Source organism: Cornus florida, unplaced genomic scaffold, assembly GCF_030987335.1.
Source record: "Cornus florida cultivar Cherokee Brave unplaced genomic scaffold, ASM3098733v1 CherokeeBrave_3.0.0_Hap2_Chr10, whole genome shotgun sequence".
In the NCBI taxonomy this organism is placed as follows: domain Eukaryota; kingdom Viridiplantae; phylum Streptophyta; class Magnoliopsida; order Cornales; family Cornaceae; genus Cornus; species Cornus florida.
Window position 1 is genome coordinate 68190939 of NW_026775580.1, and position 144179 is coordinate 68335117.

At 36.4% G+C, this 144179-nt stretch overlaps 6 protein-coding genes across 6 annotated transcripts; 4 read left to right on the top strand and 2 right to left on the bottom strand.

The window, feature by feature from the left end:
- Positions 1–33072: 33072 nt before the first annotated feature.
- LOC132277782 (uncharacterized) lies at positions 33073–34795 on the top strand. The gene is made up of 5 exons (XM_059779628.1): positions 33073–33211; positions 33681–33803; positions 33919–34019; positions 34116–34352; positions 34472–34795. Exons 1-5 carry the CDS (start codon positions 33073–33075, stop codon positions 34793–34795), a joined length of 924 nt encoding a protein of 307 aa, XP_059635611.1.
- A 2145-nt stretch (positions 34796–36940) lies between these two features.
- Positions 36941–39598, top strand: LOC132277783 (uncharacterized). The gene is made up of 6 exons (XM_059779630.1): positions 36941–37275; positions 37850–38019; positions 38484–38621; positions 38737–38849; positions 38937–39191; positions 39293–39598. Exons 1-6 carry the CDS (start codon positions 36941–36943, stop codon positions 39596–39598), a joined length of 1317 nt encoding a protein of 438 aa, XP_059635613.1.
- A 6785-nt stretch (positions 39599–46383) lies between these two features.
- LOC132277784 (F-box protein At2g17036-like) lies at positions 46384–47577 on the top strand. The gene has a single exon (XM_059779631.1). It carries the CDS (start codon positions 46384–46386, stop codon positions 47575–47577), a length of 1194 nt encoding a protein of 397 aa, XP_059635614.1.
- An 18657-nt stretch (positions 47578–66234) lies between these two features.
- LOC132277785 (uncharacterized) lies at positions 66235–68737 on the top strand. The gene is made up of 6 exons (XM_059779632.1): positions 66235–66554; positions 67195–67376; positions 67502–67648; positions 67764–67899; positions 68007–68175; positions 68291–68737. The coding sequence occupies exons 1-6, from the start codon at positions 66235–66237 to the stop codon at positions 68735–68737; spliced, it is 1401 nt and encodes a 466-aa protein (XP_059635615.1).
- A 10536-nt stretch (positions 68738–79273) lies between these two features.
- Positions 79274–94136, bottom strand: LOC132277786 (octanoyltransferase LIP2p, chloroplastic-like). Its single transcript, XM_059779633.1, has 2 exons — positions 94060–94136; positions 79274–79541 (listed from the first exon to the last, which is right to left on the bottom strand). The coding sequence occupies exons 1-2, from the start codon at positions 94134–94136 to the stop codon at positions 79274–79276; spliced, it is 345 nt and encodes a 114-aa protein (XP_059635616.1).
- A 19835-nt stretch (positions 94137–113971) lies between these two features.
- LOC132277787 (uncharacterized) lies at positions 113972–114865 on the bottom strand. Its single transcript, XM_059779634.1, has one exon. It carries the CDS (start codon positions 114863–114865, stop codon positions 113972–113974), a length of 894 nt encoding a protein of 297 aa, XP_059635617.1.
- Between the last annotated feature and the right edge of the window lie 29314 nt (positions 114866–144179).

The window sequence follows — 144179 nt, forward strand, 5'->3', positions numbered from 1 at the left end:
CAATTGCTAATTTCAAAACAAGCAACTTGAATTATCCGCATCACAGTAATATTGATCTCTTTCCTAAGAGTTTCCGGTTGTTCCTTATTTTAGCTTCTTATGGAAGATTATGAATTACGAGGCCTTCTGAAAATTTAATACAGGTTTAGACCTTACTGAATACCTTTAGAAACACTCTATTTTCAGCCTAGAACGTAAAGAATTCAATCCTCGTAGCCCAGGTCTCGCAGAAAATTAAAATTGGAAACAAAATCAAAGGAGCTAGCTCCACACAAGGTGGAGCCGCCTCCAAAAAAAGGTAGAGCCGGCTTCCCCCATGGTGCCGCCTCTAGGCCCTAAAGACCCAGCTCTACTTAAGGTAGAGCCTACTCCTTTTTTTGGTGAGCCTGCTCTTTTTGAAAAAGAGCAGGTTCCTCCCCCTATGCGTCGTCTTCTCCAATTCCGGCGGTATCCGGCAACTGTGTTCCTCCAACCAAGTTTATTACTGATTAAAACTAAGTCCTAGGGTGTTCCAAAGTTAATTAAATTCATTACTTTTTAATCAACATCCATTGGAACAAGAATTACGCAAAACAAATTTAAAACAAGCACAATACTTAAGCGGAAACACATACTGTTTTGAACAAGTTTCATGCAACCAAGTAAATTAATTTAGCTTTTACTCATCCTGGGATTGTGTTAGAGATGCAAAGAACATAGGCCAAAGAGATAGAGTTAGTTATAAAACTTGCCTGTGAGACTTGGTTCAGAAATCTTAACGTTTTTCTCCTAAGCTTCCCTGGTGATCCTTTGGTTTTCCCTCTCTGTTCTCTCCTAGACTCCTTTAAACTTCTCTCTGTTCTCTGTATGCCATGAATAGGGTTCTCAAACCCTAAACCGAACAAAATACCTATATTTATAGGTTTACGCCAAAACCCTAGTTTAACTAAACCCTAAACTAATCCTTAGTCAGCCCATAGAAAACCTAATTAATGTTTACTTATGTCCACTACATATGTGACGTCTAAAAACCTAATTTAACCAAAAACACATTTAATCTTAATTAAATATAGTAACCATGCAACTAAAATAATTGACAATTAAAATAAAACACTTAATAAAACAGGTCATTAAATAATAAAATCCAATCAATAAACAATTAAAATAAAATAATTTAAGACAAAATAACTAAACAAAACAAGTCACTAAACAATTCACAATCAATTCACACTTAAATCAGAACAAATTCACTTAAATAAATAAAATGTAATTTAAACAAGTAAATAAATTCCAGAACTATCCCTGTTAAATTCGGGGTATTGCATTCTTCCCCCCTAACAACAGTAATTCCATCCTCGGAATTCGCTTTTACCTTCTTCCCATAATTCAAGAAACTTCGAGCGAATGAGATTCTCCCGTTCCCAAGTAGACTCAAACTCATTGTGATGACTCCACTGAATATGAACCAAAGGGATAACCTTAGTACGAAAGATTTGATCCCGACGGTCGACAATACGGTACGACGGCTCCAAATAAGTTACATTCAGCTACAACTCAATCTCCCCAACATCGATATGCTGATACCGATCCTCATCTCTCAAAAATTTCCATAACATGGAAACATAGAATATGTTGTGTACGCGACAAACCGTGGTGACAACTTCCCTTTCTTCCCAAAGCGCGTGACACCCTTTATAGGCGACACTTTGAGTAGAACCTGATCCCCAACCTGAAATTCCAAAACTCGTATGTGACGATCCGCATAACTCTTCTGCCTACTCTGGGCAATGCGCATGTGATCCCTAATAAGAGCTATCTTCTCAGAAGTATCCTTAATGAACTCAGGACCCAAGAATCTGCTCTCCCCAACCTCCATCCAACAAACAGGCGATCGACACGGTCGGCCATACAACGCCTCAAATGGTGCCATTCCAATAGTTTTTCTGAAAACTATTGTCATAAGCAAACTCCACAACAAGGTAAGTAATCCTCCCAGTGGCCCTTGAAATCAAGAACACACGACCTAAGCATATCCTCCATGATCTGATTCACTTTCTCAGTTTGTCCGTCAATCTGAGGATGATAAGCAGTACTAAGGTGTAATTCTGTACCCAAAGCCTGCTGAAAACTCTTCCAAAAGCCTGATACAAAGCTCGAATCCTTGTCTAATATAATAGACAATGGAATGCCATGCAACTTCACAATCTCGGTAATATAAAGTCTCGCCAACTGCTCCAAAGTGAAGTCAGTGCGAATAGGCAAAAAATGAGCTGATTTCGTCAATCTGTCCACAATAAGCCAAATAGAGTTGTGATCCTTGAAAGAGTTTGGCAATCCCTCCATAAAATCCATAGAAATGCTCTCCCATTTCTACTCCAGTATCGGCAGTGGCTGTAGAGCTCTTGGCAGTCTCTGATGATTAATCTTGACCATCTGACAAGTACTATACTGAGAAACAAAAAGAGCAATGTCCCTCTTCATACTTGCCCACTAAAACTGCCACTTCATATCCTGATACATTTTTGTTGCCTCCTGGATGAACAGAGAACTCAGAGTGGTGAGTCTTAGCCATCACATCCTTCCTCAAATCATCAGCAGAATGTACCACTAACCGTCCCTTATACCTCAAACCTCCATCAGCCCCAGCATAGTAAAATGGAACCTCTCCGGATTTATCTCTAAAATTTTGTCAATGCACTGCTGATCCGTTAGTTGTGCCTTCAAAACCTTATGAATAATAGAAGGTGTAACTACCATGCAAGTCATGAAAGCATCTGACAATTCATCCACCTTCTTCAACGCATTCCACTCAGTAGTGAATAGAGTGGAAAGACTACCAACAGGTTGGCGACTGAGTGCATCCGCCACCACATTCGCTTTTCCTGGATGGTACTGTATAGAAAAGTGATAGTCTTTTACAAACTCTAACCATCTGCGTTGTCTCATATTTAACTCCCGCTGAGTGAACAAGTACTGCAAACTCTCGTGATCGCTGAACAATTTGAAGGACTCACCTAACAGATAATGCCTCCAAATACATAAGACAAAGACCACAGCTGCCAACTCCAAATCATGTGTTGGATAATTAACTCATGAGGCTTAAGCTTCCGAGATCCATATGAAATCAGTCGCTCCTCCTGTATCAAAACACATCCAAGACCCTGCAAAGAAGCATCTGTTTCAACTAGATACTCTATCCTGCTCTATGGAGTAGCCAGAATCGGTGTAGAAGTTAACTTAGTCTTCAGCTCATCAAAAGCTCGCTGATAATGTTCATCCCACATGAACTGTACACCCTTTTTAGTTAGGTGCGTCATTGGTCCAGCTATCTTAGAGAACCCCTGGATGAACCTCCAATAATATCCTGCCAAACCGAGGAAATTCTGAATCTGGGTAGGTGAAGTAGGCTGTCCCCACTCAACCACGGCTGAAACCTTGGCTGGATCCACTGCTATCCCCCTTTCAAACACCACGTGACCCAGAAACTTCACTTCCCGTTGCCAAAATTCACACTTCTCGAACTTGGCAAATAACTGGTGTTTACGAAGCGTCTGCAACACTATGTAAAAATGTCTCACATGATCGTCCTCCGACCGAGAATAAATCAAGATATCATCAATAAAGACAATAAAAAACTGATCCAAATAAGCCCTGAAGACTCTGTTCGTGAAATCCATGAACACTATTGGTGCGTTAATCGTCCCAAACGGCATGGCACGAAACTCATAAGAACCATATCTAGTGAGAAACGCTGTCCTCGGAACATCCTGCTCCAAACTGGAAGTTGATGATATCCAGACCGCAGATCAATCTTAGAGAAGTACGTAGCTCCCTTCAACTGATCAAATAGATTATCAATCCTGGGTAACGGATACTTGTTACTAATAGTAACCTTATTCAACTCCCTGTACTCGATACACAGGCGAAGCGAACTATCCTTCTTCTTCACAAAAAGCACTGGTGCTCCCCAGGGTGAAGTACTTTAGCGAATAAAACCCTGGCTGAGTAACTGTTGAATCTGATCCCTCAGCTCATGCATCTCCACTGGTGCCATCCTATACGGTGCCTTAGCAATAGGCGTAGTGCCTGGAGCTAAGTCGATCACAAAGTCGATCTCGCGACTAGGCGGCAAATCCCTGGAATCTCCTGAAATACATCCTGGAAGTCCTGTACAACTGGTATGCTCTAATGATATAGTAGTCCCCACCTCCGTTTCCTACTTTATCTTAAACAAATAGGTGCTAATGTCCCCGTTAAAATGTGGCATAACAACGACGTAAACATCCAGACTAGGTATGGTAACCACAATAGACCCATCCAAAAACAAATCACTTGAGCATGGTAGTAATAACCAATCCATCCCAAGTATCCCGTCATAAGTGTGCATGTCCAGGACAAAAGATTGGCTAGAAATCCGAGTCTACCAATATCTAGTGTCACAGGCAAATCACTATCATGAAAAATGGCAATATTACCCAACAATATAGAAATATCCTGAGGTCTACTGCATACGTGTATCACCAACCAATCCGTGAGAATCCAATGTTTCAAAATACTCCGTAGTGCAAAACACATAAGGTAAAACGAGATGCTCCGCAATCGTCCCATTTTTTTTTTTAGATTATTATTCTATCATGGGAATTCCCCCTTCCAAACAAACCCACCATATTGACTTACACAAGTTCATTTATAAACTTCTTGGTAATCTTCCTGTCTCAACATAATGTATTTACAAGCAATTATTTGCTTGCTTGTTCTACAAACCCCAACCACTCCACTGGGATAATCATCTATTAATACCACATAATCATCCCAATATAGTTTAATAAAAACCAAATATACCACAAAAATACTATCACACAACACAATTCAAAAATAGCTAAAACTGCTAGTTCACTTTATTAAGAACTTTTCCAAACCATAACTATCAACCGTAAATCGTATGATAACCTTTAACGTACAACTAGTGTACGTGTTTAAATCCATACCACACCTTTAATAAAATCTCCTCTACTACTAACAACCAAAAAAAAACACTCTTAAAAGAGCTATCCTTTTTGTGGTTTGGTACCCTCTTGCTGGGACGGCCCGATACCTCCTTGTCTAGGACACTACCTAGCAGTGTGACCATACTCTCCACAAGTATAGCAAGTACCCCTAAAAGTACCAAACGGCCTCCTCTGCTGGTTAGACCGTAATTGATCCCGTTCTGCCTGTGGTACCCCATTCTGCTGTCTCTAGGCTAACTCAGGACATTGGTTGGATGTATGCCCATCCTCTCCGCAGCCAAAACAATGAACTTTAACCACATTCTGCACCACTGGTACTGCTTCAAGTGTTTGTTACATATGTAGCTGAATCTGAAGTGCCACTGCTACGCCTGCAGCTATAGTCTGAGCAATAATGTAAACTAACTAAGGAGAATACTCTGGATCCCTGCCCTGATTATAGGCCTGATGCTGAGACTCCTGAGTATGCTGAACTTCCTCATGCTCTATCTGCAACTGACCATCTTCCTCCTGAAACCTAGGCACTTGTTGCTCTTCCCCCATTTGCCGATGCCGCAGGCGTTCTTGCTGCCTACGTGCCAGTCTCCTCAGTCGAATGTTCATGTTCTGTCCTCTTCTAGTGTTAACCATACTGTTAACATAGAAAGACAGACATTAGTATGATTGTAAACGAACCGTAAAGGAACTCAACGAATTCTAATCTTAAAGCTCTAAACAAGATAGAACGCTACGCAGAAGTCTTATACGATAGAATCCTAGAGACACTTGAACCTGGAGTGTTCTGATACCAACTGTGATACCCCTCGATTCTAGACCCATGGGTGATCAAATCCGAGCACAGATTCGAGGGATACCAAACAATTAATATTTAACCAAACATAGAATACAAAATGAATTTAAGAAATAACAAAAATAAGCTGAAGTAATACTAAATTAAAAATCCTCAAATATAAATATTTAAACTCTGACAATCCAAACTCCATAAGTTTACAACTCGGGAATCCATCTCTAGTGGACCCCTATTAAAAACCCAAACTAAACGAAAGTAAATAACTGAAAATAAAAACCCAAATCTAATATCTAGAAAGAAGTCCTACGTCGTCGGTGGAATGGAAGATCGTCTCTACTCAGCTCGAACAAACCCTAGACTGGAAACGTCCGATACCTGAAAAATGATAAGTGGGTCAGGCCCACTAGCAAGTTCTATACTACTACAATCCAAGCAGAGACCCGATACGCATGTACATCCTAACCAATCCAACAATAACTAAATAGTCCGTAGATATATATATATATATATATATATATATATATATATATATATATAATCACACTACAGGACTCTCACTGGACTACAGGCCCGTCTCAACCTGACTAGGAGGCACCATACAAAACGCACCTAAGGTGGGCATGACTACCTAGACCTAGCAGGGTACACATCCAACCATCATAGCCAGCTATGTATCCCAATGCATATACGCTCCCTAGCCAACGACTCTGAAATTCAGGCTCATATCGTAACACCATAAAAATATATTTAAAATCCGTTCTAAACCAAAAGTGTCACTCAACTATTTAGTGATCTGACATAAAATACAGGTAGGACTTAACTTTTGTAGTTAATCCATCTCTTAATCCAGAGTAGGTAGGACTTAGCGTTTTTGAGCTAATCCCCTTAGTATGACACCGTCCCATACCGGAGCATATAATCTATCCATCCAGTGTTGATAATATAAAAGATAGTAAGCATTATAATATCAACAAATCCATAAATAGTCTACACCATCCATCCAATTGTTGATAAAACATATGACATTATAAATATCAATATCAAAACATCCATAACAAGTACAACAAGAATGTACAAATAGCATGCTTGTCATATATGAACAATACATGCTTCTCTAACAGTTTAAGAATGCAGATAATAAGTGTAATCCATCCTTTAATCCCCTATTAACATATTAATATCAATATCAGAATTAACATGCTCTTCTAAACTACTCCATATCATCTGGTAAGTTGATAATACATAATAACTTATAAACATCAACTAATTTCCTGTTAAGCATAACCGACATTATATAAATTGAGATGCTTAATCCTATACCACTGTCATATGATTTAAACATAAAATTCCTAATTCAATTGCTAATTTCAAAGCCAGCAACTTGAATTATCCGCATCACAGTAATATTGATCTCTTTCCTAACAGTTTCCGGCTGTTCCCTATTTTAGCTTCTTATGGAAGATTATGAATTACCAGGCCTTCTGAAAATTTAATACAGGTTTAGACCTTACTGAATATCTTTAGAAACACTCTGTTTTCAGCCTAGAATGTAAAGAATTCAATCCTCGTAGCCCAGGTCTCGCAGAAAATTAAAACTGGAAACAAAATCAAAGGAGCCAGCTCCACACAAGGTGGAGCCGCCTCCACAACAAGGTAGAGCCAGCTCCCCCCATGGTGGAGTTGCCTCTAGGCCCTAAAGATCCGGCTCTACTTAAGGTAGAGCCTGCTCCTCTTTTTGGTGAGCTTGCTCTTCTTGAAATAGAGCAGGCTCTTCTCCCTGTGCGTTGTCTTCTCCAATTCCAGTGGTGTCCGGCAACTGTGTTCCTCCAACCAAGTTTATTACTGATTAAAACTAAGTCCTAGGGTGTTCCAAAGTTAATTAAATTCAGTACTTATTAATCAACATCCATTGGAACAAGAATTACGCAAAACAGATTTAAAACAAGCACAATACTTAAGCAGAAACACATACTATTTTGAACAAGTTTCATGCAACCAAGTAAATTAATTTAGCTTTTAATCATCCTGGGATTGTGTTAGAGATGCAAAGAACATAGGCCAAAGAGATAGAGTTAGTTATAAAACTTGCCTGTGAGACTCGATTCAGAAATCTCAGCGTCTTCCTCCTAAGCTTCCCTGGTGATCCTTTGGTTTTCCCTCTCTGTTCTCTCCCAGACTCCTCTAAACTTCTCTCTATTCTTTGTATGCCGTGAATAGGGTTCTCAAACCCTAAACCAAACGTAATACCTATATTTATAGGTTTACACTAAAACCCTAGTTTAAGTAAACCCTAAACTAATCCTTAGTCAACCCATAGAAAACCTAATTAATGTTTACTTATGTCCACTACATACGTGACGTCTAAAAACCTAATTTAACCAAAAACACATTTAATCTTAATTTAATATAGTAACCATGCAACTAAAATAATTGACAATTAAAATAAAACACTTAATAAAATAGGTCATTAAATAATAAAATCCAATCAATAAACAATTAAATAAAACAATTAAAATAAAATAATTTAAGACAAAACAACTAAACAAAACAAGTCATTAAACAATTCACAATCAATTCACACTTAAATCAGAACAAATTCACTTAAATAAATAAAATGCAATTTAAACAAGTAAATAAATTCCAGAACTATCCTTGTTAAATTCAGGGTATTACAGTAAGCTCGTGAATCTTCAACTGTCGAGACCCATAAGCCACTATTCTACCATCCTGCATCAGTACACAACCCAAACCATTACGTGAGGCATTACAATAGATCATATAACCCAAGCCACGCTCGGGTATCACCAACACTGGAACCATAGTCAACCTTATTTTCAACTCTTGAAAGGATGACTCACAGGCCTCATTCCATGCAAACTTGATCCCTTTCCGGGTCAATTTGGTTATAGGAGCTGCCAAACGAGAAAAATCCTTCACAAATCTCCGATAATAACCCACTAGGCCAAGGAAACTCCAAATCTCAAAGACATTCTTGGGTTGCTCCCAATTCAGAAATGCCTTTATCTTTGAAGGATCAACTGAAACCCCACCTTCCAAGACAACATGTCCTAAAAACTTCACTTCTTGTAGCCAAATGTCACATTTTTCATACTTGGCGTACAAACGGTGCTCCCGTAAAGTCTACAACACTATACTCAAATGGACCTCGTGCTCTTCCCAAGTCCATGAATATACGAGAATGTCATCCATGAAAACTACCACTAACTGATCCAAGTAATCGTTGAAGACATGGTTCATTAGGTCTATGAATGCCGCTGGTGCATTAGTCAGATCAAAGGGCATGACAAAAAACTCATAATGTCCATACCGCGTACAGAAAGCGGTCTTTGGAATATCCTCCTCTCTAACCTGTAACTAATAATAGCCAGACCTCAAGTCAATCTTCGAAAAACAACTGGCTCTCCTTAACTAATCAAACAAATCATCTACCCTTGGCAAATGATACTTGTTCTTAATGGTAGCATGATTCAACTTCCGGTAATCAATACATAACCTTAAAGAACCATCTTTCTTCTTAGCGAACAAAACTGGTGCACCCCACGGTGACACACTCGGTCGGATAAAGCCTTTCACTCTCAAATCATCAAGTTGTTTCTTTAATTTTTCTAATTCAATCGGTGTCATACGATATAGTACCATAGAGATTGGCACGGTACCAGGCATCAAATCAATAGTAAACTCCACCTCTTAGTGTGGAGGCAACTTAGTCAAGTCCTTCGAACACACATCCAGAAAATCGCGCACAACCACTGGATAATCAACCCCACAAAACTCAACATCATCATCGGCTAAGAGACTAGCCAAAAAGAATGTCTGCCGATCCCGACCTCTAACACTATAGAATGAAGGAGTGAGAGGATCACACCGATCTCCCACAAAACAGAAACAATCCCAATCCGGGGTACACACTGAAACTCTATCCTTGAAACAATCAATGACAGCTCTGAAGGACAACAACCAGTCCATCCCAAGAATGACGTCGAACCCTGTCATCTCGAGAAGAATGAGATCAAACTCAAGAACACGTTCGGCAATCGTGATAGAATAATTCCTATAAACTCTACTAAAAGCAACTGAACCCCCGATAGGTGTGTCAACACAAAGCGATCTATCTAACTGACTGACCTCCAACCCCAATGCCCGTGTAAATGATGAAGCAATAGAATAATAGGAAGCACCAGAATCAAATAACACACGAGCCCAAGAATGGGACACAAGCAACATACCCTTGACAACTGAAGGACTGGATGATGGCTCGGCTGGAGTGAGTGCAAACACACGACCCTGAGTCCTCTGCTCCTGAGGACCACCTGCCTGGTAACCAGACTGCTGAATGGGTGCACTCGAAGAAACCCCTTTGCCCGATCGAGAACTCTGGGCTAACATAGCTGGCTAAGATGGCTGAGGTAGTGGTGGCGGTCGAAATCCTAACTGAACTGTGGTAGACTACATCTGCCTTGGCTGTGAACCTCCACCTCTGTTTGAACCACTGCCCTGCTGTGGACAATCCTTCATCCTATGACCCTATTGGCCACACCTAAAACACCCACCAAACGCCACCTGAATCTGAGTACACTGGGACTTGTGATGCCCTGACTGCCCACACTTAAAATAAATCACCTGAGCTACCTGAGTCTGAGTGCATTGGGACTTGTAATGTCCCAGCTGCCCGTATCTAAAACAAGAAAACATTCAGTCTAGAAGACCCATGGACAGTACTGAAGTTGCGGATACAGATCTGACTGACTGTTGTCCCCTGAACCCTTACTATTCATGCCTCTGCTTCTTACTTGATTGTCCCTCTGAGAAAGCACGCATACCCCTGTTGTGCTTATAGGAGTCCCTGATAGCCTTACTGTCCCTACTTTTAGCCTCAACTACTAAGGTTTTTCGCACTGCTTTTGCATACTCTGTCAGTTCTAAGGCAGCTACAATTGGCCTGATGGTAAGATCAAGGCCATCAACAAATTTCTCTATCTTTCTTTCCTCATCATTAGCAATCCCAGGTGCAAACCTCAAAAGCAACGTAAACTTGTTCTCATACTCAGTGACAACCATATTTCCCTGCTTCAACCCGTCAAACTCTTTTTTTAGTTCTATCCGCTTAGGTGCTGGAAAGTACTTCTCATAGTACAACTTTTGGAATGTATCATAGGTTATTGTATCCAAATTGTGGGTGTGAGACATGGTCTTCCACCAAATCTCAGCGCCCAACAAAGTTATTGTAACATTTATGGCATGTTATATATATATATATATATATATATATATATATATATATATATATAATGTTAATTAAATTATACATTTTGTAAAAGTTGGTGGACCCACTCTTGTCAATTACTATCACATGTGACAAAAAGGCATTTACAGACCCATTTTTTTCCTCAACCAGTTTTCTCTCTTGGCAATTCTCTCTCCCGTTGCTTGTTTTCTTTTTTTTCTTTTACAACCTTCAACTTTTGATTAGTCCCTCATCTCTTTGTGTTTTTAAGTGCCATTTGAGGCAAAACGAAGCCCACGACAAGCTCTACGCGGTTGTACCAACAATTTCAGTTTTGGTGCTCATTTGTGCATTCGAGTTTAGAGACCCACTTTCAAGGGTTTTATTCAATTTAGAGGTAGGGGCTCTTAATCCATGTTTTTCTTGCTCTATTATGAATTATATCTCTCTTGTTGTGACAAGCATGTTTAATTTGGAATTTAATTGTTTCAATGATTATATAAATGATGTTTAGGAAAATTGATGATTATGAATATGAGTTGAAAAGCATGCTTAGAGGTTGTCTTGTTGTGTTTAATGTGCTGATAATTCATTTGGAGATGTTAAACATGATGTATGCTTAATTTTGTGGTGTAAAATTCTGTGTTGTCTTGTTGTATTTAATGTGTTTATAATTCATTTTGGAGATGTTAAATATGATGTATGCTTAATTGTGTGGTGTAAAATTCTAAATGCCATAATATTGAAAACATAGGACATATATATATGTACATACCATCGGGTTTGCATGAAATGGGAGAATTTGCTTGAAACAAAAAGGGAAATTTTGAGAAAAGAGTTTTTATAAAATGGTTTTATGAAAACCCAGTCGTTGCAGGGGTACCAAAGGGTCGGAATGATAATATAGCCTAGAGGGGACTAGGGAGTCGCCCTAGTGTGGTTGAGCTAGTTGGGCCCCATAATGACGTAACGGGGGTACCAAGGGTCAGGAACACTAGCCAATCCTCCTCTCATGCCTCTGCGGGGTCACTAAAGGGCGGGTTGTATTAACAGTTTGAAAGTGATGGTTTTGAAATGTGAAAATGGGGAGCGACATCGGCATACATTTGCATTCCATTGCATTGCATTGTTTGCAATTGAGTTTGGATGAAATGTTATATTATCCAGACATTGTACGATCCCCATTCCTATTGATCTATTCTTTGTATAGATTCACAAGGACACAAGATGCGTGTCTTAAGTGCTACCTACTGAGCTTTATGCTCACCCTATTATTTAATAATTTTTTTCAGGAAACGGGAAAGAAGTGGCGGATGACTTTCCACCACAGGCCTAATTTGGATTAGAAGACTTCTTTTTGCTATTTTTGTATTAAGTCCCATATTTTTGTAAAATCTTAGTTTGTTATATTTGGTGTAGAGATTTGTGAACTCTTGTTATTGTAACTATATTTTGGGACTATAATTATGATAATTTGGATTAAACGGTATGTAGATATTCCACCATGTGATGAGCCATGTCGAGGTATAATGAACGGATGGATGGGATGTTAGAGTATATTAATTTTATTATGTGTTGGGACAGGTTGAAGGTGTTTTGAAAGACCAGGAAGGGCCATTGCTTCTTTTTTTTTTTAATTAAGCAGGTGGTTGAAGTCCCCTTTTTAGGGGAGGTCATGCCAAAAAATTTCTTTTTAAATGAGTATCAGTTTAAGGTCATTACAAATTTGGTATCAGAACGATGGTTCAAATATCATTAAGACGACAGGTAGAGGCTTACCTAGGGTTATCTGGGAAGTCATTTGCATTGTTATTTCCTTATTTGCAAAAGTGTTTTGCTATGTGAAAAAACATGCTTAACTACTTACTTGCTTACGTCCTTATGTGCTTATATGCTTATATTAATGTGTTCATTGCATAGTATTACATGCTAAATGTTTGTACAGTATCTTTTTGCATTGGGTTGTTCACGGTTGGACCTTAGTGTTATCGTTATTAAACTGTTTTCTTTGTTTTATAAAACGATGTCACGGCATGAGGAAACCAAGGAAGTTGGCCCTAGATCAACTAGGGGTGATATTGGCGAGAGCTCCAGCTCCAAGCCGGAGGAGCTAAATGATAAGGACACACTTCTTAGGGACTTGATTCCCTCGAGAGTTGTCCCCATAAGGAGGGATAATGTTGAAGCACCAGTAGAAGTGGGTGAAGGTTCTGTGGCACTGAAGTTGAATCATTAGTTGCAAAATGCCGTGACGGCAATGGTTGCTGCTCAGTCACAGTCAGCACCACAACCTACAGTTCAAGTTGAGGAGATACCAGCTCAGAAGCGTCTCAAGATCATTAAGGGGTTTTCTCAGCTGATGCCGATTATGTTTGAGGGCGGTGGGGATCCAATGGTAGCAGACGACTACATGGATTAAGTTAAGACACAGTTGACCTCAATGGATATGACAGAGGATCACCTAAAGATCATTTTAGCAACTTACAAGTTTGCTAAGGATGCCAAACTTTGGTGGGAGACGGTTATAAATTGACATAAGGTGGAAAAGATGAGTTGGGACAAGTTCAAGGAATTATTTTATGAAAAGTATTTTTCGATTTCTAAAAGATGGGAGCTAAAGGACCAATTTCATAACCTTATCCAGGGCAATATGTCGGTGGTGGAATATGAGAACAAGTTTACTTCACTTTCTCGCTTTGCTTCAGAAATGGTGAGAGATGAAGTTGACAAGACTCGGAAGTTTGTTTCCAATTTTAATGATCGAATAAGACCGTTGATCACAGCACAGTTCATTAAGGTTTATTCTGAAGCAGTGGAAAGGGCTTTAATGCTGGAGGCTGATATTAAAAATAAGGGTACGAGAAGAGAGCAGTGGAAGCAAAGGAGGGGTGCAGGGCCATCTTCAGAAGGATCTTCTTAGAAAAGGAACAGGGGTGGTCCATCTCAGTTTTAAGGGCAGTAGTCTGCATGATGCACTCCTACCACTCCTTTGCCAGCTGGGTCTGATAGGAGTGGAGTCGTTTATTTTCAGTGCCAGCAGCCTGGACATTACAAGTCCAGATGTCCTAAGAACTCAACCACAGTTTCTGCGCCATCGAGAGCTTGTTATTGGTGTGGCCAGCAAGGCCATCTGATCCGGGATTGTCCTACTCAAGGAGCAGGCACCGGTAGCGGCAAAGGGTTATAGTAGAGGCCGTCAGAATCGGCTACAGTTCAGTCAGGTTTCAGACCGCCACCACCATAGCCTACCATGTTTTCTCAAGGTTCATGGCTAGTTTGGAGGGATACTCCTACTATGTCAGTTAAGTAGTCAAGTGTTCAGGTTGGCAATCCTCAGGCTCAGGCACCACAGGGACGTGTTTTTGCATTTATTCAGGCCAGTGCATCTTCTGGTCCATCAGTTCTTCGAGGTATATTTCCAGTGTTTGGTTGTTGGGCCTGTGTTTTGTTTGACTCTGGTGCATCTCATTCCTTTTTATCATCATCATTTGCACTTGCATAGGGGTTAGAGGTCAGTTTCATGGATCGGGCATTATATGTTGATACGCCAGTTGGGGTTTCAGTGTCTTTGAGCCGAGTTGTGAGGGATTGTTCCATTGTGATAGCTGAACGAAATTTTGTGGTTGACCTTATCCTCTTGGAGATGACTAGCTTTGATGTCATTCTCGGGATGGATTGGTTAGCTTCCTTTCGTGCCACGATCGGCAGTTTTAGAGGTAGAGTCACAGTTTGCACTTCTGAGGGAGACTATTTCTTTTTCGTGGGAGATTGGAGTGATTCCTACATTTCATCATTTTATGGAGTTCGTGGACGGAGTCATGGTGATTATTTCTTGGCTAGTCTTCTAACCGAAGAAGATGATGTTATGAAAAAGGGTTACCCTATAGTTGTTCGCAATTTTCTGGATGTGTTTCCAGAGGATTTGACAGAGTTACCTCCACACCGAGAGGTGGAGTTTACTATTGATTTGATACCCGGTACCGCGCCAATTTCTATGGCACCGTATCGAATGACAACAGTTGAATTAGAAGAATTGAAGAGGCAATTTGATGATTTAAGGATGAAAGGTTTTATTAGACCGAGTGTGTCACCGTAGGGCGCACAGGTCTTGTTTGCTAAGAAGAAAGATGATTCTTTGAGGTTATGCATTGATTATCGGAAGTTGAATCATGCCACCATCAAGAACAAGTATCCTTTGCTAAGGATAGATGATTTATTTGATCAGTTGAAGGGAGCCAGTTGTTTCTCGAAGATTGACTTGAGGTCTGGCTTTTATTAGTTGCAGGTTAGGGATAAGGATATCCCAAAGATAGCATTCCGTACACGGTATGGACACTATGAGTTCCTTGTTATGCCTTTTGGCTTGACTAATGCGCCAGCGGCATTCATGGACTTAATGAACCACATCTTTCACGATTACTTGGACCAGTTTGTGGTAGTTTTCGTGGATGACATTCTTGTATACTCACGGACTTGGGAGGAGCACGAGGTCCATTTAAGTATTGTTTTACAGATTTTGCGGGAGCACTGATTGTATGCCAAATATGAGAAATATGAGTTTTGGTTACAAGAGGTGAAATTTTTAGGGCATGTTATTTAAGAAGGTGGAGTGTCAGTGGATCCATCAAAGGTTGAAGCAGCCTTGAATTGGGAGCAACCCAAGAATGTATTTGAGATCTACAGTTTTCTTAGTTTAGCGAGTTACTATCAGAGATTTGTGAAGGATTTCTCCCGTTTGGCAGCTCCTATGACCCGTTTGACCCGGAAAGGGATCAAGTTTGTCTGGAATGAAGCTTGTGAGTCATCTTTTCAAGAGTTGAAGACAAAATTGACTACAGCTCCAGTGTTGGTGATACCTGAGCGTGGCTTGGGTCATATGATTTATTGTGATGCTTCACGTGATGGTTTGGGATGTGTGTTGATGCAGGATGGTAGAGTAGTAGCTTATGGGCCTCGACAGTTGAAGACTCAAGAGCTTAACTACCCTACTCATGATTTAGAGTTAGCGACAGTTGTATTTGCCTTGAAGTGTTGGAGACATTACTTGTATGGTGAGAAATTCGAGGTGTACTCAGATAATAAAAGTCTCAAGTACCTTTTTCTCCCAAAAAGACTTGAACAACAGATAAAGAAGATGGGTGGAATTCTTAGAGGACTATAACTTTGACTTGCAGTATCATCCGAGTAAGGCAAATGTGGTAGCAGATGCCTTAAGCCGGAAATCTCGTGGAACTTTGGCTAGTTTGGCCATCCGAAAATGGAAGATGCTAAAGGATTTGGCATAAATGGGATTGTATTATTTTCATGACGATGTTGACAGTGAGCCAGCATTCTTATTCAGTCTTGTGGCTCAGCCTACCCTTGTTGTACGAGTGATTGAGTCACAGAGACAGGATCCGGATTTAGATGCCATTCACGCGTTGATCTCCAATGGTGAGACAGTGAAAGATTGGGCCTTGTATGCAGATGGGGGTCTACGGTTCAGGGGTTTGTTGGTGGTTCCCATAGTTTGTCATGAGGACGTCTTACGAGAATTTCATACTTCCCACTTTGCAGTTCATCCGGGTGGTACCAAAATGTATCACAATTTGAGACATCAATATTGGTGGAATGGGATGAAGAAAGATGTTGCATAGTTTGTGGCTAGATGCTTTACCTGTCAACAGGTAAAGGCCAAGCATCAGAGACCAGCTGGTTTCTTGCAACCATTACCTGTAGTGCAATGGAAATGGGAGCATATTGCTATGGATTTTGTGACAGGTCTTCCAAGGTTACGAAGAGGCAATGAAGCCGTGTGGGTCATCATTGATAGATTGACCAAGACGGCTCACTTTTTGCCTATTAAGGCAACAGATGATGCAGAGAAGCTTGGTGTACTTTATGTGAAGGAGATTGTAAGGTTACATAGAGTTCCAGTAACCATTGTCTCAGATAGGGATGCCAAGTTCACTTCGAAGTTCTAGGAAGGACTTCAAGCAGCATTTGGTTCAGCATTGTATCTTAGTACAGCATTCTATCCACAGAGAGACGGCCAGTCGGAGCGTACTATCCAAATTTTGGAGGATATGCTTCGGGCATGTGTACTTGATTTGGGAGGTAGTTGAAAGGATTACCTTCCACTTATTGAGTTTGCCTACAACAATAGTTATCAGGCGAGTATCCAGATGGCTTCATTTGAGGCGTTGTATGGTAGACCTTGTAGGTCTCCTATTTATTGGACTGAGGTGGGGGAGACAGCCGCCTTAGGACCCGACATAGTACTTGAGACTACCGAGAGAATTAAGCTGATAAGACAGAGGTTGCTCACAGCTCAGAGTCGACAAAAGAGCTATGTGGATAAGTGGAGATGACCGCTATCTTTTAAGGTGGGAGACCATGTTTTTCTGCGGGTTTCTCCACAGAAAGGATTGATGGGAAAAGTGGCAAGTTGTCGCCACATTTCATTGGACCGTTTGAGATTTTGGACTGTGTAGAAGAGGTTGCCTATAGACTTGCTTTGCCACCACAGATGGACAGAGTTCACAATGTTTTCCATGTATCGATGCTACGGAAGTACGAGCCGATCCATCTCACATTTTGAGTTGGGTTGATGTGGACATTGATGAGAATGTTTCTTACGAGGAAGGACCAGTTCAGATCCTTGACATACAACAAAAAGTGATGAGGAACAAGAAGATACCAATGGTGAAAGTACTTTGGAGACACTATGGAGTCGAAGAAGCTACTTCGGAGCTTGAACAGGAGGTTCACTCCAAGTATCCAGATTTGTTTTCTTCCTCAGGTATGTCTTGATTTCGAGGACGAAATCTTTTAATGTTGGGGAGAATGTAACATTTATGGCATGTTATATATATGTATATATATATATATATATAATGTTGATTAAATTATACATTTTGAAAAGTTGGTGGACCCATTCTTGTCAATTACTATCACATGTGACAAAAAGGCATTTACAGACCCATCTTTTTTCCTCGACCAGTTTTCTCTCTCAGCAGTTCTCCTCCCGCTGCTTGTTTTCTTTTTTTTCTTTTACAATCTTTAACTTTTGATTAGTCCCTCGTCTCTTAGTGTTTTTAAGTGCCATTTGAGGCAAAACGAAGCCCATGACGAGCTCTACGCGGTTGTACCAACAATTTCAGTTTTGGTGCTCATTTGTGCATTCGAGTTTAGAGACCCACTTTCAAGGATTTTGTTCAATTTAGAGGTAGGGGCTCTTAATCTATGTTTTTCTTGCTCCATTGTGAATTATATCTCTCTTGTTGTGACAAGCATATTTAATTTGGAAGTTAGTTGTTTCAATGATTATATAAATGATGTTTAGGAAAATTCATGATTATGAATATGAGTTGAAAAGCATGCTTAGAGGTTGTCTTGTTGTGTTTAATGTGTTGATAATTCATTTGGAGATGTTGAACATGATGTATGCTTAATTTTGTGGTGTAAAATTATGTGTTGTCTTGTTATGTTTAATGTGTTGATAATTCATTTGGAGATGTTAAATATGATGTATGCTTAATTGTGTGGTGTAAAATTCTAAATGCCATAATATTGAAAGCATGGGATATATATACATGTACATACCATTGGGTTTGCATGAAATGGGAGAATTTGCTTAAAACAAAAGGGAAATTTTGGGAAAAGAGTTTTTACGAAATGGTTTTATGAAAACCCGGTCACCGCGGGGGTACCAAAGGGCCGGAGTGTTAATATAGCCTAGAGGGGACTAGGGAGTCGCCCTAGCGTGGTTGAGCTAGCTGGGCCCCATAATGACGCCGCGGGGGTACCAAGAGTCCAGGACACTAGCCAATCCTCCTCTCGTGCCGCTACGGGGTCACCAAAGGGCGGGTTGTATTAACAGTTTGAAAGTGATGGTTTTGAAATGTGAAAATGGGGAGCAACATCGGCATGCATTTGCATTCCATGGCATTGCATTGTTTGCAATTGAGTTTGGTTAAAATGTTGTATTATCCCGACATTGTATGATCCCCATTCCTATTGATATATTCTTTGTATGGATTCACAAGGACACAAGATGCGTGTCTTAAGTGCTACCTACTGAGCTTTATGCTCACCCTATTATTTAATATTTTTTTTTAGAAAACAGGAAAGAAGTGGCGGATGACTTTCCACCACAGGCCTAATTTGGATTAGAAGACTTCTTTTTGCTATTTTTGTAACACCCCCACATTTTCCACGCATAAGTTGATCAGGCTTATACACGAAAAACGAGGGATATCAAAAACAATTGGCAATATACAAGCATGGAATACAAAATGATGATAATAAAAGGATTTAGACCGGAAAGGAACACTAAATAATACAACATCCATCCATCCTTTATTTAATACAGTACTTCATTACAACTTGGAAATCCTACGTCAGGGATCCCTAAATATAACCCTGAGAGTTCAACGTCAAAAGTAAATAAAAACTGAAACTGAAATACTACATAAAACTTCTACCCTGCACTGGATCGTAGGAGTAGATGAGTTCGGATGATGGTCCCACACTGCTAACCTCAGCCTTGAAACGGATACTGACCGTATCCTGAAATAACAACAATGGTGGGTCAACCCCACGAGCAAGTCCTCTCTACTATGACCCAAACCAGAGAATCAAATAAATTAATCATTATGAATCGGATGAGTGCTATATCTGTATACATCCTACGGGAACTATCCGATGTATAACATGACCTCAACCAGAATAGACGGTGATCACTTAGACTCACACTAGGTGGTTAAGTGTCGCCTTTCCCTACCCGGGAAATCAGCTATTATACATGGGGCACGGTACTGACAACACAGACTATAACGAACTACACGGTGATAACACCTCGCAAAGTACTGATGAATATACTGAGCATATAAATTAGGCAACACATGCCAACAATATTAAGAAATATACCGAGTATGTCAATTAGGCAACACATGCCAATAATATTAATAAATATACCGAGTATGTCAATTAGGCAACACATGCCAATAATATTAAACCACATACCCCGACAGCCACACATCTGTCTATCGCAACGAATGCATAAGGTATAAATGAGTCTAAACTTATTAGCCAGCTCATATGGTTCTATATGGCAACACATCCATATAATATAAATGCGACATAATTAAATAGTCCATTTATTTCCTGAAATGCACACAGCATAATAATCATGGTTTATATATCAATTAACAGTATAAACATCCTATAAGATATCATGGATAATTTATCTGACTAAAACCATGGCCTTATTTAATTTAACAGTAATGTTTGATACCATTAAATACGATAATAACACTATTTATATTTAACAATGTCGTTAAATAAATCACATTAGTATCCGTACTGCGAACGAGCCAATAAATGCTTAGAAAAGATTAATCGGCCATAAGAATAAGTAACGGGTGTTAAAATAATAATTTCGTGGCCTGTTAAACCCGTAATTACCAACACAGTACCTAAAAATCCAAGTTTAAGGTTCTGGAATTTACAAAACAGGCCCTAAGGGTATTCTGGTAATTTCCAGCAGCTGTAGGGACCCCACACGCGCCCTCACGCGCCTCCCAGAGCCTCCCCACGCGCAGCCCAACCTTCCCCACTCTCCCACGCGCCTCCACGCGCGTCTGGCGTCAGCCACGCGCTCCCACGCGCGCACTAAGGGTGCCTTGCTGACGTGTCACTTCCTGGTTGGTTGGCTGCATCCGGACTCCGTACTCGCGTCACACTGGATCATCTCACCCTATCTTCCCTCCATCCAACGCCCATAGATCCGGGTGTACCGCGGTATCATGGACCGCGATGCACCGGATCAATCAGACTCCACTAATGGCCAGGATGCGCGCGTATACCCTCCTATGGTGCGCCGCGTTGCACCGGATCACTCCGGTCGTCTCCCTCACTGCCGGCGACCGGAAAACTCGCCGGAAGGTCGCCGGAAATTGCAGAAAATGCCCGGAAAAATCTAGAAAATTCTAGAAAAATCCCTAAAGTCTTATTTAATTATTTTTAGCCATTATTAAATTCATAGGACATTAAATAAATATATACCATCCTATATAATTAAAATTCCATTAATTTAATAAAATAAAATTAATAATTTATCAACCTCCTAACCTTGGCTCTATGCATAAAAATAGGCTAAACAATTAATTTATTAATTCAAAGGGGAAAAGTAGATAATAACTTGCCTTTTTGGATTTAAAATAAATCCGCCGGTCTGCGCGTAGTCGGGTAAAATTGCCTACACCGGTCCAAGCTTCTTTCTCTTTCTCTTTTCCTTTCACTCTTATAAAATAGCTCTCTAGAATTTATACTTTGTTTCTAACTCCCTTTTATTTTTTTCTAAGGCAAGCTAGTTAATTTATAGACAAAATATATAATATAAATATTACAAATATCTAATTTATAATAACTTCTCACCCATTTCTCATATTCCTACCTATATGGCTTTAATTCCAACCATAACCATTGATGCAATCCTATCCTAATCTCTAATTTCATCATGACTTTGGTTTAATACTATTATTATTATTATAAATATTATTATTATTATTACTAATATTATTATTAATAAACTTTTATAATAATTATTATTATTATTATATTATTATTATTATTATTATTATTAAACTAATATAATTATTATTATTACAAAATAATACATTATATCATCATAATACTATATAACACAAATATAATACTTTAATTAACTAATAATGATTAATTTAAGCATAACCAACAAATGAAATTATTATTAATAATACATGCATAATTAAATGAATAAATTTACTATTTTAACATACACAATTAATTTACATGCATAATTAAATGAACTTAATATAATAATGTAGTATGCACAAATAAATAAAATTAATTAACCTAACACCAGATTAATTTAAATACATTCTTTAAAATTACGGGGTATTACATTCTCCCCCCCTAATAAAGGAATTTCGTCCCTGAAATTCACTACATACCTGTAGTAAAAAGTTCTGGATACTTGGCACGGATAATATCTTCCCGTTCCCAAGTAGACTCTGTAGCACTATGATGACTCCACTGTACACGTACTAATGGAATAGTCTTCGTGCGCAGTATCTGATTCCTACGATCGAGAATACAGTAAGGTTGTTCCAAATAGGTTGCATCAGGTTGCAACTCAATCTCACCCACATCAATGTGTTGATATCGATCTTCGTCCCGTAGAAATTTTCGCAGCATAGATACATGAAAAACATTATGTACCCTATGAAGATTATCTGGTAGAGCCAGACGATAAGCTACTGCCCCAATCCGATCTGTAATCATAAAAGGACCCACAAAACGAGGCGATAACTTACCCTTTGACCCAAACCGCATTACTCCCTTCATAGGAGAAACCTTAAGCAAAACCTGATCACCAACCTTAAACTCCAAAGCACGAGTTCGACGGTCAGCATAACTTTTCTGTCTGCTTTGAGCTGTACGCATCCGATCCCTAATGATAGCGATCTTTTCTGACGTGTCCTTAATAAATTCAGGACCCAAAAAGCTGTTCTCACCAACTCCAAGCCAACAGACAGGAGACCTACACGGTCTACCGTACAAAGCCTCAAATGGTGCCATACCAATAGTTTTCTGATAACTATTGTTATAAGCAAACTCTGAAAGCGGCAAATATTCCTCCCAATTGCCCTTAAAATCAAGAACACATGCCCGCAACATGTCTTCTAAAATCTGATTAACTCGCTCAGTCTGTCCATCTGTTTGAGGATGATAAGCAGTGCTAAGATATAGTTCTGTACCCAAAGCCTGCTGAAAGCTCCTCCAAAATCCTGATACAAACTTCGGATCTCTATCTGATACGATGGACAATGGTACACCATGAAGTTTCACCATTTCTGCAATATACAGCTTAGCATACTGTTCTGACGTAAAGTTTGACCGAACAGGCAGAAAGTGAGCGGACTTGGTCAATCTATCAACAATGACCCAAATAGAGTTGTGATTATGCTGTGAAGTAGGTAATCCCTCTATGAAGTCCATGGAAATACTCTCCCATTTCCACTCTGGTATGGGAAGTGGCTGTAACGATCCTGGCGGTCTCTGATGATCAATCTTAATCATCTGACAGGTGCTACATTTAGAGACAAAGATAGCTATATCTCTTTTCATGCCGGCCCACCAAAACTGGCGTTTCATGTCCTGATACATCTTGTCTCCCCCTGGATGTACAGAGAACTGAGAAGTGTGTGTCTCTCTCATCACAACATTTCTCAAATTATCAGCTGAAGGCACAATTAAACGTCCCTTGTACCTCAATCCTCCATCAGTCCCTATAGAATAAAAAGGAACATCTCCGGAGGCTAACTCCGAAACCCGATCAATACACTGTTGATCTGAGAGTTGCGCTTGAATGACCTGATGAATGATAGAAGGAGTTACTACCACACATGCCATAAAAGCGTCTGCTAACTCATCAACAGTCTTCAAAGCATCCCACTCTGTTGTAAACAAAGCTGAAAGGCTGACATAGGGTCGGCGGCTGAGTGCGTCTGCTACAACATTCGCCTTCCCTGGATGATACTGAATAGAGAAATGATAGTCTTTCACGAACTCCAACCATCTGCGCTGTCTCATATTCAGTTCCCTCTGTGTGAACAAATACTGTAGACTCTTATGATCGCTAAACAATCGAAAAGTCTCCCCCAAAAGATAATGTCTCCAAATACGCAAGGCAAAAACCACTGCGGCGAGCTCTAGGTCGTGAGTCGGGTAATTAAGCTCATGAGGCTTAAGCTTCCTAGAACCATAAGAAACTGGTCGCTCTTCTTGCATCAACACACAACCCAAACCCTTCAGAGAAGCGTCAGTAAATACTAAATACTCGATTCCACTCTGAGGTGTGGCTAAGACAGGTGCAGAAGTTAACTTACTCTTCAATTCAGCAAAAGCAGTCTGACAAGAATCATCCCATACAAATGGTACATTCTTCTTAGTTAGATGAGTAAGTGGACCCGCAATTTTGGAAAATCCCTGGATGAACCGGCGATAATACCCCGCCAATCCCAGAAAACTGCGAATCTCTGTCGGTGAGGTAGGCTGTCCCCACTCCATAACGGCCGCAACCTTGGCTGGATCTACTGCTAACCCTTCTTCTGACACTACATGTCCCAGAAATTTGACCTCTTTCTGCCAAAATTCACACTTCTCAAACTTCGCAAACAACTGATGTTCTCGAAGTGTCTGCAATACTGTGCGTAAATGTCTGGCATGGTCCTTCTCCGACTTAGAGTAAACCAGAATATCATCAATGAAAACAATGACAAACTGATCTAAGTATTCTCTGAATACTCTATTCATCAAGTCCATAAAGACAGCTGGAGCGTTCGTTAAACCGAAAGGCATAACACGAAACTCATAAGATCCGTACCTTGTGAGGAATGCTGTCTTTGGAACATCTTGTTCTCTGACTCGTAGCTGATGATAACCAGACCTCAAATCGATCTTTGAGAAGTAAGTAGCTCCCTTCAACTGATCAAACAGGTCATCAATTCTGGGCAACGGGTACTTGTTGCGAATAGTGACCTTGTTCAGTTCTCTGTAATCAATACAAAGACGAAGAGATCCATCCTTCTTCTTTACAAACAGTACTGGTGCTCCCCATGGTGAAGTACTTCTGCGAATAAATCCCTGGCTGAGCAACTGTTGAATTTGATCTTTCAACTCTCGCATCTCCACTGGTGCCATTCGGTACGGCGCCTTAGCAATAGGCGTAGTGCCTGGAGCTAAATCAATAACGAAATCTATCTCTCGACTCGGTGGCAAGCCTGGAATTTCCTGGAATACATCCTGGAATTCCTGTACTACCGAGATGCTGTCAAGAGATACCGCAGTCGCTTCCTGCGAGTCCTCCTCAAGAACGAATAAATAAGTGCTAGGCCCTCTATCAGGTTGTGGTACAACGAGAAGGTACATCTCCTGTCCTGGTATAGAAAATATAATAGACTTTTCGTAACAGTTAACCTGAGCATGGTACTGAGATAACCAGTCCATCCCAAGTATAACATCATACGAATGCATATCTAACACTAACAAATTTGCAAGAAATCGAAGCCGGCCCATATCTATAAGGATATCACCGCTACACTCTCGTAAAATTGCGCCAACTCCCAATGGTGTATAAATATTAAGAGGTTGGTCACATAACTGAGTCGTCATACCAGATAAGATAACAAAAGACCTAGACACAAAAGAATGTGATGCACCAGTGTCAAACAGTATACGAGCAGTTCGACCATGTATAGAAAACATACCCTCAATAGCCTGAGGAGCTTGCGCATTATGTGGCATGAAGTTATAAACTCTGCCATGATGCAACTGCTGTGGAGGTTGTCCCGGAGGAAATGGTGGTGCTGGAAGTGCCGGAAAATTCTGAACTTGCCCACGTGGCATCGGTGGGGCCGGTAGAGGTAACGGCTGATTAGGTCTCGGCTGCCCATACTGTCCCTGTTTAGCTTTGGGGCACATCTTGGCCGGATGCCCAATCTCTCTACAGTGATAACAACGTCCCGTAAAAGGACCTGTCTGCCTTCTCTGTTGGTTTCCCGACCACTGTTCCTGTCCGGTCTGAGGTATCCCACCTTGTCTACCCTGATTAGGGACTCCATCCCTCTGCACATCTAGGTTTCCTTTGTTTTTCTTCCAAGGTTGATGTCCTTGAAATCTGCCCCGATCATTGGACCTGGTACCACTGCTGCTTCCTTTCTCCACTGTCTGGTAGTCTCGGTTAGTCCGCTTATCTCCCTTGGACTTCCGGTAATCACTCCTCATCTGGCAGTGCTGTAAGGCGGCATTAACCACCTGGATATAAGTAGTATATGCTGGACTACCTAAGATCACCACTTTAATCGGCCATATTAACCCCTTCACAAAGCGGTCTCTCTTCTTTTCTTCCGTATTGACCTCCTCTGGTGCAAATAATGACAAATTTATGAACTTCTGTTCATACTCAGCCACAGTCATCTCTTCCTGTTGCAGATCCAGAAATTCGGTCTTCATCGCTGATCTTACTGACATAGGAAAATACTTGTCGTCAAAGCGAGTCTGAAATTCAGCATACGTCAGTCTGGTCCTCTCATCGACAGTAGTAATAGACTCCCACCACTGCAATGCATTGCCTATCAGCATAAACGTAGCCAGCATCTGTTTCTGCACTTCGGTACAGATTACCATCCGAAGATGACGCTCGCTCTCCTGTTTCCACTGATATGCTAACAGGACATCTGTGGACCCCGCAAATGTCGGTGGATTTCCCCGGATGAACGAGTGACGAACTTTGTCCCATGACATTGGCTGTGCCACTGGTTCAGGAACAGGTACTATCGGAGGAGGTTGCTGGTTTCGTAGAGCAGATGCTACTCCTGCTGCTACAGCTCGTGCAATGATATCAGCAACTTGAGGAGAAAATTCCTGATTCTCATTTTGAGTTGGGGAAATACTGCGATGACGGTTCGCATTCCTTGTCCCACGCCGAGACATCCTTCTTTTAAATTCAGAAAAATCTAACGTCAGTACATTATAATGGACCGACTAAAAGAATACGAAGAACCCTAATACTTAGGCTCTAATTATCAGAATACACAACGCGGAAGTATAGTAATCACAGATCCCTAAGACACTCGAACCTGGAATGCTCTGATACCAACTGTAACACCCCCACATTTTCCACGCATAAGTTGATCAGGCTTATACACGAAAAACGAGGGATATCAAAAACAATTGGCAATATACAAGCATGGAATACAAAATGATGATAATAAAAGGATTTAGACCGGAAAGGAACACTAAATAATACAACATCCATCCATCCTTTATTTAATACAGTACTTCATTACAACTTGGAAATCCTACGTCAGGGATCCCTAAATATAACCCTGAGAGTTCAACGTCAAAAGTAAATAAAAACTGAAACTGAAATACTACATAAAACTTCTACCCTGCACTGGATCGTAGGAGTAGATGAGTTCGGATGATGGTCCCACACTGCTAACCTCAGCCTTGAAACGGATACTGACCGTATCCTGAAATAACAACAATGGTGGGTCAACCCCACGAGCAAGTCCTCTCTACTATGACCCAAACCAGAGAATCAAATAAATTAATCATTATGAATCGGATGAGTGCTATATCTGTATACATCCTACGGGAACTATCCGATGTATAACATGACCTCAACCAGAATAGACGGTGATCACTTAGACTCACACTAGGTGGTTAAGTGTCGCCTTTCCCTACTCGGGAAATCAGCTATTATACATGGGGCACGGTACTGACAACACAGACTATAACGAACTACACGGTGATAACACCTCGCAAAGTACTGATGAATATACTGAGCATATAAATTAGGCAACACATGCCAACAATATTAAGAAATATACCGAGTATGTCAATTAGGCAACACATGCCAATAATATTAATAAATATACCGAGTATGTCAATTAGGCAACACATGCCAATAATATTAAACCACATACCCCGACAGCCACACATCTGTCTATCGCAACGAATGCATAAGGTATAAATGAGTCTAAACTTATTAGCCAGCTCATATGGTTCTATATGGCAACACATCCATATAATATAAATGCGACATAATTAAATAGTCCATTTATTTCCTGAAATGCACACAGCATAATAATCATGGTTTATATATCAATTAACAGTATAAACATCCTATAAGATATCATGGATAATTTATCTGACTAAAACCATGGCCTTATTTAATTTAACAGTAATGTTTGATACCATTAAATACGATAATAACACTATTTATATTTAACAATGTCGTTAAATAAATCACATTAGTATCCGTACTGCGAACGAGCCAATAAATGCTTAGAAAAGATTAATCGGCCATAAGAATAAGTAACGGGTGTTAAAATAATAATTTCGTGGCCTGTTAAACCCGTAATTACCAACACAGTACCTAAAAATCCAAGTTTAAGGTTCTGGAATTTACAAAACAGGCCCTAAGGGTATTCTGGTAATTTCCAGCAGCTGTAGGGACCCCACACGCGCCCTCACGCGCCTCCCAGAGCCTCCCCACGCGCAGCCCAACCTTCCCCACTCTCCCACGCGCCTCCACGCGCGTCTGGCGTCAGCCACGCGCTCCCACGCGCGCACTAAGGGTGCCTTGCTGACGTGTCACTTCCTGGTTGGTTGGCTGCATCCGGACTCCGTACTCGCGTCACACTGGATCATCTCACCCTATCTTCCCTCCATCCAACGCCCATAGATCCGGGTGTACCGCGGTATCATGGACCGCGATGCACCGGATCAATCAGACTCCACTAATGGCCAGGATGCGCGCGTATACCCTCCTATGGTGCGCCGCGTTGCACCGGATCACTCCGGTCGTCTCCCTCACTGCCGGCGACCGGAAAACTCGCCGGAAGGTCGCCGGAAATTGCAGAAAATGCCCGGAAAAATCTAGAAAATTCTAGAAAAATCCCTAAAGTCTTATTTAATTATTTTTAGCCATTATTAAATTCATAGGACATTAAATAAATATATACCATCCTATATAATTAAAATTCCATTAATTTAATAAAATAAAATTAATAATTTATCAACCTCCTAACCTTGGCTCTATGCATAAAAATAGGCTAAACAATTAATTTATTAATTCAAAGGGGAAAAGTAGATAATAACTTGCCTTTTTGGATTTAAAATAAATCCGCCGGTCTGCGCGTAGTCGGGTAAAATTGCCTACACCGGTCCAAGCTTCTTTCTCTTTCTCTTTTCCTTTCACTCTTATAAAATAGCTCTCTAGAATTTATACTTTGTTTCTAACTCCCTTTTATTTTTTTCTAAGGCAAGCTAGTTAATTTATAGACAAAATATATAATATAAATATTACAAATATCTAATTTATAATAACTTCTCACCCATTTCTCATATTCCTACCTATATGGCTTTAATTCCAACCATAACCATTGATGCAATCCTATCCTAATCTCTAATTTCATCATGACTTTGGTTTAATACTATTATTATTATTATAAATATTATTATTATTATTACTAATATTATTATTAATAAACTTTTATAATAATTATTATTATTATTATATTATTATTATTATTATTATTATTAAACTAATATAATTATTATTATTACAAAATAATACATTATATCATCATAATACTATATAACACAAATATAATACTTTAATTAACTAATAATGATTAATTTAAGCATAACCAACAAATGAAATTATTATTAATAATACATGCATAATTAAATGAATAAATTTACTATTTTAACATACACAATTAATTTACATGCATAATTAAATGAACTTAATATAATAATGTAGTATGCACAAATAAATAAAATTAATTAACCTAACACCAGATTAATTTAAATACATTCTTTAAAATTACGGGGTATTACAATTTTTGTATTAAGTCTCATATTTTTGTAAAATCTTAGTTTGTTATATTTGGTATAGAGATTTGTGTACTCTTGTTATTGTAACTATATTTTAAGACTGTAATTATGATAATTTGGATTAAACGGTATGCAGATATTCCACCATGTGATGAGCCATGTTGAGGTATAATGAACGGATGGATGGGATGTTGGAGTATATTAATTTTATTATGTGTTAGGACAGGTTGGAGGTGTTTTGAAAGGCCAGGAAGGGCCATTGCATTTTTTTTTTTTAATTGAGCAGGTGGTTGAAGTCCCCTTTTTAGGGGAGGTCATGTCAAAAAATTTCTTTTTAAAAGGGTATCAGTTTAGGGTCGTTACAGTTATAAGTTGCCAAAGTGATCTTCAATTTGTCCATCGCCAAATTCATGGCGTTAAGATGCTTCTCCACTCTATCTATGAAACTATCCACAACAAGCGGATCTGGACCGCCCTCAAACAGAGCTGGCATCAATTTCATAAACTTTGTAATGCGGTAAAGAGTATCATCTGACTCATTTGTCTTTGGAGGTGGTGGTGGTTGTGCCGGTGGTGGCACGACCTATGATGATGACGCTCCCGCTGGTCGAAATGCATCGAAAAGAGCTGCCTGAACGACCAACTTCAACTGTTCCTCACTTATCTGAAGAGGTGGATCAACGGTCCCCCTCGCCTGTCCCCCTCTTGGTGGGACCAAATCCCATAACAACACATCCTCTTCAACTTACTCCTGATCCATTTCTGTGGGATTGGAGCTAGAACTTTCCCCGAGATCCCTTCATGGTGGCATGACGCTATAGGAAAAAGGAAACGGGTAAAAAACGATGACACTAAAACACGTCCGAAAACTAAGTCTTCACATTAATGAAATGACAAGAATGGAAACATATAAATACCTTCCATATTCCCAGAATACCCAACTAATGATAAATATGATCATGCTAATAATATATAACACTAAGCACTTAGCACGTAATCACATAAGCAATTAAGCAATTAGGCATGCCTTTCAAACAATTTTAACATTTAGCACATAAGCATATAAACATGCAATTCAACTTCCCATGCAATCCTAGGTAGGCCTCTACCCGTTATCTTAATGGTATTCGAACCATTGCTCTGATACCAAATTTGTAACGACTAAAAAATGATACCAAAATAATAATAATAATAAAATATATATAATTTCGGCATAACCTCCACAGAAAAAGTCTCTCTACAACCTGTTGAAATACATAAAAATGCAATGGCCTCACTGGCTTAAAACTAATCTATCATGTCCCAAAGCACAATACAGATATTATATCATATTTCCAAAATGTTTACATACATATAAAAAAAATCCCGTTCCTCCATCTCATCCAAATAAGGAACACATCTTAGTTACATCAAGTTACAGTCTATAAAATGTAGCTAAAATTTAAAAATCCATAACTTACAACATTATACTAATTAAACTAAAGTTTCACAAAATAGTTAAGATTGCATTTACAAAATATTACAGTTCTAATACGAAAGATAATAAAATAAAATAGATCGCCAATCTCGTCTAAATTTGTGGTGGATCGTTGTCCGCCACTTCTTTTCCGTATCCTGAAAAATGTTAAAAAATGATGGGGTGAGCATAAGCATAGTAAGAAAATCTAAGACACACTTCTTATATCCCCGTGAATTTCACACAAAAAATGGGCAAAAAGGAACGGGGTCATACCATGAGGAATACATATTCTCTACCACAACAACAAGTATGTAGCAAATGTCAACCAATCACAAATTTACTACAATGCCATGACATGCAATATTATGCAAATGCCACTCCCCATTTTCGAAATAATTCCGTTTCAACAACCAAACTGTTAGTGTAATCCGACCCAAGGCACCTCCAAGGCGTCACAAAAGGGGGATTGACTAACTATCCACGACCACAAGACACCTCCAAGGCGTCGCATCCAACCTAGTTAGCTCAACTACACTCCCTTCTAGACTACACTAATATCACGGACCACTAGGCGCCTCCTAGGCGTCCGGTTTTCGCAAACATTTTTAGAAATACTTTCCCAAAAAAATTGTTTCCTTTGTTTTGAAAACTTTTTTCCATTTTCTCTTCCCGATGGATGCAAAAACGCTCCATGTTTCAAATAATCAACTCAACAATAAAATTTTTTACACATACTATCCCACATAAAATTTTAAAATACAGAACTCATGCTTTCAATTAATCATCAATTTAACATGGTTAGCAATTAAGACATGAATTTAATTTCATATAGGAATATATAATCACTACACAATAATTAACAAGTACTCATGTGTTCCGTATCCAACATTTAAACAATCTTTACAAAGATTATACAAATTTAGCATGCTTGATATCAAATTAAAAAAGAAAACTCACAAAAGTACAAGAATTTATGCATTAGAACACCCCTACCTCAATTTGTAGAAAAAACCTCAAAATGGGTCTCAAATTCGAAATCCTAGGTGAGGCCAAAAACTGAAATTGTTTGTACTCACACGTAAATCACGCCGTGCTCTCCGTTTTTCCGCAAACAGCTTCCAAAATTTCCAAAGGGTGAGAAAGAAATTTGAGATTGAAGTTTGCTTTCAAAAAAAAAAAAAAAAATGATGAAATGTGAGGGGAAGAGAGAACCTGCGGGGAAAGAGAGAGAATGAGACCAATTTATGGTCTCTTGGCCACCAAATGGGTTAGTGGTGAGTCCCATCACTTCCAATAATCTTTTGATTTATATATATTTTTTTTCTTTTCCTTTTAATTTCTCCACCACAAAATTATATACATGCACACAACCATATAAAACCTACATAAACACAAAATGCACATAAAATAAAATATATGAGATGCAAATGGACTGAACCAAAACTCCCGTGTACAACAAATCCGGTAGCGAGTCCCACACGAGACCATCCAGCTCGAAAAATGATAAAATGCAAAAATGACAACTCTTGCATTTCCAAGAGTTATGAACTCAATGGAATGCTCTAAACAACTCTCTGACACTCTCGGCATACTCCATAGTGTCCAGCACGCAAAACGTGAAAAGACGAAAATACTTTTGCCGAAACGAAACATTCTAAAAACGAAAAATGACGAAAAACGAAAACATCACAATCAGCATCATCTCAAATGATGCGACTATACACAAACTGAGAGTAAATATGATCATACACGAACTGAGAGGACAATTAAGAGTGAATATACACGCACATACACACACACACACACGCTATGTAATAACTGCCTAGATAGACTAAACTGTGGTGAGAACTATCGCACATATAATTTATTGTCCTTTTAATTATTATTATTATTTTTATCTCCAATTAGATCATTTTAGATTTTATGACAAAATTTCTTCGTTTTCTATATACACACATATATTGCATGATATATATGCATATATGAATATATGCACGTATATATTTATTCATGTATTTTGGATGTGTGCAAAAATATTGCAAAGGTATTCATACACTAATTGCCTGAACAATCTGAAAGCTTTTAACAACTCCTATTCAACTTTTGTCTGTCATTCAAGATTGACAACCAACCCGGACATGATGATCTATTTGTCATGGCAAACCTTTACAAGGGTCTTGCCCTGCAAGTTCAATTTCGTGTAGAAGACGATCTAATGACTGAGGCTTTGCCAATGGAGACAGATTACGGAGTACATGGATTGACTTTTATTGCAAAAGAAGTTCCGGGTGATGGTCAGTGCCATAAATTATTCCACCTTTAGATGATGGATAGTGAAAATTCTTTGTTTTTATGTCCGAATTCTTCATTTTCATGTCCAATATTAATGGTGAGATGCGAAAACTTGTGAATTTGGTTTTATGTTCTTCTTCTCAAATCAATGTTGAATAAGTGGATTAGTTTAGGTTCTGCAGTTGAATCTCATCCACGTCTTTTATGCATGCATCTGCATCGATACAAAAGTATGCGTTGTTAAATGAAGTATTACACACATACATATATATCAAGACACAGATCAATCACTACTGTAAAGAAACACATTTTGGTCTCTATCTAGGTGTCGGTTTGATATTTCTGCGAAAGCTTAAAGTATTTAAAGTCCTGCAAGCTAGAAACTATGATTATGACTTACTTGTCTGTATGAATGTGAATGAGCATATCTTGATCAGGAACACTCTAATTGTAGCCGGATTTTTTGTACAGACAACCTGGAACCTGCAGGGTTATATCTAGTTGGTGCAAAGACAATGCTAGACAAGCAACCAGGTGACTCAGTGGCGAAGGTGGACGTCTTATCTGCCCTTGGGGAGCTGGAACTTAAAAAAAGTAACCTGTCCAATACTATCAATTTGAATATTTCAAGAAACAGAAATCTATCAGCATTTCTGGTCGTGGGAAAATTGTATATATTGAACCTTGATGTATGTTCCATATTTTGCAGGGAATTATATGGATTCTTTTAAGCACTATCGGGAGGCACTATCCATTATGGAGCGTTTGGTTGAACCAGACAATCAACGCATAGCTCATCTGTATCCGTTCGTATTTACTACTTTATTTATTGACTGCTACTTCTGTGTGTTGCTTCTATATAGCACATATATATACTTGTCTCCCCTGCTTTTTGACTGATCACAGCCTTCACTTAAAGCTCCCAGAAATTTTAAAATATGTATGTGCTTGGCAAAATGCAATGACATTAAGCAAGCCACTGAATATTGCGTGAAGGCTATATCAATCTGCAAGAACCGGATTCAGAGGCTCAATAGTTCGCCTGGACCTTCTTCTAGTGCGCCTGATGCTGGTCTCTCTCTTCTGGATAAAGCTGGTGATATTGGAAAGTTCGAGTTACTTTTAAGAGAATTTGAAAGAAAGGCAAGCATCCATTAAAGCTTTTATATACGTATGAACTTCTTTTTGAACAAAACTCATCTGCAATATGCCTTAGTGCCTTGGTGTTAGTGGTGAAATCTTACTCAGTTCTCATATTGCAGCTTCTGATTCTGCAGCATCCGATGATGTCATCCTCACCTACAGACTCAAGTTTTGATTCACCCAACATCAACACAAGAATGCAGAAACAATCAGGCATTGAGGCAAGTGGAACAAAGAGACAGTTATCACCGGATCCAGCCAGCAAAGAACCGATGAGTGCTACCAGCAAACAACCCGGAGGTCCTGAGCATAGTCCTCCAACTGCGGGGAAGGAAGTCAAGAGACAGTTATTTCCAGATTCCTCCAGCACTGAAAGTACTCCAACAAAGAAGCATTCATTGGGCCCATCATCAACAGAGGAGGACAAGGAGGGAACACCTTGAAGGTTTTCTGACAAATGGTGGATTCTCCTGAGCATTTGGTCATTATCTCACAGCAAGATGCTCTATTTCTGCTCATTAATTCTTTCAAACTGCTTAGTCTGCTCTTACATGCTTTTAGTCTCACAGTACATATTTCCTGATTTTGAATGTTAAGTCTGTAGGACTGAATTGTGCTTCATTTTAGAACAATTTTAATTGCGTAAATTTGGTTCCTTGCAGTGTGCTGCTTTATCTTCCATTGAAATTGGTTCTTCGATACTGTTTACAAAAACCTACACATCTCAATGTTGGCGACATTAAGAAAACTACACACTTAAAAAATGGTCTAATGTTATATGACACTATCATGCCACGAGTCATCTGACTCTGCCTATATAGACATGAATCAGTGAAAGCTTTCAATCTCTAGAAAGAAGTGGTGCCTTGGTTGCTATGATGGTGACCTTCCAAGTCCTTGGGTGTGGTTTGTCTCTGGTCATTCGTGACATTTCTTCCAAGACTTGTTGCAGAGAAGTATTCAAATTTGTACTGGATGCAGTACATATACTTTGCAGTGGAAACTGTATCCAGTATTAGGTCTTACATTGAGATGAAAGAAAGGCTAAGATTTAAAAAAATGACAGATTATAATCCAAAAGTAATTTTGAATATTGTAAAAGCAAGGCTGTCGAGTATTTCTGTAATGGTCCTGTCATAATGGTCTGTCAAGTTCTAATAGGTTCACACGGTTTGGATAAGACACATTTTGGAATCAAATAGGTTCATACAATTCCAAAAAAATTGAAACCAAAACAGACACTGAAGTCAATGGAATTGAAGCAAATCGAACCAACTGTGAGAGAATGGTTCAGTTTGGTTCTACGATTTTAGAACCAAACGATGAATTAAATAATTCATCAAGATGTCCAAATGTTGATCCCTCTTTTTCGGGAGAAAGCTATGCTGAAGAAAGCTGAGGTTGCGTTAAGATCATTTTGAAAACAAGGCAAGCACTCACTCAAGCTTTGTGTATGAACTTCTGTTTGAATAAAATTCATATGCAATGTCTCTTATTAAAATTTACTCCATTCTCGGATTGAAGATTCCAACTCTGCAGCTTAATATCTGCTATCCACACACTGAGCACCAGCGAAAGCAGCCAGAAATACTTTACACCAATAAGTGCCAGCAACAAACCTATAGGATAGCTAACATAAGTTGAATTTAGGTCGTCTGTACAATTCTGTCCACTTCCATTCCGTTGGATCAAAGGTTCGAACTCAATTGAATTTAGGTGAAATGGTGTTTTTCTAACATAAGTCTTCCAAATCTGAATCATCATGGTTCTTGATGCCAAAAGCCTATTCTTGGATCTTTTGTTTAAATGAAATGCTGCATGGAACTATATGGCTTTGTAGGACCAATTCTAGGTGCACCTAGGAGGCTAGGATCAAACCCAGGTAAATTGAAGACAATTGAGTTGACCCAATATTGTTGTTAGGTTGATTCCAACCCAGGATGCACTAGTGAGAGTTGAGTTAATCTGATACCGCTGGGAGGTTGATTCCAACCGTTTCTAGTGCACATGATATATTTTTCATTCCTCCCTCCTTCTTCTTCTTCTTTCACCTTGGCAAAAAACACATCCCACTTGCCCTTAGAGGAATTTGAGCACTCAATCACACACCCCCACTTGCCCTTATACAAATTTCAACTCTCATGCTTCTGCTTTAAAAACTGAGGAAATATCATTAGACATCAAAATATTACTTATTAGTACTACTCCCAATATCCCATTTTAGTAGTCCCTTTTTAGAAATATAACTTCACTTTAGACCTAGTTTGGTTGCACAAATGATAATCCATATTACGAGTCAGGGCACCTGTGTTGTCAGATTGGGCTTGTGATTTAAATGCGTTCAGGCCCAATGAATTAGGAAACCTTGTCCATACCCAAGTACTAGCCCAACGTACACACACGCGCCTGCAATAGGCTTTAGTGACCCAATGCATAAAATGGGACCCACATACAGCTCCACCATGCTCAACTGAAATAACCGTAACCCAAACGGCTTGGCGCGCAAAACCCATTTAAAAGTCCTCCTTTCCATTAGGAATGGTCACATTTTCTTCTGCAAATCTTGTTTAGAAAAGTGAGAATTGTGAATGGCATCAGAGGATTCTTCATCGGGTTCGATCCTATCGGTAGAAACAGCCGGAACTTATTCACAGAACTCTGTTGATCCAATCGAAGAGAACCCTGATGCTGCGAACCTGAATCGAAACGCAGCAACTCAGACACACTCCGATGATTCTCCTCCATCTACTCAAACAACCGAAGGGAACCGTGATGCTGCGAACCCGGATCAAAACGAAGCAAATCAGACAGACTCCGATGATCCTCCTTTCGCCCTGAAATCGGCTGCTTTATTGATGGAGAAGGGATCGAAGGCCTTTCAAGCTCGTGACTTTAATCTCTTCAAGCGTGTTCTTAAAACTTTGTTAGTATTTCTTACTATGATCTTTCGATTCTTGTTCTATTCTTGTGTCTCTCGTTGATTCTTTTCGTTGTTCTTGATGATTTGCTGATTCAATATTGGGGGTTCTTAGCTTTGGTGCTCTGTTTTGTTATGCTATTAGTGCTTCGTTGATTCTTTTCTCGTTGTACTTGATCATTTAATTATACATTCTAATTCCAAATTTAATCCATTTTCGATCTATCAAGTTTATAGTGTTCTTAATTTAGGGTTCGATCTTGACTAATATGGAATAACTACCTAAATCGACTAAACTGTGGTGAGAACTATCTCACATACTATCCATTGTCCTTTTAATTATTATTTTTATTCTCTTTTATCTCCAATTATATCATTTTAGGTTTTATGACAAAACTTCATCTTTTTCTATATGCACATATATTGCATATATGAATTTATGAACGTATATATTTATTTATGTATTTTGGATGTCTGGCAATAATATTGCAAAGGTATGCATACACTATTTGCCTGAACAATCTGCAACCTTTTAACAATAATCCTACTCAACTTTTTGTCTGTCATTCGGGATTGAAAGCAATGGCGCCGAATTTGCTGATCAATTTGTCCCAGAAAAATTCAAATACGGTCTTGCCCTGGAGCCTCAATTTCGTATAGAAAACGATGTAATGATTGAGGCTTTGCCAATGGAGGCAGATTACCAACTGTATGGAACAACTATTGTTGCAATACAAGTTCCGCGTGATGGTTAGTGCCCGAAATTTTTCCACACTTAGATGTTGGATAGGGAAAATTCTTAGTTTTTATGTCCAATCATAATGGAGAGATGTGAAAACTTGTGAATTTGATTTACATTCTTCTGCTCGAATCAATGCTGAATAAGTGATTTGTTCAGGTTCTGCAATTGAATCTCATTCATGTCTTTTATTCATCTGCATTGATACAAAAGTTTTTAAATGAATTTAATGAAGCCAAATACATCAATCACTAAAAGAGATCGAAATCACTCATGGGCCTTCTCACTTTGAACCTTCGAAAATTTTCCAAGAATCTCTAGTTTTTGATTGAGAAACAATGCTTATGACTGATTGAGAAACAATTTCAGTATTTGTATTCGTACTAGCTATAAACAATGCTTATGACTGACTTGTCTATATGAATGAGCATATCTTGATCAGGAACATTCTAATTGTAGCCGTGTTTTTGTACAGACGACCTGGAATCTGCAGGGTTACATCTAGTTGATGTCCTTGGGAAGGTGTCACTGAAAATGGTAGAAATGCAACCAGGTGACTCAGTGGAGAAGGTGGACCTCTTATCTGCCCTTGGGGAGGTGGAACTGAAAAAAGGCAATCTGTCCTATACTTTTAATTTGAAATTTTCGTGTAACAGAAATCTATAGGCATTTCTTGTCATAGGAAGATTGTATTTATTGAACCTCGATGTATGCTCCATATTTTGCAGGGAGTTATGTGGATTCTTGCAAGCACTATCAGGAAGCACTATCCATTCTGGAGGGTGTGGTTGAACCAGACAATCAACGCATCGCTCATCTGTATCCATTCATAGCTGATTTAGTACTTTATTAATTGACTGCTACTTCTATGTATTATGATTCCTAGGCATATATATACCTGTCTCCCCTGCTTTTTGACTGATTACAGCCTTCACTTAAAGCTCCCAGAAATTTTAAAATATGTTTCTGCTTGGCAAATTGCTACAAGATTGAGGAAGCCATTGAATATTGCCAGAAGGCGATATTAGTCTGCAAGAACCGGATTCAGAGGCTCAACAGTTCGTCAGGACTTGCAAATGTGAATCAGGAGCCTTTCTCTAGTGTGCCTGATGTTGGTCCCTCTCTTCCAAAGAAAGATGATGATGCGCAGCTCGAGTTACTTTTAAGAGAATTTGAAAAGAAGGCAAGCATCCATTAAAGCTTTTATGTATGAACTTCTTTTTGAACAAAACTCATCTGCAGTATGCCTTAATAGTGAAATCTTACTCGGTTCTCATATTGCAGCTTCTGATTCTGAAGCAATGCTTGAAGACCTCCTCATCTACAACCAAAAGTTATGAATCAATCAACACAAGAATGCAGAAAGAATCAGGCATTGAGACAAGTGGAACAAAGGGACAGTTATCACCGGATCCAGCCAGCAAAGAACCGATGAGTTCTACCAGCAACCAACCCGGAGGTCCTGAGCGTAGTCCTCCAACTGCGGGGAAGGGAGCCAAGAGACAGTTATTTCCAGACCCACCCAACAATGAAAGTACTTCAACAAAGAAGCAGTCATTGGACCAGTCAGCAGAGGAGGACAAGGAGTGAACATCATAAATATCACAGCAAGATGTTCTCCATTTCTGCTTATTAATTCTTTCAAACTGCTTCTTAGATGTATTGTCTTAACAGTACATTTTTCCTGATTTTGAATGTTAAGTGTGTAGGATTGTTGTGCTTCAATTTAGAACAATTTAATTGTGTAAATTTGGTTTCCCGCAGTGTGCTTGATCTTCCATTGAAATTGGTTCTTCAATAGTGTTTTAAAAAATGGTCTGATGTTATATGACATTATCATGACATGAGTCATCTGACTCTGTCTATATAGACATGAGTCGTCAAAAGCTTTCAATCTCAAGATGTTTTAGAAAGAAGTGGTTGCTTTGATAGTGACCTTCCAAGTCCTTGGTGTGGTGTTTGTCTCTGGTCATTCATGACATTTCTTCTTTGCCTCTTTACTTCCAGACCTGTTGCAGAGAAGTATTCATATTTGTAATGGGTGCGGTACATATATACTAGCATGCATTGGTACTCATTTCCTGCCCTTTTCTATGCATTGGTGTTGCACTATTACTGCAGTCCTACACATGTTCATCCTTAGGAAAGAAGCGTTACAAGTGCTGGAGTGATCACCTAATGTAGCTTATATCAATGATTAATTGGGTGTGTTAAGTTACTCACAATGGCTCAAATTTTGGAAAATTCTGACCATAAACTCCAAAAGCAAGAGCTGTTGAGTATTTTTGAACTGTCAAAATGGAAACTCTATCTAGTATTAGGTCTTACATTGAGATGAAAGAAGTATTACAAGTTTGGAGTCATCGTCTAGTGAAGCTTAATTATATCAATGATTAATTCTTTCAGGTTTGATTCTGTATTTGTTTTAACTTGAATCAGAAAGGCTGTTGTATTTGTCCTGTCATAATCGTCTGGCAAGTTCTGTGATGTGTTTCACATAAATTATAGTACTTTATCAACTCAATCTCGTGTGTTACATGGCATCAGGTTTAATATTAATCCTGTTAGCAAAATTATTTTGCAAATTAGATATTATATTTTGCATGCTCATATATTGCATTTTAGTTATTATTTCTCATGGATTAGATGAAACTACATGCATTTCTGTATTCAGTGGGAGATACTCTATTTTATGTGCTCACATATTAACACATTCATGCAGATGGTTCAAATACTCATTTTACAAAAGAAAATATTGCAATTATAAAAAATTAATGTAATAGAAACCTAATTATGAAAAGCACAATGTAAGATTCGTTGTCAGGTTTCAAAATGTCTAATCCCAACCGTTCAAAATTCTTCCATTAAATCACAAAACTCTCTAATTCATAAAAGTACTATGCATCAATTGCACTTGTATTAATTTCACCATGCTCTGAAAATAGTTGAAATTAACCTCAAAATGATATCCATGGTTCCAGCCAAAAAGAAATTTTATTGATCAAGAACATAATCAGATCTCACCTATTCAATTAACCATAGAGGTCAGTTAGTCAGTGAAAAGAAGAACATTACAATTTTCATTTCTTTGGATGATACTGAATGGCATTGACAACAATCTTTGTCTCTCGAAACTCGAATATAAACACCTTCATTCACAGCCCTTATTATAGTTTCTGCAGCATCACCTTCCATAGTTAAATTCTCCAACCTTCTGCAAACAATGCCACCAAACCACCACCTGCTTCTCCGTTCCTAGGATAATGATCAACAGATTCTGCCTCCTGAAAACAAAATTGACAATCCCCCGGCCTTTCTATGGAGTTTCACAGCCACAGCAACTCTGTTGAGTGAAACTATATATTCATAGGAATTAAGTGTTTAATTTTTGGCTTCACCCTGAGCTTCCAAAGATTTTTCCTGCTCATCGACTCACCCTCACACCTTTAGATCCTCCTCCTGAACTCAAAGGTATAGCCACTATAGCAAGGATATATCCTCTTTGCATCAGAATTATAGAATAGTTGTTTAACTGGCGACTCCTTCCATTGACATATATATATTTTGGTTATTTTCAAAGATGAAACAAATGGAAATTGAATATTAGAAGGTTGAGACGAAGAAATCTTACAAAAATACTGTCATCTGATTTCCGTTAGCAATTTGCCATTTTAAACCCTTTCCAAAAAAAGAAAATGATCAAAGACTCCTTTTACAAAATAAAATATTGCAATGATGAAAATTATGAAATTAATGTAATAGAAGCACAATCTACTTTAGGGCATTTTTTACAGACTTTCAAACACCGACAGACATTAGTCTAATGCATGGTATAATGAGACAGGAGTTATATTGAATCCACAAGAAGGTAGTTTGATCCAACAAACTAAAAGAAAATTCACGAAGGAATATGATATCTTATTGATAAAATTGATTGAATATCTCTCCTATCGCAGTACAAGTTTTTATAATAAAATAAAAATCAGTTTTAAAGGAAATTAATTCCTAAAGAAAAATAAAAAAACATAAGGAATACATACAGCATATTATTTAAGCAAAAGAATTTAGAAATTATTTTGATTTTCATAAGGAATAATCCACATATCTGCAGCGCTCAGTTATGTCCATAACCTATTACTGTTTTTCTAATAAAAATTTTTATTACTGGGTCTCTCAATAATGAATCATTTAAAACAATTAAATTGATAATATCAAAATGTATAGATCAAGTTAATATTTTTTCCGTAAATGAAAATTTATTGATCGAGAAGAATCAAAGAATACGATAAAGCCCCAAGAACACACGCTACTGCAAGTGCCAAAGATGGCGTTCGTAGCATTCAACTACAGCACTAGTTCAGCAATGAGCAATCAGAGCTAAACATAAATATAGGGTTAAAAACCCCCCATTGCACATATAATTAAAAATAAAAAATAAAACAATTGCACACCAGCTAAGTTATCATTTATGAAAACATAGAGCATACTAATAAAATTTAATTTATTGGATCTAAATAAAACTCATATAATTCCAATTCAAATCATGTGGTTTGATTTGGTTTTATGACTCCAACGGATTGATTCCAATTGAAAAAAAAGTCCATTTAAATTTCATATATACAAGCGATGCACTGTTCCATCCGGCAACATCAAGGAACCAAATTAACACAGAAGTACTAGATGAACTAATAGAACATGTATTCCTAATAGTTTACCATCTATTATAACCAAGAATGTTAAAAAATACACAAATATATAATCAATCACAATTGGCTAAATATATAATTGAAAAACACAATAAGGTATAGATATATAAACCTGCAAGGTGGATCATCCGGATTTTGTTGGTACAGATCGATCCCATGAATCCTGTTTGGCTGGAGGGATAGGTTCTTTACGTTTTTATTGAAGTATTGTTCGATGAGTAATATTGGATCTATCATCAAACAATACTTCAACAAAAAAGTTAAGAAACCCTAACCCATCGATCAGTTCTTCTTCCTTGTTTTTTTACCTCTTCTTCTTGAGAGTGCGCGCGCGAGAGATCAGTGGTGGCCGGGTGATGATCGGCATACAGACGATGAGACTATTACTTAGGGCAATTAAGAGTGAATATGATCATATACATATATACACAATCTGAGAGGACTAGTACGCTACGTTATATATACGCCAATTAATAATCATAGGAAAAGTGAGATATCTTATACAGTAGTATTTGTATCCTCGATGAATAAGATAAGATATGGATATAAAATGAATTAAAATAAAACAGTTTTAGTATTTATTTATTAATATAAAAAAATATTTATTAGTTGATATAAAATGAATTAAAATAAACAAATATTTATAAATAAAATAAATTAAAATAAAAGAGTTTCTACAAAACTATTAGAACAACTAAAAACAAGTTACGTATAAAAATAAAATAAGTAATTATTTAATGTTCCAATAACTATTTATTAATATAAAAAAGACTTTCTATAAAACTATTAGAACAACTAAAACAAGTTACGTATAAAAATAAAATAGATAATTACTAACAAAACTATTTACCAAATAATAAAATAAATTACCAATTAAAATTAAATAAGTAATTAATTAATTAAAATTCAATTTAATAAAATAATCAACCAAATAATAAAATAAATTACCAATTAAAATTAAATACGTAAATTAAAAGTGTAAAGAGTTTCAGTATTTATTTATTAATATAAAAAATATTTATTAATTGATATAAAAATGAATTAAAGTAAAAGAGTTTCAATGTTCAGTATTTTGATCGGTATTAATTTATTAATATAAAAAAATATTTATTAATTGATATAAAATGAATTAAAATAAAAAAATTTCTATAAATAAAATGAATTGCTATACTATTTTTAAAAGTGTAAAGAGTTTCAGTGTTTTAATATTTTAGTATTTATTTATTAATATAAAGAAATTTTTATTAATTGATATAAAATGAATTAAAATAAAAGAGTTTCAGTGTTTTAGTATTTCAGTATTTTAGTATTTTTTAATTGATATAAAATGAATTAAAATAAAAGAGTTTCTATAAATAAAATAAATTATCTATATACTATTATTAAAAGTGTAAAGAGTTTCAAGTATTTCAGTGTTAATTTATTAATATAAAAAAATATTTATTAATTGATATAAAATGAATTTGATATAAAATGAATTAAAATAAAAAATTTAAGTGTTTCAGTACTTATTTATTAACATAAAGAAATATTTATTAATTGATATAAAATGAATTAAAATAAAAGAGTTTCCATAAATAAAATGAATTGTTATACTATTATTAAAAGTGTAAAGTGTTTCAGTATTTATTTATTAATATAAAAAAATATTTGTTAATTGAAATAAAATGAATTAAAATAAAAAATTTGTAGTGTTTCAATATTTTAGTATTTTTTAATTGTTATAAAATAAATTAAAATAAAATAGTTTCTATAAATAAAATGAATTATCTAATACTATTATTAAAAGTGTAAAGAGTTTCAAGTATTTTCGTATTTATTTGTTAATATAAAAAAATATTTATTAATCGATATAAAATAAATTAAAATAAAAGAGTTTCAGTATGTCAGTATTTAAGTATTTTATTATTCATTTATTAATATAAAATAATATTTATTAATTGATATAAAATGAATTAAATTAAAAGAGTTTCCATAAATAAAAGGAATTATTACACTATTATTAAAAGGGTAAAGAGTTTCAGTATTTATTTATTAATATAGAGAAATTTTTATTAGTTGATATAAAATGAATTAAAATAAAAGAGTTTCAGTGTTTCAGTATTTTAATATTTTAGTATTTTTTAATTGATTTAAAATGAATTAAAATAAAAAAAGTTTCTATAAATAAAATGAATTATCTATATACTATTATTAAAAGTGTAAAGAGTTTCAAGTATTTTTGAATTTATTTATTAGTACAAAAAAAAAATATATTAATTAATATAAAATGAATTAAAATAAAAGAGTTTAAGTGTTTCAGTATTTTAGTATTTATTTATTAATATAAAAAATTATTTATTAATTGATATAAAATGAATTAAAATAAAAGAGTTTCTATAGATAAAATAAATTGAAATAAAAGAGTTTCTATAAAACTATTAAAACAACTAAAACAAGTTAAGTATAAAAATAAAATAGGTAATTATTTAACAAAATTATTTGAATTCTTTGTTTTATTATAAGTATATTATTCTTTGGATTGCATTAATTATGTTATTTTTTAATTATGTTTTATTATTTGAATTGCATTAATCATGTTAATTTATATATTTATATATATTTTTATTTGTTTAATTATAAGTGATTTAAGTTGTATAGAAACTCTTCTAAGCACCTTATTAAGTTGACCTTATATTAATTAAATAAAAAATTCATAATTATACGTGATTTAAGGTGACCTCATATTAATTGAAAAATAAAAATTCATAATTATACGTGATTTAAGGTGACCTTATATTAATTAAAAAATAAAAATTCATAATAAATAGGCAATTTGTGTTATTTTTTTATATTAATTAATAAATATTTTTTATATTAATAAATAAATACTAAAATATTGAAATTCTTTAATTAAATATTTTTATATTAATAAATAAATTCTAAAATACTAAAAAGCTTTACACTTTTATAAATGGTCTAGATACATATACATACATATACATATACATCTACATCACTTATAAAAGTGTAATCTGGAGTGTTTTTTTTCTTCAAAATTTACTTTGTATTTAGGGGTCTTTGACTTCATATATTTGTAAAACTTAAAAATTTGTTATTTTTCATATAATATATATCGATTCGTCTAAACCATTGACGTTTTAGAGTGACGAGGGAAGGAAATAAAACCCTCTGACTCATCCTTCTTGTATTAGGAAAAGAAATAGCTTTCTGATTAGGAAAAGAATTCTCGCAATAAATAAATATATATATATATATCAATCAGTAGGGCGTCATAATATCTCGTCACTTTGTTCACTTTGTTTTTGGTTGGATTCTCTTTACTCATTGCGGTTTACATTGCCAAGATTGTTGCAACTTCAGGTGAGTTGTTGTGATTATTCATATTCATATACTATTTATATACAAGTATATATTAATTATCTGAATTTACGATTATTCTATCATGTTTTCATGTGCTTGAATAAATTTATGTCTCTGGAAATATTAATATATCTCTTTTTTATTTATATAAATAGGTAACAACTTATTTAACTACGTTGCCATACCTCTCAATTTGTGGTTTTAATTTTTTTTTTTTTTTTTTTTTGGGTTCAAATTTTTGCCAATCAATTGATTATTTAGATTCTTTGATTTGTTGACATTGTAGTGGTGGTATTGGATATTGATATGGGCTCATTATGGGAGTCGGAATCAGATTGGGCATGGCTTCCGATGAACTTATTTGATATGATTCTCTACAAGTTGGTTTCACTTGCTGACTATGTTCGCTTTGGTGCTGTGTGCAAATCATGGCAATCTGTGGCAATGGACAACAAAGTTCAATTTTTTGAAAATAAAGGCTGCAGACAAGTTCCATTCTTGATGGTCCCTAGTCAAGATGATAGCCACCAGGAAAGACGTAGCCTATACAACATCATTAATAATAAATTATTTGATTTTCAGGTACGGGTACCTTACAAGAAGAGGCTTTCTGGTTCATCACATGGTTGGTTATTTACTGTAGAAGAATCATTCGGCTTAACCTTAATTAACCCGTTCTCTGGAGCTACCATTGAGCTTCCTCCGATTATTAATCGCTCAGAATACGAATATCAAGAAATCATCAATATGGGTTATACAAAACCTCCTGATGTTGAGTTTAAAGTTATGAAAGCTATATTGTCTGCTGACCCTGTTTCGTCTCCTGGTGACTATATTATTAGTGCGATCTATAGTGATTGCAAATCATTGGCATTCATTCAGCCAGGAGACAGAGCTTGGACTTACATAGATAAAGATAGATTGAGATTTAGCCTCATTCTTGATGTTATATTTTATAAAGGCCAAATTCTTGCCGTCGATGGTTTCAATAGAATCATAATGGTTGATCTCAATAGAAGGGTTAGGGAGAGTAAGGCTCCCCAAGTGCAGGTAATTGCACCGCCAACTAATCTGCAGTCTGAACGTAATTATCTTGTCGAATCATCTAGCGGGGATTTACTTCTCGTGCATAGGAATATAGATTATGATCTCCCTGATTTACAGCATACAACTTTTGATTTTAAGGTTTTCAAGGTGCTTTTACAAAAAACAGATAAAAAGGTTTGGGCTAAACGGGTTGAAGTGAATAACTTGGGCGGAGACACCATGTTTTTGGGAGATAACCATTCAATTTGTGTTTCAGCTTCCAAATGGCCTGGGTGCCAGCCTAATTCCATATACTACACGGATGATTATATTGACATTAAATTACATCCCCTACATGGGCGCCGCGACCTTGGTATCTTTAACGTAGAGAATGGAAACTTTGGAATGCATTATAGCCTGGATCCTTCACATAAGCATATGCCGCCCTCAATTTGGATTGTGCCATCTATTTAAGAAATTGAGTACATAAGTAATTTATTGTGTGTCTTTTGGTGGAATCTAATTTGTTTAGTTTTTTTCCTTTTAAACAAATTTTTATTGGATTTGATTTATTTTCCTCGATAATTTTTAAGAATGTGAAGACTGCTTGGATAATTTTATTTTTATTTTTATTTTTATTTTTTAAAAATGATTTGCCAAATTTATATATACTGTATATCTCTCATATATGGTTCATAAGGCTGTTTAAATTATTAGATCTAATTTCATTGCAGAACTTGCCATTTTTTATATATTTTTTGTTGATGATGGAAGCTGTAGCGGCCAAGAGCTTATAAATCTGACTTAGGTGAAGCAATCTTAATTAAAACCTTGTTCTTGAAATATGTTTACTGGTTTTAGGAGGCTTATCCCAATTCCCTGAAAAATATGGAGCATACAACCGAGGTCACCAGATTCATTTTTTGCAATTTTCCATGCAGATTCCAGGTGTTCTGTATTTCCTTTAGACTTACTACCTTTTATCATGAAATACAAAAACCAAAGATTGTTATATTCATAGCAAATCATAACTTATATGTATAACCACCCTCAAAAGACCACCCTTCATTAAATTCATTTAACAATGCATACTTTTCTATCAATGAAGATGCATAAAAGACATGGATGAGATTCAATTGCAGAACCAGAACAAATTAGTTATGCAGCAATCACAGGCCAAAGAAGGGCAAACTGGTTGATGCCAAAGGATTTCACGTTGACCGATATCTAGGTAGTGGGGTACTGGGGTTTTTGGGGCGGAGAGGCTAAACTAGTCGACATGAAAGGGATACTCGTCGACCAGATTAGCCAAACCAGTCTATGTGTACCCTGCACACGTTGACCAATTCTTGGTCTTCTCTTATCTTTGTTTCTTTTTCTCTCGTAACCAACCCCGAGTTGTTTAATGATGCCATGGTGCACTATGAACCTTAGAATGATGCATTTATTAAACTTTGACATTAGAAATGATCGTAATGCCCTTAGATGACCCCTGGGTTCGGACAGCAGCGATGGCAACGACAGTGGTGGTCAGGGCCAGCAGGGGGGTGGAATTGGCAAAATTTTAATACCAGTACTAAATTATATATATTAATAGTCATTTTTCTATATAAAAAATAAATTGGCCCTCCAAATTTTTTGTAAAATCTATTTATGGTACTAAATTATAATTATTAATAGTAATTTTTCTAAAAACTAAAGTTGGTTCTTCAAAATTTTTGTAAAACCCTATTTATGGAACTAAATTATAGTTATTAATGGTGATTTTTATATAAAAATTAAAGCTTGTCTCTCTTAAATTCTAAAAAAAAATCTATTTATGGTTTACCTAATGATTATTGAATGTGGTTTGCAAATAAAATTACTTATAACCCTTCAAATTCGAATAAACATCTTGTTTCAAAAAATTCAAAATATAGTAAAAAATAAATAATAAATCATTATTATAGCAACTAATGGTGATTTTTTATATAAAAATTAAATCTTGCCTTTTCAAAATTCTAAAAAAAATTCTATTTATGGTTTACTTTATGATTATTGAATGTGGTTTGTGAATGAACCTTTTTTTTTTTTTTTTTTGACAGATATGGTTAGTGAATGAAATTACTTATAACCCTTCAAATTTGAATAAACCTATTGCTTTAATAAATTCAAAATATAGTAAATAATAATAATAATAACCATTATTATGATAATCCTTATTGTAACATACTTTATTTATATCTATATATATATATATATATATATTATTTGTTATGAATTAGAGAGAAGAAAAAAAAAAACACTGCTGACACTTGAAAACCTCCACTGTTCTTAATTTGCTCTATTTTTCTTTTCATATCATCTATAAACACATGCTCTTAACATTAAAAATAAACTAAAAAAATTATAAGTATTTTATTTTATTTTTTAAATTTAATTTTATATTAATTAATTTGCCCCCCCTAAATATTTTTTCCTGACAATGCCCCTGGTGGTGGTGAGGCGATGATTGAAGGCGATAGTATTGTTAGTGGTGGCAACAAAATACGATGGTGGTGGTGGCGGTGGCAGAAAGCAGTGGCAATGGTGGTCGAGGTGGCGACGAAAGACGGTGGTGGCGGAGGAAGGCGGGTTGTGGTGGTAGAAGGCAATTGTAACGACCCGAACCCAGGGGTCCAAACCGTATCCGGGTCCTTACTCGAACCCGAGGTCATCTACTATCACTACAGTCATTCCCACTTCTAAACTATAAGGGAACACATCATACCAAATTTGAAAATTGAAATACAGATTCTAAGTTTCTAAAATCCTGTAATTTCCAAACTCATCTATGAGCCATATAAAAGGCTTACCCTGTCCCACAATAGTCACCACATGCATCTATAATGGTAAAATTCATAATCTCACACACGGAGAAAAAAACTAAAAGTTCATTTACATGATACATTACATCCGACTACAGTCCCTGAACATAAGCTTACGAAAGAGATACAAAACAAGTTTAAAGTTTTACAAAACTTGTATATACAACAGAAAAATTAACACAACAAAGTCCATTTAGCCCTGTCTAAGCCTATGGGGATTTTCTTTCACCACATCCTTTCTGTGTCCTGAAAAATAATAGTAAGGAGTGAGCACAACGGCTTCGTAGAAGATGCCTACAACGCACTCCTTAATGCCTCCGTGAATCCAAACAAAGAATAGCGATAAGAAAAAGGGTCATACTTGTTCGGGAAGTAATAATCATCACATAATATAATCTCATAAACGCAACGGAATGCAATGTTAATGAGGTGCCAATGTCTCTCCCCATTATCCAAAATTCTATCGAACATTTTCTTTAAATTTCAGATTTTGCTTTTATTTCAAAAACACAATCTTCTCCTTTTCAAAAATATGTTCTGCCCCATGTAGTACCCAATATAATGCATGAATGACACACTTCATAGTCTCATAATGTCATAGCATTCCACATCAAAATTTCAGTTCTATACACCATGCTTTAATAACAAGTCAACATGGCAGTTTTTAAAACATAAAAACTCAATCATTCATGCAGCAAATCAGCAGCATCACCAAGGTACTTTAAACATATACAAATTATATTGATTTTAACATTAGTGTCACTTTACACAATACAATTGAGCATGCAATTTTCAGTTTCGAACTCATCGAATAAAACCAACATTGAGGAAGCTTAAATTTCAGTTTTTAACTATACAATACGCACCATAAAAAGAAGTTACAAATTTCAGTTTTTGTGTAACAACAACAACAACAATCCTTACAACAAAATAGTCCCACATGTGAGGTAAGTTTAACATAAAATTTTCAACTTGCAAGTTACAACAACCCAACCATTATAATTACTAAACTTTCAGTTTTATACACATCAACACATTCAACAGTTTAAGGAACTCAGCTTCAATTTTTAAAGCACACAATGCATCATTAATATAGAAGCTAAAAATTTCAGCATTTCAATTGCACAACATACTTGCAAAGAAAATTTAATTCTAGTCATGCAATGCATGAGTATTACATACTATTCAATGTCATGTTACATGCTAATTTCAGCCTCAAGTATCACAACCATAATTCCAGCTTTAGGAACAAACTATGAAGGCAATTTTTAATTCACAGCAACTTCACCAAGCTTACAACAAAACTATCCAATAGTTGAAGCAAATCAAACATGGAATTTCAGCTTGTAAGCAATAACAACATAGCCATTGAAATTACTAAATTTTCAGTTTAATGCACATAACACGACCAACATTTAGAAGAGCTCAATTTCAGTATTTATAACACATAACACATCATTGTTATATAAACTACAAAATTTCAGATTTAATTCACATATACATGCTTGTAAAAAAATTCAATTCTAGGCATATATTAGTTCAAAACTTAAGAGATTAATTCACAAGAGGTAAAGGAATTGGGGTTTAAGACAACTCCTACCTCAAAGAAGTTAGCCAAACCAAACAAGCCCTTAAGCCTCCAATTTTCGAAATTCCCTAAACCCCTTGCAATATTGGTCTCAATAAGCAGCTCTTCTCAAGCTCATCATTTCTTCATCTATGGCTTCATCAAAATCTCACTTTGATCTATCCAAAAACAAGCTTGAAGCTTAGAAGACAATAAGTGTATATAGATAGATATAGAATAAGAAAGTGAAGGTTTTTAGAGAGAAATGGGTTTTGCCAAGAGGAAGAGAGAAATGAAATGGTTTGGTCAAAATTTGACTTGTGGTCCATGACTTGCCACTTGTCAAAATGTGAATGAATTACACTTTATGGTTAGTTACACTTTTGTCCATCTATAACCATTGAAACTTCATCTATGTCCCAATAAATAGGAAAATTTGGTAACATTATAGCAACGATGGAAGTTGTGTTGAATGTGATGGCAGAAGGCCGCGGTAGTTGTGTTGAATGCAGTGGCAGAAGGCAGTTGGGGGTGGTATGGTGGCAAACAAGGGAATGATTGTATGTTGCGTTTGGTGTGCAAGAATGAAATGGAATTGAATGCTCATTCCAACCATCTCTTTGTTTGGTATGCAATTTAAAGTGGGAATAGCTATTCTATTGGAATGAAAATCCATTCCACAACTAAACTTATGGAATGGCCATTCCATTCCTAAGTAATTTTTTTTAAAAAATCAACTTCCCAAAAAACCTTCATGTTCCAAGTCCAAAAATCACCACCATCTTCCATCACAACTACCTCCACCTTTCACCACCACTACCACTACCACCGCTTTCCGCCACAGCCACTGACTTTCACCAGTACCACCCACCACTTTTCACTACCGCCACCGCCTTTCACCACCGACACCGCCTTCCTTTGCCCCAACCATCGGCACCGCCGCCGCCTTTCACCACCGTTATCGCCACCACCTTCATCACCTTTCACAACCACCACCGCCACCTCTTTTTACCACAGCCACGGCCTTCCACCACCACGTACTACTGCCACCGCCTTTCACCACTGCCACAATCTTACACCACCACCGCCTTCCGCCACCACCTTCTACCACCACCGCCGCCGCTGCCACCGCTATTACCATCGCCTTCTACCGCCTTCTACCACCATCGCCGCCACTACCTTTTACTACCACTACCGCCACCGCCTTTCACCCCCTTCCACCACTGCCACCGCCTTTCACCACAGTCACCGCTTTCCATTACTATTGCCGCTATCGCTTTTCACCACCGCCACCGTCTTACACCACCATCACCGTCACCGCCTTTCACCACCACCGCCACTACCTCTTTTCGCCACCACCTTTCACCACCACCGCAACCACCACCACCGCCATTGCCTTCCACCACCTTCTACCACCACAGCCGCCACCGCCTTCCACCACCACCATCACCGCCTTCCACCACCTTCCACCACTGCCTTCCACCACCACCACCACTACCGTCATTGCCTTCCACCACCACCACCACCGCTATCGCTTTCCATCACCACCACAATCACCTCCATTGGTTTCCACTAGCGCCACCTACACCACTATTTCCTTCCACCACCACCAACACTCTTGCACCGCCTTCCACCACTGCTGCCTTTCAAAAAACAATAGAATGGTCATTCCATTCCATTCCCATTCCCATTTGCATTCTATTCTATTCTTGCACATCAAACATAGCAGTAATGTAATGGAAAGCATATTTCATTTCATTCCAACCTAAGTAAGAAACTTGGCCTTAGTGTTTTTTTTATTGTATTTGTAGTCAATGAATTATCAAATTTATCCAAAATGAGCTGAAAGTTATATATTGATCAACCTTTTATAAGTTCAATGCAAAAAATTTAAATTGATAATAAAAAAAAAAATTGAAATAAATAAAAATAAATAAATAAATAAAGGAGGAGGAGGAGGAAATATGGACATATTGTTGGAGGGAGAGAGTAATCCATATTACGAGTCAATACACTTGTGTCGTCGATTGGGCTCTGATCATTCAGGCCCAGTGAATTAGGAAACGTTGTCCATACCAAGCACTCGCCCAACAGACGTTGCCTAATTCCACTTCCGTGAATCTGTGATTATATTAACACGTGCACACACGCGCCTGCAACAGGCAGTTAGTGACCCAATGCATAAAATGGGACCGACATACAGCTCCACCATGCTCACTGAAATAACCGTAACCCAAACGGCTTGGCGCGCAAAACCCATTTAAAAGTCCTCCTTTCCATTAGAAATGGTCACATTTTCCTCTGCAAATCTTGTTTCAGAGAGAGAGAGAGAGAGAGAGAGAGATTCTCTCAAGGAAACTGAATAGAAAAGTGAAAATTGTTGAAAAATGGCATCAGAGGATGCTTCATTGGGTTCGATCCAATCGACAGAAACAGCCGGAACTTATTCACAGAACTCTGTTGATCCAATCGAAGAGAACCCTGATGCTGCGAACCTGGATCGAAACGAAGCAAATCAGACAGACTCTGATGATTCTCCTCCATCTACTCAAACAACCGAAGAGAACCGTGCTGCTGCGAACCCGGATCAAAACGAAGCAAATCAGACAGACTCTGATGATCCTGCTTCCATCCTGATTACTGCTTCTGCTTTGATGGAGAATGGATTGAGGACCTTTCAAGATAGTAAATTTACCAAATCTGTCAGACTCTTCAAGCTTGTTCTTAAAACCTTGTTAGTCTTTCTTACTTTGATCTTCGATTCTAGTTCCTTTCTTGCGTCTCTCATTGATTCTTTTCGTTGTTCTTGATTATTTGCTAATTCAAGATTGGGGTTCTTAGATTTGGTGCTCTGTTTTGTTATGCTATAAGTGTTTCGTTGATTCTTTTCTAGTTGTTCTTGATCATTTAATTATACATTCTAATTCCAAATTTAATCCATTTTCGATCTATTAAGTTTATGGTGTTCTTAATTTAGGGTTCGATCTTGACTAATACGGAATAACTGCCTAAATAGACTAAACTGTGGTGAGAACTATCTCACATATAATTCATTGTCCTTTTAATTATTCTTTTATATCTCCAATTATATCATTTTAGGTTTTATGACAAAATTTCATCTTTTTCTATATACACATATATTGCATGATATTCATATATGAACGTATATATTTATTTATGTATTTTGGATGTGTGCAATAATATAGCAAAGGTATGCATACACTATTTGCCTGAACAATCTGCAACCTTCTAACATTTTCTACTCAACTTTTGTCTGTCATTAAGGACTGGCAGCAATGTCGAATTTGCTGATCAAATGGTCCCAACCAACTTCAAATACGATCTAATGACTGAGGCTTTGCCAATGGAGGCAGATTACCAACTGTATGGATCAACTATTGTTGCGAAACAAGTTCCACATGACGGTTAGTTCCCGAATAGAGAAAATTCTTAGTTTTTATGTCCAATTATAATGGTGAGATGTGAAAACTTGTGAATTTGATTTACATTCTTCTGCTCAAATCAATGTTGAATAAGTGATTTGTTCAGGGTCTGCAATTGAATCTCATCCATGTCATTTATGCATCTGCATTGATACAACAGTATGCATTTTAAAATGAATTTAATGAAGCCAAATACATCAATCACTAAAAGAGAAATCACTCTTGGGACTTCTCATCCATGTCTTTTATGAACCTTTGAAAAATTTCCAAGAATTCTCTAACATCATGTTATACATGAATCTCTAGTTTTTGTTTGAGAAACAGTGCTTCTGACTGACTGAGAAACAATTTCAGTATTTGTATTCGTACTAGCTAGAAACAATGCTTATGACTGACTTGTCTATATGATGAATGAGCATATCTTGATCAGGAACATTCTAATTGTAGCCACATTTTTGTACAGACGGGCTGGAATCTGCAGGGTTACAACTATTTGATATCCTTAAAAAGGTGGCACTGAAACTGGTAGAAACGCAACCAGGTGACTTAGTGGAGAAGGTGGACGTCTTATCTGTCCTTGGGGAGGTGGCACTGAAAAAAGGCAATTTGTCCTATACTTTTAATTTGAAACTTTCTTGTAACAGAAATCTATAGGCATTTCTTGTCATAGGAAGATTGTATTTATTGAACCTTGATGTATGCTCCATATTTTGCAGGGAGTTATATGGATTCTTGCAAGCACTATCAGGAAGCACTATCCATTCTGGAGCGTGTGGTTGAACTAGACAATCAACGCATAGCTCATCTGTATCCGTTCATAGCTGATTTAGTACTTTATCTATTGACTGCTACTTCTATGTATTATGATTCCTAGACATATATATACCTGTCTCCCCTGCATTTTGACTGATCACAGCCTTCACTTAAAGCTCCCAGAAATTTTAAAATATGTTTCTGCTTGGCAAATTGCAACAAGATTGAGGAAGCCATTGAATATTGCCAGAAGGCTATATTAGTCTGCAAGAACCGGATTCAGAGGCTCAAGAGTTCGTCAGGACTTGCAAATGTGAATCAGGAGCCTTCTTCTAGCGTGCCTGATGTTGGTCCCTCTCTCCCGAAGAAAGATGATGATGCTCTGCTCGAGTTACTTTTAAGAGAATTTGAAAAGAAGGCAAGCATCCATTAACGCTTTTATGTATGAACTTCTTTATGAACAAAACTCATCTGCAGTATGCCTTAATAGTGAAATCGATCTTACTTGGTTCTCATATTGCAGCTTCTGATTCTGCAGCAATGGTTGAAGTCGTCTTCATCTACGTCCTCAAGTATTGATCTGTTTAAGTTCTGCAATTGAATCTCATCCATGTCTTTTATGCATCTGCATCGATACAGAAGTACATTTTTTAATTATAGGATTATACACATATATCAAGCCACATACATCAATCACTAAGATAATGAAACACATTTTGGTCATTGAACAGTAGGAATTTTGCTTGGCTAATTGAAATGACAAATTTGATCCTTGTTCAAAAGCACTCTTTGAGTGCTTGAAGAAGGAATCAGAATTAAACTGACATCATGTTGTACAAGTGATGTCAGGAACCCAAAGAGCAATCACTCTTGGGACTTCTCACTTTGAAAATTTTCGAGGAATTCTCACACATCATGTTGTACATATTAAGTTCTTTGTTGTCAATAAATGAATCTCTAGTTTTTGATTGAGAAAGAGGCATGACAACATGACCAAATATCTATTCCATGGTGACGGTTTGATATTTATGTGAAACCATCAGTATTTATATTCCTACTATCTAGAAGCAATGGTTATGACTTACTAGTCTATATCTTTCTTGATCTAGTTAATGCAAGGGAAATGGTAGAAAAGCAACCAGGTGACTCAGTGAAGAAAGTGGAGGACTTATCTTCCCTTGGGGACAAAGCACTAGAAAAAGGCAATCTGTCCTATACTTTTAATTTGAAATTTTATTGTAAATGAAATCTATCAGCATTTCTTGTCATAGCTAGAAAGATTGTATTCATTGATCCTCGATGTATGCTCCATATTTTGCAGGGAATTATGTGGATTCTCAGAAGCACTACCATGACGCACTATCCATTCTGAAGCTATTGGTTGAACCAAGCAATGAACGCATGGCTTATCTGTATCCGTTCGTAGCTGATTTAGTACTTTATTTATTGACTGCTACTTCAGTGTGTTGCTTCAATGTTTATATTTCCTAGGCATATATATACCTGTCTCCCCTGCTTTTTGACTGATCACAGCCTTCACTTAAAGCTCCCAGAAAATTTAAAATATGTCTTTGCTCGGCACATTGCTACAACATTAAGAAAGCCAATGAATATTGCGAGAAGACTATATCAGTCTGCCAGAACTGGCTTCAGAGGCTCAAGAGTTCATCTGGACTTGCGAATGTTAATCAGGAGCCTACTTCTAGTGTGCCTGATGTGGAGGTTGTGATTCTTGAGCAACTCATAAGAAAAATTGAAAATGAGGCAAGCATCTATTCAAGCTTTGTGTATGAACTTCGGTTTGAACAAAATTCATCTGCGATGTGCCTTAGTAGTGAACTCTTACTCACTTCTCATATTGCAGCTTCCGATTCTGCAGCAACCGTTGAAGTCATCCTCACCTACAACCTCAAGGAGACAGCTATCAGCCAGCAAAGAACCGATGAGTGCTACCAGAAAACAACCTGAGCATAGTCCTCCAACTGCGGGGAAGGGAGCCAAGGGACAGTTTTTTCCAGACCCATCCAGCAATGAAAGTACACCAACAAAGAAGCAGTCATTGGACCAATCAGCAGACGAAGACAATTAAGGAGTGAACATGGATCATAAATACAAGTAGTGGATTCTCCTAAGCATTTAGCCATTGTCTCACAGAAAGATATTCTCTATTTCTCCTAAACTGCTTCTTAGATGTATAGTCCTACAGTACATTTTTGCTGATTTTGAATGTTAAGTCTGTAGGATTGTTGTGCTTCAATTTAGAACAATTTTAATTGTGTAAATTCGGTTTGCCACAGTGTGCTTGATCTTCCATTGAAATTGTTGTTTTACAAAATGGTGTAATGTTGTATGACACTATATATATAGACATGAGATTTCAATCTCAAGATGTTTCAGAAAGAAGTCATTCATGACATTTCTCTGGTCATTCAAGACATTTCTTCTTTGGCTCTTTACTTCCAGACCTGTTGCAGAGAAGTATTCATATTTGTGTGTGTGTATATATATATATATATATATACACCTATCTAGTATTATTAGGTCTTGCATTGAGATGAAAGAAGTGTTACAAGTTGTGGGGTGATCATCACCTAATTAATGATTAATGGTCTGTCAAGTTCTAATGTGTTTCACATAAATTACATTGCATCAGGTTTGGCTAATCGTGTTAGTGTAATTATTTTGCGAATTAAATATTCTATTTTACATGCTCGCTCATATATTGCATGTTAGTTGGAATTTCTCATGGATCAGATGAAGCTACATCGCTGTATGTTAGTTGTATATTCTACATGTATTCATGACAAACAAACGCCGCCCTTTCTATGGACTTTCTCAGCCACAGCAGAGTGAAACTATATATCCATTTTTCTAATGTCTTTTGTAAATTCTTATAAGGGGCGGAGCCAGGATCTTGAGGTTAGGGGGCCAAAATTATAAACAATATATTTTTTTTTTTCCTAGTTGGTACTCTCACACACACATGCCTCCACTGAGACTCAAACCCCTGACCTATTTTTAAAAAGTAGGAGCTTGGTACCGCTAGGCCACTGGGCTGTTGGTATAAACAACATTACCTAACTAGAACTTTTGAAAAAAAAAGTATATAACTAGGCAAAAATATTTTACTATTTATTATATTCATAGAAAAATATATCTATCTAAAACTTTTCCCAATTTATTTGTATATAAAAAAAAAAAAACTAGTTATTTAAAGAAATTTTTTATCAAACTTTCTAAACAAACAAAAATAAGATTTATGCCAAAATTATAAAATAAAAAAAAAAATTCAATTAAATAACTCTCTTTATTTACCCCAAAAAAACATAAATAACTTTTTTTTAAAAAAAGTAACAATTGAAAATTTAACAAAACAATATTAAAAAAAAAAACACAAACAAATTGATAAAATAAGAATTTAGATTATTAAATCATCGATTTTTATTGATATTTTCCAATGAAAATTTTGTTCTAAATTTTCTAAAAATTAATTTCTTATAGAATTCTTATAAAAACATTCCAATAAAAATAAATAAAAAGAATTAAAAAAAAAAAAAAGTGATGGAAAGAATATGTATGAGATGAAATTTTAAGATAATAAGGTTATGGAAAGAATCGTGCTTGAGTTGGAAGGATTTTAAGACAGTCACATTATGAAAAAAGTAGTGTTTAAGAAAAAAAAAAATTTTAGGAGACAAAGTATAGATTTCATAACATATATGTTATACTATTTTATTTTTACATATACTATCCCGCCCATGGGTTCAGTCCCGTCCTTTCTATAATTATGAAAAATTTTGTATGAAAAATACCAATAATAATTGCCTCACTCACTTTTTGGCACCGGACATCTCCAGTGATGACGATGGATTGAATTGGACCGATTCGACACGTGAAAAGGCTTAATCCGATTTGGATTGGTTTGAATTGATTTTAGGAATTAGGCTTTTTTCCTTATACATCCCATTAAATTTTGGCCATGGCCTAATTAGAAAGCAGTTCCTTTAGTTTTCTGTAGAAGGATTAAAATAAAGAATTCATTGATACTTACTGTTGCTGACGATGGGTAGTTTCAAGAAGTCCATTGTCCTGCCATTAATTCTTGATTAAAAAAAATAATAATAATCTGCCAAAGAAAAAAATATAAATAATTCAGTGCATAATACTATTCAAATTAGGAAGTCGGAAACTACCGTTGGCTTGGTATAGAAATGCTCCAGCCCAGTTTCACTTGGAAACTTATTATTATATGAATACTGATTTAATCGTAATTATTGAATTCGATTTATGTGAATAGAGAAGTTCTTAATAAAAGCCGAAAGTATTGTTACTTGATTTCCATTTGCAATTTGTCATTTTGAAACCTTTCCAAAAAAAAGAAAATGATCAAAGACTCCTTTTACAAAATAAAATATTGCAATAATAAAAATTATGAAATTAATATAGTAAAAGCAAAATATAAGATTTTAGGACATGTTTAAAAGTGTTTCAACACCAACGAACATCTAGTCTAATGATATAAACTCGATCTCCATCCGCATTGGGGATGGGGAAGGGTTAGAGGGCTGGTGTGAAAAAAAAATAAAATAAAATAAAAATAAAAAATGTAAATCTGCCTGAGTGGGTCAAATGGAGATAGTTACCCAAGTAAGTAAATCGGAGACAGTTGGATGCATTCAGGCCCAATGAATTGGGAAACCTTGCCCAACGAACATGGTTGCCTAATTCACTTCTCTGGTTATAATAACACGTGCACACACGCGCTGCAATAGGCATTCACTGGGCTCAATTCAAAAAGTGGGACCCACATACACCTTTACCACGCTTAACTGAAATAACCGTAACCCTCATGGTTTAGCGCGCAAAACCCATTAAAAAGTCCTCTCCATTAAGAAAGGTCACACATTTTGTTCTGCAAATCTTGTTTCAGAGAAAGAGAGAGATTCTCAAGGAAACTCATTAGATAATGGGTTTTTTCAATTTTTATGTTTTAAATTATTATTATTATTATTATTATTTTGTAAATGAGTTATAGAAAATGACTGGTCTTTTTTAAATTTAAAATTTTTTCTAAGGTTCTCAGTGAATTCTTATGGGAGTTCAATCCGATCCCTTTTACAATTATGAAAAATATCAATAACAATTGTCTCACTGGCATCACCGTTGTTTCATCACTCGTGGCACCGGACAGGATGCATAAACTTATCTCTAGGATGACGGTGGATTGGATTTGATCGATTCATGAAAAGGCTTAATCCAATCCGTAAAATATTTAGTTTAAATTGGTTTTACGAATTAGACTTTTTTTTTTCACATACATCCCACTAAATTTTGAGCATGGCCTAATTAGAACAGTTCCTTTAGTTTTTCTACTGAAGATTAAATAAAGAATTCATTGATATGTACTATTGCTGACGATGGGTGGTTTCAAGAAGTTCTTTGTCCCGCCAATTCTTGGTGATGGATAATCCAGTGCATAATAATATTTAAATTGGAAAGTCCGAAACAACAGTTCATTGATATGTACTATTGCTGACGATGGGTGGTTTCAAGAAGTTCTTTGTCTTGCCAATTCTTGGTGATGGAAAATCCAGTGCATAATAATATTTAAATTGGAAAGTCTAAAACTATAGTTCGTTTGCTATAGAAACGCTCCAACACCGTTTCACTTGGAAACTTGTTATTATATGGATAAAGATTTAAGAATCGAATTCGGCAATTATCAAATTTAATTTATGTGAATGAAGTGACGGATCGTCCTACCATATAATGTCATGATGACGTCATATGATGTGATCCAGCACCTATATATCTCACATAAATTGAATTCGGTCTCTAATTCACTACTCTTATTATATATAATATTATTTTTATATATATCATATTTGTATATATAATATAGGGTGAGGTTTAGGGTTAAAACTTTTATATATATATATATATTCTTAGCGGATCAGATTATCAGAATGGATTTTGAAGATCCTATGTTGCCATCCAATCCGATCCCTATGAATTCTTAATTTTTAAATTCGTTGTGGAATCATGAGGGTTGAAAATCCAATTCTATCATGAATTTTTTTGAATCCGACCGAATTCATGAATTCAAATTAAATAAAAACGCCTACCCATATACATAATTTATCCCGCGATTTCTGGTTTTTTGGTTTCATATAAAATATAATATGGACAAATTTCTGAAAACCCCCATTATTTTCAAAAAATGATCATTAAACCCTCACCAATTTTAAAAACCCTCAACAATATAACAACGTTATTATTTTATCCCAATTCTGTCAATTGGCCGTTAAGGGTATGTGAAATGACTAAATTACCCTTATTATATTCTTTTTTATTTAAAAAACAAAAAAAATCATATTTTTGAAATTACAATTTTATCCTTTAGCACAAAACGACCGCGTTTAGTGTCAACATAGGCAGCACTTGTATTGGACATTAAAACGACGTTGTTTTGCTTGCTCCTACCAAAGTAGACGACGGGATCAACTGTAACGACCTAAAAGACACCAAAATAATAATAAAAAAATCAAATAAAAAAATTTCTGCATGATCTCCGCAGAAAATGTTCCTTTACTACCTGTTGAAATATATAAAATGATGCAATAGCCTCACTGGGCCTTAAAAATAACCTATCATGTCCCAAAGCACAATACAGATATTATATCACATTCCCAAGATGGTTACATACATATGAAATGTCCCCTTCATCCATATCATTCAAATAAGGAGTACACTTTAGTTACATCAAGTTATAGTTCATAAAATGTAGCTAAAATTTAATAGTCCATAACTTACAACATTATACTAGTTAAACTAAAGTTTCACAAGATAGTTAATATTACATTTACAAAATATTAGTATTCTAATACAAAAGATAGCAAAATTAAAATAGGTCCCCAAGCTCATCTAAACTTGTGGTGGATCGTCATCCGCCACCTCCTTTCCATATCCTGAAAAATGTTAAAAATAATGAGGTGAGCATAAGCTCAGTAGTGTCTAAGACACACTTCTTATGTCCCCGTGAATCTATACAATGAATAGATGAAAGGTGAACGAGATCATGCAATAGGAAAGCACACATTCTCAACCACAATAACAAGTATGTAACAAATATCAACCAATCACAAGTTTACTACAATGTCATGAAGTGCAATGTTATGCAAATGTCACTCCCCATTTCTGAAACAATTTTGTTTCAACAACCAAACCGTTAGTGTAATCCGACCCAATGCACCTCCATGGCGTCACGAAAGGAAGGTTGGTTAACTATCCACGACCACAAGGCACCTCCAAAACGTCGCATCCGGCCTAGTTAACTCAACTACATTCTCTTCTAGATTACACCAACATCACAGACCACTAGGCGCTTCCTAGGCGTCCGGTTTTCACAAACACTTTTAGAAATACTTTTCCAAAAATTTATTTCCTTTGTTTTGAAAACATTTTTCCCTTTTCTCTTCCCGATGGATGCATGAATGTTTTGTGCTTCTAATCATCAATTCAACTATAGGCTTTCACACATTCCATTTATATCATCATCACAATTTACTAGGAATTTCTAAACATTCATTTATTTTATTTATTTATTTATTTATAACCATAGCATCAATTTTTTTTTTCAAAGCAATAAATAAATAAATAATCATGGGGCATACAATATGTCAACACTGAGCATGCTCATCCACCGTAATGAATTTAGTCATATATATGAATTCAAATAATACATGGAACACACTTATCATTTTGATTAATCATACTTACAACAATCACAAACTAGGTAATCAAAATTAGCATGCTTATGATCAAATTTAAGGGGAAAATTCACATAAAAACCAAGAAGTTGTAAATTAGAATACCCCTACCTTAATGGAAATGAAAACCCCCAAAATTCCCAAATCCAAGCCCTAATTTTCAGAATCCCCAGGCTTGGCCAAATGGTGATTGGCTCCTATCAAATTGAAGGCCTTGATGAGCTCTTCGACTTTGCTTCACAAAGTTCTACCAAATTCCAAAGGAGTAAAGCTAGATCAAAGGTTGAAATTGCAAAAAGAAAGAAAAAAAAAAAGAAATTGCTGAGAGAAGGAGTGATGCAACAGAGACAGAGAATGGGTCTGCGTAATGGCCTTATGGCCTTTTGTTATGTTTTTAATATATTGGTGGGGCCCACTTACTTTTTTTAATAAAAGAATTATTTTATAACTTTAATATATATGTACATATGTATATATATAATTATAACTATTACATCAACGCACGACATGAAAACCAAACTATTTCGATGAGTTTCAGAACAATGACCCATGGGAATTTCTTTATCTCGATCCGGTGAAGTGAAGGACCAGAAAAGTGGGTTTGTTGTTTCCAGCGGCGGAGAACGCTGACGAAGAGGACGACTTTGAACTGGGTGTGAACAAATTGAAGAGCTGCGGCTGTAATAGTCATCTCTTCCAATTATGTCAATCAAATAATGTCAAACAGATTATTTCTATTTAAAAAAAAAAAAAAAATAGCATAAGCCTAACATTTTCCATTATTATTGATATATTAACCCAAACCCAATCCTTTTAGCCCTATAATTAAGACAGCCAGAGAAGATGAGGTTACAGAAATTCTCTCTCTACGTCTATCTTCATATATTCACATAGATATACGAACATATTATCTTACTCTTTCTCTCTCCACAACTCTCTCTCTTTCTCTTTGATATAAGAAATTGTCTTTAAGAGAATTTTCAACATACCATCTGCCAATCAGAGAATTCTCTTTCAGTAAGTCATCATCACTTTAGAAATTGATTTTCTCTTCGGCAACGAGTAGCGACGCGGTCCGACATTAGCTTTCCCTCCCCGACAACGGCTTCGATGTCGTCTGCCCTGTCGTCCTTGATCTCCTGCGCCAACATCATCGCCGTCGCTACCCGGGAGCTCGTCACCATGATGGCTCGCCTGCCCCGCCATTGTTTCCTTCGCCTGATGCACCACCGTCGGTGGTGGTATTGTGCTTGTGTATATATATGTTTGTGTTTGTGTGTGTGGGTATATATATATGTGTGTGTGTGTGTGTCTGTTTGTGTATATATATGTGTGTGTGTGTGTGTGTGTGTGTGTGTGTGTATATATATATTTATATGTGTATATATAAATGTCGCCGCCACTACCATCGTCACTGTTCTCTCTAAAACGTCGCCGAAATATCGCACAACAGTCTATAGGTTCTCAGTTTCTCTCTCTAAAATGTCACCCAAATATCGCTGTTGCAGAGGGAAATCAGTGGAAAGAGGTGGTTTCATTTTTAAAAATTTCTGTAATTAAAAAAAGAAATTTAAATTTAACGATTTAGTAATTCAAATCCCATTTAATTAATGAAGGCAGTTAGATAAAAAAAAATAATAGTGAAAAACAATTGCTCAACTTTTAAGCTAGGACTCAAAGCAATTGCTTTCTTCTTCAACGTGTCGATTTTAGGACTTCTGAAACACTTTTAGGCATGGAGGAGAGAAGAGATGTTTGGGGGTATTTTCGGAATAATACATATAAATATGTATATCACTTGTTTGCACATGTTACATCAAGGGTATTTTCATTACAAAAGTCACATTGGCAAAGCAATTGTTAACCATACGCTGGGTTAACGGCCCAATTTGACAGAATTGGGATAAAATGACGACGTTGTAATATTGTTGAGAGTTTTTAAAATTGGTGGGGGTTTAATGATTATTTTTTGAAAGTAGTTGGGTTTTCAAAAGTTTGCCCATATAATAATAGTAAAAGTAAAAGATTTGTATACATATGAAATATGGAACCCACGGTAAAAATAAATAAATATTTTTTGGGGAGCAACAACGTATGTTGGGCTAGTACTTGGTATGGACAAGGTTTCCTAATTCATTGGGCCTGAATCACATTTAAAATTTAAATTAGATTCTCGTGATTATTATTTTATTATTTTAAAACAATTATGTTCAACTTTACTTACTTCCCCTTCTCCCAAACAAAATTTATGGAATGGAAGTGAAATAAAAAAAAGTAAGGAGTTGAATTCTAAACTCCAAATTTTTTTTTTTTTTTTTAATGATCTAATTTTTTTAGATGAGTCACGGTGTAAAAGATTTAATATTCCATCAAATTGACTATTTTAGAGATTGTGGCCAGCTTCTAAAAATGAGACCTTATAGAGAAATATCTCCCCTTAAAAACCTTATGAGGTTCCATTAGCCCATCTCTATCCTTGCTAGCCTGCTAGGCTGTCTTTGAAACCAACACTTTCGCAGGTGTACACACGCGCCTGCATTAGGCAGTTGATGACTGTGTATATATAAAATCGGACCCACATATAGCTTTACAATGCTCAACTGAATTGCAGTTACGCCTTGGCGCGCAAAACCCATTTAAAAGAACTCTCTGTCAAGAAAGGTCATTCATTTGTTCTGCAAATCTTGTGTCAGAGAGAGAGAGAGAGAGAGAGAGAGAGAGAGTAGAAAAGAGAAGATTGTGAATGTTGAAGAATGGCATCATCATCACCATCATCATCATCGAAGGAAGCTTCGGCCGAAGCAGCAACCCAATCACAGGAAGCAGTCGGAGCTGAAGCACAGAGCCCACTCAGATGTTCTAAACAGACGTTTCTCAACACTTGTGAAACTTCGGATTCGATAGGTGTTAATGAGGCTGAGAACCCTGACACTCCGAGAGACTCTTTTGATTCTTCTCCGTTCCCTTCCTTCTTGAATGCTGTTGCTGATTTGATGGGGAAAGGATCCAAGGCCTTCCAAGATCGTGATTTTTTCTCGGCCGCCAAACACTTTGAGAATGCTCAGAACATCTTGTTAGTCTTTCTTACTTTGATCTTCGATTCTTGTTTGATTATTTGTTAACTTTTGTCATCTTTAGTTTTTAGTTCTACCCAATATATATATATATACTGTTATATTTGTTCATTTAAGAAATTCAATTCAAGATTAGGTTCTTGAGCCAGCCACATTCGAACATTAGCTTCAGTGCTCTGTTTTGTTATGCTTTTGTGGTTTGAATCCATTTTCTACCAGTTTATGGTGTTTGTAATTCAGGATTCTTGAATTAAATAACCCACGGTGAGAAATATCTCATATATAATTCATTGTCCTTTTAATTATTATTAAAATTTTTTTATCTCCAATTAGATCATTTTAGGTTCTGTGACAAAATTTTCATTTTTTCTCCCCTAAATCGTTCTGTCACCTGGGAAAATGGAATTCATTTTCCTAGAACTCAGGTCACGGTCAATTGACAATAAACATCATCCTGGAACCGGGATAAGAAGTGCGGGTAAACACACATACATTACACATGACATTAGTGTGAATATATGCACCTATATATTTATTTATGTATTTTGGATGTGTACAACACTCTGATTTCTTTTTTTGTCCACGCACAAGCTTTTCGGCAGTGCAACAATTCGAACTCAAATTCTCTCTTTTGTTCAGGATTGAAAAAAATGCCATATCTGTTGCTGAATTCGTCACAGCAAAGTTTAAACGCGGTCTTGCCCTGCAAGCTCAATTTCATATAGAAGACAATATAATGATTGAAGCTGTGCCAATGGAGGCAGATTACCTAGTGTATGGATCAGCTATTGTTGCAAAACAAGTTGAAAGTCCGCGTGACGGTTAGTGCCAGAAATTCTTCCACACTTAGCTGATGGATTGTGAAAAAGTCTTGGTTTTTATGTCCAATAATGGTGAGATGTGAACTTTCTAATTGTAGCCTGGTTTTTGTATTTCATGATAATAGGTAGTAAGTCTAAAGGAAATACAGAAGACCTGGAATCTGCCTGGGATGTTCTGCTTGATGCGTGGAAAATTGCAAAAAACGAACCTGGTGACTCGGTGGAGAAGGTGGATATCTTATCTGCCCTAGGGGAGGTGGCACTAAAAAAGGGTAATCTGTCCAATATCATTAATTCGAAATTTTATTGTAACAGGAATCTATCAGCATTTCTCGTCGTAGGAAGATTGAATTCATTCAACCTCAATGTATGCTCCATAATTTTCAGGGAATTATGATTCTTACAAGCACTATGAGGATGCACTACCCATTCTGGAGCATCTGGTTGAATCAGACAATCAACGCCTAGCTCATCTGTATCCGTTAGCTGATTTATTACCTAATTTATCGACTGCTACTTCTGTGTTTTGCTTCTGATATACTAGTCTCCCCTGCTTTTTGACTGATGACAGCCTTCACCTAAAGCTCTCAGAAATTTCAAATTATGTATGTGCATGGCAAATTGCAACAGGCTTACTGAAGCCATTGAATTTTGTGAGAGGGCTATATTAGTATGCAAGAACCGCGTTCAGAGGCTCACGAGTGTGCCTGATGTTGTGAATGTGAATCAGGAGACTCCTTCTAGTGTGCCTGTTGAGGTTGTGATGCTTGAGGCACTCATAAGAGAATTTGAAAACAAGGCAAGCATCTAGTCAAGCTTTGTTTATGAACTTTGGTTTGAACAAAATTCATCTGCAATGTGCCTTAGTAGTGAAATCTTACTCACTTCTCATATTGCAGATTCTGATTCTGCAGGAACGGTTCAAATCATCCCTACCTTCAACACCAAATTTTGACTCACCCGACACAAGAATTTCCCTTGATGGGATCAGTGGAAAACCGGAATATTTCACACCTATGAGTCCCAGCAACCAACCTGGGAGTTCCGAGTTTGAGTCTCCAACAGATTCAGCAAAGAGACAATTATCAACTGATTCAGCCAGCAATGAACAGAGCTCCACACCCGGGAGTACCAGCGAAAACAGCCAGAAATACTATACACCGATGAGTGGTGCCAGTATCCAACCCGGAGGTCTTGAGTCTACTCCTCCAACTGCTCACATAAATGAGACAGATACTGGCGTGGCAGCTAAGGGAGCCAAGAGAAATTTATTGACAGACCCATCCAGCAATGAAAGTACTCCAACAAAGAAACACTCATTGGACCCATCAGCAGAGGAGGATAAGGATAGAACATCTTGAAGATACACTATTTCTGCACATTAATTCTTTCTAACTGCTTACTCTACTCTTAGATGTATAGTCTTGCAGTACATGTTTCCTGATTTCGATCTCTTCCCTGCTTTGCTCATAAGTGGCATCATGTTTCATTTTGAATGTAAAGTCTGTAGGATTGTTGTGCTTCATTGTAGAACATAAACAGATAACTTGAACAAATTTAATCTTGCCATAAAATCAGTCTAAATTTGGTTCACTCCAGTGTGTGCTTTTGATCTTCCATTGAAATTTGTTCTTCAATATTGTTTACAAAAATCTACACATCTCGGTGTTGGTAATCAAAAAATCTGCACACTTCAAAAATGACCCAATGTTATATGACACTATCATGACACGAGTCATCGAAAGCTTTCAATCTCAAAGAGTAGTCCTAAGGAGTAGCAAGCTAGAAATGCTCATATGCATGGTAGTGGTGGTGTCGAAATGGGGTTTCTAAGCAAGTAATGTTGAACCAATTTGGAACTACAATTAGTAGCCAAAAATATATATCACAGATAAAAAATAGAATACAAAAATCTACACATCTCGGTGTTGGTAATCAAAAAATCTGCACACTTCAAAAATGACCCAATGTTATGTGACACTATCATGACACGAGTCATCGAAAGCTTTCAATCTCAAAGAGTAGTCCTAAGGAGTAGCAAGCTAGAAATGCTCATATGCATGGTAGAGGTGGTGTCGAAATTTGGTTTCTAAGCAAGTAATGTTGAACCAATTTGGAACTACAATTAGTAGCCAAAAATATATATCACAGATAAAAAATAGAATACAACTATATAAATATTTAGAGAAATACAAGCCTGCTGCTTGGTTGTCTCATTTAAGCAGACGAGGTCCCAATCTGTAGATATATAAGACCATAAATAATTTCAATAGTATTTTACAAACAGATACATTGCCTGGTTGAGATGATTCAGACAAACTCTTTTTAATCTCTCAGTAGAATTAGGTTTGCAGTAAGCTAGGTTGGCCAGCCATTTCCTCTTTCAAAATTCTGATATGGGACAGATTTTTGGAGGCCTTGGAAAACTTCACGAAACGCTCTGACCAACAATTCGTGAGAAATTTCAATTACTTGACAATCATCACGACATTGTATGTCTGTTCCACCGCATCCATTAAATGACATAGATTCCATCAATAATCCGTTTATGCTTCCAACATGACGATCCGTATTCCACATGGAAGTACCCTTTGGAAAGGAGTTAGATCAGCAGTGACAGTCAAAGCCAAGCCACCCAATAGCTGCTAATTTCGGATCTCCTGAAGCAATTCAATCTTTTAGGCTGCTTTTGTTTTTCTCAGCAAAATAAAATCAGGAAAAGAAAATATCAACAATCAGGAACAAAAAAAAAAAAAAAAAAAAAAAAAAAAAAAAAAAAAAGTGGAATGCAAAGTACTATTTTCGTAATAATGATAATATATTATTATTATTAAAGTATTCGTAACAATGATGAAGTATGCAGCCCATCTGATTTCTCAAAACAACTTGCATGGAAACAAGAAATTAACATATAAAATCACCTTTAGACATCCTGCAGGTTTATTGAATTGTTAAAGTTATAGGCATTTGCTGGAGTTCTTTCTAGGTTGCACACCCTTGTGGTCAGTCTGTAATATTTGTGATTTATATAAATATATATATATATATATATATATATATATATATTTAAATGAAAAGATTTTTAGTGACGTGGGACCCGTCACCATACCTTATCAATTAAAATGACCACAAGGTCATTAACTGACCTCAACCTCTCTCTTCTCAGTTCGTCATTCCCTCTCAGCCTTGTATCAGTTTATTTTTTTATTTATTATTTATTTTTCCTCCATTTAAGCCTAGAATCAAGGCTTATCCTTGAGAATTTGATCATACCACTTAAAACAAGTTAATGAGACCTTCGTTTTGATCGGAGTAATTTCTAGTTTGGAGCACTTTTGAAATTTCAAATTTTATGTCTAATTTGGGGCTTTCCATCTATTTTGACGTTGGGGCGTTCTAACCCACAAATTCTTTGATTTCAGTGAGTTATTTCCTTAAATTTGGCCCAAACATGATTTTGTTGTATTAATCTTGTTATAATCATGAGATGATTTATGTGTTGTATGTGTTTTATGTGTTAAGTGGCATGCTAAGATGAGTTTTTATGAAAATGTGAGCTTGATTATTTAAGTTAATTGCTACACTTGTTATGATAACATGATTGTTAAATTGAGAAATTGATGTGGAGTATTAAATTATTTTTGAAAGCATGCAAGCATGATGTATATGAAATGGATTTACACTTTGTATGTTTGGTATAAAATAATAATAATAATAATAATAATAATAATAATAAAAATAATGTTGAAGAGAAGCATGAATTACCTATTTTAGAGATTTAATTTGCAAAGCATGTGTGAAATTCTATGATTGAATTCATGATTAGGAGCATGAAACATTCATGCATCCATTGGGAAAGGAAAAATGGGAAAAATGTTTTGAAAGCAAATAAAATAATTTTGGGAAAATATTTTTGAAAAGTGTTGCGAAAATCCGGACGCCTAGGAGGCGCCTAGTGGTCCTTGGTGTTAGTGTGATCTAGAGGGGGTTAGAGAGAGACTCTAGTGTGGTTAAGCTACCCAAACGACGTCATGGATGTGCCATGTGGTCGGGGAAGACTAGCCAACCCCTCCCTCGTGATGCCTTGGAGGTGCCTTGGGTCGAATTACACTAACGGTTTGGAAGTTAAAATGGAAATGTTTCGGAAACGAGGAGTGACATGAGCATGACATTGCACTACATTGGCATATATGGTGTATTTGTGACTTGGATGACAATTGTGCTTATATTGGAGGTTGTGGTTATGGTTTACATCCCCGGTATAGTATGATCCCATTCTCTTGTTTTCTATTCTATACGTGGATTCACGGGGTCATAAGAGGTGTGTCTTAAATACTTCCTACCGAGCTTATACTTATCCCTTATTATTAACATTTTTCATGATACGGAAGGGAAGTGGCGGACGACGTTCCTCCACAGGGTTCAATGGGTTAGTAGATCGTTTTGACATACTTTGTAACTATGATCTCATTTTATTACTATTATTTATTTATTATTATTATTATTATCTTATAAATCTTGGGATGACACGTATATTATGTATTGACATAGGAAAGGACGGTAATGCCCTTAGTTAACCTTGGGTTCGGGTAAGGACTTGGTTAGCGATTTGGACCATCGGGTTCGGGTTGTTACAAATTTGGTATCAGAGCCATGGTTCGAAAACCATTAGGACGACGGGAAGAGGCCTTTCTAGGGTTGTGTGGAAGATGGATTGAATTATTTATATGCTTATGTATTAAAGTATTTGTTATTTGATAAGCCTGCTTATTTGATTAAGTGCTTATGTGTTTACAATTTCAAAAAGGCGTGCTTATTTGCTAAGTGTTCACATGCTTTTGTGTTTAATTGCTAAAATGTGTATTATATGGCCATGACGATGAAATGTATAAATAGTTGAAAATATATTAATTATGTTATGATTACAAGTGTGATTTAGGTGGTAACGACAAATGGTAGGCACGATGTGTGCAGTTTTATTTTAAATGTTAATGTGACAAGTAGTAAGCACGGTAGGTGCAAGCATGTCTCGTATGTATTGTGGTTATTTAGGCATGGTTAAGCAAGTATAAAAAAAAATAATAATAAAAAAAAATAATAATAATAATAATCATAATAATAATAATAATAATAATAATAATAATAATAAGAATGAAAGATGGGGTGTTTAATTTTTTTTATTTTTTATGATGGGACACAAATATATTTTGGTATAGGGTATGGTTATTATGTATGTGTGTTCACGTGTGTACATTCGGTTGGGTACGGGATTGTTGCTAGTACGGTAGAGTACTTGTTGCGGCATTGATGGTTGTGTGAGTTTTGACCTGAGTAGGCGAGGAGCTCGGTTGCTCGAGGGTTGTTGGATATCGGTTCTTATCGAACTAATGGCGTAAGTCTTTAGCTCTTGGATCGAGCTATTTGGTGCATGGTTGCTTCATTTTTCTTCTTGTTTTTAGGGTGTAGTGCTTGGGGCATAGCATAGTGCGATGTCCGGGGTGAGACGTACAAGTTTCAGGTGTTAGTGTACGGATTTTTGTGACTGTGGAGGTTAGGTGTGCACTGTGGGGGAGGGGTATGACCTTAGGGGCTTAGTATTTGTGACTTGGGTCACGATTTGGTACTGAGGTTCTCTTCGAGTCAATTTATGGCGAGTGTGATAGAGGTTGCTTGAGTCATGAGTGTAGTCTATGGATTGTGAATATGTATTTCGAGCATTTTGGAACGGCTTAAGGAAGTGTGTTGGTTTTGACTATCGTGGGAACTTGTTGGATTCTGTAGGTCTATGGTGATTTAGGACCGGTTGCCGGATGTAGATCATTTCATGGTCTTGTAGGAGTCTATTTTAGAGACTGGTTTGTCGAGGAGTGATTCTCATTTCGAAGAGTTATAGGAGTGCGTTTTGGGTAATCGACTCTCGGTGAGTCGGTTGCATGGCTCGGTTGATGAGCAGGGTTCTGGGTTGGCGCGGCTGTCTAGAGAGTCTTGAGGTGGTGTATAGTGGTTAGTTTTAGCTGTGTAGTGTAGGATTACACAATAAAGCAGGTAGTATGGGGTCATTAGAGTGTTTGGTTGTTTGCGGATGAAGTGATAGCTGGTGAGTATTGTGTTATCAAATGAATTGTGTTTTAGAATTTGAAAGTTGTGGATTAGGGTTGTATTTCAGATTGCGTCTGGAGTATCAGGAGATAGTGTTTGTTGTTTGAGGATTCGAAGAGATAGACTAATGATTGTTGTGATTGGGGCGAGGTTGATCTTGTAGGTTAGTTGGTAGCCCTATTTGATTTTTTGTCGGGGCTAAGGATGTTTTAAGGAACGGGAATGAGGAAAAGTAATGATGTTGAATTGAGGGTATGAAGTTTTCTTGTTTGGACGCGTAGATCGCTCAGAAAGAGTGGTTTGATGTTGTCGGTTAAGCGTTAATGATTGATGGCATCGTTGATGGTATTGAGGTGACAATTGGTTGTTGAGCATTTTGAGATTTGTGCTTATTTTGTTTTGAGGGTTTGTTAGCATGACATTGCCGTATGGAGGTTCTTTTCTGATGGTAAATAGTGATCGTTATGGGAAGTATCAAAAGTAATGTTTATTTTCTTGTTACGATGGTGTTGTCCTAAAGATGTTTGAGGAAGAACCACTTGGTAGTGGCTTGATGGTCTGGTGAGATGAGAGGTACGAGTTGTCCTTCGGGAAGAATGGTAATAGAGGTGTTATAGTGAGATGTTTAGTGTTGATGAGCAGGACGGTTTAAGGTTTGACCCAAATGTGGTTTGGGAATTATGAATTGTTTGTTGTATGTTGTCAAGTAGGTGATGGGGTTGTGCGCCAGTTGAGGCGATTGTGGTTGGCTTAGTCTTTAGAGTCAGTAAGGATGATGTTACAATATAGATACCTTTTTCTTGTGGCGAGTAGTGGGTTGTTGTGACTAAGGTCACGGGTCTTGTGTGCATAGTGTTTGAGGTAGTGTCGCCTTGAAAGGTGAAAGTGGAATGGGTGGTAAAGTGTCATTTTACGGCTTAGAGGTTGTCATTTGGGAGTGACGGTTTCTACATGGAACGAGGCATAGTGTCCGAAGGGCTATGCTTGTTTCTAGTGTTTGTGTGTCGTGAACATTAGTACTCTTGTATGGTTGGTTTTGGTTAGCAGGGGTATCGCGGTGTATCGTATACGAGGTTTCTGTGTTAATAGTGTATGATGAATCGTTATTGGCAAAGTCGCCTTGAGTTTGTAGTTCCATACGGGTATCCATTTGGTTCTTCTCCTTATGTGTAAGGAGTTTAGTTCATCTCAGGTAAGATTGGGTGTCCATGATTGGACAATTGGTGTGTAGCGTGGGACAAGGTGTCGGGTGCATTCAGGTGCAAGTCTCCAGTCTGTTGTGAGAGTGGGGTTTGTTCCTCTTTCCGTTTGTTTCGTTTGTTCAAGTCCTAGCAAAGACGTCGTTTGTCGTGAGCCTTGTTCTCCATTTAGGAGTTGTGTGTGTCCATGGGTGGACGGACCTGTGTGTAGTTTGTTATGTTATTTGATTTAATCTGTAAAGGTTTGGTTCGTTTGGTCGACTCACTCCCATGAAGGGAGATAAAGTCATTGGTTTTTTGTGGTGCTTGTTTTGAGAGTGGTTTAACGGCACGAGTTGCCGAATAGGGGTGGCATTTCCGGTGTCAGGTTTTATCAGTGATGGCTAGAGGTGTGTTGTGAACTGTAAGTTCGAGGAGGTGATGTGATGTGAGTCATGTACTCGGATGTTTTTATAGTTGTTTGATTCGAGCAGTGTCTTGAGGACGATTGTTGGTGTTGTCTTAGAATTACATGATTAGAGAAGGTGAATGTGTGATTATATTGAGGAATAATAGAATTGATTGGCTTTGGTTTTGAGGTTTCAGGTATACGACAGTCGTATTATGTGTTTTGAAGAGGTAGGAATTGAACCGAATGATGACATGGGGTTGTTTACCTGGCATGGGTGTTGAGAGAAAATTAGAGATCTTATATACTGGTTGATGATTGTGACGTTTAGTGTCGTGTTGTTTTTAGCTTGTTACGGGTTGTATGATTGAGGCATGATTGGGACTTTCAGAGTAGGTATGTGACTGTATAGCTATTAAGGATTATGTAGCACGATGGATTGATAGTGAATGGATCTCATTGTTGTTTTGTGGACTGTGTGAGATTGTATTTGATGTTTGGACCTGAGGATAGGAACGATGTCTATGCTGAGATCGGATTGAGGATGAGAATGGCTTGGCCAATCATTTCTCCTAAATCAGTCCCTCTTTAGCACAATGTCAGGTCAAAGGTTACTGATTATTTGATTTATCAGGAACAGTGAGAATACAGTATTACGCGATGTGTCGGTGTGACAGGGTGGATTCAAATGGTTAGTCTCGGGTGACGAGGTGTGCTAGGTAGGACTAAGTGTCCGATAACGGGTTTGTGGTACAATCACTGATTATTGAGGATCTCGTTTTGAGGATTTGTGTCCAGGATATAGGATAGTACATTTTATTATTCTAGTGACTCATGATTATGTAGTCGTTGGGAAATCTGTTGTTTTGTCTTCTTGAAGTTGTCTAGGGTAATAATTATCGAATAGTGTGGATGGTGGTTGCTTGTACTGATATGTGGTGGTGTAGCTTTGTGTTAAGTGGCGAGTATTGGTCTGATAGAGATGTGTAAATCTAAGTTGAGCTTGATTGTGAGATGGACGGGGTTCCTCGTTTGGAGTCTTGTGTGTTCTTTAGATGATGAGTTGGGCTTAGATGTTGTCATGTTTGGTGGTCAGGTGACCATTCTTCTTTGGACCAATGTCCATTTTGAGTTGAGTATTGTGTAGAGCGTATCAGTTGGTTTTGTGTTACAAAGTTGTGAGAAATGAGTACCCTCATAGGGTGGTGAGCATTGGGTTTCAGTGGCAGTGGTTTTTGATTACTTGGTGACGTCTGGTGTCAAAGGCAATAATGTTGGTGAGTTCATGGTCTTGTGGTTTGGTGTGGTGTTTCTTGGGAAGGTCTGTGGCTATGGGCCTCATTCTTTAAGGAGTTTGGATTTCGAGGATGAAATCTTTTAAGGAGGGTAGATTGTAATATATGTGATTTATATAAATATATATATTTATATTTATATTTAAAGGAAAAGATTTTTAGTGGCATGGGACCCACCACTATACCTTATCAATTAAAATAACCACAAGGTCATTAACTGACCTCAACCTCTCTCTTCTCAGTTCGTTATTCTCTCTTAACCTTGTATCAGTTTATTTTTTTCTTTTTTCTTTTTTTCCTCCATTTAAGCCTAGAATCAAGCCTTACCCTTGAGAATTTCAGCATGCCATTTAAAGCAAGTTGATGAGCGTGTCGAGACCTTTGTTTTGATCGGAGCAATTTCTAGTTTGGAGCACTTTTGAAATTTCAAATTTTGGGTCTAATTTGGGGCTTTTCATCTATTTTGAGGTAGGGGTGTTCTAACCCACAAATTCTTTGATTTCAGTGAGTTATTTCCTTAAATTTGGCCCAAGCATGATTTTATTGTATTAATCTTGTTATAATCATGAGATGATTTATGTGTTGTATGTGCTTTATGTGTTAAGTGGCATGCTAAGATGAGTTGTTATGAAAATATGAGCTTGGTTATTTAAGTTAATTGCTACACTTGTTATGAGACATGATTGTTAAATTGAGAAATTGATGTGGATTATTAAATTACTTTTAAAAGCATGCAAGCATGATGTATATGAAATGGATTTACGCTTTGTATGCTTGGTATAAAAAATAATAATAATAATAAAAAAATAATGTTGAAGGGAAGCATGAATTACATATTTTAGAGATTTAATTTGCAAAGCATGTGTGAAATTCTATGGTTGAATTCATGATTAGGAGCATGAAACATTCATGCATCTATTGGGAAAGGAAAAATGGGAAAAATGTTTTGAAAGCAAATAAAATGATTTTAGAAAAATAATTTTGAAAAGTGTTGCGAAAATCCAGACGCCTAGGAGGCGCCTTGTGATCCGTGATATTAGTGTGATCTAGAGGGGATTAGAGAGAGACTCTAGTGTGGTTAAGCTACCCAGACGACGCCATGGACGAGCCATGTGGTCGGGGAAGACTAGCCAACCCCTCCCTCATGACGCCTTGGAGGTGCTTTGGGTCGGATTACACTAACGGTTTAGAAGTTGAAACGGAAATGTTTCGGAAACGGGGAGTGACATGAGCATGGCATTGCACTTCATTGGCATATATGGTGTATTTGTGACTTGGATGACATTTGTGTTTATATTGGAGGTTGTGGTTATGGTTTACACCCCCGTATAGTATGATCCCGTTCTCTTGTTTTCTATTCTATACGTGGATTCACGAGGTCATAAGAGATGTGTCTTAGATACTTCCTACTGAGCTTATGGTCACCCCTTTATTATTAACATTTTTCAGGACACGGAAGAGAAGTGACGGACGATGCTCCTCCACAGGGTTTGATGGGTTAGTAGATCGTTTTGACATACTTTGTAACTACGATCTCATTTTATTACTATTACTTATTTATTTATTATTATTATTATTATTATCTTATAAATCCTGTGATGACACGTATATTATGTATTGACATAGAAAGGACGGTAGTGCCCTTAGTTGACCTTGGATTCGGGTAAGGACTCGGTTAGCGATTCGGACCATCGGGTTCGGGTCGTTACATAGTCTGGTGCTGACGAAATTTCAAGTAGCTGTAGAACCATAAATGCAAACAGTGTGTGCATTTTTGACCCCAAACTGGGACCCTCGATCATTGATCCACACAGTTCAAATTGATGAGGCATAAATCAAATTTATCAAATGTATTTATAAAATTTTACATATCATTATTTACATTTTTTGTTAATGAAGAAAAGTCCACTCTTATAGGAGGAATGAGAAATTTGGATCCATAAAAGCTTCAAAAAGGACTAAAATGAGTGTCAGTATAGAAAACCATTCAAGTTCTTGAGTTAATATTCATTCATGATAAGTGAAAGTGTGGAACCTAGAAACCGTTCCATTTCACATACATTATTTACTCAGGAGAGGAGCAAGTAATATGATGCTCACTACATCAATGTCATATTTGACCAATTCACAGAAAATGGTGTTCAAAAACATAGATGCACAAAAAGGTAAAAAGCTTCATTAGTAGCACGATTTTTAGATAATACATTCCTTTAGAACTCAAATAGTAACACTTTTGAAGCTCATATAAACCTAGCATACCAAACAATTAGATAAATTACACAAACTGAAAAAAACATATATAAAAGGATTTCTAAAACATACCAACCCAAACACCAGTTTAACCTTCAAGCCGGGAAACTGTGATAGAAAGTGCCGAGGAAAAAGCAAGACTGACCACCTCCTCAAGTGCCCTGAGGTACCAATGGAGATCCATCTTGTAATAACATAGATTGATAATAGGGTACATAACTAGCTACAGAGCAATACATGTGCATAAAAAGTTAGGAAATACAATAAGGTCAGTTGGCATCATAGTCAATTGCTTCACATAGCCAAACAATCTTTTAGTATAATCCAGCATTACCCACAAAATGAGACTATATTCTAAGTAGGCGTTCTTATCCCGAATGAGAGACTTCTAAAATTTGATTTTTGCCATACATTCATGTCACATTTATATTTTGGGCAAGCATATATACCAAATTTCATTATTATCAAATCATCATTCATATTAAAGCTGCAAAATTCCATTTACTCTTTATTCCATAACATTTCTATTCCTTCTGGTTGTCACCTATTAATGTGGCTTTGAAGAAGAAGCTCCAGAGTATACAAATAAACTCTTGATGTTTCTGAAATCGTCATCCTTTAAAACCCACTAAACTGAAAACCAAAAATGATGAGTTTAATATCCAATTACCTGCCTGGTCCATGATATGTAACTTCCCCGTCATGCTCGGTTCGATACACATCGAAAGGTGGATCCTTTATGTCAAAATTCAAGAACTCTTCTGAACTGCCAGTACCCAATGTATAAACAGGTTGGTGTTGTAGAATGATCAAAGTGTCAGACCAATCTTCTTTCCTTTCAATCAATGCCTTCCTCTCTTTGATAATGGACTTTTGACAACACCATGCTTCTCCATATGGAACTACCTCTTTGTACAGATCAAAACACGCACACCTGTAACAAGACAATCTCGAGCTGATCAAGCATTACAGTGTACAGAAGGTGTTTGTTAAAAAGCATGATTTTTCCTTTGTGGGTTATAGAGGTGGACTCTGGTGTTTTGAAATCAGACCGAGACCAATTTGATCTCTTTGAATGCTTTTGAGATAGAAATGTTGGGATTGTCCCCAAATTGAGACTCGCCACAAATGAACTCAACCGAAACTCAGATCCAATGATATGAATGAGTCCTCAAGAGTAAATGAAGATGTACCAGGGAACAAAAAAATTCAAAGAAACACAGTTGTTTCCTTAATGAATGCTATCCAACTCTTTAGTACATTCAAGAGACTGCCACTTCATTTCATCTCACTCTTAGGTCATCTAGCAAATACTCAAACCCCCTTGAATGTACTTTTCAATAGAGACCAAGTTTTGATTTAAGGAATTAAGGAAAGGATATGTACACACGAATTTTGTATCTGTAAAATAAATAACAAAATAAGGAGCAAATAATCAATTTTATTAATATTTAATAAGCGGGTACAATTCTCTGTAATATTCTTTACAAAGAAATAATGTCCTCTGATTCGATCTCCTAAATCTTCGGTGCAAGTGCTTCAATATTTGATGTTGAATCGGCTACAACAAACTTTCTTCAAATTTCCGAAAAATGAAGGAAACTTGAATTGATTTCCGATTGAGAGTCATAGAAGCTTAATCTCAAACGGTTGAATGAAAGACTTTGAATAGGGCGGGCACTTGTAGAACGTGCTTATAGTCTTTTGTATTCAAAGTGTTGAATCTTCAAAACTTAAGTGGTGAATGTATGTAGAATTCAGTAGAGCTTTCTTCTTTTCTCCCTCCCCCCTCCCCCCCCTCGCTTCTATTTATAGACTTCATGAAGGGACAAAATAGTCATTTGAGTCACTTTGGATAATTACCACAATTATTGTGATGTTTCCGATTTTCACCATTTTCCAAATTTCTGGAATTTTGCCTTGTAGGGGCATTTTTGTCTCTTTTGTTTTGCATACCGGACGCCGTGGAGTGTACCGGTTATATCCGAGAGTTGATTGGGGCATTTCATTGAGTCCAGGACTCTTTGAAATATAAGAGTGGTCATTTTTGTATTTTTCTGTTTTTCGGGCCGGATGGTCTCGTGTGGGATCCACTACCAGAATTTTTGCGTACGGGGATTTTTATCGGGTCCATTAGCATTCCAGGCATTTTATTTAATGTATTTTATGTGATTGTAAATTATTATGTGTGTATGTGTATATATGTTTATGTGTGGTGTAAATTAAAATAAAATAAAAAGGAAAAATGAAAAGAAAATGGTGGGGCCCACTCTTCCTTTGTTTTTAATGGTCAAGAGACCATCTCTAATCTCATTTCTCTCCCGCTGCTCTCTCTATTACTCTCAACTTTCATTTTTCTTTTTTTTTCACTTCAAGGTTTCAATCGTTGATTCCTCTCTCAATTCTTGGTGTTTTTAAGTGCCGTTTGCGGCAAATTGAAGCTCACAGCGAGACCTACAAGTTGATAGGAGCAATTCCATGGTTGGTGCACCATAGAAAATTCAAAATCCTAGGGTTTGAGGTGAAAAAAAAATTGGGGGTTTTGCATAAAATTGAAGTATGGGTCTCTAATTTGCATTTTCTTGTTCCTTTGTGAGTCAATCCTTGTTATTTGATGCTAACATGCTTAATTGAAATTAATTACCTCTATAATGATTTTATTGTGGGTATGAAGTTCATGATCATATGTGTAATTGTTGATTTGTATGAAAAGCATGCTTCATTATCAATTTCTTTATGTTATTGCATTGACAAAATTGCTAGAAATGATACATGGAAGCTTATGGAAATTTTCTTAGAATTATTGTAATTTCTTTATGTTATTGTGTTGACAAAATTGCTAAAAATGATACATGGGAGCTTTTGAAAATTTTCTTATAATTATTGTAAAGTATGTTTAATATGTTAATTTTTCCATGCCTATGATGCTTAATAATTTATTGGAAATTTTATGTGGAAGTATGTTAATTGTGTGATAATAATTCTCTCCATTTTCATAATATAAAAAAGACATGTGATATGCATTCATAGCATGGGCATGAAAAAGGGTACAATGATTTGATAAGAATGAAAAAGGGGATTTTTGGGGAGAATTTGATGAAACGGTTTTGAGAAAACCCGGTCGCCGCGGAGTCACCAAAGGCCGGTGTGTTAATATAGCCTAGAGGGAACTAGGGAGATGCCCTAGCGTAGTTGAGCTATTTGGGCCCCAAATGATGCTGCGGAAGTATCAAAGGTCAGGGACAGTAGCCAATCCTTTTCTCGTGTCGCTGCGGAGTCACCAAAGGGTGGGTTATATTAACAGTCTGTAAAGTGATGGAAGTTTTCTGGAAATGGGGAATGACATGCATAACATTGCAATCATGGCACGAGATTTATTTGCCTTGAACTTGGAATTGATATTGTGTTTCCCGGCTTTGCATGACCCCAATTCCTATTGTCCTATTCTCTGTTTGGATTCACAGGGTTTCAAGAGGTGCGTCTTAGGCACTACCAACTGAGCTTTACGCTCACCCCATTATTTAACATTTTTCAGGGCTGGGAAAGGAAATAGTGGATGCCGATCCCTCTCAAGCATGAAGAGAACACTAAAGATCTATTTTGATACCTTTTGTGTTTTGATTAATTTTTGTAAAGTCTCAAATTATGGAAAAGAGTATTAATTTATTTTATCATGACCATGTAACATAACTAAGGTATTTGACTATTTTTGGATGTAAATTGAGACTATGTAAATGCTTAAGTTAAATGGAATGACAATGATGGGCTAACTTGAGCAGGTTGTTGATGTTGTGGTATTGGGGAATGGATTATATTTTTTTTGTATTGTGTTGGGACAGGTTGGATATGTCTTCCAAGAAGGCCATTGATTTTTTTTTTTTAAGCAGGTTGTTGTAGGCCTTTTTTTTTTAGTAGAGGTCATGCTGATTTTTTTTTTTTTTTAAATGGTATCGGTTTAGAGTCGTTACAATTATAATTTGGATAATTATCTATATATATATATATATATAAAGAATAATTATAATTTTATTTAACTAACCTAATCTCCAAGTGGGTCTGGTTAGTTAGCAATTTGAAATTGACCCATTAAAGGGGGTTGGGTCAATTGAGTAGTTTGGGTTGATATATGACCCATGTTTTGTAGTGGGCTTAGATTGCTTAGATAACCGGCCCATATTTCAAAATGGGTTAGATTGATGATAAGCCCAAATTATAGCCTGAACTTATCATGTGAATTTTTTAGTGTCTACAAATTGCCTTCACTTCAAGTCTCAGATTTGCTTATGCTTGCTAGGTACAGAGGGCTGGACTTGAGGAAGAATTTTTTTTTTTTTTTTTGAATAATTAATAACCCCTAATGTACATGGTTTTGTCATGCACGAATTAGTTCGTAATGTCATGTATAGTTTAGTTAAACAATGATTCTAAATCATTTTTAATTTTTATTTATTTATTTATAATAATAATAATTATTATTATTTTTGACAACATTTGTCTTCTTTCAAACACTTATTAATATAATAAAATAAGTGTACATGCAAACTTGGAATGCAATCACTTGAAGACAAAATCATCTTACTAACCAATTGGTTGATTTGCATATAGGAACCGCTAACAACTCCTCAACAAAGTATGCTTGTGATATGAACTTGATTTATCCGAATTTATTTGAAATGTGGCATATCTTTAGATGGATTCTATCTCTTTAGGAGACCTCTCTCTCTCTCTCTCTATATATATATATATATAGCCTCTAGGTGATAAGGGAGAGAACTGCACATACGTCGGAAAAATCTCAGGTATATAAAATGGTTTGCTATCTATTCATGCCCTTCCTTCTTTATATACGTGTATGTATATATGTATATATATATATTTATATATATGGACTTTTACAGTAAAGTGGTCTTAGTGTAAGTATATTATCCATAGCCAAACGTAGTTTGCATATTTACAAATACATGAACCAAGTTCTATTTTAGCCCTTTATTAAGCTGAATTTATATTTTCACCCCTAGGAGTTTACTTTATGCACAATTTACTCAAAGAACAACTTATTCAAATATTAGAATTTTGTCAAACAGCACTTAAGAACTGTTACATAGCGCTAGAATTAGGAGACACAACACGTAGTCTACAAAGAAGAATTGAAGAACTTAGATCTAGAATTCTACTAATACAAAATATTTTAGAAGCTAGACGGCAACGATTTTAGTTTATGAATAGACTTGACTTTAATAATTTAGATACTTCTATAAAATGATTAGGACAAAATCTAGATTATATTAAAGAACAAGTAGTACAGAATTCTAGTCTAAATAATTTAGATAATAAGATAATATTAGTCGCAATTAAAGATATCAATAGTGATATTAAGAATATTGCTAAAAATCAGAAAATAATCATAGACTCTTTAAAATCCCTTAAAACCGATATCCAAAAATTATTACAATAGTTTTATGAGTACCAGTAGTCCTGATTATTTAATCGTGTTAGCTGAACTTTACAAAATTGATAAAGAACCCATAGGATTTACTAGCTTTAAAATAGACGTATACTCAACTAATATTCATATTAGACAAAATAACTTTTTAATCCAGTTATTACTCCAGTTATCTGATAAAGTTAATAAACTTGAAGATAAATTAGAAGTAATACAAGAAAGTATTCCCAGTGAATCTTCTAAAGAATTATCTGAATTATCAGATAAAATAAAAGAAATAAAATTATCAACCAATAACCAGTCCTCTCCTGCAACAGCCAAGCGTGTAAATTTACTACAACCTCAACCTCATAAGCAAATACCACAATGGCTATTATCCTTAGAAAATCCAAAGAAATAATGAGAGTCGAAGATTTATATGATAATGAACATGATGCTAAAAAATATATAGAACAAGGAATGAAGAAGGTAAAAAATAAAGTTAATCTTTATTCTAATAATTTATTAGATTTTCAGAGCAAGATATATAATCATTTTAGCCAAAGAAAAGTAAGTGCAGTTAACAATCAAGTTATTTTAAACCTTATAACACCCGAAGCATGCCAAGAATTAAATGATAATAATTTAGAACTTATGCATTTAGGCTTCATAATGATAGGATTAGTAGGATTAAACAGAGCAGAAATAGGAACTAGAGCACTTGCTTATATTTATGATGACCGATGGAATAACCATCAACAAGCACAAATAGCCAGTGCCGAAATAGACTTAGCCGACAATGTCGCAATAGTAGGATGTATTCCCAATTACATGATGACTACTAGAGAATTTAGTAAACATATTAAGATAGTTATATCTACAAAAGGATATAATATGACAGGACAATTTGAAAATCTATTAGTTAATACTTTATTTATGGGAAAGGCAGTTAATCAGTATAACTTAAAATTTAAAGCCCAATTTAGTGAAATAGTTAAACCTTTTAGTAGCAAATATGTCCAGACGATAGAAGCCAGAAAAGTAAGCAGTATTACCCATGAAGGAACAGAATGGAAATTACCCAAACTCACTACTATCCCTAAAAAGATTCCCGAAAATAATATGATATATGTTTCAAATAGCGGAGAAGCTAGCATAAGGTTTAGTAATTATAAAAGACAAGATAATTTAGTTGATGATACTCAAGAAGAGTTTTTAACTACACTAATAGAGATAGAATCTCCTGAGGAAATAAATGTCCTTTAAGATAGATTAGAAGATGAAATTCTAGATAAAATAATGTACGATTTTGATAATTTAGAATTAGAAGCGTTGCAAGACAAGTATCCAGAACCTAAATACAAACTAATCGAAAGTATTTACTTAGGACAAGGAAATAATGATGATATTAAAAAAAATATTCTAAGTGTCGGATTTAAATCCTTCTATACAACATTAGAATTAAACACAGTAAAAGAAGAGTTAAATGTAATAGAGCATAGAGAAGGGAAAGCACCAGAAGGATTAGACTCTCAGTCAATCGACCAAGAAATGAGTGACTAGAGAAAGACTAACACGTCAGGTAGTAATACCCTAAGTGATGACTTTACTACTGGACAAAGATTAAACTCCTCACGTGAAACTTATGTAGAAAATAGAAATATACCAGATATGTACACATGAACACAAATTCGTAGATAATATGATAATATACTAGCGCAACAATCAGGAATAATATTAGACATAGCAAGACACGATCCCCAAGACTTGGCAAAACTAATCGAAAATTAGGAACAAGATTGTATTCGGTAATCTATTTTGACCAATTTTGACAATAGAACTCAAGCCTTAACCTATTGTGAAACCCTATTAAGAGGAACCATTCATGACTGGTGGCAGGCTTATAAAGTAATTTATCCCAATGATTATGCCATCTTACGTGATAATTTTACCATTCAAGGCTTTACCAGCCTCATTAGAAAAGTATTAGTTGGTGAAGATAGATTATTAGATGACACCTTAATAAAACAAAACGAAGCTTTACGTAATTTAGAATTATTATAGATTTGTGATTTTAGATACATAAAAAACTACACCAATAAGTTTTTTGAGTATTTTGCAGCCACTGGTAAAACAGGTAATAAAACATTACTTGATCGATATCTTCAGAAGTTACCCGGAAGTGTAGGAACTAAAATATGGGAAAAATGGTTAGAAAATCCTAGACGTGATACGCTAACCATAGGAGATAGAGTTAATCATGTGTGTAACATGTTAAAAGTAGAGTGTCGACAACGTAAAGAGTCTAAACAAATCAAAAAATAATTTTATTATACGTGTAGACAAATATATTTTCCACCCCAGTATGGGTGTATGCCTCAGAAAAATTACAATTATAAGCACAATAAACCTAAAAAATATAATCTGCGTAAAAGCGAGACCTACAAGAACTTTCGTAATAAAAAACCTTATGTCAGAACTAACCCTAGGCAATTCAGAAAGCGGCCTTGGTATAAAAAGAAAAAAATAAATAAAGATTAAAACGACAACAAACACAATGATAATAAAGTAAACACTTTACCCACAAAGGAAAGACACTACAAATGTTTTATTTGTGGAGATCCAGGACACATTAGACCAAATTGCCCTCATCGATACAAACAAAATCCTATTAAAAGGATACAAGAAAAGATCAACATACTTGAAGATATGGAAGAACAGATAGAGGAATTATATGAACTAGAAAGTATTTATGACTCTGACGATGATAATGAAAGTATATATAGTATCGAGAGCTTAGATAGCAACTTTGATAATGATGAAGACTTTGAACAAGGGCTTCATTTCCTAGAAGATTTCGTTTACACTATAAGTAATCCATCATGTCAGTATAGCTTAGTTAGTTTTCAATTTTCTTTTTATCCTTGTAAATAGTGCAATACATCTATTAAAAAAGGTCATTATTGTGAAAATTATTGTAAAACTTTATTATGTCATAATTGCTATACAAAATATGAAGATAAGTAAGAAGATATTTTAGTCGAATCTATAAATTCAATATATAAATCATCTAGTCCAATTCAATTCCTAGTAACATTGGAATTTAGAGAAAAATTAGTTCAAACTTCAGCTATGCTTGATACTGGAGCATCTAAAAGTATAATTCAAAAACATTTAGTCCCAGACGAAGCCTTAGTAAAGTTAAATTATAATGTTAACATGAGCTAGTATAATAATGAAAAACTTCCAATAACCCATTGTGTTCAAAACATTCCTATATTAATTAATAATGAAAAGTTTGTTTTACCCCAGACTTATATAGTTAATAATATTCCTAGCACCTATGATTTTATCTTAGGATTAAATTTTATAACCTCACTCACCGGAGGATTTATGTATACCCCTACAGGTTTACAGTTTTTTAAAAAAGGAACCTTTATTCCATCTAGAGATCCTTATATTCTTCAAAAAGACAAAGGAGCCATTACATATGTTAATAATTTACCTATGACAGAAGAAATGACAGAAAATTTATTTGATATATCTGAATTTTTAGAAGACGTTTCTGAAGCCTTAATGTTTCTTAGTCATCTTGACGAACCAAAGATTTTCCTTAATAATAAAGTTATATTAAAAAACTCCAAACTAAACATTGATAATCTTATAAGACTAGCTGAAACTACCGAGATTCTAGGTGAAAACCCCCAGAAACACTGGTATAAAAATAAACTTGAAGCAAAATTAAATATAATAAATCCTTTTATAACTATAAAGACATAAGATAATCCTCATACCTTAGACGATCAAGAAGAATTCCAAAAACAAATTAAGGAACTGCTATTACTAAAAGTAATAGAAAAAGTAATAGTAGACATAGGAGTCCAGCTTTTATGGTTAGAAATCATGCCGAAATAAAAAGAGGAAAGACTCGTATGGTTATAAATTATAAATGATTAAATGATAATACTTATGATGATAGTTATAAAATCCCTAATAAAGATGTTTTAATAAATCGAATCCAAGATAGAAAATGATTTTCTAAATTTGACTGTAAATCAAGATTTTGGCAAATCCGGATAGCTGATGAATCCATTGAATGGATAGCGTTCACATGTCCTGAAGGACATTATAAGTGGTTTGTTATGCCTTTTGGATTAAAAAATGCGCCACAAGAATTTCAGCATAAAATGGATACTATATTTAATAAACACTCAAAATTCTGTTGTGTTTACATCGACGATATCTTAGTCTTCAGTCAAACTAAAGAAGAGCATAGAAAACATCTTGAACTTATATTCAACGAGTTTATAACACAAGGACTCATTATAAGTAGTAAAAAGATGATATTAGAAAAACAAGATATTGAATTCTTAGGTTTATACATAAAAGATGAAAAAATAGAATTACAATCTCATATTGTCAAAAAGATTTTAGACTTTCCTGATAAATTAGAAGAAACCAAGTTGTTACAAGCATTTTTAGGATTATTAAACTATGGTCGCAATTTTATTCCAAAATTAGGACAATTAGTAGGACCTTTATATTCAAAATTAGAAAAACATGGTCAAAAATATTTCAATACCCAAGACATAGAATTAGTTAAGAAAATTAAATCTTTAGTCTCTCAGTTAGAACCTTTACAACTCCCACTTGAAAAAAGTTATAAAATTATTCAAATAGATGCATCAGCTCTAGGATGGGCAGGGTTACTTCTTCAAAGACCAACAAAAGAATCTTCTCGAGATGAAGAATAAATATGTCGCCATGTTAGTGGAACTTTTAATAAAGCACAATCTATTTTACCCTCAACAGATCTAGAAAATCTAGGAGTAACCAACTCTATTGAAAAATTTCAGATATTCCTTGATAAAGAATTTCTTATACGAACAGATTGTGATAATATAGTTAAATTTGCAAATAAAGCAAAACAACAGTGGATGTCTGCTAAGAGATGGATTTCCTTTATTGACTGTATTACTGGAAGAGGTTTTAAACCTATATTTGAACATGTCAAAGGAAAAGATAATTATTTAGCAGATATTCTATCTCGTTTACTAATTGATTATTAAATTTTGCAGGAATGGAAATCAAGAACAACAATAGTTATAGCCTTATACCAGGCACTTCTAATCTTCTTTTGATTATCCAAAACCCAATTCAACAGTTTTGCGCTAGACATAATCTTTTTCCTGACCAAAAACTTATTTTAGATAATATTTGGTTTTCTAGAAACAACCCCAATAGAACCCTCGTCAGAAATCTAAACACTTTAAGCGAATATTTCGTATCATCTAATAAAGTGTATCAGAATTTGCAGCAAGAACATGAGACTCTTATATCTCATTATAAAAAGTTAAATTTAGTTTATCAAAAGACGACAGCAAATCCCACAGAACTAACTATTTCTGAGCAACGGACTGATGAAGATGAAAATCTTTAGAAGGTTCAATTTTTGCAGGTATAAACCAAGTATGCCAAGTTATTATCCATGTTTTCTCCCACATACAGAGAAATCCTGAGACAACAAGTTGAGCTCTTTCCAAAAGACATCAAAGAACTTATCCTTAAAGAAATTAAGTCAGATACGCTCAAGGAATGGGTTGATATCCAAAATTACCTCAGAAACAACAGTCCACCCAAAGGAACCCGTTATAACTATATTTTCATAAGATTAATACAAACAGGCACTGACATACCAATAGCCATTATCTTGTTAGATGTAGACCCTATTTTCTTTATTCCTTTTGAAATAATTAGAAAAACCATTTTCTCTACTAAAACAACCATTTGTTATTTAAGCAAACTGTTAGAACTAGGAATGATCTACAGTGTCACTATACCCAATGACATGCCCTTAGAATATTTAAATTATTTATGTAATTTTCCCAACCGTTTAAACCAAGCCATTGCCTTCGAATAGAAACTAACCCAAAATTTTATGCCAGAAAGTCCAATTCTCCTTCAAATCCATAGTACTCCCCTAGAATGGGTAAAGGATGGAGCTATAATTTTGGGACAGCATCGAATCTACATTCATTCTGATCCTATTGAAGTCAAAATTCTTACCCAACATGTTGATTTTGTAAATAACTTTCGTAATGAGATAGAACCAGTTACCTTTAACCATTTTGTGTACTATAAAGCTTATCGACAAATTAACCCAAGCTATAATCCTGGTTTCAGACTCTATGATCATAATATCAACATGAAATTTTTTGTTAAAGCAAGAATTCCTCATGTCGTTAAATCCCCTCCAGAGATTGAGATATCCCCATAAGTTGAAGAAATAATAAATGAAGAAAAGATGTTGTTAGAACAATTTGATCTTGCCTATAGAAATGAAGAAACCAGCTCACCAGACAGTACTGATGAATACTTGGCCCGCAGGCATGCCAGAGCAAGAGTTGATAGTCCAACAGATAGCACTATCGACAGAAATTTGTCCAATATGCAAGAATTCTAGTGAAAAGCAAATTCTCCACAGTATACAGGAAAAAACAGCTTCAGCATTCAAGAAAAGTAAATTCTCAACAGTGTACAGTTAAAAGCAGATCCACCGAAAGCAGATTCTCAATAGCAAAAGTAGATATAATTCTCCAGAAGAAGACATCAACAGTTCAACAATAATTCATGTCATCTTATCTCTAAAGCATCTTGAATCTCAACCATCCATGCAACATCTTCAAGTTCAATCGCTGATTTATCCCTTTTTCTGCTATAAAATGAGCCTCTCTGCTCAAGTAAAGATCATCGAGTTTTAAGGGCAATCAAGTCTAGAATCGTCAAGCTTTTCTGTAGTTTTCAGTGTGTTTCTTTTGTGACTTCCTTCAGTTTCTTTTATTTTTGAGTGTTATCTTTCTGTAAAATATTGTGTGAGCAAGTATCCATATACAAACAGTGTGTATCTCTGTATATATATCTTATGAAATAAATCATCCAGTTTGCTTTCACTCCAAGAATTTTCTTATCCCTATTTAGTTTTTTAAGTACTTTCGGGCAAAAGATTTCTGTCAACAAAAGATTAAATATATAGATTTTATTTAGCCAGACAGTGTATATCCTAGAATTTTCTTGAATCCAACCAGTACAAGTAGCCTTAGTTTTAATTTAACAATTTCTTTTGTGAGTTGACTCGAACTGTTGGCTTGTTGGCCCGTTCTTTGCCGGTGTTCAGGCATTTCTATAGGGCGTTATCAGGTTCGGTAGTCATTTCTGTGATTTATTTGTTATTTTACTTCTATGTTATCTTGCTTGCTTTTATCCGGTCAGATCCAACTCAATTTTGGTATCAGAGCCTATACTGTTTCGTTAAATTTAATTTATATATGATCTTTTGTCTAAAGAAGTCTATAAGTCCATATTAATCCATCTTAATTAAAAGGTAACAAAAAATAGTTTGTTAAAAATATTAAATAGTTGTTCAAGGATCTTTCCGTATACTTATTTCATGTTTTAAAGCTTTTATGTTATAATAACATATTTTGTTGGGTCAAAGTATCAATATAAGTTGTTGTGTGGTTTAAAGTAAAAAGTAAAGTCCATTTTAGAGAAATATTGCATTGGTCAAACTAATAATTGAAACTTTAAGACCTTGTTTCCATTTTAAAGTAACATTTGGGCCTTAGACCCATGTATTTATAAAAATCCCTTATATATATATATATATATATATATATATATATATATATATATATGTATATGAAATATATAAATATATATACGTGCAAATCTTTCACGTCATCAATGTCTGATGTAACCCATCTCTCATTTTAAAAGTATATTTTTTTTTTTCCTTCGACAAGGATGGAGTTTTCTTTTGGGAAAATTACATATAAATGGAGTCAAAGTTCTATATTTACTTAGAGACTGAGTCAAAGTTCTATATTTCTCTAAAATGGATTGCTGAGGTGGCACATGGGTTTTTACTGTTTAAAAAATTGTGGTGCCTAAAATGCCCTTTCCTAACAAAAAAGTAGTACCTTCAGTTCAAAAAAGTAATACCTTCAGTTCAAAAAAGTAGTACCTTCGGAGAAAAAGTAGTACCTTCGCGGGTGTTTAAAAAACATGGTACCTGGACGCCAAAAAGTAGTACCTTCAGTTCAAAAAAGTAGTACCTTCGCGGAAGGGTATTTTAGGCACCACAATTTCTAAACAGTAAAAAACCATGTGCCACCTCAGCAATCCATTTTAGAGAAATATGAAACTTTGACTCAGCCTCTAAGTAAATATAGAACTTTGACTCTATTTATATGTAATTTTCCCTTTTCTTTTTAGTTGTGTCGAAGAAGCCAAACGGGCAGGACTATCTCGTGTTTTTTTTTTTTAGATTCAATTTTTTTTTTTGGCCAGAAAAGAACCATTGTGGGCTTCATTAGAAACTAGTGTCAATGTTTATGATAATTTGAATTCCAACAAGATCCCACTTGACCAGACCAATAGTCTGATATGTACAATACAATAATGATCCATACAAAATAAAGACTTCTAGTAGATCCTACCATTTGCTCTCTGAAAGTCTGCTTTCAGTATTGTTGGATAAGGCAATTTTTATGCAACCACAGATTTCCATTACACACCAAGGTACGAGCATTCTAGCGACTTTTATTTATTTATTTATTTTTATTTTTATTATTATTATTTTTTTTTGCGTTTAGGAGGCCTCATCGTTCCTTTCCTCGGATTCTCTGGAGTTTTAATCTCCATTTTCGGCTCCTCCTATCTTCTTTGGAGTTCCAGAAGTTCTTGACAATATGCAAGGCACTCTGTGTGGTATGCCGCTGCTAAGTCTTTTATCAAGTCCTTCCTTTTAATGATACCAATCATTCGGCTGGGATCAAATCGAGGGCGGCGGCGGAGGACGGAGAGACGGGTGGAGTTTGAGTTCACCCATTAGTCTTGAGACACTGGCATACTCATGCCATGCCCCTCTTTCTATGACTTTTTCTGGGCTCTTAACAAAGTTTAAAACAAACCCATTTTCATAGTACCAGGTGTGTGTGTATATATATATATATATATATATATTCATTTAGATAGGACAACTTTAATGCCGGTTCTACGTATACGGGTTAAACTCAATTGGGTCTGACCACCAATCTTGCCTTTTCTTATTTGACATTCAGAACTCTGGATGTGAAAACCATTTTTTTTTTTTTTTGGGTGTGTGTGTGTTCATATTAATAGGTTTCTAAAATACGAGGAAAAAACTTCAGGAAGATTCCGCCGTCCTACCAATATTTTTGTCCCCAGGTACTGTCTTCAATTAAACTCAGAATAAAAGATACCAATTAGTGTCGTGTATCCTTGTATTCAATCTGGTTTCTTTAAGTTCAAGCTGTTATCTGCAGCTTGGCTAAACAATTCCCGGACCTGCTTTAACCCCTTTTCTGCAGCTTCCAAAGTTTTAAACAAACCCATTTTGAGGACTTGCATGATATGCATATGAGTACTGTTATTTCGCCTGACTTAATTCCGTATGTTACTGTATGTCTTACTTTAAAATCTAAATATATCAACACAGCTGTTAACAAAAATTAGAAGATCTTTTTTCTCTCTCATCCAAATAAAGAGATAATGTCCATCCTCTCTCCACAGCTTCCACTTTGGTGCCGAAGAAGTATTTGGTTGCATTGACATTCACTGTTCAATATCAAATATCAATAAGTATGCCCCTATAATTATTCTTGCAACATTTTTTTTTAAACGCCTGCCATGGTACTCGTTTTGATTTTATCTCTAATGTCCACCACAGTTCACATTTTGGTGTTGCAGAAGGGTTGACAGGGTAGGATGGACTTTGGAGTTGTGTTAACATCCGGGAGTCGCATCAACAAAGGTACGCCAATTTATATATATATATATATATATATATATTACTGTTTAATCTTTAATACACATATATGTATGCCAAGTTTTTGACATTTCGGTTTGACACCCTTGAATGGTGGCTTTGGATCTGCATTCTACCAATTCAAATCAGACCATAATTTGTCTTCTCCACGAGAAATTCCACCATCTTTTGATTTTATACCCATCAGTCTTTTTGGACAAATTTGTTTTATGCCCATCAGCTCTCAAGGGCACAATTTCTTTGATTTTAATATCCATCGTTTGATTTTGTAATCATCAGCTCTCAATGGCTTTTTTTTTTTAATTTTTAAATACCCATCAACTCTGTCGGGCATTGTTTCTTTGATTTTAATACCCATCATTTAATTTTGTAATCATCAGCTCTCAAGGGCATTTTTTTTTTTTTTTTTAAATACCCATCAGCTCTGTCGGGCATTGTTTCTTTGATTTTAATACCCATCATTTGATTTTGTAATCATCAGCTCTCAAGGGCAAATTTTTTTAATACCCATCAGCTCTGTCGGGCACCATTGCTTTGATTTTAGTACCCATCATTTGATTTTGTAAGGGCATTTTTTTTAATACCCATCATTTGATTTTGTAAGGGCATTTTTTTTAATACCCATGAGCTCTGTCAGGCATTGTTGTTTTGATTTTAATACCCATCATTTGATTTTGTAACCATCATAATTTTTTATATGACCATCAAATTATCACTTATTTCTTTTGATGAGTCATAATTGTATTTTTATTTGTGTGTGTGTGTGTATATATATATATATAATCAATGTCACATCTCTTGTATTTTCAGCTATCCGCTTCTTAACTCTAGTGCATCAACCATGGTGCTTTTTAAATGCTTCAAGAAAAGAACCGTGACCATCATTGAAAGGGAAGGTGACCCTCAAGAAAAAAGAACAACATTAGATGTGGATACAACATTTATTGGCAATTCCTCTCTGCATTTGCCAAGGTCATTGTCAAATGCTCAATATTTCCTATCCCAATGGTCAAGGGTGTCTTTATGCAGGCTCACCAACCTTGGATTTAATGAGAATAATGAGAATAAATCCATCTCAGAGGCATTGATATTGGATTTAGCACTCCATAAAAAGGTCGATAAACCAGAACAATTTGCACTTTTGGGACATAAAATGCATGCTAATGAGGTAGAATGGAGTAATGCTTTAAAAGTTTTAGCAGAGTTGTCATTTACTGAAGGATATTTTGAGTGGACAGAGGACATTGTGGGTCACCATAACTGTTACTCAAGAATTGACTCTAGAGGGGGGGTGAATAAAGTCAATGGCCAATTTTCGTAATTTATAGAAATACAATTTCTAATTAACAATATAACCTATTGTGCAATAATCAACATATGAAATCAAGATATGAAAGTAAACAATTTATAGCACAATTATAAAAGAGATAAGGGAAGAGAAATTGCAAACTATAACACGGCGATTTTTGCGAGGTTCGGAAAACTCCTACTCCTTGGCTCAAGATCCCTCTTGAGACTTCCCAATCCAATATAGCTTCTCCTTACGGGTGGAGAGCAAACCTTGATTAGAAGTAACTCCTTGCTAAGAGAAAACCTCTCTTAGTCTTCCTTTGGGTTACACCAACCCTTACAATATCCTTGCTAAGAGACCACCTCTCTTAGTTTTACATAGGCCACACCAGCCCTTACAATTTCTTTGCTAAGGGAAACTCTTCCTCTTAGTCTTACAGCAGATTTGTAGATAGAATTTGTAGTACAAGAAATCCTCTCAAGAACTGATACAAATCAAACCTCACAATAGAGTATATATGAAGTCAAGTGAAGCTCAAACTCTAAGTATGAAATGTATGAGAGATGATGAGGAAAAAATGCAGAACAAAAGCTCTGTATAATGGTAGAGCAAAAAGCTCTCTTGGATGCACTTGAATGAATGTTCTTGAATGCTCTCTCAAGTAGTATAATAGAGTAGAAACTCTATGAAGATTAAAACAAGAGCAAAAGCCCTTTTGATCTTTTACTAGAATCTCTCAAAAATAGAATAAGCGTGAAATGAGAGAGAAGAATAGAAGATGAGAACAAAAGCTCTCTTGCAATGTAATGTCTCTCAAAATGGTAGGTGCATTCAGTATGCTAGCCCTCTGTATTTATAGAATTTTGAGACTCAATATAGCTGTTACAGGTTGTTGGGATCAATTAATGAAAATATTTTCGTTGCAGTTCAAAACCCCAGAAGGAGCCTGCTCTGTAAACAAGAAAGCCTGCTCTTTGTTCATTTTCTTTAGAAAGAGCCTGCTCTTGTAAAAATGTGAGCCTGCTCTTTGTTCATTTTCATTAGAAAGAGCCTGCTCTTGTAAAAACTTGAGTCTGCTCTTTATTTTGAAGATGCATTTTTCGTAGCTTACTTGGAACAAAACAAGAGCCCTCTTTTTCTTTTAATTGAGCCCTCTCAAATACTGAAGTTGTGGAAAAGAGTCTTCTCTTTCTTTTAATTGAGCCCTCTCTTTTCTTTGAGCCTTCTCTAATTTTTCGTTAAAAAGCCTACTGGAATTGAAAGAGCCTTCTCTTTTATTTCATGGAGCCTTCTCTATCTCATTGAGCCTTCTCTAATTTTTCATGGAGCCTTCTCTATTCTTTAAGCCTTCTCTAATTCCCATTGAGCCTTCTCTAAATTTTATTGAGCAAGCTCTATTAGCCTTGAGAGAGCTGGCTCTATTTCTTATAGAGGTGGCTCTTGCTTCATGAAAGCTGCTGCTAAATTAGATTGGACAAAAAAAGTGCATGACTTCAAATGGACATAACTCAGTCCATGAAACTCCAAATGAGGTGAAATTTGAGCCTGAATTTATTGCCTTGAAGTCAGCTTTCTAATGCCACTAGACTTGCTCAAAAATTCTAAACACAGAAATGGTTATGGCCGTTTTAGTGAAACCTAGTCAGAATTTTCGCAGAGCAGAATCAGTCATCTTGTGATGGTTATATCTCTTTCAATTCAAATCCTTTTTAGGTGAAACTTGAGTCTAAACTCAAGAGCTCAAAGTCAGCTTTCTAATTCCACTGCCTTATGTAAAAATTCCAACTACACAAATAGATATAGCATTTTGAGTGCAAGCTGGTCTGGAAATTTTCTAGGCTGAAAATTGCTTCTTTTGAGATATTCATTTTTCTAGCACCTAGGACTTTGATGAATGATTCAATTTAGTTCAAGGCCTATTGCTAGGAGTCTAGGGACATATGAAGATGTTAAATTTTAAGTGCATTGTGTCCTAGAGTCATTTACCAAATTATGGCAATAAAGGCTTTAAAAATGAAATATAAAATTCAATGCATTTTCCTTTTCTTTCTAGAGACCAAAATAAGTATTATGATTAATGTGCATGGTCCTAGCATTTTTAGTTTAAGTTGAGTTCTTTCAAAGCTTATGTAAGCTTGAACTAACTCATTCTTAGCAAAGACTTCATATGTTAAATATATGTGTATTGAAGTTCAAAGTCTATTGCTAATGATGTAGGAGCATATGATGTATGATATGCATGGTCCTATAGAGATGAGCTTCAAATGAATTCAAGAATACTTTGACATTAAATCTTAAGCTCTCACTATCTTATCTACCCCTTTTCTTCAATTTCTTGCAACTTTGAGGCTTCCTTGAATCCATAGCTTGAGTATTTGTAATGCTTGGAATGGATCTTCTAGCTCAACATTGAGGATTGAATATTGATCAACTATATATCACTCAATGAAAACATTAGTACTTAAACATCTTTAATGGTTTGTAATTATCAAAACATAAGATTGACCTTTAGATAAAATCCTTAGGCCAATAATCTCCCCCTTTTTGATGACGACAAAACATTGATGTGTTTATTGTCAAAGAGGAGTTGCATTTGATAGAATGCTCCCCCTATCAATAAGCTTATCTTTGAATATTATATCATGCTTGATTCTACAACAATTATATTAGACAATTTGAGAGCATTTAAATTTCTCAGACATTTTTACAAGTCTCTCCCTTTTAATATGCATCTAATATAAGTGAAAAACAAAATACGCACAAGCATAACAAACATAATGAATCACACATCTTTCTCCCCCTTTGTCATCTCAAAAAGGTGGGAGGATGAACTAGGTTCTTGCCAAATTTTGAAGTAGTAGTGCATGAGAAACATGAAAGATTTAAACAAATAGGAAGAAATTTGAAGCAAATTTTCATTTTACATATATGGAAGCCGTTGATAATTTTAGGGTTTGGATTGAAAATACACAAAGAACAAATAGAATGGAAACCCTAATGAAAACACAATGTAAATTCCAAATCCAAATTCATTTTGACTGAAGATATATAGTAGTAATAAAAGGATTTTGAAACAATAAAACAACCTAGATTAAAATTCACATCCAGTCAAAATTTTGATACCAAATGCTAAGAAAAATTTATGCTTGAAAACCCCAAAAAAAAATTTAGATAATATGATCTAGGGAATAAAGTTTACAAATTCATCTTAAAAGTTGAAATTCAACAGAATTTTGAAATGTACTGCCCAGATGAATTATAAACAACATATTTTTAAAATTTATTCAAAGATAAATTCAAAATAAAAGGGGTTTGATAACAAAAGTTATGCAATATATTTCTAAGATTTGATAAAATAAATTCATAGATTAATCACAAGGCAAATGCATAACCACTGGAAAATTTGAATTAGCAAACCAAGTGTTAAACAATTTCTACTGGAATATGTTCTTTTCATATGAAGGAGAAACTCTACAGTGCAATCAAGGGTTTCATGGATGAAGGATTAAAGATAATGAAATTAAGAATTAATGACTAAAAGTTCAAGTAAAAGGCAAGCACTCATGAATTTTAGATAGAATTTGATGAAATTCACTTAATTGTGAAGATGCCCAAGTAGAATGGAATGTTTCCTAGCAAAGAAGCTCTCTGGAATGAAGTTCATTTATGTCTGGAATGAAGTTTTTATTGCAAAATAGTGAAAGAACCAAGAATGTGTATATATATAAGCAACCTACTGTGTACTTAAGTGAAGAACCGAGAGTAATGTAAGTGGGTTACACTGATGGAGCTGGCTCATTTGTTCATAGAGCCGGCTCAATGAAGTTCTTTGGAGCCGGCTCTTCTAGTTCCTAGAGCTGGCTCAATGCATTCTTCTAGCCTGCTTCTAAGATTAATCTTGAGATGCCGAGACTATGCATCAAATGAGCAGGCTCTTCTTTTTGTATAGAGACGGCTCAAACCATTTTTTTTTTTTTTTATTGAGCTGGCTCAAGTAATATTGGAGCCGGCTCTTTGCAATCTGCTTGAGATGCCGAGAGACTGATGCTTATAACCATCATGGGAGCTGGCTCTTTATGTTGTATAGAGCTGGCTCTATAAATTCCTTGGAGCCTGCTCTTATTTTATAAGGAGCCGGCTCTCTCTCATCATTTTTAAGATCCTGAGAGCAAGCAAGTAAATAGTCAGTTTGGGAGCTGGCTCTTACAAGAATTGAGCCTGCTCTTGCTCTAAATGTGTGAGATCCTGAGAGTAGGCAGTTGATATTATATATGAAGCTTGCTCTTCTTTGTGTAGAGACGGCTCTTTTTCTGAATGGAGCTGGCTCTGCTGCTGCTTGCTTCACTGCTGTAATTCCTCTTCTGAGGACATTCCTATTTCCTTTCTAAGGAAACAAAAACTATCTTCTTGGAGTGGTTTTGTGAAGATATTAGCCAATTGTTTTTCCGTATTGACAAAAACAAGTTCAATGATGCCCTTAGAAACATGATCCCTAAGAGAATGGTACCTAATTTCTATATGCTTTGTCCTTGAATACTAAATAGGATTTTTAGAAGTGCATATTGCACTTGAATTATCACATTTGTCATCTAAGCTAGAACAAAATGTTATTTGAATAACTTATTCCCAAGACTAAATTGTCAAATAGATGAATGAATTTTATTTTCATGATGCTTAAGGAGTTTTAATCCTTAGATAAATTCATGTTTACTCAATATGCTAATTTAAATCATTTTGCATGCTAGAGGTAAACTTCTTTGCACAAATCATGAATGTTGATTCAAGGATAAAATTTAAGTGCGATCAACATATTTGACTTTGAAAGTTATGATATATGAAGATATTAAGTTTGTTTCAAAAGCCATCATTCTTTAGAAAACCACAAAGCCTTTTGAAAGGAACTCTAGGAGCTTATTTTTAAACACATAGGCTAGAGATCATTTTAAACATGTAGTGCAATTTAAATCCGTGTGGTTTATTTTTAGAGACCTTTGAATTTAAAGTCACTTAAAAATGCATTTGATAAAAATCATTTCATGCAAAAACATATAGCATTTTTGTTCCTTTAATCAAAGTCACATGTGCACAAAGTCATTCATTCAATTCCTTCTTCAAGGTTGAAGACTTGGAGAGATATTCTAGCCTAGTTGCCAATGATGACACACGTTAACTATCATGATGTGAATGAAAAGAAACATAGATAAAAGTTTATAACTTTAAGAGAGAATCAGATCTTTATCAAGCACATATAGAATGTTCTCCAATAAATGATCACTTGGATGGTGGTAAACACTTCAACTCTTAGGAAGGCATTATAAGTTCTCATTCTTAATTTTTAATGAGATGGCTCTTCCAATGAGATTTGTTCCTTTAAGTATTCAAGATAGGACCTATATGATTTATCATTTCTCAAGACCATTCAAACCTTTTCAAGTTGAACAACCTCATTTCTATATGCATGGAAGTGACACAATTAAGTATAGATAAAACATTTAAGATCATAAAAGCATATAGATGACTTTTTATACATTGCCACTTTAATACATTTGATAAGGTTCACATGAAATAGCATTGATGGTTTACATTAGATAATGTATGCTTTCATTTGATGGCATATCTTCCAATAAATCTTTCACAAAGATTTGGCAAAGTTAATCTAAAGATCATTTAAAAGATGGAGAATCATTTTATGTTACATTTTCATAACTCATATGCCAAAACAAACTACTTTTATGCAAAATATCAATACATAGACATTTTTATATCTATTAGGAACAAGTAGCATATCAAGAGCATCATGCTTAGAATTTCATGATTGAATTCTTCATATAAAAGCATATTAATGAGAAAGGAATTAGTTACCTATGTTACTAACTTCATTAGCTTGGTGGTAGTTTCTCAAAGTGATGCATCCTTTCCATTTTGTGATTGAGAAATTCTTGGCATGATATTTCTTTTGTGCTCTAGGCACCAACTTGAGAATCCATTTGTCCTTGCCCTTGAAGTTGTTCCCAAGAGTGATGCTTCCTTCATAATCCTTAATTGATGCCCTTAAGTAACCCTATAAGAAAGGGTTGCATATTCTTCTTTTGGTACCCAAAGTTTCTTGGGTCCATATGAGTTAGGCAATGGAACATAAGTTCCTTTTGGAACCCAAATCTTCTTTGACCTCAATTTCTTTCTATATAAACAATCATGAATCATATGTCCTAATCTTTTACAATAATTGCATTTAGAGGTTTGGGTACCACTCTTGACAAAATGATCATACAAAGGCCTTTTTATTCTTAACAAACATGCATCTTTAGTGTGAGGATCATATTGTATCTCATTTTTGAAAAAGACATCTCTTTGATTTCTAAGTACAGTACTCAAATTCTCTTTTTCTTTGGTAAGCTTTGCTAACATGTCATTTTGATCATGAATTATTTTCTTTAAAGACTCATTTTCGGGAATAAGATCAATTGATGAAGATTCTTTAGAAAATACACATTTCATTTCATTTTTCAATGACTCATTTTCAATTTGAATCTTTTCTAATTTTTGCACAAGATGATGATTTTCCTTTTTCAAAAAGTCATTTTCCATTTGAACTTTTTCATGTCTTTAAAGGAGATCATGGTTTTCCTTTTTAAAGGAAGCACATTTCACATGCATGTTTTCTAACACACCTTGTAATTCTTTAAATGCATCAAGTAATTCATTGTGCTCATCCACTAACTCATTATAGGAAATATTTACATCAAAATCATCATGGTTAGAATTTACCTCATCTTTGTCGGCCATGAGACAAAGATTAACCACCTCTTTTACTATAGGAATAAGAGTAAGTTCTACTAAGAAAGTTCAAATGATTAGTAATGTTAGTAGAACTAGAATGCATCTCACTACTTGATTCATTTTCATTTATGATGGAAGACACGTCTTTTTCAATAAGCATAGGCATATATGATTCCTTACCACGAATTGATCCTCCATATGCTAATTCAAGTGAGTTCCAAATTTCTTTAACCGTTTTACGAAAGATAATTTTGTTAAACTCATTTTTGCTTAATGCACAATAAAGATAACATGTGGCTAAAGCATTACATTGAACTAATCTATGATCATTTTCATCCCATTCACTTTTTGATTTAGGATTTTCATTCCCCTCAATAACTTTGGTTAGGATATGATCACCAATTTCAATAACTTTCCATAAATCAATATCAATACTTTTTAGAAAGGCTTTCATTCTAATTTTCCAATAGATATAATCATTTCCATCAAAACAAGGAGGTTGATCATTGGATTGTCCTTTTAAGTGTGTGATACTACCATTGTTGGCCATGATCGTACTCTAAGATGATTAAGTCCTTTAAATAGAGTTAGGCTCTGATACCAATTGTTACTCAAGAATTGACTCTAGAGGGGGGGTGAATAGAGTCAATGGCCAATTTTCGTAATTTATAAAAATACAATTTCTAATTAACAATATAACCTATTGTGCAATAATCAACATATGAAATCAAGAAACGAAAGTAAACAATTTATAGCACAATTATAAAAGAGATAAGGGAAGAGAAATTGCAAACTATAACATGGCGATTTTTGCGAGGTTCGGAAAACTCCTACTCCTTGGCTCAAGATCCCTCTTGAGACTTCCCAATCCAATATAGCTTCTCCTTACGGGTGGAGAGCAAACCTTGATTAGAAGTAACTCCTTGCTAAGAGAAAACCTCTCTTAGTCTTCCTTTGGGTCACACTAACCCTTACAATATCCTTGCTAAAAGACCACCTCTCTTAGTTTTACATAGGCCACACCAGCCCTTACAATTTCTTTGCTAAGGGAAACTCTTCCTCTTAGTCTTACAGCAGATTTGTAGATAGAATTTGTAGTACAAGAAATCCTTTCAAGAACTGATACAAATCAAACCTCATAATAGAGTATATATGAAGTCAAGTAAAGCTCAAACTCTAAGTGTGAAATGTATGAGAGATGATGAGGAAAAAATGCAGAACAAAAGCTCTGTATAATGGTAGAGCAAAAAGCTCTCTTGGATGCACTTGAATGAATGTTCTTGAATGCTCTCTCAAGTAGTATAATAGAGTAGAAACTCTATGAAGATTAAAACAAGAGCAAAAGCCCTTTTGATCTTTTACTAGAATCTCTCAAAAATAGAATAAGCGTGAAATGAGAGAGAAGAAGAGAAGATGAGAACAAAAGCTCTCTTGCAATGTAATATCTCTCAAAATGGTAGGTACATTCAGCATGCTAGCTCTCTGTATTTATAGAATTTTGAGACTCAATATAGCTGTTACAGGTTGTTGGGATCAATTAATGAAAATATTTCCGTTGCAGTTCAAAACCCCAGAAGGAGCCTGCTCTGTAAACAAGAGAGCCTGCTCTTTGTTCATTTTCTTTAGAAAGAGCCTGCTCTTGTAAAAATGTGAGCCTGCTCTTTATTCATTTTCATTAGAAAGAGCCTGCTCTTGTAAAAACTTGAGTCTGCTCTTTATTTTGAAGATTCATTTTTCGTAGCTTACTTGGAACCAAAAAAGAGCCCTCTCTTTCTCTTAATTGAGCATTCTCTTTTTAATTGAGCCCTCTCAAATACTGAAGTTGTGGAAAAGAGCCTGCTCTTTCTTTTAATTGAGCCCTCTCTTTTCTTTGAGCCTTCTCTAATTTTTCGTTAAAAAGCCTACTAGAATTGAAAGAGCCTTCTCTTTTATTTCATGGAGCCTTCTCCATTTCATTGAGCCTTCTCTAATTTTTCATGGAGCCTTCTCTATTCTTTGAGCCTTCTCTAATTCCCATTGAGCTTTCTCTAAATTTAATTGAGCAGGCTCTATTAGCCTTGAGAGAGCTGGCTCTATTTCTTATAGAGGTGGCTCTTGCTTCATGAAGGCTGCTGCTAAATTAGATTGGACAGAAAAAGTGCATGACTTCAAATGGACATAACTCAGTCCATGAAACTCCAAATGAGGTGAAATTTGAGTATGAATTTATTGCCTTGAAGTTAGCTTTCTAATGCCACTAGACTTGCTCAAAAATTCTAAACACAGAAATGGTTATGGCCATTTTAGTGAAACCTAGTCAGAATTTTCGCAGAGCAGAATCAGTCATCTTGTGATGGTTATATCTCTCTCAATTCAAATCCTTTTTAGGTGAAATTTGAGTCTAAACTCAAGAGCTTGAAGTCAGCTTTCTAATTCGACTGGCCTTATGTAAAAATTCCAACTACACAAAGAGTTATAACATTTTGAGTGCAAGCTGGTCTGGAAATTTTCTAGGCTGAAAATTGCTTCTTTTGAGATATTCATTTTTCTAGCACCTAGGACTTTGATGAATGATTCAATTTAGTTCAAGGCCTGTTTCTAGGAGTCTAGGGACATATGAAGATGCTAAATTTCAAGTGCATTGTGTCCTAGAGTCATTTACCAAATTATGGCAATAAAGGCTTTAAAGATGAAATATAAAATTTAATGCCTTTTCCTTTTCTTTCTATAGACCAAAATAAGTATTGTGATTAATGTGCATGGTCCTAGCATTTCTAGCTTAAGTTAAGTTCTTTCAAAGCTTATGTAAGCTTGAACTAACTCATTCTTAGCAAAGACTCCATATGTTAAATATATGTGTATTGAAGTTCAAAGTCTATTGCTAATGATGTAGGAGCATATGATGTATGATATGCATGGTCCTATAGAGATGAGCTTCAAATGAATTCAAGAATACTTTGACATTAAATCTTAAGCTCTCACCATCTTATCTACCCCTTTTCTTCAATTTCTTGCAACTTTGAGGCTTCCTTGAATCCATAGCTTGAGTATTTGTAATGCTTGGAATGGATCTTCTAGCTCAACATTGAGGATTGAATATTGATCAACTATATATCACTCAATGAAAACATTAGTACTTAAACATCATTAATGGTTTGTAATCATCAATACATAAGATTGACCTTTAGATAAAATCCTTAGGCCAACAATAACAATTTCCTTAAAAAGGGGATAACATTATTTGACGCCATATTTGCCTCATTGTTCTCATATGATCGCCACGGACCCGTGCTCAAAGCTTTCCTTGAGTCCTGGTGCCCTTCGACCAATACCCTCCATTGTTCAGTCGGAGAACTTTCCATTTCCCTTCTAGATTTAAGTGTGTTAGGTGGTCTCCCTTTTGGTGGAAAGTTTTATGATGAGGTTGTCCCTGATGCAGTCGAATTATCTACTATAAGAGAAGATGGAACTTTATTACTCCCTTTCAGTTGCCGATATTTATTCCTAGCCTTTCATAGGCTCTGCAAAAAATGTAAAGTGACCGTGCAGTAAAAATATCGGATTGGGTGGATTATTGGTTTAAAGGTGCCATAAGGCATAAGAAGATAAATCCGAGAAGGGTAGCGAGGAACCAAACTCAACTTTCGAAAGAGACTTACAACCCTTCTGGAGTGATTCCACCACCTAAAGCTCTTTCAGCTCGAGAAGATGATGTTCTTAACAGTCTTGGGGTGGAACAAGCGGTGAAAGAAAAGACTCATTTAGCTGCATTTTTAGCTTGTTGGCTATCCAAATTTGTTTTACCTGCCAATCCCAGTAATATGATTTGGCCTGGGGTATTTAAAGTTACCAGCATGATGGCAGAAGGGAAAAAGTTTTGTCTTTTGGTTCCAGTTCTTGCCAGTATCTACAGGGGTTTGAATGATATGATTTCTTCACCTGAACCTGGGAATTTTAACACTGTATTTCTGATACATTATGTGTATGGGTGGATGGCTGAATACTTCAAGACCCATTTCATTGCTCCAAATTCTAATTTCTCACCTCGAATGACCATTTATTCAGGGGAAGGGTCAATAACACATTTTAAGGAGTTAGAGGCGCAAGATTTGTTTAGATTCTGTAAAGGTGTTGACTTATCTCGCTTGTCCAAACAGTTTCCCCAAAAAAAGCTTATAATTGATGATGGAAATTTAAGTTTTTCAGATTTTGAGTGTATAACTACCCTTCGTTCAAGTTACTTGGCATTACACCATGGGAACCGTTTCATTATCGAGCCTTATAGTCCTCACAGGTTCAGCAGACAATTTGGGTATCACCAGGATGTTCCTGGAAAGCTAAAAGAAAATATCCGCAATGGTACCTTAGAAGTGAATTCAAAATATTGGAAATTGTCAACGTGATTTCGCACGTAGTCTAAAATGTTAGTTCCATCAAAATCAAGCTTTCAAAAATTTTTAGCTACCGAAAATTATGTTAAGTGGTGGTCTTGTGTGCATGTAGACCCATTTACAGAAAAAAGAGCTTCCTCGGGATAGATCAAATACGCAATTTCTACTGAAAAACAGCCAGCTAAGGTTAGAAAAGTCATTATTAGCGGGCCCAAATCAAATTTTCCATCTACACCAGCACTGAGAGATGAAAGCTTTGGGAATTATTTGGAGGTGACCAATGAAGTTTTGCCATCAATAAAAACTCATCATCGACATCAGTCAGTAGTGGATTCAGACTAGGACAAGGAAGATGATAATGCAGATCGTAACTGGAAACATGTGGGTGACAAGACAGAAGATGTCGTTACCCGTGACCCTATCGTAGTTCATCATAATATGGATCATTTGTTTGATTGGGTGCCCAGCAGTTCACAACCTATGCAGGTAAATTTTATTATTTATTATTATTATTATTATTATTATTATTTTTTCCTTATTATTTATTGTCTTCCTTTTCTTTTTTCTTTTTTTATTTTTTTTTCGTTTTTTTGTTTTTTTTTTAGACAAAAGGCAATGAAGGCTTTCTTGGAGAAGACCTTGTCCTTGTTACCGATCTTTTTTGTAGAGAAGAATCTATTGATGGACCTTCTTCTTGGGACTTAGCGTCTTGAAAAGGAAATAGTGCGATAATCCTTGATGAGGCGAATCATCCTATTCAGAATGTAGTGTCTCACAAGAGACAGTCCCAACCTCTAGCCTTGTCAATGGAGCAGGAGGTTCCAAGTCGGCCACCACAGAGGGTTGGTGAGACATTTAAAGTGAGTGTTGAATCATTAGCCAAAAAACAACCCCTTAGGAATGTTCAATCATTGCATCAAGTTGTGCCTTTTGAAGCTATTACACTAGACGCAAAAGGTGTGATTTTTGAAGCTAAACGCATGGCTGCTACGCTATTTAAGGGTAAAATAAAAAATGCAATTGCAAATACTTTGCTTTCGAAGATTCCGTCACTCAGGCCAAAGCTTGAAGAACTCTTTCACGGACTCTCTCTATTTTTTGTGGATTGTTCCAAATTTTGAGAAAGGATTGAGACATACCTTTAGAGTGCTGAAAAATATAATCAAATTCAATCTAAGTATGCTTGTACCTTAACTTAAAAGACACGTGTTCAACATCTGAATAATGTTGATTCTCGCCTTAGTGAGGTTCTTGCCTTAGATAATACGGACATTGAGTGTGTTTAATCACTTCAAGAAGCTCTCATTAATGATAAGAAAGAAATTGAATGTTTGCGTGCTCGAATCAAGGAACGCAAAACTTCTATTGAGGAGACTAACACAAGAATGTTTTAGAGAAAATATGGTATTACAAGCCTTCGAGAAGAGCGATAAATGGTTGATAAGGCACCTATTATCACTGATGCGGACACGAAAGTTGTGAGAAATTTGGAGAGGTTGTTGAAGAAAGAAGAAGAAGAGATCCAAAAGCAATCTTGGTTGTTTTTATTTTTTTATTTTTATTTTTATTATTATCAAATAAAGAATCTTATTTATTTAACCGTTCACAGTTTAAACTCTTGCAGGCCAGGAGTAATACATTTGTTATTTTTTTAAAAATTTTTTTTATTATTATTTTAAATTTTTTAATGCTAACTGAACTTAGAATGCAGTTCTAAGCTGCCTACATACCCTCAAAATAGGGATTAAGTTATGACATAGTTCAATGAAAAGGATTTTATTATTATTATTATATGCAATCACAGTTTTAACTCATGTGGGCTAAGAGTAATACATTTGTTGCTCATTTGATCAAGAGCATGGTGCCATCATGGGTTGTATCGCTTCAAGAACTTTCCATTAATGGGTCCAATCCTAACTCCATCTTCGTCGATGATCTTGTATGCGTCGTTGGTGTAGATTTTTTGAACTACGTACGGTCCATCCCATTTTGACAAAAACTTGTTGCCAATGCGGCGCTTCATGATAATAGGTCTATGAACAACAAGTACCAAGTCCCTAGCTTGGAATGATCGAGGTCGAACCTTCTTATTGAAAGCTTTAGAGAGTCGAGTTTGATAACACTCTAATTATTATTGAGCTTCTAACCTTTTCTCCTCCAATGCTTTCAACTCTTGAAGTCGCAAGCGAACATTTTCCTCATTTGTAAGTCCCTCTTGTATAGCTATTCTCAAAGAAGGAATTTGTTGTTTTAGTGGAAGAACAGCTTCTACACCATAGACAAGGGAATACGGGTTGCATGAGTAGATGTGAGATATATAGTTCGGTATGCCCAGAGTGCTTCTTCGATTCGCTCATGCCAGTCTCTCTTTGTTTTATTGACCACTTTTTTCAATAGATCACAAAGAGTCTTATTGAAGACCTCTCCACGTCCATTAGCCAGAGCATTATATATAGAGGAATTACATTGTTTGAAGCCAAACTTCTCACAAACGTCAGTCACCTAACTATTTTTAAAGTTATTTCCGTTATCAATAATGATATATTGAGGGACACCATACCAATATATAAGGTTAACTTTAATGAATTCACCAACGGTTTCCTTTTTTACTTTTTTAAAAGGTGCAGCTTCAGCCCATTTGGAGAAATAATTTGTGGCTGCCAAAATGTATGAGTGACCTTTAGAAGATTTGTGTAGAGGTCCAACCACATCCAATCCCTATGCATCAAATGGCCATGAGGTGATAGTAGGGTGTAATGGTTCCGGTGGTTGATGTATAAAATTTGCATGGAATTGACATGCTTGGCATCTTTTTGCGTTCTCCATATAGTCTTTAACCGTGGTAGGCCAATAGTATCCCATTTTCTTTATACGGAAGTGGAGCTTAGGGGCGGACTGATGAGCTCTACATATTCCAGAATGCGCTTCTTCCATTGCATGGGTTGTTTTATCTTCTCCAAGACAACTGTAGTGACCTAGTTATTTTCCTTCCTTTCCTTTTTCCTCAAATTTTACGGATAATTTTTTTTTTTTGTTGTCTTTTCTTTTCTGTGTTCGGTTTCTCGTCTCTTGGTATCGTCTCTAGTGCTCAGGAATAGTTTCCGAGACTCTTTCTTTAGGATTGACAACTTCCTTTAAAGACCGAGTCATTTCTACATTTTCATTTTTTTGACACTATTCACTTTTCGTTTTTTTCCCGTATGTCACTTTGTTGGCACAACCTCACTTTTCGTGTTCGGATTTGTGTCCACTTTTGCATGCACTCATGGTATATGATTTCTTAGAAATTTGTATTTTTACTTTCTTAGAAATACATGCTTGTAGTGTACTTTCTTCTTTAGGGGTGTGGATGCACACTTCTTTGGAATTTTTCTTTCATTTGGGGTTATTTGTGTAATTACTATAAGTAATTATTTTTGTCTTAAGGACCACTTTGCAATTAAGTTTGCAAGATATTTAGAGAAGGGACCTACTTGCAATTATTTTTGGGCTATTTTGGGATTATGGTTTTAAAGAGGGATTTTTATGTAATTGACCAAAGTTGTGTGTGTTGACCATGGTGCTAGTTCACATAATGAGTGGATGATCTCTATATCCTCCACTCACATTTCATCTTTACCACTTTATCTTATCCCTCTCTTGAAAGAACCTTAACCTCCATGGATGAAGCTTAAAGCCTTTAGCTTTGACTTTGATTTTTGAGAGCCTTCCATTGATTTCCACGCTTAACCTTGGGAATACTTTTTGTTCCTCTCATCCTCCTCTACATAACCCTTGAAGGGTTTGCCATTTTGTGTTGATTTGCCTTGGATTCTAGAGAGACACTTCTCTAATGAGATAGAGGGTGTTTTACTTTATTATTTAAGGGTTTTACTTGCTTTTGTAGTGAAATATAAGTTGTATGCATATTTTATATTAATTTGAGGAATTAATAATTAATTGTAGTTTACATATAACTCACTTTAGACTTGGTATATGGCATGACCATGACTTGATCTTTGTTATATATTAAATTGGAATGATTTAAATGAGTTTTCAAATCTAGAGATTTAATGAATTTAATTTGATTTAAATTCTACTTAATTGTACCTTACTTGTATTCCATTTTAGACTTGATATATGGCATAGCCATGGCTTAGTCCTTGTTATATATTAATTTGGGATCATTTGAATAACTTTTGAAATCTAGAAATTTAATTAATTTAAGTTAATTAAAATCTACATAATGGTATCTTGCTCATTTTGTACTTTTGATTTGATATATGTAATGACTATGCTATGTTGTTTAATATATATTAATTTGGGGTTATTTGGAATTTATTTGTAATCTAGAGAATTAATTATTTTATTTAACTAAATTCTATCTAATTGCTCCATGAATTTAATTATGCTTTAGAAGTTGTTTCTATGTTTAAATCATGCACTTGGACTTGTTGTATGTTAACTTAGTTACGGTTTGATCATTGGATAACATAGTTGTTATATTTATATTCATGTGAACATGCTTTCTCTATTGAATATATTGTTGTCTTGTGTAATGAGTTGCACACTTTGTATTTAACATCTTTCATGCCATAGTAGTTGTGGACTTATTGTATGTGTTTTCAAATTTGGTTGTGCGTGGTAGATAGTTGATTATCTTGTATATACATGTTGATATATACGTTGTTGCACAACTTGTTGATTTTGAAAACTTGGGGATGTCATTGTTTGACTACGGCTAGGACTTGGTTACAGTACGGGGGATTGTCCCTCTATAATCTAGTGCGCACATAGGGAGGTTACCCGTGGGCTAGAACCCTAAAGTAACTATGTTGTCGGTCTGATCCGGCGTGATGTCCAAGTATCCACCTTGTTTAATTTCACATTTTATTCCAAGTTTATAACTAGATGATGTTGTAACTTGTTATTCCTTATTTGATTTCCCATTTTGAGTTTCAAGATGTTAACTTTAAGAAATCATGCTTTATGCGTTGTCTTGGAAGTTCTAATGTTGGGTAAATTGCATCGATATTATGATTGGTGTTTTAAATGTTCCAATGTAGCTTAAGAATGATCTTATAGATTCATTTGGAACATAGATGTTTGGTGGCATGACCCACTTTAGTTGTTTTCATATTTTGGATTTCAAGTTGATGACTAGATGATGTTGTAACTTGTTGTTCCTTATTTGATTTCCCATTTTAAGTTTCAAGATGTTAACTTTGAGAATTCATGTTTTATGCGTTGTATTGGAAATTCTAATGTTGGTTAAATTGCATCGATATTGTGATTTGTGTTTTGTTGTTCTAATATAGCATAGGACGATTCTTTAGACTCATTTGGAACATAGATGCTAGGTGGCATGAACCATCTTAGTTGATTCGTATTTCAGATTTCAAGTTAATAACTTTGAGAATTTATATCTTGTTGCCTTGTATAACATGTTTCTATGTTGTGGAATTGCATGAATGATGTGATTTATACTAGAAATGAGCTATGGTAGCTTAGGATGATCCCTAAGTCTTACTTTGACATAGATGTTAGGTGGCATGATCCTTTTGAATTGTTTTATGTTAATATAAAATTTTGTAAAAAGTTGAGTCTATGCATACTCATTCCCTACGAGTAACTTGTTTACTTACCCCAAAGTTATCGGGTGATTTTTCAGGTACGGATGCCTTGTTTGGGATGCACGATATCCCTAGATCGTTTCGTTGGATTGAAGTTCATTTAAATGCATTCTTGTTCACATGCAAGTGTTAACATGTTTGAGTTGTACTTTTAAAGTTGTAATGCATAGTTAGGACAAAAATATCATTTTTGCCTTGAACTTGTAATGTGTGCCTAAGCACATTTTTTGACACTCATTATATGTTTATGATATGTGGCCAAAGGCCAAACTTCTTTTGAAATCCTTGTATACCTATAAATGTTAAATTTTGCCTTTAATGTCAAAAGTATTGAAAACTAGGATTTCAATATGTCATTTTTGCACCGAAGTGTGCATTGTGTATGAAATTCATTCTTGGGCATTCATTTACTATGTGTGAGGTGTGGCCAAGGGCCTAACACCATTTCGTTTTCACTTTTGCATTTTAGTTTCACATATTGCATTTTTGGGCTAAAATAGTAAAATCCGAGTCTTTAAAGGTTCATTTTCAAATCGGGTGGTGCAAAGTATGTTCCGACACATCCACTAGGACTCATTTATCTTGCATGAAGTATGGCCAAGGGCCAAATGGTAATTTAAAACCATTTTATAATTTTAAGTTTCAAAATATCCTTTTTATGTGCATTTTCGCCTTTTTAGCCGTCGGGAGATCGGATTCTGCATCAGCGGGATCGGATTTTGCATCGGCGGTATTTTTAAGCCATGGATCATTGTAGCATGTCCCAATAGATAAGTTATGTCTGCGTGCATGATCGTATCCGGGAAAAACTCTTTCGTTGGCGAAATGAGCCTCCTATGGACTCATTTCACATTTTTCTTACATAAACCTAGTTTAGGGGCATTTTGAGATTTTTCTTTGAGAAATAAATTTCGGTCTTGACTTCACCACATAGAAAATGTGATTTCAGGGGGAGTTTCTTCACGGCATTTTTCTGAAAAATGTCGTCTTGGTGTCGAAAACCCCGCGTTGGTTCCATTTTCTGGTTTTTTTTTTTTTTTTTTTTTTTTTCTGCATTTTTATGTTTGGGTTCAATTCTGGTTGGGTTGAACCAGTTCAGGAAATGCTGAACTGGTTCAAGGGTCATTTTGGGTCCAACATGGACGTTCTATCCATGTTGAACTAGTTCAAGATTGTTGAACTGGTTCAAGTCTTCCAGAACCTTTTTGTAGGTTTAGCTTTGGTCTTCCAACTTCAAACTATCATAACTTTTTCGTTTCAACTCGAAATTGGTCCGTTCTTGAGTCTAAATTGACCATGTCAAAGTAAGCTTTTCAATGGTATAAATTTTAGTTTTAGATTCTTCTCCTAGATCAAGATATCCTTATTTTAGTGAGAGGGTGTCAGATTTGGTTCGAACCGGGATAGATTTCATTTGGGATTTCTCTTCCTTTGGCCTTGGGACTTCATGTGAAGTTACCAAAGGATGTTTTTGACCTCATTTGACTTGTTGGAAGTTAAATTCCTTCCTCCTATGGTCATTTTACCCTTGGTCCTTCTTTTGGTAGGGTTTTGACACATTTTTCTTTGTTTTGTTTCCGTTGAGCCTCAAAACTCCTCGAAAGGCCATTCTTGTGTCCTAGGGATAACGTACATCTCTATGGACTTATTTTCATTTTGCTTCCGCATTTTGGATCTGCTTCGGCTCATCACAGGACACACTGGGTTGAAAAATCCAGGGTCATCACAACAACGAAGGTAAAGACCTTCGAAAGAACTCCTATACAATGTGTCTTTATAATAAATGAATCGAGGTGCTCATCTACGTATCTCAGTCCTATGACGTAGGTTTTTAGGAAGCCTTCTATGCTCCAAATAGTCGATGAGAGGACATCTACAATCATCTTCAGCAGTCATGACAGAGATTGGATTACTCTCTTCAAATTTATCTTCGAGAACTTTTGTAATACCCATTGTTGGCATACTGGCAAATTAACTGCGTCTTCATCAACCAATGCCAATGTTGTAGCTAAATTGGCTAGAGCATTAGCCATATAATTTTACTTTCTAGGAATATGTTCTAGGACGGTGCTATCAAAATTTTTCAATAGGTGAAAAGCATAACAATGATATGGTATCAGGTTATCTTTCTTAACCTCATACTCTTTGAGAAGTTGATTGATCACCAGTTGAGAATCTCTATATATCTCTAGATCCATAATCTTCATCTCACTTACCATTTGAAGACCAATAATTAAGGCTTGATATTCCGCAACATTATTTGAGCATTTTTCAGTGAGTGTAAATGCATATGAAAGAATCTGCCTTTGTGGAAAGACGAACACTACGCTTACCCCAGCCCCATCAGACCGTGCTGATCCGTCAAAAAATATCATCCAAGGCAGTAGAATATCAATAAGGAAGACTTCTTCGTCAGGAAAATCTCCCGAAATTTCCCAATCGGCTGGGATAGGGTAGTCAGCCAAGAAATCCACCAAGACTTGCCCTTTCACTGCTTTTCGCGGGACATAGATAATCTCAAATTCATTGAGTAGGATAGACCACCTTGCCAAACGCCCAGAAAGAACAGGTCTAGACATTACATACTTAAGAGGGTCTGCCCTTGCAATATGATGCACTGTATGAGCCAAGAAGTAATGTCTTAATTTCTTGGTGGCAAAAACTAGTGCAAGACAAGTTTTCTCAATTGGAGGGTACTTTAACTCTATTGGTGTGAGCCTACGGCTCAAGTAATATAAAGGCATTTCCTTACATTCTTTATTATTTTGTGCAAGAAGAGCACTGAGGGATTCTTCTTGCGCAGCTATGTAAAGTATGAGTGGTTTTCCTGGTATTGGTGCTCCTAACACTGGTGGATTAAGAAGATACTTCTTGATACTATCAAAAGCGTTTCGATAGGCTTGATCCCACTCAAATGGGGCATCCTTCTTCATGAGTCGGCTAAAAGGTTGGCAACGTCCAGACAAATTTGAGATAAACCGATGAATGAAAGCAAGTTGGTCTTGCAGGCTTCGAAGCTCTCTTAAATTTTAGGCGGTGGCATCTTTTGTATTGCGTCAATTTTGGACGGATCTATCTCAATACCACGATGACGAACCACATATCCAAGGAACTTTCCTGAAGTGACACCAAATGCACACTTAAGAGGATTTATCTTAAGCTGATACTTTCTGAGGCGGTTAAAAATTCTACGAAGATCTTGTAAATGATTGTCTCTTTTCTTTGTTTTGACTACAATATCATCAACATAGCACTCAAAAATCTTATGGAACATGTCATCAAAGATCCTTTGCATGGTGCGCTGATATGTTGCCCCTGCATTTTTAAGTCTGAAGGGCATAACCTTGTAACAATAAATGCCATTTGGAGTACGAAATGCAGTTAACTCTTCATCCTTTGGAGTCATTCGTATCTGATTGTACCCCGAATAATAGTCCATAAAAGAGAGAGCTTCATGCCCCGTAGTTGTGTCTACTGTGAGTTCAGGAATAGGAAGAGGAAAATCATCTTTTGGACATACTTCATTCAAATCACGAAAATCTACGCATATCCGTATCTGTCCGTTCTTCTTTTTCACTAGGACAATACTTGAAATCCATGTCGGATACTTAACTTCTCTAATGAATCCCACATCAATCAATTTGTTGAGTTCTTCCTCTATTCGCGGAACAAGTTCTGGACGAAAGAAGCGTTGAGATTGTTTAATCAGACGGGTCCCATGTTTGACAGCAAGGTTATGAACTGCAACTTTAAGTTCAAGACCTGGCATTTCTTTGCAAGTCCAAGCAAAGACATTCATATACTTATACAACAATTGGAAGTAGTCATTTTCCTCCGATGAACTCAAGAATGCACTGACAAAAACTAGTTTTTGTAATACCCCTAATTTTAAAATGATAGTCTTGGTATTTATTTAATTTATTTAATTGCATTTTTAATTATTTAATTGATTATGTGGCTATTTTTTTATGTGTTTAATTGAATTAATTGTTTAAATTAAATTATGTACTTAAATGATTTAATTGTTTGATGGGTAATGTGGGTTTTGTTTGTGTGTATTTGTGTGATGTGATCTATGTGACTTAATTGTGTACTTGTTTGTAATTATGTGTTAGTTAAATGAATAATTATTTTATTTTACTTTTAATTTAAAAGGATGGATTTGGATAGTAGTAATGGACCAACTAAATAGGTCACATGGACTACTTGAATAGGAGCCTAAATGGGTAGGATTACGACCCATGGGCATTGGATATATATATATATATACACACTCAAATATATATATATATATGTGTGTGTGTGTGTGTGTGTGTGTGTGTGGATATTATTATTATTAGTATTATAAATATTATTATTAATAATAATGGTTGGAGTATTTATATATTTAGGTATATATAAATATACATGTATATACTGAATTATAATTATTATGGTATGTATTATTATTGATTAATATTATTAATAATACATGGAGGATTAAGTCATATATATATATATATATATATATATAAATGGTTGTAAAAATATATATATGGTACATATATATATTATTGTTATTAATATTATTATAGTTATTAATAATAAAGGAAGGATTAGTTTTACACATATATAGATATATATTTTACGGTGTATATGTATATAGTCAGATTATATTATCAATATAACTACTATATAAGTTATTTTATTTTCCTTTTCTATTTTCTCTTTGGCAGACTTGTTATTTAACTAGGATTAGTATTTTATTATATAGTCTATGTATATTATCTATGTTTACTTAAGAGGCTGGGACGTGAGTTTAAAGGGAGAGAGAGAAACCGAGAGTTTAAGAGAAGAAGAAGGAAGGCTGTGAATCACGGCCAAAGGAAGAAGAAGGCGGAGGGTTGCTGTGGGTGATGAACCAGAGCAGCAGAGTGGAGGACGACGGCATCCATGGCTGCCGGTGTCAAGGAGTTGGCTGAAAAAAGGAAGGAGTTGGGTTTTCGTTCTGAAATCCTTATAGGCAAGTTCTTTGTTCTACTCCTCTTCTTTGATCTGGGGTTAGATGCATGTTTAGGACAGCTTTAGGATAATTAAGCAAGATAATTAAATAAGTATACATGCTGAATTTGGATTAAAACAAAGGTTGTATGTAATTATATGTTTATGTTTTGATTTGTTGTTTTTGAATGTTTATATATAATTATTTGTTTTAATTGTTGGGGAATTGGGTATCTTTGTATTAAATAGCATTGATAATCATATTAGACTTCAATACAACAATTTAGGACCAAATAGAGGAGTTGCAGGTCTGAAACAGTAGTCATGATAAAGAAGACGACCTGTTTCGGTCGGCCGATGTGGGTGTTTCGGTCAACCGATGTGGGTGATTCGGCCAACCGATATAGGTGTTTCGGCCGACTGAATTAGGGAATCGGTCGACCGAAATAGCCTATTTAGGCAGCATCTTTTGTTGTCTGATTTTAATGGTTTTTGGAATTGTTTTAAATACTGTAAATGGTAATTGGTTTTTTGGTTAAGTAGTAAATTGGGTATTTGGGTAACGTTGTATTGTACGTGCTAAAGTTATATTGTACATTCTATTAATTTGGTTATACATATTTTATCCTAAAACAGTGATAATCAATAGGATAATATAACGTGGTTTTTGGAATTGTTTTAAACACTGTAAATGGTAATTGGTTTTTGGTTAAGTGGTGGTTAAGTAGTAAATTGGATATTTGGGTAACGTTGTATTGTACGTGGTAAAATTATATTGTACATTATATTAATTTGGTTATACATATTTTATCCTAAAATAGTTATAATCAATAGGATAATATAACATGTAACGTGTTATGTGGTTTATTAATATAACCACTTTTGGACACTAGTTGGTGGTTGTTGGTTTTATCACTTTAGTGGAAAACAAAGATAAATGTAAAATGGTATTTTATTTAATACACGTAATTGGATTAATAAATGATTTTATTAAATGTTAAATTATAAATCATTTTTTGGTATAATGTTATATGTATTCAATTAAATTCATATTGTTAATTATGATTTAATTATATGAACAGATGTCCTTGTGATCTATAAAAATGGTTTATGGCTGTGGTATTTAATCTATCTCTGAAATAATATTGTAGATGAGATTAATGTTTATATGGGGCGTGGTCATGGAGGTAGTTAATAAGCTACACTCATTGATAATATATTAATTAAATATGGTTGGATTAAATTGTTTTAATTAATTGTTTAGATTTAAATTAATTTAGTCAGAATGTGGAGGTGTACAATTTAATTGAGATGCATGTTAATTTCTTTTGATGTAAATTAAATGCATACTACTTAGAATTGTTACATTTTGCTCAATTAAATGCAAAGAAATAATTATATGATTTATATCATACTATGTATGGATTTATTTGATGTGACATTATAACTGTAGCATCATTTATGGATTGTATGCATTATATGCACCAGTATGGGATAGTGGTATATTAGGAACGGATTAACTAAAAACGTTAAGTCCTACCTATTCATGTATAAGGGAATAGATTAACTAAAATGTTAAGTCCTGCTTGTATTTATGTCAGGTCAACTGAATCAGTTGGATGACATATCAGATTTATTTTATGTTTGGATAGGACGGATTATATATATATATATATATATATATATATATAGTTATATGCCATGATATGAGCTTAAGTTTCGGGATCATGGTTATGGTGCATATCTTGATAGGGTTGTGTAGCTAGATATAGTGTAGTTGTTTCCCTGGTTGGTCTAGGTACTTATGCCCACTATATGTGTGTTTTGCATGTTGCCTACTATTCAAGTTGAGATAACCCTATTGTCTGGTGAGGTTCCTCTAGTGTGTATCTATATACATACGGACTACTTAGCTATTGCATGAGTTAACTAGGATATATTCATTCCTTAGGTCTCTGTTAGATGTAGTAGAAAGAACTTGTTTGTGGGCCTGACCCACTATTTATTTTTCAGGTATGTGTAGATTTTGATCATGCAGAGAAGAGACCAGTCATCATCATTCTTTCAGTTTTTCTACATAGGATATTACTTTATGTTTCAGTATTTAGATGTAAACAGTTGTTACTATCGATTCAGTTTGGGAATTTTCTAGGGATCCACACAGTATGGATTCCCGAGTTGTATTTTGGAGAATTGGATGTATCAAAAGATTTATTATTTAATGAAAATATATTGTAAGGATTTTAAATATTGGATTATCATTTTAGTTTTCTTTTCAGCATTTTACCTATTCCTGTTTATCCTTTTGTATTCTGTGTTCGTTTATTGCCGATTTGTTTTGATATCTCCAGGTATTCGGGTGTGGGCCTAGCCAACCCGTATTCGAAAATCCGGGGATATCACAGTTGGTATCAGAGCACTCCAGGTTCAAGTGTCCTTAGGAGTGTCTTTTGTTATATGACTTCCGCATTGCGTCTATTAAAACTTAGAGCCCATATTAGGATTCGTTGTACTCTATTTATGGTTCGTTAGGAGGAGTTGATGTCAATTATTTTCTGTAGTCACAGAATGGTTGGCATTATGAAGAGGATAGGGTCCAAGGCAAAAGCGATAAAAACCCAAAAGAAGTAAAGGAGTACGTATCGATTTCTTTACCAGAAGGCAAAATTAAGGATCGAAGGTTTAGTTCCGATTGGCGCTACATTAAAGTATAAAGCCAAAGAAGGATTTAAGTGTGTATGATAGGTCACCGCATATCGGAACCAATACGACTCCAGTTGTTCTCAAAAAGACGAAAAGTGAGGAGGAGATTCTCCTTAGTACCTTACGTGTAAATTTGTATGATATATATATTACTTTATTTGGTATTCAGGATTTGGGTATATGATTTAGTTAGGGACACAAGTATGTGATCAGCTAACTACTATTTTTACACCACGGAGTAATAGCGCTATTTTACGCTAGGATTGTGAACATGTGGTCATAGGATTTGGTAGGTATACATAAGTTTAGCCAATCTATTGGACCTGGACATGCATCTGCATGGTATATTATTGGAGATGGGATAGTTAAACCATAATTACGAGTCAAATAATCTAGCACAAATAGTTTGATATATTTGACGCTAGGTCTGGATATATATCTGATTACACTGCCATAATAATGGTAGTTGTTAATGTTTTGGCATTTGTGAGGATGTGGTAAATAAAGATCACTGTAACGCCACGATGATTTATTAGAGGTATTGTATTTGCAGAATATCTCTTACCTTTTCAAGCCAGTGCGTCCTGTGATGAACCGAAGGAAAAGTGCTCCAAATTCGACGATACCGCGGGATTATGTCGAGGACAACGAGAGGAACAACTTTAACCTTTGAGGTTCCATGAAAATCCAAACCTAAACTCGAAACCTGAACTCAAAAATGGTCAGAAATGGATTCCATGAAAATCCAAACCCAGGCTCAAAATGAGGTATTTTGCAATAACTTTCGTTAATTGCACAATTGCCCCTCTAAAAAGGGTTAACTGCACTAATGACCCAGAAAGAAAATATATTCCAAAAATATTTTCTTAAAAACCCCTGAAATAAAATATCTTCAAAAGATATTTATGAAAAATACTCCAAGAAAAGAAAAACATTCTGAAGAACTATGTATCCATGCCCCTATGGACACCAGGAGCAATCAGAGTACTTTTTTACAAAAGTAAAGATACACATTTCGTGGAAACCACTTAGGATGAAGGCACGTGAAGTCAAAACCAATTTCGAGCATGAAAAGTGAGGTTGTGCCAAAAAGTGACAAAGGGGAAAAGTCAAAATAGGGAAAAGGACGAAAAGTAAATAGTGTCCAAAAAGTGAAAATGTGAAAATGACTCGATCCTAAAAGGAAGTTGTTAATCCAAACAAAAGAGTCTCGAAAACCATTTCTAAGCACTTAAGACGACACCCATTGATGAGAAACAGAACTCGAAAAAGAAAATTAAACGAAAAAAATTTATCCGTAAAATTTGAGAAAAAGGAAAGGAGGGAAAATGACTGGGTCATTACAACCTATCCTCCTTAAAGGAATTTCGTCCCCGAAATTAGGAACATACCGAAAAAAGAACAGAGTAAGGACCAAACAAAGATTAAACCAAAGGACAACTCATAAAGCACTGAAGGACAACTCCAGATGTCTCAAGATCAACTGAAGGAGTGTGAAACCACGAACCGAGACAACATCTCATACGAATCGGCACGTTAACTCAACGCCAACCACCGAGAGAATCCCAGGACAATGAAACTTTGTAACACGATAAAAGAAGAGAGTGACAAGGCAGCACGAACAACAACCAGAACCTGCCCATGACGTACTTAAATGTGTGATAGCAATGACAGTGCCTAGTGCCCGCCCACACTTACTCGTCAGTAAGGTAGCATCGACGGCAACTAATAGCCGCCCACAACACATAACATGGTATGGTAGCATGACAGTATGAGGCGCTAGTTCATAACCTACCCCAACCAGGTCAACTCGAAAAACCTATTGATATGGATGATATCAATGTGAGAAACGATCATTACCAGAAGCACTAAGGGAACCAGGCATCTGCGAGAGTTGGGGTAGCTAATATCAAAACTCTAACAACAATGTCATAGGCACTGCTACGCTTAAGGCCTTAAATCCTCAGTACAAGTAGAGCCAACAGCTCTTACATTGCAAAAAACCCATGAACCTCCCCGACCATGTCGTGAAGCCACAAAGGAAAAGGAAATGAAACGATGCCTCCCTGGCCTGCGTCTCACTCCACCAGACAAGGATTGCGATTCTACGCTCACATGAGCCTTACTCGCATCAACCGTCAGATTAAGGTCTCGAAACACCCAACCAACAAAATGGACAAGAAGGTTCCCGACATGGGTCCTTACGGAATGAATTTCTCCTATCCAAGGAAGAAACTCATAAAACAAGAACGCATTTAAGGGATATGACATACCCTAAGAGACAACGTCAAAACCAGACATAAAAGTAAACAGCTAGCATGCAATATAGCACGGACTATCTACTCACACAAGTAGTAAAAATCACGTAAGACATGTCAGTGTATACAGAAGAAGAACTTAAAGCATGACGATATGCTACATATAATCATGTCAAGGTGAACAAGCATATACAATGTACTCAGACAGACGAGCATATACTATATGCTAAGATAACTAGCAAGTACAATGTGTTAAGGTAAACAAGCATATATCATATGCTAAGACAGTCAAAGTAAGCTTCTAAACAAGTTGCCACATAAGCAAACAGACATGTTATCCAATCAAAACATATTATTAAGAAGCACGTAAGTACATGGTACGACAATACTCGTGAATGAAAAGCATAAGGTATGCCGACATACGCCGCATACGGTCATGTTAACATAAGAATGCAGACATGATATCATACCAGGACATGATAGTAACCCATACAATGGTATCAGGAAGCATATGTACACATAAAGCTTGCTTAATAAATAATAAATGTCTCAAAACACCTGAGCATGTGAACATGTTATCAAACAAGACATGTTATCAAGATACAAATGACATATTAAAGCAAAACAACGTGAGCACGATATGCACCCAAAACCCGTCGTCCAAGGTATTCGAACCCGGACGCTTAGATACGACCCTGATTTTTTAAGCTAGTACGTCCTGTGTGAACCGAAGGTTGACCCAATAGTGGATCCAGATGTGAAAATAAAAAGCAAGACAACGGTCTCCCAAGACACAACACACCTTTAAGACACTTTGATAAGCTTCCATGAGGTCATGGAACTCAATGAGAATTGACGCGGAAGCAAAAGATCAGAAAAATAACAATTAAGCCCCTAGGGACCAAATAGTCATTTTATAATTTTATCACCTTAAGGTGAAACATGTTAAAGGGGCTCATGCCACCTAACGTCTATGTCAAAATGAGACCCAGGGAGCATCCTAAGCTACCTTAGAGTATTTCTAGCATAAACCACATCACTCATGCAATTTAAACAACATAGGAACACATAGTGTGATGCAACAAGATATTGGCATCCAAAGTTATCAACTTTTAACCTAGAATGCAATAACTACTGAAACGGTTCATGCCACCTAGAATCTAAGTCAATATGCTTATATAGGATCATTCCTAAGTCATATCAACATGAAGCAATATGAATCACGATGTCTTTGAAATTAAACAAGGTTGGGATAATCCAAAGAACACGACAAGTTTATAATTTAGCATGAATCGTATTATCAATGAAATTGAACAAGGTTTGGAATAATCCATACAATACGACGAGAAGGGTACTTGAATACAAGGATCACATTATCAATGCAATTAACATGATTGGAACATTCCAATTAACACGACAAGAATAATACATGAAATCAAGGATAAGGCATAATATCTATGCAATTAATAAGATTGGAGCATTTCACATAACACGACAAGTTTTAAATCTTCAATGAATAGCAACTTGAAATTTAAAGAGTGAAATCAACCAATGTGGATAATCGGATATCGCACGGATTAAAACCATACTCTTGGGATCACTTTAGGGCTACTAACCCATGGTTACCTTTCCCTAGTTCGCACTATAGTATAGGGAGCTCTCTATCTCCCATACTAGAACCAAGTCCTAGCCATGTCAATTCTTGATTGATATCCCAAGTTCCAAAATTAACAAGTTGTGCAAATCAAGATAGTATCAAAATACAAGTAATGTATTAACCACGTTCCATGCACAACTAAGATTTTGGAAATACACAAGTCATGCCCTAAATTCTCAACTATGATGGCATGTGAAATGTCAAGAAATCATAGTGTGCATCTACATAGACTGCAATCTAGGATTTAAAACACAAGGAATCCATTGATATAAATATACCACAAGCATAAGATTAATGATTTAATTATTTACTAAGCAATACATGGATAATTAAATCATTCCAAGATAATTATGCTAGTTCATTAAACACATTAATGAAATCAAGTTACAAGAAGTCTAGATACACGATGAAAAGCTAAAAGCCCCATGAAATACAAGTTATAACCGTGTGAATTAAGTTCCATACAAAAAAATAATTAAATATAAGTTTCAAAACTTATTCGATTATTCTCAATTTGATATACGTGAAGGAACTTGTTGGTGGCTATCGCGGGCACCAACGTTTAAAGATGCACTAAGAGTGTAATTGTGCAATGTGGTTAAGTTTTAAATTTATAAAAGCCATTACTACCTCTAACTAAAAATATAGCTAGGGTGAGTAGGGATCGTCCCAAAGGATTATGGGCGTATTTGCAATGGAAACAATGTATAGGGTTAGTAGGTCGAATGATCAAAAGGTTGGTTTGTTTGGTTGATTAAACTACAATGCAATTGAATTAAAACAAGTAAAAGGTAACAATTTAGAATGTAGGTAAAAAGATATAGAGGAGAGGACCTGGGGTACTAGAGCTCACCACTAAGCTTGACTTCACTAAACACTAGCAATTGTATATCAATGGGGGAAATTGAATTGTAACTTCTGTGTGTGTGTGACATTAATTGAAACTAGGCATGGATAGCAAATAAGTATAGATTGTATAGCCAATTCAAATGGAAAACACAACCTATCAAATGAGACCAAAATTCATTCAATGAAACCACAATTTATGCACACACAACTATCTAGAAGCATACATCGTTTGCATTCATAAGTATGGACCATCAAGGAACAAGAATAGATTGTCCACCTATCTATAAATCTAAAACAATTACACTACATCTACACTAAAGACATAAAAATTAAACTAAGTAAGCTAAAGGTGTGGCACAATCCATCAAGAAACAAGTGTGAACCATCAAATAAATTACAAGAGTGTTCAATTAAGCACTATGTTTTGACCATCTCTAGATTAACTTTATCCATACATATAGACACACATAAACTCCACTAAACTAAGAGAAAAGCACATGAATCATCCATTCTAGCATACATAGACAGATGGTTAGATATAGATAATCAATTGAAAGCATTAATCCATATACATCAAGTAAAAACTACAAGATATATATAAATCCAAGATCAAAACATTTATTACAAGTAAATCCCCAAAAATATACAAAACACTAGGTCTAGGAAGCAAACTTAGGGGCTACTCTAGCCCCAATTAGATGTCTAGCCACTCATTGAAGTAGTCATCCAACCCTCAAGGGCTGTCTCCATGGTAGGAATAACCTCCTTCTTGATGGAACCCTAGAAGAATGGAAGAACTCCTAAAGATGTGTAAAAGCTCTTTAGTCTCTAGCCTCTTCTCCAAGATATGAGATATGATGTGTATTGAAGATATGTTCAATCTTTTGATATGAATGGCTCAAAATCCTTATATAGGAGGCTCAAGTGTCACACCCAATGGTCTGGATTCATTGATAAGCGCCGAATATTGTACATTCAAGCGCCCTAAAGTACATTAACAAAGTCCATTAATTGATTATTTTATGCAGATTAACTCCATTTGCATGTTTTTATGCATTATCAGGTTAAAGTGCAAAAAGGAAGCAAAAATGATGCCTTGTGGAATTTTGAACAAAAAGGATGCCATTTCTGAATTTCTGGCAGCAGTGATCCTGACTTTTGTCGCCATTTTCGACATAGCAAACTCAAGAACTAGACTTCCCTCATAACATGAAAGATTTAGAGCTCTGAATCATCTTTCCAAATCTTCAAACGTTTTGTCATTTGGAGCTCGGAGCAGAGAGTTATGGCCTTGTTACCAGAGGTGGGCAGAACTGCCTGGCAGCAATGCAATTCTGCCTTGATCTTCATTTTCGACCAACCAGACTTGAGAATTGGGTCTTCATCAAAACATGAAGTTTTTAAAGCACTGAATCAGCTCTCCAAATCTTCAAACATATCATCATTCGGAGTTCAGGGCACAAAGTTATAGCAGTTTTCCCAAAATAGGTCAGCGCTGAGCAAGAGGAGCATGTTGCACATTGCACTAAGTTAGAGTGCTCGAGATCACTTTTCGAGTGCTCAAAAATCAGGCAGATTGCACTCGGAAATGGCTCAATTTCAGCCACTTGCACATTGGTTTCCTCAATGCCATCTTCCTTCTTTATGAAGTGGTTGGAGGTGTTCCTTGGAGGAGAGAGAGAGGGTGTTGTTGGAGAATAAAAAGCTACCAAAGGCCACACATTTGCTATCTTTGATCTTTAGCAAGAGAGAGGAGAGAGAAGAGAGCAAGGAGGAGGGTGTTCTTGAGTGCTACAGTAGGAGCTCGAAAATGGAGATGGAGTCTTCTGCTTCCTCTTCCATTTTTGTATCCATGGATAACTAAACCTCCATCTAGGGAGGTGATGAAACTCCTCCTTGTAAGCATGTCTAGTTTTTGATTTATTTTGGGGAATGAAATGTGTATTTGACTAGTTCCATAATCTAGAGCATGTTACATAATGTAATGGATGTTTTAATGTTCTAAAGATCATGTTGCATTAAATACTCTTGTCTTAGATGATTTAATCTCATGGTTGTATGGCTTGTAGTTTCATAGTGACAATGGAGCTAAGACTATGGAATGGTTTTAGTGGCATGATTTTGAGTAGCTTGTTAATTCATTGCTTAAGAATTTCTTTTGATGGATTAACCTTGTGACTTGTTATCATGTGCTCTCATCAATTGGTTACTTATTTGACAATCTCTAGCTTAGTGAGCATGTTGAGGATTGCACCATAGTTTAGGTAATTTAAGCATGTGGAGCTTTGATAGGTTGTTCTTACATTTTAATTAATTGAATTTCTTGAAGATGATATAGTAGTCATGAATTGCTATTCATCAAGGTCATTTCTACATTAATTCCCAAAAGCAATCATATAATTAGCTTGTGTAGAGGTTTGGAGTGGATTCACTTCCCTAGACTTCTCTAAATCTTCTCTTTTAATCTCCTTCAATTTATTGTTGTATGCATTCTGAATTTGTAGTTAAGTGACAACAAACACAACCTCTATGAACACCCCTTCATCATCCTAAGAATGACTCTAAACACTTAGGTTGCCTTAGACTAGCGCAGTCCCAGTGGTTCGACTTACCCGACCAATAGCCCTATTTTACAATGATTCGTGCTATTGCGAAGGTTGATGTATAGTTGATCAACCGATCAATTTTTGGCGCCGTTGCCGGGGACTGCAAACGGTTTAGTGACCAAAGTTCTAGGGTTAAATTTAGTTTGATTGTGCATATTGTGTCTTGTGAATATTCCTTGTGTGTTTTGATCATCTTCGTGTTGTAAGATTCTAGGGACTCGAAGCTCGCCGTGGGATTGCTAGCAAATTGTAAGTCTAGAGGACCCCAGGTAAGTCTCGTGACTTCTAGTTTCAAATTGTGAATATCGTGCATGTGTTAAGCTTAGAAGTAGATAAATTGCAAGCCCTTGTCGAGGCTATTTCAATTGTGTATTTTTAATTCCAAGCATCGGTCCTTGTCGTGGCCATTTATTTTCTGTCTTGATAATTGAGGAGAAAGGGAACATCGTATGTGGAATCGATGATAAAGATTTGTTGTGATGATGTTATTGTGAATTGTTGATGTTTGGCCGTAGGTCACTCTCTCTACCCACACTTGACTCGCCTATTGATATAAATTCACTTGAAAGAACTCTTAGACGGAACCTTAGGGAACCCACTCTTACAAGGGATCTTGAAACTGAATTCAATACAATGGGGGATAACGTAGGAAATCCGGGGAATGAAAGGGCTGAAATTCCTAATGTAGAACCAATGACTCTTAGAGATCATTTCATTCCTACCACCTATGCTTCTCCTTCTTGTATAGTGATGCCAAACATCGATGCAGCTCAATATGAGATCAAGTCTAGTACCATTCAAATGCTTCCATCATTTCATGGCTTTGATAATGAAGATCCATATAAGCATCTTGATGAGTTCCTTGAAATCTGTTCGACCATCCGGTTGAGAGGTTTTCCGGACAATGCACTTCATCTTCATCTTTTCCCATTCTCCCTAAAGGATAGGGCAAAATATTGGTTGAACTCCCTCGCTCCCAACTCTATTACTTCTTGGGCTCAATTGCAACAAGAATTTCTTAAGAAGTATTATCCGGTGAGTAAAACCAACCAGATGAGGCGTTCCATTCTAAGTTTTTCTCAAGTTGATGGAGAACAACTCCACGAGACTTGGGAAAGGCTACAAGATCTTCTTCGAAAATGCCCTCATCATTTAATCCCAAAATGGCAATTAGTGCAAGTTTTCTATGCTGGCTTGACCGAAACCCATAGATTCATGGTTGATTCTTCTTGTGGTGGGATGTTCATGTCCAAGAATGCGGATGAGGCTTGGACCTTACTTGAGAATTTGAGTGAAAATTCACTTCAACACAATTCTCGTAGGGCTCCGACCACAACCACTCCAAACAACACCAACCCTTGTCAACCAAAGTCAATAAGGGAGGAATCATCTCAAGTGGATGCCATCGCTCATAAATTCTACCAATTGATGGCACCACATCTTCCTCCTTCATTGTCTCAAAATTCGGCAAGTTCAGTTTGTGCTTCATGCACTAGTCCATTCCATCTCTCGGAAGATTGCCCCACACCGGAGCAATTTCCCAATCCCAACCAAGAGCAAGCTAATGCCATGTTCTCGCGGCCCGGGAACAATCCATATTCCAACACCTACAATCCGGGTTGGCGAGATCATCCGAATTTCTCGTGGCGGCAACAAGCCCCACAAAATTCCCATTTCCAAAACCAAGGGCGGCAAAATCAGCCCTCTTCTCAATATCAAGGTAGACCCTTCCAAGCCTCTTCAAGCTACCGTCCTCCTTACAATCCAAATGTCTCCAATTAACCTCCTGTGTGTCCAACTGACGAGATAGTAGCTGCAAACAAGCAAATGATGGAATCATTAAATAAGCAAATAATGGATGCCAACAAGCAACTCTTGACATCCTTGCAGCCTACTCTCCAAATGGTTCACTCTCATACTCAATCCATAGCTAATCTCGAAAATCAAGTGGGCCAAATAGCTAACTCGGTGAATCAATTGCTTCAAAAGGACAAGGGCAAGCTTCCCTCTCAACCTTTTGAAAATCCTAGAGGAATGCATGTGATTGACGAAACCCCTCCTCCGAGTGGGCCGACTCATGAACAAGTTTAAGCTATCACCACCCTTCGGAGTGGTAGAGTGGTTGACAACAAGGTCGATGGAGACAAAAATGAGGAAGTTTCTCCTTTGAAAAATCCAAATTCAAGCTCTTCTAATCCAAATTCTTGTCCAAATACCATTCACGGAAATCCCACACATGTCACCCCAAATGTGGAAACTACTTATGAGCCAAAAGCTCCGTTTCCTCAACGTCTTCAAGAGTCGACACATTTTGGGAATAAGAATTGTAAAATTCAAGACATGTGGGAAGTTTTCAAGCAAGTGAAGATTAACTTGCCCCTCTTGGATGCTATCAAGCAAATCCCTCCCTACGTAAAATTTCTCAAAGATTTGTGCACTCAAAAGCGCACTTCTAAAAATCATTTGCCAAAAAAAGTGAGGTTGACTGAAAATGTTAGTGCTATCATTCAGCACAGCACTCCCCCGAAGTATAAGGATCCGGGTGCCCCCACAATCTCTTGCGTCATTGGTGACAGCAAAATCGAGAGGGCCCTCCTTGACTTAGGAGCTAGTGTGAATTTAATTCCATACTCAGTCTACCTACAACTTGGTTTGGGAGATCTTAAGCCTACTTCCGTGGTTTTGCAACTTGCCGATAGATCGGTCAAGCATCCACGAGGTATTCTCGAGGACGTTATCATCAAAGTGGACAAATTCTACTTCCCGGTAGATTTTGTGGTTCTTGATACGGAACCGGTCCATGACCCAAAAAAGCACATTCCCGTGATCCTTGGTAGGCCATTTTTAGCCACGGCTAATGCATCAATTAATTGTCGAACCGGGGTAATGGACATCGCTTTTGGAAACATGCAAGTCAAACTCCACATCTTTTATGCAACTCAACATCCCTCCAATGAGGATGATTGTTTTCTTGTGGATGTCATTAATGAAGTGGTCGAAGAATCTCTCCCCTTCATTCTAGGCAAAGATCCTCTTGAAACTTGCATGTCCCATTTTGACTTCTCAAACTTTGATGTTGATCAGGCCATTCAAGAAGTCAATTCCTTGCTTGATATCAATGTTGTCATGGACGTACCTCCTTGGAAAATTCCAAAAGAACCACTTCCCCAACTTTCCACCACTCCTCCGGTCCCATCATTGCTATCTCCGCCACAACTTGAGCTTAAGCCGCTCCCGGCCCATCTCAAGTATGTATTCCTTGGTCCAAAGCAAACCCTTCCGGTCATTATTGCCTCGGACCTTCAAAACGACCAAGAGACCAACCTTTTAGCGGTGCTCCAAGAGCATAAAGAAGCTATTGGTTGGACTGTGGCAGATTTGAAAGGAATTGACCCCTCCATTTGTATGCACCGCATTCATATGGAGGATGACACAAAGCCTACTAGAGAGGTCCAGCGCCGGTTAAATCCAAACATGAAGGAAGTGGTCATGAAAGAGGTGATCAAATTGCTAGATGCGGGAATCATCTATCCTATCTCTGATAGCAAGTGGGTGAGCCCCACACAAGTTGTCCCCAAGAAATCCGGGCTCACCGTTGTTGAAAATTCAGCGGGTGAGCTCATGCCACAACGAACCACCACCGGGTGGCGTATATGCATTGACTATCGTAAACTCAATTCATCAACTAGGAAGGATCATTTCCCACTCCCATTTATTGATCAAATCCTAGAAAGGTTAGCCAGCCAAAGCTTCTATTATTTTCTTGATGGTTATTCCGGCTATAACCAAGTGGCAATCGCCCCCCAAGATCAAGAGAAAACAACATTCACATGTCCCTTTGGTACTTTTGCCTATCGACGCATGCCTTTTGGTCTATGCAATGCACCGGCAACGTTCCAAAGGTGCATGATGTCCATATTCTCTGATATAGTTGAAAGGTTCTTGGAAGTTTTCATGGACGATTTTTCCGTATTTGGCTCCTCCTTTGACTCATGTCTCAAAAATTTATCTCTTGTGCTCCAAAGATGTAAAGAGACGAATCTCATTCTAAGTTAGGAGAAAAGCCACTTCATGGTCCAAGAAGGCATTGTTTTAGGACATGTCATTTCTAAGCGGGGAATTGAGGTAGACAAGGCAAAAGTTGAGTTAATCTCTAATCTTCCTCCTCCGAATTCCGTCCGTCAAATCCGTTCTTTTCTTGGCCATGCCGGATTCTATCGTCGCTTCATCAAAGATTTTAGCAAAATCTCACGGCCCTTGTGTAATCTCTTAGCCAAGGATGTTCTGTTCAATTTTGATGACGCTTGCATTGAAGCTTTCATCAAACTTCGCATTCTCCTCTCCTCTGCCCCGATCATGAAACCCCCTAATTGGTCTCTTCCCTTTGAGATCATGTGTGATGCATCCGACTATGCATTAGGGGCAGTTTTGGGCCAACGTGTGGATAAACTTCCGCATGTCATTTATTATGCTAGCAAAACTCTCTGCGATGCCCAATTGAACTATACCACCACTGAAAAAGAATTGCTAGCTGTGGTGTACGCCTTGGATAAATTTTGCTCTTATCTTCTTTGCTCCAAGGTCATCGTCTTTTCAGATCATGCCGCTCTTAGGCATTTGTTAGCGAAAAAAGAGACAAAACCCCGTTTAATTCGATGGATCCTCTTACTTCAAGAGTTTGACATTGACATCTGGGACAAAAAAGGGACCGACAATGTTGTCGCCGATCATCTCTCTCGCTTACTTATTGAGAAATCTTCAGAATTCGCAGCCATCCGTGATTCCTTTCCGGATGAGCAACTTCTTCAAGTTTCACATTCTACTCTTCCATGGTTTGCAGATATTGTCAATTATCTTACGGTTGGCAAAATTCCAGCCCATTGGTCCAAACAAGAGAGGGACCGGTTTTTCTCCCAAGTCAAGTATTTCTTTTGGGAAGATCCGGAACTATTCAAGTATTGCCCGGACCAAATCATCCGGCGATGTATTCCTGAAACCGAGGCCACAAGCATTTTAAATTTTTGCCATACTCTTGCTTGTGGAGCCATTTCAGTGCCAAAAAGACCGCTAACAAAGTCCTTCAAAGCGGATTCTTTTGGCCTACCTTGTTCCGGGATGCATACAATTTTTGCAAATCGTGTGAACGATGTCAAAAACTTGGATCCATGTCCCGAAGAGACATGATGCCCCTCACCAACATTTTAATTGTTGAAATTTTTGATGTGTGGGGGATTGACTTCATGGGACCATTTCCATCTTCTTATGGCTATGAGTACATCCTTGTAGTGGTGGATTATGTATCTAAATGGGTTGAAGCCGCGGCTACCAAAACCGATGATTATAAAGTCGTGATCCATTTCATTCAGTCTCACATCTTTAGTCGTTTTGGTACGCCCCGAGCAATCATTAGTGATGGCGGATCTCATTTCCGAAATCGTTATCTAAAATCCGTCCTTGCTAGGTATTCCGTCATTCATAAGGTTGCTACACCTTACCACCCTCAAACGAGTGGTCAAGTAGAGATTTCTAATCGGGAGATTAAGCACATTTTGGAAAAAACGGTTAGACCGGACCGCAAAGATTGGTCAGTAAGGCTAAACGATGCGCTTTGGGCTTACCAGACAGCTTATAAGACACCCATTGGCATGTCACCATATCGACTTGTCTTTGGCAAAGCATGTCATCTCCCGGTAGAATTAGAGCACCGTGCTTATTGGGCCATAAAAAGGTTCAATTTTGATCTCAAACAAGCCGGCTCTAATCGTGCGTTGCAATTAAATGAACTTGAGGAATTGCATAATGACGCGTATGAAAGCGTAAAAATTTACAAGGAAAAGACTAAAGCTTTTTATGACAAACATATCGTCAAAAAGTCTTTTGCCCCGGGACAAAAGGTCTGGCTTTTCAATTGCCGCTTGAAACTCTTTCCTGGTAAACTCCGGTCAAGATGGGATGGTCCATACATTGTCACTACCGTCTTTCCTCATGGAGCAATCGAACTTCATGATCCGGCAAGTGGATCACTCTTCAAGGTAAATGGCCAAAGGCTTAAGCCTTGCATTGACGGCACAATTCTAACCCAAAAAGTTGAGGAAGTCCTCTTGACGGATCCAATTTATGAGGATTAGTGCCTGTTCTAGCTTTGTCTAGCTATCGACAGTAAATTTAGCAAAGCAAGGGAAGCAATTCTTTCAATTTCCAAGCTTCCTTCTCCTTGAAATTGCTCGTGCCTCGCCAATTTTCTGGGAAACGGGGTAGAAATGCCAAAATTTAACTTTCTCTGGAACTATCTTAAGTTGTGTTCCACATTTTTAAGACTGGTTTCTTAGACCTTCTCAACTCTTGTTTTCATTCCCGGAAGTTTCCGGCTCTATCAGGCAATTTTCTCGGACTCCCGACATGGCCCTCACATGCATAACCTCTCATCTTCAATGCATTGTTGAAATGTTCTTAAACTCATCCATGCATTGTGGGAAGTGCAAAGTTTGAAATTTTTTCCAATTTGATCAATGCATTAGCAAGATGTTGCAAAGTTTGACAAATTATCCATCCATGCATTGGATTGGAACAATGTGCCAAGTTTCAAATTTTCCATGCATGGCTTGAATTTAGGACTGACATGAAAATTTTCAAAAAAAAAAAATTCTCTATGCTTGAAATATTCATTTTGGCGAATTCCATCCATTTTGCGTCATGTTGTAATGTTTCAAGGCTTGGAAAGTTTTCCATTGACACGAACGTAATAATAATAAAAAATAAAAAAATAAAAATAATAAAAAAATAATAATAATAATAATAATAATAATAATAATAATAGTATTACTTATTATTTTACGCCAACTTACTATTATTATTATTGTTATTAATAATAATAATACTAACGCCAATTTTTAAGGTTACAGTTCATAGTTTTCTTGCATGCATTGCATTCATGCATCCTGTTGCCTGCATTCAGCTCTCAGTGCATGCATTGCCTTCATGCATGCATGCAAATTCCATGTAGAAATTCTTGCATGCCTTAACCCCTTGCATGCATCGGACTCAATGTTGCATGGCATGCCACTGTAGTCATTTGCTCACTGGCATGCTCACTGTCCCTCCATGGTTCAATGGTTTCAAGAACCAGCTTCATCCTCCTACCCAAGCCCCGATTGCTCAAGCTCACAACCTCTTTTAAACCACACCATTCTGAGCCTACTGACCCACTTTCGAGCACTCAAACTCCAATTTGGAGTGCTCGAGCTTCCTTGCCTTTTTCCTCGACCTCTCTGGCTTCATTTCGAGCACTCTAAGCTCCCATTTAGAGTGCTCGACATTGCTTGCACCAAACAACCACCTCACTGCTCTCAGTTCGAGCACTCGCCAAGCCTCTCTAGAGTGCTCGAACTCCACCTTCTTTCTCTCTCAATAGCCAACCCCAAGACATCCATGCATGCCTCCACAACCCTTCCCATGCAACCACCTGCCGTGTGCACCATGCACTCTCCAGCAACACCAACCTTCCCACTCCCATGCTCTCCGTTTCCCCCTTCTCCCCACCAACTTCAACCACACCATCCTCATCTCTCTTATCCTTGCATGCATGCAAGCTCCATGCATGCATGCATGCAAACCACCTCCAAACTTCTCCACACCTCAACCTAACCACTCTCCACTCTCTCCCTCTCAACTCTCGGCTATCCCCAACCTCCATCCCTCCATGCACCCACATCCAACCACACAACTCACTAACCCAAGCAACCTAACCACACACCATGCATGCATGCGACCATGTAGGTGTCACCACAAACCAACTAACCAACCTCCCAACCTCACCCCCTCAAGCCACCTCACCTCTCAGCCACCATGGAGGTGCATGCATGCATGCAAGCTCCCATTTAGAGTGCTCGACATTACATGCACCACCTTTCTTCCTCCAGCACCCAACCTCCTCAACTTCTCCAAACCTCTCTCTATCTCGGCATCCAACCCTCATACCCACTTCAACCCTCCCATGCTCGAACCCCCTCTCAACCCCAACCCACACCAACTCCAAAACCAAAACACCACCTCCACTCTCAGCCACCATGCAGCCATGCATGTCACACACCATGCACACCATCTACAAAACAAACCCACCACACCAACCCAACCTAAACCATCTCTGCCACTTTCTAGAGCACTCGAAGCCAAGCTTCGAGTGCTCACCATTGCCCGAGCTCTCTCACCCAAACCAACCAAGCTCACTGCCCCATTCTAGAGCACTCGAAGTCCAACTTCGAGTGCTCGAACCAAGCCCCCCTCTTTTAAACACCACCTCTCGCCCCAACCACAAACCAATCCCCACCCCACCACCTTCCCCCTCTCGGCTGCAAGCCAAACCAAGCCCCCACTCTCCTTCCCCACCTCTTCCACCACCCTTGGCCACAAACCCCACACCACCTTAACCCACCATCACCACCACCCCACCCACCTAGGATAGAGTCCTTCTTGCTCTAGGCTACACTCTCCCTCAAGGTATGCCTCTGCTACCTTTTCTTTTCACTTTCTTAGTTAAGTTGTTGTGATCATATTGAGGAGTATGGGAAATACTTTTAAGGAGGTTTTGTGGTGCTGTTGATGTTGCTCTATGCTAGAGCCTTGTTGTGTACAAAATTTTTGGGTTTTGATCCTCCATCCCACTCCTCTTCACATTCTCTCTTTTATGGTGCACGCCAGGTGTTCGCTGAAATTCCTCAACCAAGTCCACCTCTCTAAATGTCTCGTGCCGGTCCTTCTCGCCCTCCTAGACCCTCTTCGGGTGCCCGTGCTGTCGATCGTGAGCGACCACGTGATCCTTGGGATCGCAAACAACTCAACTACGAACTCTTATTTCCGCTCACGGATGCCTTTGACATTCTACCCACAACTTCGTGGGCTGTAGCCGAATTGACTAACCGGCGTCTGCAGCACATTTGCGCGCCCCTTGCCCGGGTTGCCTACCCCCGTGTAGTGCGCCTCTTCTACCAGAATCTCCAATGCCCTGAAGAGCCACCCATTTCTCTCACTACATCCATTGATGGCACCACCTATGCTTTCACTATGACTGACATCATTCAGGTTTCTGGTTGCCTCATTGAGTGCCCCGATGACATTGTCAATTGTGAGAATCTCCCTTTATATGAAGAGCCGGATATATTAACTGTGGAGCAGATTGCCGCTGCCATTTGCACTATTGACGATCCTACTAGGCCCCGGTCTTTTATCCGCAAAACCAATCTTCCGGAACGCCTATGGTTCATTGACACTGTCTTCAAGCACAATGTCTGCCCTTTGGTGCATAGCACCGAGCGTCGGGGCCTCCTTCTGCAAGCCTTATATGCCATGGACCAAGGCCAATGGTTCTCCATCCCAGAGCTCATTTGGACCACATTTATGAAGTTTTGGCATGATGCTCATAATACACGGGTTCCACGAGTTGAAAATCGGAAATTGCCTTTGCCGTTTTTCATCACTCGGCTCCTTCAGCACAAGGGTTTCGTTGTTCCTCCCCATGAACCAAAAGGCGAAAAGATTAAAATTTTTACCCAGCGCCGGTGGATCAATGTTCTTAGCCATTCTAGTACCCCTCAGCCTCCTGCTCCCCTGTTCATCCACGCTCCTCCTCCTCCTCCTTCTGAGGATGCTTCCACTGCAGCAGCCGCTGCAAGGGTAGAGCCTCCGGTCGACTCTCACCAGGACCAGGCTTTCATCCGGGCTAGTATTGCCGGTATTCATGAGCGACTGGATCGTTTTGAGAATTCTTTGTCCGCGTGCACTCAGACTCTGTGTGAGACTTCTTCACGTGCCAAAGAAGATCGTCGTCTTGCTGCTGAAGACCGTCGTGTCGCAGCTGAGGAACGTCATTTGGCTTCCGCTGAACGGCATAAGACTCAATCTCTCCTCCATTCCATCCTCGCCCGTTTACCCTCTGGACCATAGCTTGTTGCTAGTGTGGACCTTATCTTTTTGTTTCATATGTAACTATTTCTCTTGTATCTTTTGTTTTCCTTTTGAACTGTAAGAATTTGCTATGTATAGGTTGCTCTAGTCGACATGATCCCTGTACAGCTCTTTTTGTAATCATGTAAACTCTTTTTGCAATGCAAATTCTTTCTGTTCTGTTAAACTTTCGGTACATTCTTTTTCTGTATTTATGCTTATGCTATTAATACTGTTTGTGGTTGTTTCTTTTTGTTCTTCGTGATGCTCTCCAGGTTGCGCAGTCCAATTCAAGTTTGGGGGTTTTTGTATCAAAATGTCGTTTCCTCCCCCTGGGTATTGTTGTTCCTTTTTATACTCTTTGTCATTTTTGTCTCTAACTTACATCCATGTCCCACATTGAGGACACTGTGTAGTTTAAGTTTGGGGGTGCATCAAAGCATTCTTGGCATATTTTTGGTTTTATAATTTTTGCTAAGCGATGATAGTATAACTTGACACTTGTCGGAGATGAAACATATGTTTAATACCTTGTGTATAGAAGCAATTGAAATTTTTGAAAATAAAGAAAAATTTGAGTTGAAACGATCATGTAGATTCAAATTAGTCTGTATAAATGTTTCAATTAGATTCTTGCTGGATTTACACTCTTATAAGCTTCACAATGCACAGATGCACATTGGAAACTTAACTGTGAGGCATGCAACTTGATCAACCTTGACCTTGGCCTAGTTAATCTGATTTGATGAACCTAATAGATGAATATCTTTGGCATGATTTAAGTTGTCTAAAAAAAAAAAAATGACCAGTTGACGTTCGTAACCTTTCCAACTTGAGCTATTAAGCCCTTTGGAGTGTCTCTTCACTTAACACCCTGAAGCCATCTGGTTTGGGAGTTGTTGGCCTAACGCTTGCTACAAGGGTTGGTTAGAAAGCTTAAAGGACTTTAACATTGCACGGTCAGTCAAAAAAAATTGTAATAAACATGGTTCGCTAGAGTTCGTAGCCTTTCCAACTTGAGCTATTAAGCCCTTTGGAGTGTCTCTACACTTAACACCCTAAAGCCATCTGGTTTGGGAGTTGTTGGCCTAACGCTTGCTACATAGGTTGGTTAGAAAGCTTAAGGGACTTTAGCATTGCACAACCACTCTATGTTTCGCTTATGAGTTGAAATAAATTGTTAACAAGCAACAAAGGTTGTCTTGAAAATAAAATCATGCCTTAGGGACCTCATTTAAAGGGGAATTCAATGATTTGAAAACTTATGCTTTGGAATTGGAAAAGAAAGTAAAAGCCGAATGTTGAGAATCCAATTCACTTTCACTGGAGTTTGAGTTATTTCCATTTAAGAGATGACAATTGAATTATTTATATGGACTATGATGTTGATGCATGCATGTTGAAATGGTTTTTCCCATTTTTTGTATCAATGCTTCATATATGCAAGGTAGTTTTCCCAATGACCCCATCTCTAGTTTTTGTCTGTTTCAAGTTGTATTTGAGCTAAGTATCTATCTCATTTTACCATGGATGATATTTTTGTAGTAGCATGCCCATGGTTGTCTTTTCATTATGTTTTTCATTGTAGTTTTGCTAAGGGACTAGCAAAATGTAAGTTTGGGGGTGTGATAAGCGCCGAATATTGTATATTCAAGCGCCCTAAAGTACATTAACAAAGTCCATTAATTGATTATTTTATGCAGATTAACTCCATTTGCATGTTTTTATGCATTTTCAGGTTAAAGTGCAAAAAGGAAGCAAAAATAATGCCTTGTGGAATTTTGAACAAAAAGGATGCCATTTCTGAATTTCTGGCAGCAGTGATCCTGACTTTTGTCGCCATTTTTGACCTAGCAGACTCAAGAACTGGACTTCCCTCATAACATGAAAGATTTAGAGCTCTGAATCAGCTTTCCAAATCTTCAAACTTTTTGTCATTCGGAGCTCGGAGCAGATAGTTATGGCCTTGTTACCAGAGGTGGGCAGAACTGCCTGGCAGCAATGCAATTCTGCCTTGATCTTCATTTTCGACCAACCAGACTTGAGAATTGGGTCTTCATCAAAACATGAAGTTTTTAAATCACTGAATCAGCTCTCCAAATCTTCAAACATATCATCATTCGGAGTTCGGGGCACAAAGTTATAGCAGTTTTCCCAAAATAGGTCAGCGCTGAGCAAGAGGAGCATGTTGCACATTGCACTAAGTTAGAGTGCTCGAGATCACTTTTCGAGTGCTCGAAAATCAGGTAGATTGCACTCGGAAATGGCTCAATTTCAGCCACTTACACATTGGTTTCCTCAATGCCATCTTCCTTCTTTATGAAGTGGTTGGAGGTGTTCCTTGGAGGAGAGAGAGAGGGTGTTGTTGGAGAATAAAAAGCTACCAAAGGCCACACATTTGCTATCTTTGATCTTTAGCAAGAGAGAGGAGAGAGAAGAGAGCAAGGAGGAGGGTGTTCTTGAGTGCTACAGTAGGAGCTCGAAAATGGAGATGGAGTCTTCTTCTTCCTCTTCCATTTTTGTATCCATGGATAACTAAACCTCCATCTAGGGAGGTGATGAAACTCCTCCTTGTAAGCATGTCTAGTTTTTGATTTATTTTGGGGAATGAAATGTGTATTTGACTAGTTCCATAATCTAGAGCATGTTACATAATGTAATGGATGTTTTAATGTTCTAAAGATCATGTTGCATTAAATACTCTTGTCTTAGATGATTTAATCTCATGGTTGTATGGCTTGTAGTTTCATAGTGACAATGGAGCTAAGACTATGGAATGGTTTTAATGGCATGATTTTGAGTAGCTTGTTAATTCATTGCTTAAGAATTTCTTTTGATGGATTAACCTTGTGACTTGTTATCATGTGCTCTCATCAATTGGTTACTTGTTTGACAATCTCTAGCTTAGTGAGCATGTTGAGGATTGCACCATAGTTTAGGTAATTTTAAGCATGTGGAGCTTTGATAGGTTGTTCTTACATTTTAATTAATTGAATTTCTTGAAGATGATATAGTAGTCATGAATTGCTATTCATCAAGGTCATTTCTACATTAATTCTCCAAATCAATCATATAATTAGCTTGTGTAGAGGTTTGGAGTGGATTCACTTCCCTAGACTTCCTTCTCTAAATCTTCTCTTTTAATCTCCTTCAATTTATTGTTGTATGCATTCTGAATTTGTAGTTAAGTGACAACAAACACAACCTCTATGAACACCCCTTCATCATCCTAAGAATGACTCTAAACACTTAGGTTGCCTTAGACTAGCGCAGTCCCAGTGGTTCGACTTACCCGACTAATAGCCCTATTTTATAATGATTCGTGCTATTGCGAAGGTTGATGTATAGTTGATCAACCGATCATTCATACACTAAGGTCCTTGCAATGATTGCACCATGAGCCAACTTTTAATGAGCTGGAATTTGTTTTATTTCGGACTTGAGAAGGTTCGATCGATCGAACTGTGTTGAGATAGATTGAACTGAGGTGAGATCTATCGAATGCTACAGAGATCGATCATCCTTGGTGGCGCCTTTTTGAATAAAGACAAATCTCTGAGATATTTTGGGATATTATGGGAAAGAGACAAGAGTGGTTGGTAGGGTGGTAGGTGTGGATAAGATTGAATATTTTCGATCAATCTGAGAAATGTTGGATCGATCGAAGATCTGAGAAATGTTGGATCGATTGAAGATCAAGAGATCTTTTGGATAAGGACAATTGCTTGGATCCATCTTGATATGTCTAGATCGATGTTGCTCTGATCGATTGAAGGAATGTTAAGATCGATCGAACTTGCTGATTTTCCACACTTTGCTTCATTTTGCTTCCACTTTGCTACTTTCTTCCATTCAGCTTGAGATTGCTTCTTTTAAACTCTTATTTGGCTGAATTAACTTATTTTTGGGATAAGTACCTAAAAAGAGCAATAACATGAAATTAGTCTAAGATGGGAAAATAAGATAGATAAATGTCCTAGAATACCTTAGCTTATGGGGTTTAATTGCGCACTTTTCAGCGCTCATCACTTGTCGAGGAAATTATGAATACCAAGTTATAAACTTAATCAAACTCATGGAACCATTCAGTAGGTTTTAATTAATTCTTTTAATTAAAATCTTTAGATTTTAAAACTCATCCAAATGCTCTCAAATTAAAGTATGTTATAAAACATATCAATACTTGATTTAATAGCCTAATACAAGTGATTTCCATGCAAGCTACAACCATGATAATTGGTCGTCGTCCTACCATAAGCTTAAGAGTGTGCAATTTAAGACGAGGGCCAAGAGTTTTACATTTATAAAAGCCACTACTACCTTTCATTATAAATATAGCTAGGGCGAGTAAGGATCGTCCCAAAGGATTGTGAGGATCGAACAAGGTCATGGAATCGCTATTAGGGCTAGTAGGTCGAGTGATCAAACAATTGGTTGGTTGGTTGATTAGAGAGCAACTAAATTAAACTAAGTGATAACAAAAGAATGCAACTAAGAGTAAGTAAGAGAGAGAAGAGTCTTGGGGTTTAGAGATCACCACCAAACAATGCATTTCTATACCGTTGACAAGTGACTGATGAGGGCAAATGGTGTGTTATAATATTGGTGTGTGTGTGTGTGTTTGGTTGATTCAACAAGCAAGGATGACTAGTTAAGCATGTATTGTCTAAACATCATGTGAAAGGCACAATATATCTAAGTAATGAAGCATATATTGTCTAAACAACATGTGAAAGGCATAATAGATCAAAACAAGTCATTAATCCTTTCATTAAGCTCACAATCCAAATATAACACAAGGTTAGAGACATATGCTACTTGCATTCAAAAGCTTGGATCATCAAACAACAAGCATGGATTGTCCTCCCATTTAACACTACACTACAACTACGCTACATCTACACTACTAGCATTAAAATAAACTAAGGGAGAGGCACAATCCATCAAGGAATAAATATGAACCATAAAGAGAATCACAAGAGCATTCCTTTAAGCACTATGTTTTGACAATCTCCAAATCTATAGCATCAATACACATAGACATGCATTAAAAACACAAAATCTAGAGATAAGCACATGAATATCTATTCTAGCATACATAGACATATGGATAGAATGAAATAATCAATTGGAAGCATTTAACCACATAAATCATTGAATAAACAAGATCTATATATGTAAAAGTGTCAAAACATTAATTATAACACTAATCCCTCAATAACACACAAGATTAAGATATAGAAAGCATGTTTGGGGCTAACTCTAGCCCCAAAAGGATGTCTAGCCACTCATGGTGATGTTGCTCTAACCCTCAAGGGCTAACTCCATGGAAGAAATCTGCTTCTTGTTGATGAAGAACTCCAATGGTGTCTCTAGCCTCTTCCTCCTCTAAGCTTGCTCTCCAAGAGATGATATGAAAATGATATTAGCTCTCCTTGTAAAAAGCAATCCTTATCTTTATATAGGTAGGTCAAATGACACCCAAAATGAGCTGGGCTCGTGCACACAATATTCCCTAATGATTGGATAAAGGATAATTTTCAATGAGCTGAAAATTTAACTTTTTCGCACTGGAGGAAGTTCGATCGATCGAACCTTGGACTTGGATCGATCGAACTGGCTGAGATCCATCGAACTTAGGCTGGATCGATCCAACTGGTTGAGCTTTTTGGGAAAAGACAAATCCAAGATATTTTGGGAGATATTTTTGGGAAAAGGACAAAAGTGGTTAGTGGGTGGTACAGTTGTGGATAGGATCAATCATTTGAATAAAGACAAAAGTGTTCGATTGATCGAAGGGTGATGTTGGATTAATCGAACTTTGGACTTTCTACTTTGGGTCAAGGCTTGGATCTATCTTGAAGTACTGAGATCGATCAGTGTTTGATTGATCGAACTTTGCTGCTTCCCACATTTGGCTTCATTTGTTTCGTTCTTTCTCCACTTTGCTCATTTCTTTGTTTAAACCCAGAATTGCTTCAATTAAGCTCTTATTTGGCTGAGTTAGCTTATTTTCGGGATAAGTGCTTGAACATGGAAATAATACGAAATCAATCTAAAATGGTAAAGTAAGATAGATAAAGGTACTAGAATGCCTAAGCTTAAGGGGTTTAAATACGCACTTTTCAGCACTCATCACACCCCTAAACTTAAATATTGCTAGTCCCTAGCAATGAACTAGAAAGTAAAAGAATGAAATCAACAACTATACAAGTGTGAACTAGAAAACAATAAATGGATAACGCCACTTTCGTAGGGAACACGATTGCACTTAGCACATGCAACAAGCCTTTTAAACCCCTAGGTTACCCCTAGTGGACGAGTGAAGTCTCGTGAGGGTTTCCAGAAATAGTACCCATAAACATTAAGCTCGTTCTTTCAAAAGAGGCACTAATATTGCAAACAAGCATTGGGAGAAAACTACCTCAAGTATGCAATTTTTCAAACATGTCCAAGCAATCTCCCAAAATCTCAACATCAAGCAAGCAAATATGGTCATCCACACATCAAGAAAATGATCCTGCAAATCAAAACAACTCTAGAATTCTTTTGAGTGGATCGGCATCAAATGTGTTACTATCTAAATCAACTAAAGAATTAATCACATCCTTACCCTCAAACTAGCACACAAATCTAGTACCGATCATCAAGATAAAAAGTGGACCTTTTTTAAAGCTTTATTGTTCTAGGTGCGCTTTTTTTTTTTTTTTTTTAGGATCAAAGATAGAAGCATGGTGCAATGTGTTGATCTATTAAGCTTTCTAGTGATTCATGAGGTCGAGCGTTAGGTCAATGACTCCGAAACCAGACGGCTTTAGGGCATTAGGCATTCAAATACCCCTACGGACTTACAAACTTAAATTAACTAGCCTACAAATCAAGACAACAACTATCTAATCATTTCCCACTTCTCACCTTTTGGGAGAAGTCCTCACTTTTTATTGCTTTTGCAACTCTTTTTTATTTATTTTTTACTTATTTTATTTTTTATGTAAGCAAGTTGAATTATTAACCTAGAGTTTGGGCCCTCCACCTTTCGGCGCGAGAAGTTCAGTGCTTGATGAGGCTAGAATCCCGGCTACTTAGTGAAAAGGGGTTGTTATCCTCTTTTATCAAGAATGAAAACTTTCAATGTATTACTAGCTCAATTGGGATATAACCAATTCAATAATTAACAAAGCATGTACCCCACAAATGAATGCTAATGTACGCTTGTGCTAATGTAGAATCCTAGAGTGAATCTCAAAACAATCAC

Excerpts from the sequence above, each read along its gene's own strand:
- LOC132277782 (XM_059779628.1), top strand. The coding sequence starts at position 33,073 with ATGGCAAACCTTTACAAGGGTCTTGCCCTGCAAGTTCAATTTCGTGTA. Across the intron at positions 33,212-33,680 it reads AAAAGAAGTTCCGGGTGATG|ACAACCTGGAACCTGCAGGG; the intron begins GTCAGTGCCATA and ends TTTTTTGTACAG. Across the intron at positions 33,804-33,918 it reads GGAGCTGGAACTTAAAAAAA|GGAATTATATGGATTCTTTT; the intron begins GTAACCTGTCCA and ends CATATTTTGCAG.
- LOC132277783 (XM_059779630.1), top strand. The coding sequence starts at position 36,941 with ATGGCATCAGAGGATTCTTCATCGGGTTCGATCCTATCGGTAGAAACA. Across the intron at positions 38,020-38,483 it reads AATACAAGTTCCGCGTGATG|ACGACCTGGAATCTGCAGGG; the intron begins GTTAGTGCCCGA and ends GTTTTTGTACAG. Across the intron at positions 39,192-39,292 it reads TAAGAGAATTTGAAAAGAAG|CTTCTGATTCTGAAGCAATG; the intron begins GCAAGCATCCAT and ends CTCATATTGCAG.
- LOC132277784 (XM_059779631.1), top strand. The coding sequence starts at position 46,384 with ATGGGCTCATTATGGGAGTCGGAATCAGATTGGGCATGGCTTCCGATG.
- LOC132277785 (XM_059779632.1), top strand. The coding sequence starts at position 66,235 with ATGGCATCATCATCACCATCATCATCATCGAAGGAAGCTTCGGCCGAA. Across the intron at positions 66,555-67,194 it reads GAGAATGCTCAGAACATCTT|GATTGAAAAAAATGCCATAT; the intron begins GTTAGTCTTTCT and ends TCTTTTGTTCAG. Across the intron at positions 68,176-68,290 it reads TAAGAGAATTTGAAAACAAG|GAACGGTTCAAATCATCCCT; the intron begins GCAAGCATCTAG and ends CTGATTCTGCAG.
- LOC132277786 (XM_059779633.1), bottom strand. The coding sequence starts at position 94,136 with ATGGATATTAAAATCAAAGAAATTGTGCCCTTGAGAGCTGATGGGCAT. Across the intron at positions 79,542-94,059 it reads TTGTCCAAAAAGACTGATGG|GTGTGCGTGTTTTGATCTGT; the intron begins GTATAAAATCAA and ends GTCTTGTTACAG.
- LOC132277787 (XM_059779634.1), bottom strand. The coding sequence starts at position 114,865 with ATGAAGAAGGATGCCCCATTTGAGTGGGATCAAGCCTATCGAAACGCT.